Source organism: Podarcis melisellensis, assembly GCF_964234715.1.
Source record: "Podarcis melisellensis genome assembly, chromosome: 8".
Classification (NCBI taxonomy): domain Eukaryota; kingdom Metazoa; phylum Chordata; class Lepidosauria; order Squamata; family Lacertidae; genus Podarcis; species Podarcis melisellensis.
In genome coordinates this window covers 4,763,871-4,880,252 of record NC_138540.1, presented here as the reverse complement: position 1 = coordinate 4,880,252, position 116,382 = coordinate 4,763,871, and the positions used below count along the sequence as shown (strand labels likewise).

The 116,382-nt window shown below is 46.1% G+C and overlaps 6 protein-coding genes across 14 annotated transcripts; 4 read left to right on the top strand and 2 right to left on the bottom strand.

The window, feature by feature from the left end:
* Positions 1 to 10,156: 10,156 nt before the first annotated feature.
* GGCX (gamma-glutamyl carboxylase) lies at positions 10,157 to 36,492 on the top strand. Its single transcript, XM_081922533.1, has 15 exons — positions 10,157 to 10,290; positions 11,896 to 12,096; positions 15,153 to 15,311; positions 15,465 to 15,630; positions 17,783 to 17,861; positions 19,004 to 19,110; positions 21,196 to 21,359; positions 21,887 to 22,164; positions 22,943 to 23,074; positions 28,060 to 28,211; positions 29,042 to 29,211; positions 29,473 to 29,603; positions 30,814 to 30,961; positions 33,108 to 33,303; positions 35,411 to 36,492. The coding sequence occupies exons 1-15, from the start codon at positions 10,263 to 10,265 to the stop codon at positions 35,571 to 35,573; spliced, it is 2,274 nt and encodes a 757-aa protein (XP_081778659.1). The 5' UTR covers positions 10,157 to 10,262; the 3' UTR covers positions 35,574 to 36,492.
* Positions 36,493 to 39,311: 2,819 nt separating this feature from the next.
* Positions 39,312 to 49,216, top strand: DKK4 (dickkopf WNT signaling pathway inhibitor 4). Its single transcript, XM_081921398.1, has 4 exons — positions 39,312 to 40,240; positions 42,677 to 42,827; positions 44,928 to 45,077; positions 46,826 to 49,216. The coding sequence occupies exons 1-4, from the start codon at positions 40,130 to 40,132 to the stop codon at positions 47,074 to 47,076; spliced, it is 663 nt and encodes a 220-aa protein (XP_081777524.1). The 5' UTR covers positions 39,312 to 40,129; the 3' UTR covers positions 47,077 to 49,216.
* Positions 49,217 to 49,358: 142 nt separating this feature from the next.
* POLB (DNA polymerase beta) lies at positions 49,359 to 64,525 on the bottom strand. Of its 2 annotated transcripts, none has more exons than XM_081921344.1 (14): positions 64,377 to 64,525; positions 61,777 to 61,834; positions 60,658 to 60,724; positions 59,566 to 59,640; positions 57,934 to 57,992; positions 57,477 to 57,526; positions 56,092 to 56,143; positions 55,063 to 55,117; positions 54,895 to 54,967; positions 54,231 to 54,301; positions 53,079 to 53,165; positions 51,757 to 51,821; positions 51,065 to 51,204; positions 49,359 to 49,630 (listed from the first exon to the last, which is right to left on the bottom strand). In XM_081921344.1, the coding sequence occupies exons 1-14, from the start codon at positions 64,435 to 64,437 to the stop codon at positions 49,536 to 49,538; spliced, it is 1,008 nt and encodes a 335-aa protein (XP_081777470.1). In that variant the 5' UTR covers positions 64,438 to 64,525; the 3' UTR covers positions 49,359 to 49,535. The 2 variants fall into 2 exon arrangements, with proteins under 2 accessions (XP_081777470.1, XP_081777469.1); XM_081921343.1 differs by lacking the exon at positions 64,377 to 64,525 and adding an exon at positions 61,978 to 62,212.
* Positions 64,526 to 64,652: 127 nt separating this feature from the next.
* Positions 64,653 to 68,447, top strand: UFM1 (ubiquitin fold modifier 1). Of its 3 annotated transcripts, XM_081921410.1 has the most exons (7): positions 64,653 to 64,744; positions 64,834 to 64,890; positions 65,796 to 65,853; positions 65,952 to 65,991; positions 66,281 to 66,313; positions 67,485 to 67,573; positions 67,681 to 68,447. In XM_081921410.1, exons 1-6 carry the CDS (start codon positions 64,668 to 64,670, stop codon positions 67,550 to 67,552), a joined length of 333 nt encoding a protein of 110 aa, XP_081777536.1. In that variant the 5' UTR covers positions 64,653 to 64,667; the 3' UTR covers positions 67,553 to 67,573; positions 67,681 to 68,447. The 3 variants fall into 3 exon arrangements, with proteins under 3 accessions (XP_081777536.1, XP_081777534.1, XP_081777535.1); XM_081921408.1 differs by lacking the exon at positions 67,485 to 67,573; XM_081921409.1 differs by having other exon boundaries at positions 67,485 to 68,447.
* Positions 68,448 to 69,382: 935 nt separating this feature from the next.
* Positions 69,383 to 100,347, bottom strand: KANSL3 (KAT8 regulatory NSL complex subunit 3). Of its 6 annotated transcripts, none has more exons than XM_081921268.1 (23): positions 100,217 to 100,347; positions 99,247 to 99,531; positions 97,947 to 98,117; positions 96,907 to 96,997; positions 96,465 to 96,650; positions 95,334 to 95,465; positions 94,576 to 94,692; positions 93,279 to 93,380; positions 93,060 to 93,131; positions 91,050 to 91,124; positions 90,635 to 90,792; positions 88,975 to 89,038; positions 87,576 to 87,779; positions 86,789 to 86,954; positions 84,427 to 84,504; positions 81,231 to 81,419; positions 79,007 to 79,091; positions 77,069 to 77,223; positions 75,839 to 75,966; positions 74,936 to 75,158; positions 73,467 to 73,615; positions 71,280 to 71,448; positions 69,383 to 70,085 (listed from the first exon to the last, which is right to left on the bottom strand). In XM_081921268.1, the coding sequence occupies exons 2-23, from the start codon at positions 99,462 to 99,464 to the stop codon at positions 69,529 to 69,531; spliced, it is 3,489 nt and encodes a 1,162-aa protein (XP_081777394.1). In that variant the 5' UTR covers positions 99,465 to 99,531; positions 100,217 to 100,347; the 3' UTR covers positions 69,383 to 69,528. The 6 variants fall into 6 exon arrangements, with proteins under 6 accessions (XP_081777394.1, XP_081777395.1, XP_081777396.1 ...); XM_081921269.1 differs by having other exon boundaries at positions 99,247 to 99,528; positions 100,217 to 100,332; XM_081921270.1 differs by having other exon boundaries at positions 100,213 to 100,312.
* A 782-nt stretch (positions 100,348 to 101,129) lies between these two features.
* Positions 101,130 to 115,940, top strand: DUSP11 (dual specificity phosphatase 11). The gene is made up of 10 exons (XM_081921751.1): positions 101,130 to 101,324; positions 103,304 to 103,379; positions 105,369 to 105,500; positions 106,575 to 106,698; positions 107,789 to 107,849; positions 109,402 to 109,448; positions 110,440 to 110,695; positions 113,471 to 113,596; positions 113,984 to 114,028; positions 114,477 to 115,940. Exons 1-10 carry the CDS (start codon positions 101,146 to 101,148, stop codon positions 114,730 to 114,732), a joined length of 1,302 nt encoding a protein of 433 aa, XP_081777877.1. The 5' UTR covers positions 101,130 to 101,145; the 3' UTR covers positions 114,733 to 115,940.
* The last annotated feature ends 442 nt before the right edge of the window (positions 115,941 to 116,382 follow it).

The following is a 116,382-nucleotide window of genomic DNA, read 5'->3' as shown; positions in this document are numbered from 1 at the left end:
CTCTGCTCCAGTGCTATTCTTCTAGAAAAAGAGGCAATGGTGCCCACCTGAAAGGTGCCAGAGCTGAGTTCCTGCGAGTTCCGGCTGAAGAAAAGCCCTGCCCCTGCCTGAGACCCTTCTAAGGAGAAGCTCCTCCCTAAGGGTTGTCTCCTGCTATCCCTGACATTTTTGTGGGGGCTGGACGCCAGTGTGGTGTAGTGGTTAAGAGCAGTGGACTCGTATTCTGGTGAACTGGGTTCGCTTCCCCACTCCTCCACCTGCAGCTGCTGGGTGACCTTGGGCCAGTCACACTTCTCTGAAGTCTCTCAGCCCCACTCACCTCACAGAGTGTTTGTTGTGGGGGAGGAAGGGAAAGGAGAATGTGAGCCGCTTTGAGAATCCTTCCGGTAGTGATAAAGTGGGATATCAAATCCAAACTCCCCCTCCCCCTCCTCCTCCTCCTCCTCCTCCTCCTCTTCTTCTTCTTCTTCTTCTTCTTCTTCTTCACCTTTGATCAGGAACATGGAAAGAACTGACTGGTAGTCTTTTAAAAAGCATTTGGCGCTTGTCACCTTTAATTTTTGTAAATTGGTTTGTGGTTTTTTTTACTTGAATGTCAGATCCTGTCAGATTGTGTCAGATCCTGGCCAAAGCACTAACATTCATTGGATCCTTCCATCCAGGTGGGTTCAAATTTGCTCAGCAACAACCCAGTGGAACAGGAAGTAAAGCGTAAACAGTTAAAACCACAAGAAACTGAAACAAATTGCTCAGTTTATTAGCGTAAAAGGCTTAGTGGTGTTATGAAATGATAACATGAAAATGTATGGAATTTACAGGAAATAAAATTGCATAAGATAAAGTGTTTGAAAATAAAGCAAATTAAATATGATGAAATTTAAAGCAAAGCAATTATATATAATTTGCATACACTAAATGGTGTAAACTAATAATTAACATCAACAAAGCAATTAATATGAGTAAATAACATAATCTCCCCAAATTTGGCCATATATGTCATGCTTTCGAGGCAGCGGATTAAGATGGCGTCGTTAGTGGTAGCTCTATTTTGTGCTCCGCGTTGATAATATAGATTTATCAGTATTTATCAGCACTTTTAAAGCTTTTTTTTTCCTTTTTCTTTTTTTTAACCGAGCTTAGCAGTTTTAAACTATCACTCTTTTTTTATTAACTGCCAAAGGCCTATTTTTATCCAAAAGAGGCTCAGCAAGCCGCCCTATCTTCACGAAGCTGGTAATTAGCAGACGGGGAGGCCAGCTACTCCTTTGGAAGGACGCCAAGCTTTTTATCTATAAAAAAAAGGAAGGAATTGAAGCAGCTATAACCCCAAGAAACACAAGGCAAGTTCAACCCGATAATTATTCCAAGGGACTTTTGTTTTTTTTCTTTCTGCTTTGTTATACTGCCTAGCTACTTTACTGGTTACGTCGTGAGGCTGTTGAATGAGGGAGAAAGACCTAGTTGAATTTTAAACGAAACAAGGCATAGTATGAAAGCTCAAGACCAGTAATATTTTCTAACATTTTAAATGACTGATACCTCACAAGCCCCGATGTAAATTGCTGGAGAAACTAACAAGTTGGAGAGGTTGGAGAGGTTTAGGAGGCAACTTCCACAAATCGGCATTTCTGCTATTGTTTACTCCAGCTTAGAACAAAAGATAAGCCGCCGTTAAGCAAGCACCCCCTACCATATATCCATATATACCCATATACCCACTATGGTCCTCACCAGGAAAAAATACAAGGACCAAGGAATTTTGCCTAATTCACCACAGAGCCCGATGGAGCGCCGAAGGAGACAAAGTAAAATTACCAGCTACTTTCCTCAAAAAGACTCGAGCAAGAGAACTCAGAATGAGAGTATCCTAGATGTAGCTATGCCTTTGCCACTCACAGTGTTGGATTGGTCAACACAGCTAAAGGACTTGCAAACAAACAACAAGAGGACAAACCATCCAACAAATTTGGCCCAAGAACTTGCCATAGCAGAGAATGCTACAAAGGCTAATACAGCCAACACACCTGATGCCAATCCTCATTTGTCACCGCTGGAACTTGGAGGTAATCTTTCAACCCATTGGTTGAAAGCCAATGACAGCGGAACAGAAATGTGGGGTGATTATCTTCAGGAGCAGATATACCAGATTTCTAAGGATCTCCTTAACGTTAAAAAATTTTTAGCGATAACAAACGGGCTGCTCCTGACCCTAGTGGATAATTTCAAACAACATGTGAGCGCTTCAGACCAGAATACAAATCCCCTAGCCAGCCCGGATCCACCACTCCCCAGCAAACCCCGGAGGAAAAAAGCTGAGCCTAAGATGAAGAAAAGCAAAAATATGAAAAACCTAAGGCGGCTTAAGACAACTCACCGTACCTGTAAAAAATATTGGCAGAAGCTCTTCAACCTTCTTCCATCCCCTTCTACAAGTGGAACAAACAAATCCAACTCGAGTGCCATCAAAGAGACACGTAAAGTAGATACACCCATAAAAGAATCTAAATCAAGTTTTGAAGAATCAACACCGAGCTGGGACAAAGGAACTAATCCATCTACAGTCATACCGCCCCAGAGTCCTCTTATGGCCAGCGCAGAATCTGTAGACAGAGGTGAGCAGGCGACCCAAACTATTGAGGGGAACCACTCCTCCCAAGCTCGACAGATGTTGTGTCCCAAAAGAGAATGGAGTCTAGTCCTAATCCCACAAAAGCTTGTCTTTGCCAATTACCCTAAACCGCCTAGATTTTATGCAGGGTTGGACCGTATAGACCACTTTTTGTCCATTATAAGTGGCATTTTACCGGGGGTAGTAAAAGCAACTGACATAGCCGCTATTGAGTATCTACATCAAGATGATTGCTCGGTACGAGCATTGATTACTTTTTTAGTTCATAATCTGGCCAGTTTCATTTTTAGAGCTAAAAACCTATTCAAAAAAGAAAGAATAGTCCTATTAAGAATATTTGAAAATAGAGCACCTGCAACCTCTCTGATGGGGCCCAAGGGCATAGGAATGGAAGTTCACAAAAGGGAAAAAACCAACCACCAAAACCATCGAAATAGAAAGCATAAGTTCCAGCAGGATCATCTCCATCAAACAGTACCAAATGAAAAAAAAGAAGCCCCACATCCAACTGGCGTCTGGCCTCTCACGTGTGATAGTGAGGACTCCGCTTTGGAGGAAGAACTCTCGCTGATAAAGCGATTCTGGTCACTGCATTCTCCAGCTCAAACTGAGATCCTGAAAAGACTTGATTTACTTCGAAGCAGACTAGAAAAAAAGGATGATCAAGGTGAGACAATGAAGGACCCTTATGTGCAGCCCATATCTCCCAAATGTCTGGTGGATAAGAAGACAGTGGGAGGCACTTTTAAATGTGTAGACGTGGAATTACAATCTGAGCCCCCTGTGATGTACAATAAAGTAAGACCAAATCAAGGTGTGAAACCTCAAAGCTCCTGGCACAGCTATCTTAAATTGTCTCCGAATGAATTAGCTTCCCCCCCAACTCCAAAATCTAGCCCCAAATCACCAAGAAAAGAGGATCACTACACTCTCTCCAAGCAGTCATCCTCGAAAAGAGCCAACGGGTGTGTTTTTTTAGACACCAAAGAATCGCTGGACGTGGTGGTGACATAGATCCAGCTCCCCGAAGGGCCCGGGGCCTAAAAGTGCTGTCTTGGAATATCGCGGGTTGGCACGCCAAAAAAAATAATCAACAATTTTTGTGCTACCTTAAGCAATTTGACATCATCTTCTTTCAGGAGACATGGCAGAATGACCCTATATTTCTTAATGGGTATAACTGCCACTACCTGCCTGCCTCTCCATCTCTAAGGGGCGGCAGATCTAGTGGTGGCCTAGCTTGCTTCATTTCCACGGAGCTGGCGCATTCTCTAACAGCCCTACCCAGCTGCAATTCTTTAGCAACAGCCGCTCTACTTAGCTTCAAGAGAACTACTCTCTTGCTGGTCAATGTCTATATTCCCCCAGGCCAAAAAAACCCCGTTGTCAAGGCTACATGGGCTGAGCTAGAGGCGTTTTTAGAGCCTCTCGAATCTACTTACCCGTCTGCCCTGATTATTGTGTGTGGAGACTTCAACGCTCGTATAGGAACAGATGACAACAGTCTATACACTCATTTCAACCTATTTATGGACCCTGAAGAACAGACGGATATTGGTGCGACACGACTGTCCAAAGATAGTAGAAGTAATTTCCCAGGTCTCTGCTTAGTGCAGGCTGCCAGACGGAGGGAACTGCTGATATTAAACGGCAATATAGAGGGGGACCGCCCCGGGGAATATACTCATTTCTCCAAGGCTGGGGGAAGCGTTATAGATTATATCTTAATCTCAAGATTTGCTCACAGCTTTGTAAGGAAGTTCCAAGTGGGCCACAATACTCTGAGTGATCACCTACCTCTAATTTTAGAGCTTGCAGGTCGGCCTTTTGACTATTCTATTGCCGAGCCACAATATATACCTTCTGTAAATTTGGATATACCTGCCCCCAAAAGACTCAAATGGTCCCCAATACTGAATGAAAATCTAACCCTCCTTCTTCAGTCAGTGGAGTTAAAGCTTATTCGCTCCGCTATTGTATCAGGCAATTCAGTAGATGCGATTATGGAACGCTTTAAATTACTTTTGGAAAGATTGAAACCCCATTTAACAACAGTGATACATAGCTCCGCTACAAAGAGGGCAAAGGACGGAGCTAGCTGGTTTGACCTGGAGTGCAGGCAAACAAGGAGACAAACGAGAACAGCCTACCAGAGATACAGGAAATCAGGGACTGCCCTCCTACTTAATGCTTATATTTATCTGAGACGGTCTTACAAACAATTACTAAGGAGAAAGAAACTGGAAGCTGAAAGAGCCGCATGGCACAGTTTGGTTAAGGCATCGCACGAGAAAGATACTACTTGCTTTTGGCGAACCATATCTGGTCTACTGGACCAGGAGCGTACTAATTCCATCTGTACAGTGGAACCAATGGAGTGGTTGCGCCATTTTCAATCTTTGTTCTATGACCAGGAAGCCCAACATTACAAACTATGCATTCAATTGGAGGACCTACCTCATTGGCCACCAGTAACTGCAAAGGAAGTTGAGAATTTAATCGCACAATTAAAGAACAACAAGGCCCCAGGGAATGATTACATCCCTGCCGAACTTCTGAAGTCCAACATTGGCTGGTGGGCCCCCCTGCTGGCGTCTTTATTTTCTTGGATCGACTCAACGGGTTTACTCCCAGATGGTTGGACTGAGGCAATAATTATCCCAATCTATAAAAAAGGACCCATGACAGACCCGGCGAGTTATAGACCAATCAGCCTTCTGCCTATACCCAGCAAACTATATGCCAAATATCTTTATATCAAGCTAACTAGCTGGCTGGAAACTGAAGCTATTCTAGCGGAAGAGCAAGCGGGTTTCAGGCAAGGCAGATCCACCATAGACCATTGCTTCACCCTAGCCTATTTAATTGACAAATATGCCAAAAAATCCCGTGGGGTGTTATATGCAGCCTTTATCGGTCTAAAGGCTGCTTTCGATTCAATTCCATGTGTAAGACTCTGGGATAAATTGAGCACATCAAGTATTGACAAAAGACTATTATTTCTGATCAGCTGTTTATATAAAGACACGGTGCTGCATGTAAGAACTTCGTTAAATGGCCATCTTATAGGACCAGTTCCTGTCAGTAAGGGGGTCAAGCAAGGTTGCATCCTGGCCCCAGTTCTATTCAACATCTACATCAATGATATGGTTAACTGTTTGTCATCTCCGGACTTCCACGCCCCCAAACTGGCTGACAAATCAATATCAGTGCTTTTGTATGCTGATGATGCGATACTCCTATCTCGAACAAGAATAGGCTTAAATAGGCTCATAGGTGAATTTTCAGCATACTGTAGGAGAGAGCAACTTGCAATAAACTATCAGAAAACCAAAATTATGGTTTTTGCAAGGAAACACAGACAGTACAGCTGGAGGATGGATAACCAGACAATTGAACAGGTTAAAGCCTTCAAATATCTGGGTATCGTTTTCCAGTCGACCGGGTCCTGGGATGTCCATCAAAAATGTGCCAAAGAAAAAGCAGCTCAAAGTATCAAGATGCTGTCCCGCTTCTTTTACACGAAGGGGGGCAGATACATCCCAGCAGCCCTTGAAGTTTTTCAAGCAAAACCTCTGGCGCAGTTACTGTACGGGGCACAAATCTGGACGGGGAACCACTGCTCCAGTCTTGAAACTGTTCAGTCTAAATTTCTAAGGCAGATATTCGGCGTCCCCTCCTGTGTTCCAAACGCAGCATTACGACTCGAGGCCTGCCTTCCATCTGTAGAAACTAAGACCTGGCAGAGAACATTCAACTATTGGCTTCGTCTTAATCTAAATCCACCTGGTCTACTGCCTCTAGTAATGCAAGACCCTCACAAAAGCAAGTGGTTCAAAACTGTGCATCAAAAACTCCTTACATGCGGTCTGCATTCACAGTCCCTACTATCAATGGGCCTCATTAAAGCAAAGAGTCTAATAGGCCAGCGCCTGAAAGACATTGAACGACAAAACAACCTGATTATCTTAAAGAAACTGCCCATGGTATACCTACTTTCCCCCTTCTCATTTTGACTCTCCAGCTTCATATTTGTTTAAACTAACCATCCCAAAATACAGACGTGCCTTTACATTGGCTAGATGGGATGTTATTCCCTCTGCTGTACTCGAAGGTCGTTACCAAAAGACTCCATTTGAAAAACGACTTTGCCCATGTGGAGATGGTAACACGGAAACAGTGTCCCACGTCCTTCTATCTTGCCCCCTTTACAAAGACCTAAGGAACGAGATTATTACTCCACTCATTCTCTCCAACCCCGGCCGTTCACCAGACATTACACTGTATTTTCTATTATCTGATACGGATAGTCAGATAACAGAGAAGGTCGCGAGGTACATCGAGAGAGCTGCGAAATTGAGGGCCACCATCTGAGTGACAGACTTGTTCATCTGACGGACCTCCTTTTGCTTGTTCTTTTCTTCCTTTTATCCCTATTTTCACTTTTAACTCTTGTATAGCTGTGGCCTGTTGGCTTTGCTAATAAAGTTTTGATTTGATTTGATTTGTCATGCTTTCACTTTTGTTTTGGCTTGTTACGGCAAAATCTGGGTGCGAGGCTGCTCTGTGACCCAGCTCGTCGGACTAAGTCCGCGGGTCCCTGCGGAGAAAAATGAGCTCAGCCGGAGACAGGAGCAAGCTGCAGAAGATCCAAGTTTATTGCACAACAGGTTCAAGGCGAGATTGAACAGCGAGAAAGGGATGACATGAACTTTTGAAACTTCCCTCCATGTCCCAGAATACAGTGCAAAACACATCCCAGTTACATCATGAATACATTAAGAAGAGGTTGGGTTACACAGGATTAACATATGGAGGAGGGAGGGGGGAATATGCAGAGCTGGAGATATGCGCAGATAAGCACGTCCTGAGTACCTAGGCACATCCTGAGTACCGGTGATGAGAAGACAATGGTCCATGTACTGGCATTGCCTGGAGGAAAGGCTTGGCAGAGTGATTTGACAGGATTAGGGTCTTGACACCTTGCTTGAGGGATTATGGAGGACAGGGGAGGTGTCATGGAGTCCTAGAGAAATTGAGCAAATTGGCACGTTGATTTTCTATGAATTTTATAGATTTTAGTCCCTTTTGACATTGACAATTGGAAATAAATGGATATATTGTAGCGAAGAAGAAGGTGAAGAAGACATGCCCCCCCTTCCGTATCAGGCTTCATATTGGTTTTCTGGGACTTCATATCTGTCTTCTGAAGCCAAAGTTTCAACCAGTAGCACTGAAAGCAGAAGATTTACACAAGGTTCAAGCAGCTTACAGAAAAACAATGCAGACATGTCATATTGTTATCCATCTCAATCCATTAGGGCTTCTCTGCTGTGTGCAATAAACTTTAGCACAGGGTATGCGGGCACAATACAGCCAGATTAAAAAATGGGATTTGAGTTCAAAATGCTTAAGAGAACATGATTTAGATAAATGGTGTGAATTGCCCATTATGGAACACATGAATTATAGACACTTTCTTTTTATATTTGTATTGTTGATAGCACCTTGGGTGTCAACTGAAAATAAATAGCAAATGGATGTACTTGTTGGCTGATGGAAAAGTACCCTTTTCAGAATTTTGCAGAGCAAAGTCGGAAATGCAACCTGTGAGCCATCTTCTCCCACGCCGGGGGAAACAAAACCATTGAACGCATGACTGTGCCATGCGGATGGGTAAGCTGAGATTGTTGTGGGTCCAGTTGGTACACCTGCCTGCCTGCCTGCCTCCTAGCAGGCCAAGAGTGAAAGCAAAGGGAAGTAGCAAGTTGGAGCTCCAACAAAAGGTTGCAGTGTACTGGTAAGTTCCTCTAGACAGAAGCAGCTTCTCTTCAGCGTTCCAGCCAGCCAGCCCCTGCAATCAGCGAATTACGCTGCTCCTTGTTTTTCCTTTTCCAGTTGATAGGGCCCATCTGCACTATACAATGGTACCTCAGGTTAAGTACTTAATTCGTTCCAGAGGTCCGTATTTAACCTGAAACTGTTCTTAACCTGAAGCACCACTTTAGCTAATGGGGCCTCCTGCTGCCGCCGCGCGATTTCTGTTCTCATCCTGAAGCAAAGTTCTTAACCTGAAGCACTATTTCTGGTCTAGCGGAGTCTGTAACCTGAAGCGTATGTAACCCAAGGTACCACTGTACATTTAATGCACCATCATGCCGTTTTAAAAACTCAGGGTTTCTTCCAAAGAATTATGGGAGCTGTAGTTCATTAAGGGTGCCAAAAGCTGTTAGGAGACCCCCGGTCCCCTCATAGGGCTACAATTACTTCTCTGAGTTCCTTGGGATGAAGGGTTGATTGTTAAACTACTCTGAAAATTGTGGCTTGTTACACAGAATCTGATTCTCTATGTTGCAAAAAAAGATATGCAGCATTTTTAGAAGAAGGCTTTCTTCAATCAAACCAATCAAATATATAGCTATATTCCAGGGCGAGTGGTACCAGGCGTCCTGTGTCAGATTGGCTGTTTTCCATTGAGTTGCTATTACCATTTGTGGTGCCAAGATCATCTATAAAACCAGGGATTTTTTCCTCAGGTGGGTGCAGTTTACACCTGAGAGAGGCAATGGGAGGCATCCATGGTGAGTTCCAACACCTTTTTTCCTAGAAAAACAGCACTGTATAAGACTAATTATTTTGACAATGTATCTACATTGGTATCACCCAAATATCCAGGAAATTAATTTTGGACAACAAACAATAACTTATTTGGTAACACTTGTCATTTCTGTCAAAATTAAACCCCCCAATCTTGAATCAACTGACATTTCCATCATAAATGGTAAAATGCACACATTTATTGCAATAATCAGATGATACAAAAGAAGACATTTTTTGACATTTGCAAGGGAGTAAGATACTCCTTGTGTAGTAATTTAAAGGGTTTTCCCCCAAAGGAAACTGGGAAAAGTGAGATTCTGATTGCTAAAAGCTCCTCCCCTTTGGAGCCGGAGCGTCCGGATCGGTGCCAGGAGTAGAGGGAAGATCGCGGCCACGCTCCACCTCCACCCTCCCTATCCAAAGGGCTGGAGCAAAAAATGGCTCCCTTAAAAGGCCACCACATCCCGGGCTTTTACCATTAGAAACGCGTGACAAACGTGCATAATGTGCTGGAACCCAAAGGCATCACCGGGAAGCAGAAGGCTGGGATGTTGGAGGAGAGCAGTGAAATCATTAGGCATTAGAACCCTTCGTGTCGATTTTTTAATGCCAATTTATTTAAAGAGCAACCCCTCCACGTCCTCCTCCCACGAGCTCAGTGTGATCATAGCCGTCAACTTTCCCCTTGTCTTGCGAGGAATCCTATTCGGAATAAGGGAATTTCCCTTAGAAAAGGGGGAAGTCGACAGCTATGCGCTTGATTCTCCAACTCTCCGTTTTAGTCTCGCAACAGCCCTGCAAGGAGAACAGGCTGAGAGGGCGGGTGGAGAAGACAGTTGAGGGGCCAAGGCGGCCCCCGCCCTGGAGGCTGCTTTGCTGGGCGGCCCGGCCCGCTCCTCCGCCCGGCCCGCGCAGGGAGGCGCCTCCGCGGAGCCGGAAGTCCGGGCTGCGCGGCGCTGCCTGGCTTGCCCTCCTCTCTTGGGGGGCCTCCCTGGCCGGGACTCCGCTCTCGCTCTCCCACCGCCACGTCGAGATGGGGCCGGGGCGCGTGCACGTTGCGGGTATGAGCGGGCAGGCGGGGGGGGGGGGCGAGGTTCAGGTTCAGGCCTCTCGGGGGGGGGTGCTGGGGAAGGGCCCCCTTCTTCTTCCTGCAAGCCCAGCTGGGGCGCAGCGCCCGCCCCCAGGACTGGCACCGCGTCTCCCCGTGGCAAACGGTGGGGCGAGGAGGGCAGGCTCTGCAATCCCCTCTTTTAATTCCCCCCCATGCCCAGGGCAGACAACCCGGGATAGCCTTAAGCAGTGCTTTTTTCTGGGGGGACCCAGACCCCTAAACATTTTGTGAATCTAAGTTTGGCCTCATTGAGGAGCAGTATTTCAATATGAGCAAGAAAATGAGAGTACCTCTAAACATTTATTTCTTAAGGGGAAAAAAGCACAGGTCTTAAGAGAGTTGTGTCTCACTGGTCGCTGCTCTGCTGCCAACTTTCAGATTTGAAAATAAGGGATCAGCAGCCTCAAAATTAAGGGATCAGCAGCCTCACCTGTCCCGGGGACAGTCTATGGGATAGCTAACAATACGGGATTGCAGCGGGAAGCAGCGCTGGAATAAGGGAATTTCCCGCAAAAAAAAAAAAAGGAAGGTTGACAGCTATGCTTTTAGCTAGCAACCAGATATGCTTTTTATTTTAAAGTAATAAGATCAACCATATATATCTTTTAAAAGCTTAGAAGAATAGAATTGTAGAGTTGGAAGGGACACCACGGGGTCATCTAGTTCAACCCCCTGCAATGCAGGAATCACAGCTGAAGAATCCCTGAGAGATGACTATCCAAGCTCTGCTTAAAAACCTCCAGGGAAGAAGAGTCCACAACTTCCCAAGGGAGTCCATTCCACTTCATTCACTTTGATGGGGAGGGGAGTAAAGGGTGCAATAGAATACAGTCTGGGGGGGGGGTCCTCAACATTTTACACTCCCCCCACCCCAGCTCAGCCTGCTCCTTCCTGCCTGGGCTCTGTCCCTTGGTCACACCATAGTGTAAGGACAAGACTTGGCCAATATGTGCAACAAGGTGAAGTAGACAGCAGGATTTGGCTGGGTGGGATTTTATCAGCAGCCAGTTTGAACTTGCTGCGTGTGCCTTGCAGTGTGCTGGTTTTCAAAATGCAGATTCTCCCCTTCCTTTGCCGTTGGCAACCTCTGGTCTCTTTAATTTGAGAGGCACCAGAATTATACCAGCAGAGGCTTCTTTTCCTGTTAGAAGGCAGTAGCTTCCTCTGTCCCCAAGTCACAGGAAAAGTAGCTTCTGCTGGCATAATGCTGGTGCCTCATCAATTAAAGAGACCTGAGTCAAGCTGTCTAGGGCACCCTCTGCATGAGAACATAGAGAGAGCCTTCTGCTGGGTCAGGGGGTTGCCTAAGGCCTCTCTGCACCCTTCACAGCACCCTACAGCTCCTGGGAGTCTTTGGGCAAGCCTTGACTGCTTAAAGTGGTTTGATGCGGCTTTGGTCAGTATTGTTCAGATTTGTGACCATCTCAGTCGTACTCAGCAATTCTGGGATTGAACTCAGGGCTTTTGCATGCAAAGCTGATGCTCTCCCGCTGATCCACGACTCCTTTTCTCCCTCTGGGGTGCAGCTGCCATCCTTTTCATCTTATTTTTGCAGGCACTCAGCTGTCAGAGTCTCCTGCCAGCCAGAAGAGGCGAAGCAACAAGGAGGAGGAGCCTGGGCCCTCGACCCTCCACAGCTGGACCAAGCGCCTCCTGGGCTTTGAATGGGCCGATCTTTCCAGCTGGCACCATTTTGTCTGCTTACTTAACAGGCCGACTGACCCTGCAGCACTGGGCATCTTCCGCTTTCTCTTTGGTGAGTCTTTTGCCTTAAGAGTGCTTGCCCTGGGAGGCCGGTGTGGACTGGAGAGTGCTTGTAGGCACCTCAGAGTATTGAGATGCTTGATATCTGTAAGGCTAAATCCTTTTGGCATAGGTGTAGTTTAGGAAAGATTCCAGGATGTCAGCTGCTTTCAGAAAGATGCTGATCTGTGCCCACAGCAGCAGCTTTCCACAACCTGGTGCTTCTGGGATATTTTTGGATTACAGCTCCCCTTAGCCAGTGGAGCACAGACTGCATATTTGCTATCAGGATGGATTTAAGGTGCTCAGTTTGGTGTATCAAGCCCTTGGTAGCCAACCTGCTGCTTGAAGGAGCCCTTTGCCTCATTGCTTGCCTTGAGGTGGAGAGGCAGTGCTGATAGTGCCATATCTGTCATATAGCAGGGCCTCCTTGGTTACAGCTCCCAGGATATGGAATGCCCTCTCCTTGGAGATTTCCTTTCTGATGCATTCAACGCTAGCCTAAAATAATAAGAAGAAGAACAGCGACAGCAGCAACATCTGGAGGCCACTAGGTTGCAAAAAGCTGATTTACAGTGTTCCAACGATTTCATACTGTATCCGCAAAGCTCCATCCCTCCCATGTGTGTCTAGGCTTGAGTCCCAGTTGACAGCTGAGGTTCTGCTCCATGTTACCTTTAGCAGTAAAGCTCAAGAAACAGGGTCTTATGGTGCCACACATGTGGCATTCCTGTCCCAGTTGCTGCCTGTCTCTAGGAGCAAGGGAAACATCTCATCTGGATCTTCAGAAAAGCTGCTGGAAACCCCTGTTGTTGGCAATCATCATTTTCTTTTGCAGAAGTAGGAAAGCAATTATAACACTAACAGTACAACATGATATAATAATAATAATAATAATAATAATAATAATAATAATAATAATAATAATAATAAAGAACATTACAGCGAAAGTACAGTTGCTTGAGAGAGCACTGCAGAACTAGGAGAACATGATGCAGAGGACACTTGGCATCTTACGCAATCTTATTTGTGACCTAAGGGACTCCAAAGGTTGAGGTGTGAGTCAGGAGGGTGGACTTGACTATCTGCCTGACTAGCAAACACCAGAAGAGGCCACCACATACTGTCAAACCCCAATCCCATTGGAGCTGGGATTGTTTCTTTGTGGGCCTTTCCTTTCCTTTTTGCTGTCATAGAAATTTAATGGTTTCATTCTCTGGTACCCTCTTGTCACAAGCCCTGCTGTTGGTCCTTTGAGGCTGAACGTGGAGAATGAAATACAGGTACGAAGCCTGGGGTGGGGAGGACAGGTGAGCAGGACAGGTACAGAGTGTGCATTGGTCACTTTCTTGCTGTTGTCAGGAATTGATCCAGGCTAAAGACTCCACATACTCAGTCTTCAGCAGCTGCAGGAAATCTTGGAAGAAAGGGCACTTTCCTTTCCAAGGGATGCTTTTGAGCACCTTGCCGCGAGTGCAGGAAACTCATCTGAGCTTGCCTTGGGCTGGCAGGCATAAGACAGTGCTCCCTGCTAGTCCACTCCGTGTTGCTTGGTCTTCCTGACGCATCTGAAGTTTGCCACGGTTGAAGGCAGGAAACTTGGCTAGATTTATTTGATCCACCAATGCTGATGTTGTGCTATATGCTCTTAACCTCAATGCATCATTTGATGTCCACTGCTTTCTTTGGAGCCTTTAAACTTGTGAGGATCTTCAGTGCACCCTGTATTGAGATGTAAATGCAACAACTACCAGACTTTTAGAAGACATCTGAAGGCGGCCCTGTTTAGGGAGGCTTTCAATGTTTGATGTAGTACAGTATTTTAATATATTTTTTTGGAAGCTGCCCAGAGTGGCTGGGGAAACCCAGCCGGATGGGTGGGGTATAAATAATGAATTATTATATTATTATTATAAGGCCTAGAAAGGGTGGTGGGTAGAGTTAAGAGAGAGCATGGCCATGTTGAGACTAGGAATGGGTGTCAAGAGCCCAAATTAGGTGGCTTTCCTCCTCTCCTCCCTTATGCTGTGTTTGTGACCTTTTGGGAGATGCTGGGTGCAGGATTCCTAACTGTTTTTTCTCTGCATGTCATGTTTTTCTCTGCTGCTGCCCTCCTTTCACACACACTCTGCCATATCTCTTGCAGAAGGAATGTCTGTTCCTACATGCCTCTTTCTTTTCAAAGCTGCCCACAGGGCCTCTTTGCCAAACAAAATAGATGGGCTGGTTTTCCTGAGAGCTGTTGGGGAAATAATTTCATGGTGGTTGCAATCCAGTTCAGTGCACAGGATGTGGAGGAATGCTCTGCTTTTTTAAGCTGTGGTGTTTCCCTCCCGTACTGGAGCCAGCTGGTTTTGGTGGCAGCTGCAGAGATGCCACATCTGTAGCTGGCAGCAGCTTTTGGCTTCTCATTTTGGGCCAGTGCTGCTGGCCTCTTTCTTATCAGCAGTGATAGGAGACTTTGGACTTGGCTAGGAGAGATCAGGGTGTGATCCCATCATGGGCTGAGCTGGATGGTTTGTCCTAAAAACTAACAAGAGGGGTGTGTGTGTGTGTGTGTGTGTACAGAATGACTGACCTTTCCTTTGAATCACTGCTGCTTTCAGTGGGAAAAAAATTCTACTCTGTGTTTTGAAACTCTCTCAGAGCCCCCTTCACTCTTCATTTGTGGCACACATCTGACAGTTCCACCTGACCCTCAGCCTTTTCTGGAGTGGACTGCAGGAGCACATAATGTACCAATGTGGTGTACTGGTTAGAGTGTTGGACTAGGGTAAGGTAAATGTAAAAGACCCCTGGATGGTTAAGTCCAGTCAAAGGCAACTATGGGGTGCGGCGCCCATCTTGCTTTTCAGGCCGAGGGAGCCAGAGTTTGTCCACAGACAGCTTTCCGGGCCATGTGGCCATCATAACTAAACCACTACTGGCGCACGGAGGACCATGACGGAGGCCAGAGTGCACGGAAATGCTGTAAGAGCCAAGGGTTTAGATCCTCACTGCATGCCTGTTTCCTTCCAGTGTTTGACCCCATTCCACCCCACATCATTCTTCTCTCTGGCCCTTGCCTAGGTTTGTTGATGGCCTTGGACATTCCCCAGGAGCGAGGCTTGAGCCAGCTGGACCACAAATACCTGGATGGGCTGAAGGTGTGCCGCTTCCCCCTCTTCAACTTCCTGGAGCCCCTTCCGCTGGACTGGATGTACCTTGTCTACACAGTGATGCTGCTGGGTAAGGACATTGGGAGAAGGCCGGGAAGGTGGGGTGGACCAGCCCTGCAGTGTTGGCTCCGCCTTGTTTCCTGGGCCTTTGGGGCCTTGTTGGGTTGAGTCCGGCTGCAGAAGGTGCTCTGGGGACCTGACCTTGCCTCCCTTGCTGCAACAGGTGCTTTGGGGATCATGCTGGGCTGTTTCTACCGCCTCAGCTGCCTGCTCTTCGTGGTGCCTTACTGGTATGTCTTCCTCCTGGACAAAACAACATGGAACAACCACTCCTACCTCTACGGCCTCCTGGGCTTCCAGCTCTTGTTCATGAATGCAAACCGCTACTGGTAAGGGCTACCCCTTTGCTTTGCTTTCACCCAACAACCCCGATGTCAGGTTTTGCAGTGCCTCCTCTTTGCTCACAACATGCTTATGCCAAGTAAACACCTTTCCCGGCATTTCAATTACACAATTTCAGCTTGACATTTGAACAGCTTGTGTCAGGAGTCAGGAGCAGGTCAGCAATGAAAAAGCACCAGTGTCAGTGAAATTAGCTCGTTATTCCAGGAAACGAAAACAGTGCAGCGATCACAGCAACTCTTCCCAGTAGGTCTTGCTACATTTGTGGCCGTTGTGAGACTGTGGGGCCTTCCCAGTGCCTCTCTAAGGCCCCTCTTCCCCCAGTTCCTTCCCCAGCAGCCTAAGGCTACTTTGTCTTGTCTCTCTTTGCTCCACCCTCTTCATTTCTCTGTGTGTTCTGGGAGACCAGCAGGGAGGAGAGATGGTCGCAGCAGGAGGGGGAGCTTCCCTGGCTTCTTCAGCAGCTTCAGTCTTCAGCTTCCAACGCATCCTCCTCCTCCCAGTCTGCTCCCTCTTCTCCCTTCTGACCACTTGTCATCATCCCACCACCAGTCCTTGGGCTCTGAGCCTTGTTCCCCTGGGGGTTTCCCAGCTAGTGCCTTCCACCCCCACCCCCGCCTCTGTCTCCATCCAGTCCAAGACACTTGCAGGCTCTGGCATGAGGTCCCTGGGAATTCTCCAGCAGCTGGAGGAGGAACATGAGCAGGCGTCTTACCTACTTTATCTCATAAAATTTATATGCCACTTGATTGGAGAAAGAAACCTCAAAGTGGTTTACAAAAAAAGAATAAAACAGTGAAATAATTGGTAAAAATAGTTAAAAACAGCTGTTCAAAACATTTTTAAAAATAATTAAAATAAATGATAAGCTGAAAACCAGATTAAAACACCAGTCAACGTTCTACATACAGTATCTGAGCAGGCTTGCCAGACAAAAATCGTGAAAAGTGCACAATGAAATGTGCCTGCCTGATGTCAACAGGCAGGGAGTTCCAAAGTGTGGGTGCTGCCACACTTACAAACTACAGTGGTACCTCGGGTTACAGACGCTTCAGGTTACAGACCCAGAAATAGTACCTCGGGTTAAGAACTTTGCTTCAGGATGAGAACAGAAATCGTGCTCCGGCGGCAGCAGGAGGCCCCATTAGCTAAAGTGGGGCTTCAGGTTAAGAACAGTTTCAGGTTAAGAACGGACCTCCAGAATGAATTAAGTTCTTGACCCGAGGTACCACTGTAAATGCAAGTCATTGATATTTAACTCATAAATCTTGTGCATGTCGGCACCAGCAGATGTTGGTCTTTTGCATTGCAAGGCATTGGCCACATTTCACATGAAACCACAGTTGAAAATTAACTACGGTTTAATGTGAACAAGTAACCTGCTGGCGCACACTGTTCAAGGGCGTCTCCTTTGCTGCTTCCCAGCTCCTGCCTTTGCCTTAGGAGAAGCAAAGCTTGTGCCTTGGCTCAGTGTTAGGTGAAAACCTGACCTTCTTTTTCTCTGTACAAACCATACGTAGTAATCCAGTAGCAGCCCGTGGCTACACCTCATGGCTTGCTTGGAGGGCAACAAACTACAAATCTGGATTCATAGGTCATGGCCTGGAATGTGCACCTTCACTGCGCTTAGTTTGCCCATGACCAGCTCCAGACTGTGGCAAAGACAGATTCCAGGTGCTGGCTTTCTGAATGCGTCAAGGTGCTCATTAGCTTCTTCTGACACCCCCCCCCCCCGTGTTGCCACTGGAGAAGTGACTGTGGCTTCTGGGTTTCAGAAAGATTTTGTGGACCTCTTGCCAGAAACCGAATGCTGCAGCTGTGTGACCCTAGCAAGCAAGGCTTCAGCGGAGGTGTGGGAGGCAGTGGTGGGAGAGGCGGCAGCAGGGAACAGAATTGGATGGGCCACCCCTGACAGCACCACCTTTTAAAAAAGTCTTGTGTTGTGGTGGGCTGAAAATAATATTTCAGAATTCTTAAGTGCCATCACTCAGGAGGAGGCCTTAGGCATCCAGAACACCTCTGGTACTGGCTGAGCTGATCTGGACCCCCCCAGACACCTTTGTCTCGATTTAAAATGGTCCGTGGGTAGCTTCTCAGTCCCACTGGAGGCCTCTTGGTTAATGCATCTCTTTCCTTTAGGTCTATTGATGGCCTCTGGAATCCACAGAAGAGAAACGCACATGTTCCGTTGTGGAACTACACACTACTGCGCACACAGGTAAAGCGCTGCTGTTATTTCCCCCTACCCCCACCCCCACCCCAGTATGCAGACTCCTCTCAGTGTCTGCACTGATGTGTCCTCTGGAAACTGTTGTAAACAAAAATCTGCCCTTTTCGCCTTATAGGGTATCCAAGAGCCCATACAGAGTCCTTACATAGGTTCCCTATTGGTAGGAGAAAATAACAGAGGGCAATCAGAGAATATTGAGAAGCAAAGCAGCTAGTAAGCCTGATCTTTATTGATCTGTTACAATAGATCACCACACGCAGGAGGGAGGAGGAACCCAGAACCAAGGGGTGCCTGCCCTTATATAGACATTTTAAATTCCCTGTCCTGGAGCTCAAGACCACCCCTCCATACATCATATGTACATCACAGAAGGGGTGTACCCTAAGACCATCCCCAGATACTTCATACCTACATCACAGAAAAGGTGGTCTACAGCAGAAATCTGAGTGCGTTGTTTATCTCATCTGACAGGTTACCTGTTTAATGGTCACTTGATTGGATTGCCTGGGGAGCCTGCCCAGTCTTTTGTAATGATACATACTTAGTTCCTGAGCCAGGTCACAGGCTCACACCCTATTCATATCTTAAATGTGCCCTTCAGACAGGATTTGTGAGGAAAGAGACAATGGGAAGGTTTCCCACTTTGACCTTGCAGAGAAAACATTTGGTCAGTTTGGGAATCAAAAATGGTTTCAGGTCGGTCTTCCTGTGCTGGTCTATGTACATGCTTGGTTGGTACACTTATGAACATTTAACATATATCTAAGACCTCAAAATTCCTATCACAAAACAAAGCAGCCTCTGTGTAGATGGATGAGCCAGGACTCCCCACCCCCACAGAAGCAGCATGGGCTCAGCATTGACACTGGCGGGCTGTGACTTTCCCGGTTTGCAGGCCAGAGTCTTTCCCAGCCCTACCTGGGGATGCCAGGAATTGAACCTGGGATCTTTTGCATGCAAAGTGTGTGCTCTGCTGCTGAGCAAGAGCTCACCCCCTTCATTGGGGGATATGTAGCCGGGTCCTTTCCTCACCCCGAAGGTAGTTTGGAGACGGGCAACCCCTTTGCTCCTGCCTGATGTCTTGTGCTTCAGAATCTAACTCACAGATTCTTGGCCTTGTTCCCGGGCAGATCTTCATTGTGTACTTCATTGCGGGCATCAAGAAACTGGATGCGGATTGGGTCGAAGGCTACTCCATGAGCTCCCTTGCTCACCACTGGCTTTTCAGCCCCTTCAGGTGAGGAGGAAAGGGAGGGAGGGAGGGAGGCGGAAGCAGTGAAGGAGAAACAAGGTCAAGGAGTCACACAGGTGGAAGGTTCCAGCCTCTCCCTTCTGCATCCTAGATTTGGGAGGGTGGAATTCCCATGAGGGGTCTGGCTTCAACTAGGGATAATACTTGCTGGTTTTCAATTACAATCCAATAATAACCACATTATAACAATACTAATTTATATTACCATTATTAATACCAATTGTTCAAATACCAAATTATATAATTTAGATAAAGTGGCCCCCTGTGTGCTAGATTTGATGAATTGATTATTTGCTTTATTTCTGCGTTCCAAAATCTTATTAATATCCAGTCATAATGATAATCCCTTATACAACAACTGCAATATTAAAAACTTCTATTCGTGTTGACACATTAAATGATTTATAAAGCTACAAGTGAGGAACTCAAATTATATTCTTGTTCTTCCTGTGTGTGGCAGTTATTCTGTCTGTGGTGTTTCTTCCTGTCCTTGTAAGATGTTATATCTTTGTTTACCCCAGTTGTTGCTGTTATCTATCATGCCTTGGGAGGAACTGATATCCCATTGTTCCAGAAATTTCTCCATTGCTCTGTCTTGTGCTTCATTGTTTTACAACTTTAGCAACAGCTGCAAAAGTCACTCAGTCGCAATAAATAACCTGTTTTCACCATTTCCCCTCTCAGTCTGGGAAAAAGAGCGGTCTGTCGAATTGCACATGACTCAGTAAAGAACCTTATCAGTTCCTTGGCAGTTCACAGACGCCTTTCATCCTTCCTTCCAACTGAAGATATATGATATATACTTCAAATAAAATTAAATTCCAAGTCCTCTTAGCATTATTCAGTTCACTCTGCAAATAATAAAGGATAGGGAAGAGTCAGCTCTAAGTTTCTATCTTTTGCAAAATAGAGCTTCCCTCCCTTTCTCCTTTTTTTACACACACAGTTCCGTTTGGTGTTATATTCCATATTTATAATCTAATTCTTTCATCCTCGCTTGTACAAATATAATTTGAACTAACATTCAGAGGAGAGTTGCTGAATCATAAATGTAGAGAATAAAACTTTAAATAAACCATAGGCTCCCCTCTCTGCCCACCGTCTTTTTCACCAAATGAAGTCTTATCTTCAGTTTTGGGATCTCATCTCTTCTAGCACGCGCCTGTACTTTAGTCCAATTAAGCTCCAACTAACAGGAGAACCTCTGATTCTTAATGGCGGCATTGGAGGGTTTCCGGTGGGCGAAATGTTTTTGCACTCAGCTCCTCCCTGCCCCCCGCATTCCATGCCAGAGCGAGGAGATGAACTGCGAGTGAAGCCCCTTCCCCCTGTCCCTGGGGGGAATTTGCAAGGATAATTACCCTCGATCATCCTTGTTTTTCCATCTCTCACTATCATGGAGTCTGGCTCCATTAAGGCAGAGCAGAACCAGAAGCCCCTGTTCGGTCCACATTTTGAAGTGAGCTGACCTCCAACCACTTTGATGGATTGGAATGTGATTATCCTTTGGACATGACCAAATTTTGTGATACAGTTCCTGGCGCAAAAATGTACTCACACACACACACATATATTAATTTGCAGATTTAAAACTAAAATAAGTTTAGAAATGCATTTGTGATAAAATGCATATTTAAGTTTACAGTATGATTTCGTCTTCAGTTCCAAAGGTTCTGCATTTACATGAAAACTGCATATACCCAAACCCTTGGAACTGCCCTGCGGCTAGTGAGTGAGGGTGGGGGGAGGGAGAGAGTCCCCAGTACTCCCAGAGCCCTCACTCCAAGTGGGCGTGGCACACACAACAAGTGAGGCAGAGATCTCTTTTCATGCCAGGTAACCCAAGCCGACATGGTGTGAAAAGAGCTTGGTTGAAATCATGTGAGTTAAATGCATGGAAGATTTGATCATACTGTATATTTAAACAAATATCTGCATGGGCTTTTTTTTTTAAGAAGAGACTTATGAATAAACACATAGAAATTGACATTGCTGTGCATCCCTAGTCCTGAGCATAGGCTATTCACCTCCACCCACCACTTCTCAGTTATGCTGTGTCTTCTATCTCAGGTTGGTGCTTTCAGAGGAGATGACCAGCCTGCTGGTAGTGCACGGTGGGGGTCTCATGCTGGACTTGACCGCCGGCTACCTCTTGTTTTTTGACGCCACCCGACCCATTGCTCTTGTCTTTGTCTCCTACTTTCACTGCATGAACTCCCAGCTCTTCAGCATTGGTAAGTTCTCCAGAAGTCCAAACAACTCTCTTCTTCACAAGAGGCTCAGGAGCCCTTAACTCCGGCCTTGTTTGGCTTTGACCATTAACCACGCTCCTCGCCTGTGGTGAGTAAGAATCCCTTCTAGGTAACCAGGCAAACAAGTTTTTTTGGCTGTTTGGGAAAAAATGTGGGCGGTTCCTCACATCACCCGCCCCCTTTCATAGTATTAACAGGCTGCAAATTGCTAACATAGGTTCATGCAGAGAAAAAAAATCCCCAATTTATTTATTTTTTGCGGGGGGGGGGGGAGAGATTGTAGCTTTTGCAGACACTTGCAAGCCTATGTCAATGCCGTTTGGGGTAGTTTGTGTGACAAACTTGGTAATAAAACTTCCTCCTCGTCTTTGTTTTTGCAAGGTGGTGGGTGGAAGATGGCAATTGTACCTAACCTTAGCATTGGGCTGGTATTGCATACATCTCCTTCTCTGGCCTCCCTGTCCCAATCCACAGAAGTCCAATTTTCCGGCTTTCTTTCTTGCCCCCAGGTATGTTCTCCTACACCATGTTGGCCACCAGCCCACTCTTCTGCTACCCAGACTGGCCGCGCCACCTGATCATGAAGTTCCCGGCCTGCTTCCAAAGGCTCCTGCCCCTTTCAGAGGCTCCACAGCCCAGCCAGGAGTGTGTGTATGGAGGATCAGGGCAGCAGAGGTTAGGCAGAGGAGCTCAGAAGCTGGGGTTGCGGCAGAAACTGGGGGCCATCTTCACAGTGCTGTATGTGCTGGAGCAGCTGTTCCTGCCCTACTCCCACTTCATCACCCAGGTGAGACAGGCCTGCTTGGCAGAAGCAGCCAACATGGTGGTGCCTTCTGGGCAGCGTTGTGTTAATCGTGTTAATTCACAAAGCCCTAAACAACATTAGTCAGACCCCACCTGGAGTCCTGGAACAATTTCTGGGCACCCCAGTTTAAGATGGATATTGACAAGCTGAAATGTGATCAAACTGGGTGAATGAGGAGGTAAAGGGTCTGGAAACCAAGTCTTATGAGAAGACTGGGAGGTGATGAGATATTCATCTTGAAATATATGAAGGGCTGTCACGAGGAAGATGGAGCAAGTTTACTCTTGCTCTGGAGGGTATTGCGGGGTGTTTCTTAACTCTTGCAGATGTGCATATATATATATATATATATATATGGGTCTTAGGCAAAAGGTGCTGGATGTTGTCATTGGACAGATAAGATTTTCCTTGATGTGGGTCCTCTGGGAAGCAGAAGATGACGGATCTGGGCTAACAAAGTGGGAGGGACTGAGGAGACCCCACCTGAGCCAGTGCATTTCTTTCATTCCTGCAAATTTGAGAGGTTCCCTGGTCCAGAGCTACATTGAAATATATTTTTGCAGGATAGTAATGGCAGAATCTTAATCAGGATTGTGAGGTGAAATATCTGGTTGCTGGTAGTTTTTAGTCAGAAAATAATAGTCCGAAGTGGCAGCTCAGTGCCTTGTCCATAACTGTCAGGCTGGGAGTGTGAAGGAAGAGGGAAAACAACATCCTTTCTGGGAAAAGTCACCAGATTTCCCCTCAACTCCTTGTGCAGGGCTATAACAACTGGACAAATGGACTCTATGGCTACTCGTGGGACATGATGGTCCACGCACGCTCCCACCAGCATGTGAAGATTACGTACCGTGATGGTCTCACTGGGGAGGTTGGCTACCTCAACCCTGGGGTCAGTGTCTCTTCCTTTTCATTTGCAAGAGGGCAGGGGCAGCTCTGGGCTACTTTACTTGGGCTGCTTCCCACATGGCAAACTGCAAATCAAATAATAGAATTGTAGAGTTGGAAGGGAGCCTGAGGATCATTTAGTCCTGCAAAGCAGGAATACACAGCTGTCCCGTGCAGGGATTGGACATAGGGATACATTGCATGTCAGGCCAGATGCATCAGCTTGTGAGGGCTATAGGGGGCAGGCGGGCAACATTGCATGTGCGACATCCCAATACTGGGAGGAGCTGGGGGCTGAGCCAAACACATGACTTCAATGGCTGGCGGCTCCTCCTCTACCTCCTCTTGGCACCACCACCAGCAGGTGGCAGCCTTGACCCTCCTGCCCCTCTGTGGAAGAGGAGGAGGAGTCGTCGGCCACTGGAGCTGTGCTGACTCCACACTTCACCTCCATGCATTTAGAACAGTGTTTCCCAACCTTTTTTGGGCCAAGGCACACTTTTTTCATGAAAAAAATCTCGAGGCACACCACCATTAGAAAATGTTTAAAAAATTAACTCTGTGCCTATATTGACTATATATAAAGTAACTCTCTTTAATAGGAATCAAATAAACACAAAGAAAGTATTTTATAATTACATTATTATGAAATAGTAAGTAAACAGAAATATGAAAAATTATAAAATACTTTATTCAGTGCGCAACCTGGGCCTGTTTGGCTGAACACAAAGCTGATATTCTGGCTGGAATCAAAGAAAGACACACACGTAGCTCTTCGTCAACAGCTCTCAGTCTCTCTCTGTATTTAGTTTTTATAGCAATCATGCTTGAAAAGCTCAACTCACAGAGATATGTACTGGAAAATGGGAGCAATGTCAAAATAGCTTTGTTTGCCAGAAGGGGGAACTCCTTGGCAGTTTCCAACCAAAAACTGTCCAAAGGTAGATCAGCAAATCTCAGCTTGAAACCACGATTTTGGTTAGGTGCTTGTAAAACTAGCTTGTAAAAAAGGCTTAGGTGCTTGTAAAACTAAATTCCTCCAAACTTTTGACAGCACCGAATCTCAAACTTGGAAAAGGCAAGAACAGCAGAGCCAATCAGAGAGCAGTTGGCAAGGCTGTCATGAGAGAGAGAGAGAGAGAGAGAAACCCTCTTAAGTACTTGACTTCAGAGGAACTCTTGTACTGTCTTCCAGAGTAGAACTGCCGGATTCACTTCTTGGTGCACAAAACACGCACGCAGCAGGAATGCTATTTCTACTTCTACAACCTCCTTGCCACCTTTTGATTTAAAAGAGCAGCAACACTTGGCTGAGAGAAGACAACTTTCAGCTTTGATTTCTGCTTGCTCACTCACTTCCTCCTGCCCCCCCCCCCGCTCCAAATGCTGTCTGCCAAAAGTCACTCGCCACCCAAATCTCTCCATGCTCCTGAATGCACTCAGCCCTTCATTTCTAGGGAGGAAAAAAACTAAATAATAATAATTTATTATTTGTACCCCACCCATCTGGCTCGGTTTCCCCGGCCACTCTGGGCGGCTTGCAACAAAACACTAAAATACAATAACCTATTAAACATGAAAAGCTTCCCTAAGCAGGGCTGCCTTCAGATGTCTTCTAAAAGTTTGGTAGTTATTTTTCTCTTTGACATCTGGTGGGAAGGCCGCCTGCGAGGTCTTGCCCTTGCACCCTGCGCAAGACCCACCTCGCCACCTATGAACAACCACGAAAAACCCCCGACTAAGTGCAAGGTGCATTTATTTTCCTCGGTGCCGCCAAGACATTCCCGGAGAGAAACTGGCGCCGTAACCACAGCAGCCCCTTTTTGCTCCCACCTCTTGGGAAAATCTAAATTTGACTCCTGCCGCCCCCAAACAACCGAGAAGCGGCATGGGCTCGAGTTCGCGTGAGAAGAAGAAACACTCTGCACGTGCCCAGAGGCACTCCGCTTTTCTTTCTGAGCCCGCCGCGATGTACTCTGTACATGCTCGTGGGCGCGCCTGCCTGTCTTTCCAGCCCCCGCAGGGCCCCCCCGGCTCACCTGAGGCCCCGCCGCGCTTCTGCTGCCTGCGGTGGTCGCTCTCGTAGAAGCCGAGCGTCTCGGCGGCGCGCTGCTGCTGCCCGGGGCCGGGCGACGGCGGGCTGGAGGCGGGCGGCGCGGAGCGAGCCGGGGATGGCTGAGGGGAGCGGCACTCGCCGCCCGTGAAGCTGCTCCGCCGCTGCTGCCCGGAGCCCGGCTGGAGCAGGGAGAGCTCCGGGGGGCCGCCGCCGCCGCCCCCCCGCCGCCCGCCTTCCCCGCTCCCGGCGGAGGCGGCATCGGCGACGCCCGCCATCTTCACGTGAGCGGCAGCCACAAACTCCGCTCCGCGCGGCGGAGGCGGCGGCTGCTGCTGCTGCTGAGGGAAGCCTCCGCTGGCCCGCCGGAGCACGTCATCGCCGCGCGACAAGGAGCGCACCAGACAGGCCCACCTCTCCAGCGCGCGCGAGCGGCGAGCGGTCCTGGCGACCATCTTGACGGAGGCAGGAGGGGCGTTGCCATAGCAACCGCCCCCGCGCGGCCTGCTGCTGCTGCTTCTCCTCCTCCTGTCGCCCAGCCCGAAGCCTCACAGCGACGACGCGGAGGGCGGGCGGGAGCGAAGGGAAGCGGGCCCAGCCTCCTCTGGCAGAGTTTCAGCCCGAATAACACCACCGCCGCCGCCCCGCCTCTCGCCGCCCGACTCGCCCGCCTCCCTCCCACGGCACACTAGGCAACCTCTCGCGGCACACTAGTGTGCCGCGGAACACCGGTTGGGAAACACTGATTTAGAACATTGGGGGGTCCAGCCCCAAAATATGGGGAGGGGCAAAATAACTGAGCCCACAAGAGCTGGTGCCCCTGGTCTGTTACATGGTTGTATTCAGACCACTGTACCTGTGTCAGTTTTAACTGCAGGAGAGTGATGTTTGCCAAGGCTGCCTGCTATGTATTTTGTAAAATAAGCCCATGCCGTGTGTGACAGATATGTAAGGAAGTGTTCATATGCTGTGTATTGCAAGTTGCTTTCAGTTAACTTTATGCAAAACAAGAAAAGGGGGAAACATGCAGGGCCTATCCGGTGCCGTGGTGCAAAGCTCCCTCCAACGCCGCCCCCATTTCCCAGAGTTGTTGACCTTTTATAAGGGAGGACAGCGCTGCCAGCAGGGCTGGAGGAGGCGGGCAGCAGCTGGAGGGTGGGGAAGAGACGGAGGCTGGACATGGCGGCTCCCGGCTCAGCTGGCCGCTTTGTGCCGCGGTGGCCATGGCAGATGGAAGCTCCAGGCATGGTGCGGCATGGCGGAGGCAGGCAAGGGTGGCAAGCTGATGGCGGGAGGCACCACGTCCAGCCTCCGCCTCTTCCCTGGCACCCTCCAGAACCTGGCACCCTGGCATCCCGCGCCACTAGCCTCTATGGGAACATGACTAATTAGTGCAAGTAATAATCATAATTGGGAGGATCACTGCACAGCCCACCCACTTCAAAGTGGTTTCCTGAGGATCTCAGGAGATGGGAAACCTCCAAATGATACTTACAAATAATTACTTGTTGATACTTGTGGGTTTTCTGCCATATTTATATATACACACAAAAATACAAGCTGTTTCGTAGACCAAGATGCATCAATCTGGGATGCCTAACTTTCTTTTGGAATAAAAATCCAGCTTTTAGAGAAAATAATAATAATAATAATAATAATAATAATAATAATAATAATAATAATAATAATAATAGCCATCTGACTGGGTTGCCGCAGCCACTCTGGGTGTTTCATCAACCTCGGCTCTGGGAAAACTACAGAGTCATCTGAGATTCATGCAATTGGAGTGGGCGCTTTGGAGCCAGACAGTCAATAGCCCTAGTTAACCCCACATTCCAGCGTGCCACCAGGGAATCGGCTGAGAGGCCATCAGAAAGGGATAATGCATCTCCTTTGGAAGCTGTTTGGATCCATTAAGTGTCAGGGGCAGACCATTTGAATCGGGTTGCGGAGAAGTCCAGTTGCACCAGGAAGTGATCTGACCATGGCACTTCTTTTGTTCCACTGAAACTTAATGTCAGATCACCCACATCCACAGAGGTAAACACCAGCTCTAAGGTGTGTTCATGGCTATGAATAGGGCCATATTTATTCAGAGACAGCTGAGTGGAAGCCATGCTTTCCATGAAGTCCCAAGCAGCCCCTTGTCAGGCCATGTCAGCATGGATGTTAAAATCAACCAGGACCACCAAGCCAGGTGTCTCCAGGAGAACATCCAACATGACCTGAAGCAGTTTGGGCAGGGAATTCTTGGTTCAGCAGGGAGGTCAATACAACAAAAGGAATCCTGTACTGCCCCTATTGCCCAACTTCCAGAACATGCACTCAGAAAACTGTGTCTCCCTAATAGGACGCCCGGTGGAAACTAAAGACTTCCTAAAAATCATTGCACCCCCCCCTCCTTCCCCACCCACATGATATAGGTTGCTGTGTGTCAGAGAAACCTGGTGGATAAGCAGTAGCAAGAAGAGGCTCATCTACCTTGTCCAAGCAAATCTGTTATAACATGCTAGGTCAATTCCTCCATCAAATCAGGGATGGCAGCAGTCTTCTGAATCATTACTTTGACAGTGTCTTGTGGGACACCTGTAGCCTTCTTGTCAGGGCCAGACCTGGAGGCAGGGGTAGTCTTCAAACAACAACTAAACCTTCTTCAATAATTATGTGGTCTGGTCCAAATTCAGCAGCTGGAACAAATAATACATCTAAAGTGCAGAGAGGTGAATTTGCATGAGCTGCATAATCTTTGGAATCTTCACTTTCTAGCTGTAGAACTGTTGGGATTTTGGGTACTGATTGCTAGACCTTGCTGCTCTTAAGACCTCTCACGGCAGCAGGTCTGTCCTCCTGCCCTCCCATTCTCCTCTTCCCTGCACCCCCCCACCAGCCTGCCACCCTTCCTGTGCCCCAGCTGAGACTTGCATGTGTTAGGGCAGGTCTTCACCCAGAGTCGACGCTGGAGGGACCACGCAGATATGGTGAAACAGTATGCCACCTGTCTCAGTCAGCTGCTGCACAACTATAACATTTCGGAGCCGGAGATCTACTTTGATATTTGGGTCTCGATCAACGATCGCTTCCAGCAGAGGTGAGTGGGCTGTTCCAGCAACAGAAATGCCCTTGAGATTGCTGTTTGCAATGACAGTAAAGCAAAACTGGGGAGCTTCCAGCCCACAGGCCCAGTCAGGTTCCTCGGTCTTCCCCAACTGGCCAGCAGGCTGCTTTGGCCTGGCCATGCCAGCTGTGTGGCTGGTAAAGACATGGCTGTGCCAAAACCGGGGCTGCCAGGCCCTTCCTGTCATCTAATCAATGGCACCTGCAATGCCCCCTGCACTGTACATCAGCTGATCACTGGAGCTTTCAAAGCACAGTGCCTTTGCCTGGATGGTTTGATTTCAAGCCAGGTAAGGAGAAGCAGGTCACTTGATGTCATTGTGACATTGGGTGATCGGCAGGCGGACTGTCTCTTCACCTGTTATACTTGGTCCACGGGAGGTGGGGAGGGGGAATTATACAGGCTGCACTAACAATTCCAGTAAATTTGGAGTGCTATACAAGCGTTGGGGAAGGTGGGGGTGGAAGTTAGGATGTTGCTTCCCATCGTGCAGTTTCTTCGTAATGTCACTGACTTTGAGAAGACACTGGATAGAACATTGAAGAACCACCTGTCCTTAAACATCTCATAAACTCAAACTGAGCCCATCCTGCAAAGCTTGGTGATGAGCCAAATCATTGTGGTCTGTGACTCAAAAGATATTCTAGAATTGAGTGCATGGAAGGAATGACAGCCGTATTGGATCGGAGGCACACAGCCATGCAGGCAGAGCCCTCTTCCTTGCTAGTTATATTGACTTGACAATGGCCGGGGTCCTTCTGATTCGGGTATCTTCACTTTGCCCATGTCACCCCCCTCCGTAGACTCTTTGATCCACATGTGGACATTGTGAAGGCTGAGTGGTCCCCTTTCCAAAAGACGACATGGGTGAAGCCTCTGCTGGTTGACCTGTCACCCTGGCGGACAAAGCTACAGGAGATTGAGGACGCCCTGGACAACCAAACCGAGGTGGTCTTCATTGCAGACTTCCCAGGTACGCTTGTGCTGTTTGCCTTCTCCTGGAAACGGTATCCCTGTTTAAGCCAAGTCTACACAGTACTCTTTGGCATGTTGCCTTTTGCTTGTGTGAGCAAGTTGCCTTTTAACTGCCCGTGTAGGGAAGCCATTGCAAGAGACTGGTGAAACCTCACCTGGGGGTGATCTTGGGGTGTCAGAGCAGCAGTGGTCTTGGGGCTGCTCCTGGGCGCTCTGTTGCATTCCAGCTGCTCATCTCCCAGTTGTCCCCCCATGGCAGGCCTGCATCTGGAAAACTTTGTCAGTGAGGACCTTGGCAACACTAGCCTTCACTTGCTGAAAGGGGAAGTTGCAGTGGAGATTGCCAGCATGCAGAAGAACCACACGCTGCAGGAAGGAGACAGGATACAGGTGAGGGGGAAGAGAAGGCTGAGAGGCGATATGATAGCCACTTTCAAATATCTGAAGGACTGTCCCATGGAAGATGCCGCAAGCTTGTTTTCTGATGCTCCAGAAGGGCTTCAAGTTATAAGAAAGGATATTCCGACTAAACATTAGGAATGGCTTTCTGACCGTTTAACTGTGGAACAGAGTACCTGAGAAGGTGGTGGATGCTCCTTCCTTGGAGGTTTTTAAGCAGAGGTTGGAGGACCATCTGTCAGGGATTCTTTAGCTGTGATTCCTGCATTGCAGGGGGTTGGACTAGATGGTCCCTGGGGTACCTTCCAACTTTACAATTCTATGGTTCTATGAGGACCGAGCTGAGCCTTCGCAATTGGAGAGCAGGGGAGGGGAAGCCTTTTCCAATGGGCATCTAACCACCTCTCGACCACCGCGCATCCCCCGAGCCCACTGAAGTATTAGAACCTTCACCCCATGCGCAATACTTGCATGCACTGCTGAAAGGCTGAGGCTTCATGCTCAGGCACATGCTTTGCATGCAGCAAGTCAAAGGTCCAGTTCCCCAGTATCATCTCAAACAGCAGCAGGGCTGGGAAAGACCTCCTGTGACCCAGGAGAGCCACTGCCAGTCGGGGGAGCAGCACTGGTTCAGATGGACCAGATGGACCATTTATACCACATTAAGGGCTTGTCCACACTTCCACTTGTCCTGTGCCTAGAAAGGCCAGGTCTGAGTGGTTTTCTGCTTAACTGAATGCTTTCTGAACACTTTCCATGGGAAAAGCCTCTCTTGAGTGTTAAATCAGTCAATGACCACACTAAACTGCTGCTATATCATAAAAAGCTGACTATCTCAACTTCAATATATTTCTCTTTTGAACTGAATATGTCCCCTCTTGTGCCTTGTGACAACTCAGAATCACAAATACAAACAAACCATGACCAAAGGAAATAGTTTTGAAAGTAGTAGGAGCAGAAAAACTTTACAAAGCAAGAAAGGTGTTTTGCTCTAGGCTCTCGCCTGGTCAGTCATAAATAAGCAGTCAGCATGCTTGGAGGAACCTGCTGCAGCCCTCCTCTGCCTCATAGCACCCCCAACCCAGTAATGGGGAGTACTGCCCATTTTGGGAACCCCTGCTGTGGATGGTGGGGCCCAAGCAAAATGAGGCCAGGGCCCTGTGTTGATATTCCAACTTTGCTCTCTTCCTCTTGGACACAGCTGCCGCCGGGGAAATACCACAAAGTCTTCACAGTGTCCCAGGAACCGTCCTGTTACATGTACATGTACGTCAACACCACAGAGGCGGCTCTTGAGCAGAACTTCACTCGGCTGCAGGAGTTGCGGGAGAAGGTGCAGAATGGGACAGGTAAGGCTGAGCAGTGGTTGGTGGGGCAAATGGACTGGGGGCCTCAGAAGGTCTCCCGGCTGCACCGCCGGCTCCAGGGCACCAGCCTCTGCTGACACAGTCCTCCTCTATTTCACGCCTGCTGCTGGGACAGGCCAAGGACTGGCCTTGGGCTCTTCAGTCCCATGTAGAAAGTTCAAGGTGCCCTCAGAAGAAATCATGAAAACACCTGCTGGTTTCTTCCATCCAGTCCAGCATTCTGTTCTCACAGGGCACAGCCAGATGTCTGAAGCAAAATCCCACAAGCAGGGTGGGAGTGTAGAAGCCTCTCTCACCTGCTCCCAAACTCACACAAACTGCCTCTGAGGTGAAACATAGACATTGTGGCTAATAGCCATTGCAAGCCTTAAAGGTAAAGGTAAAGGGACCCCTGACCATTAGGTCCAGTCCTGACCAACTCTGGGGTTGCGGCGCTCATCTCGCTTTATTGGCCGAGGGAGCCGGAGTACAGCTTCCGAGTCATGTGGCCAGCATGACTAAGCCGCTTCTGGCGAACCAGAGCAGCGCACGGAAACACCCTTTACCTTCCTGCCGGAGTGGTACCTATTTATCTACTTGCACTTTGAGGTGCTATCGAACTGCTAGGTTGGCAGGAGCAGGGACCGAGCAACAGGAGCTCACCCCATTGCAGGGATTTGAACTGCCTACCTTCTGATCAGCAAGTCTTAGTGGTTTAACCCTCAGCGCCACCTGCATCCTCCATCAATTTCTCTAATCCTCCTAATGCTCCCCCTGTGCGTAAGCAACGTAGCCATGCGACTAGAACTGAAGATTGCATCCTTAGAAACTTGCCTGTGGAAGCAAGTCTTCAATTATTGGTTATCATTGTGGCATAGATTACCGAACCACTACCTTGTCCAATGCTTATGGCGTGATGAATTCTCTAGCCTTTGGACCAGTAGAATTCATGCCAAACTCCTGAGTTATGGAATCTCTCCTTCAGATTCCCTAAAACTAGACCAAATTACTGCTCAAAGACTGATCCGCCAAAGACTGGATGACATCGATCTACAGCGAAATTATATGCTGGGGGGAGGTGTTTGTTCGCCCCAGAACATTGGTATCACTTTAACTTACTGCGTTCCATCATACCTCTTCTCCCTTTCGACTGTTGCCCATAGACTGGCCTTTACCAAAGTGAGGTTCAACGTTTTTCCCTCCAACGTCCTGAGACATAGATTCTCAAAGGGCCAAGCCCCCGCCATGTGCGAATGTGATAAGGAGACGCCGGAGTCGCTCCAGCACATTATGTTCACTTGCCCCCTGTTCAACGTGCCACGGGCAAATTTGTTGGGATCAATCATACAGAAACTAGAGGGTACCCACCAAAATTCCACCTTGCCCAAATCTTGCAGGATAAGGATACTCATACGACCCTGAAAGTGGCTAGGTTCCTGGTCGCTGTCCTTACCCAAAAACGACGCCAAGGAGCACTACAAGCTAACTAAGGCGTAGTATGCCATAGTGGTGTTTTAGCGGCTGTTTTTTCCCCCACGTGCACAAGCTGTTATTTATGTGTTGTTTTTACCGGTATGGGCCTACGGCCGTAATAAATATTGTGTTATATTGTGTGTAATCCTCTTTTAAAGTTTGTGGACATCACAGCCAGTAGTGGGAGTGAGTTCCATTGTTTGACTCTGTGCTGGGTGAAGAACTCCTTTAATCTGTCCTGAGTCTTCCCACATTCAGCTTCACTGAATAACCCCGAGTTTTAGTATGATAGGAGAGGGCTCCCTGTCCACTTTCTCCACACCAGAGATAATTTTATACAACCTGCCATCTCTCTCTCTCTCTCTCTCTCTCTCTCTCTCTCTCTCTCTCTCTCTCTCTCTCTCTCTCATCTCCCCTCCCTGCCAAGTCCCATTTTTTTCTAAACAAAAAAGTCCCAAACACTGCAGTTTTTCCTTGAAGAGGAATTGCTCCACCCCTTGATCATTTTGCTTGCCTTTTTCTGAAACAATGTCCTTTTTTGAGGTCCAGCACCTGAAACCACATAGAGAGTATCCCAAATGCAGTTGCACCATAGGTTTACACGATAGCATTATTTCATTTTCAAGTGACTCTCAGTCTTCTGATACTAAATCCTGATATTGCCCCCCACCCCCAGAAACGGAGCCCCTCCCTCCAGAGCTACAGCCCATCTTGGACAGCTCCATGGAAAACGTGACGCAGGTGGACCCTGTCGTGGAGGCCTTTCTTCGCCGCCAGTGGCGCATGGAGGAGCTGCAGAAGCGCCGCAATGCCACACTGGCTGAGCGCTTCCACCGTTTCATCACCAAGAAGTACTTCGTCTTCCGCAGGAGGTGAGAAAAGCCTTCTCTTTCCACACAACATCTGCCCTCCCTGCCATTTCTTGCTGGCTTAACCTGGTCCACTTTCTGGCTTTGGCAGCTGGGTGTTGCTGTGGGCACCCTGTAGTCCGGCTGCCAGGGTGACTGAGTCCGTTTATTTACTTCATATTTTTGATATCCTGCCTTTCTTCCAAGGTGGGATTCAAGGTAGTCTCCAGCATTTAAAAATGTTGTTATAAAATACAAAGTAATAAAAGCAAACTAGTTAAAACCAAAAGTTAAAAGGCATCAGAACACATTTAGAGCCAGCAGTTAAAATATACAGTGGACGCTCGGGTTGCGAATGTGATCCGTGCAGGATGCACGTTCACAACCCGCAGCGGTGCGTCTGCGTACACATGGGTTGTGATTCAGCACTTCTGCGCATGCGCGACTGCCGAAACCCGGAAGTAACCCATTCCAGTACTTCTGGGTTTCGGTGGTCCGCAAGCCAAAAAAACGCAACCTGAAGCATCTGTAACCCAAGGTATGACTGTAGTCTGCCCTGACAGCAGCCAGTGATCAGCATTGTCTGCCCCTTGGTTTTTAAAAAAGGCCTCTCTAAACAGGAAGGTCTTAACCTGCTGGTGGAAGGATAACAAAGAGGGAGCTAGCTTCTCCTGGGAGGGAATTCCACGGTCTGGGAGCAGGCACAGAAAATGCTCTCTCTCTCTCTCTCTCTCTCTCTCTCTCTCTCTCTCTCTCTCTCTCTCTCTCTCTCTCTTGTCACCTCCCAGCTGTGCCTCTCCTGTTGATGGGACTAAGAGAAGGTGAGTTCACCCAGGCAGGTTCATATAGAGAGATAGGATATTTTGAGTAATCTGGTCCCAAGTCATATAGGGCATAACCAGCACTTTGAATTGTGCCTGGAAATGGACTGGTAGTTGGCAAAATTGTTTTAACAAGGGAGCAACGTTCAAAGGGTCGTTTGTTTTTCTGGGGGTTCCTCTTCACAGTGCCAGTTTGTCTTAATGTTTTAGAAAAGGCCCTTCCCTAGGCACACAGTCTAAGGTGGTGAAAATGCACAGCTTAGTCTAGGGCCAAGGAACTAAATCCTGACCTCCCCTGCAGGCCAACTTCAGTCTGTGGGTGGGGCTGCCCACCTGTCAGTCACCAAATGTGATGGCAGCAGGAGAACAACCTCAAGGGGGCTCTGCTCTCTCGGCGCCCGTCACCTGGCCTGCACTGAGAGCAGTCTCACTGGCCGAACCAAATGGGGAATGCTCTAGGGCAGAGCTTTCCAAACTTTTCAGGATGGTGACCCACTTTTTAGACATGCATTACTTTGCGACACGGTAGTTCAGTTTTAGTAGGAAACCAGAGGCTAAACTTAGAGCATTTGCTTGACAGACCTGCACATTGCAACTAACATAGCATGGCACACAGTTTGGAAAACTCTGCTCCGGGGCCACAATGTCATATGCTGATAATCATAAAACAAAACAGCAACAACAAAACCCTCAAATCAGTTTATAAAACGGATAAAACAATAATTATAATTACCAGCAAAAATGAATAAAAAATTAAGACTTTCATAATGTTAAAATAATATATTAAAAGTATATTAAAACACACATCACCTTTCTAAACTTCAGCATAGGCTTGTCTAAACAAAAATGTTTTTAGCAGGTGCTGAAAAGAGTACAGTGAAGATGCCTGCCTGGTATCAATAGGCAGGGAGTTCCAGAGTGCAAGTGTTAGAATATTGAGTTCTAACCAGTGTGGCACCTGTAACAGGGTCAGTTCCATTGATCTAAGTGGTTGACTGGGCATATATGGGGTGAGACGATCTTACAGGTAAACTTGTCCCTAGTTCTGAAGGGCTTGATATACTAATAGTAACACCCTGAACTTTGGCAACTAATGTAGATATTTGAGCAGAGGTCTTATATGCTGACAGGGTTTTATCCCTATCAGCAACCATGCTGCAGTATTCTGCACTAACAACCGCTTCTGGATTAAGCGCAAGGGAAGCCCCACATAGAGAGCATTGCAGTAGCCTGCTCTTGAAGATCCGTATCTAGTGCATGCAGACATTAAACTGATAAGGTGAGTTCCTTCTGTTTCTCTGCCTTCTCAGCCTCCTGATGACCTGGATTTCTCTGCGGAACTTGTTGTTGGGCCGCCCACCCCTGGAGCAGCTGGCGCGGGAGGTGGCCTATGCCAACATGCAACACGAGGAGGTCCGGACACCCAGCAGTCCAGACACGGTGCCAAAACAGCCAGGGCGTTCTGAACTCTGAGCAGCAGCCGTCGCTACCTCAGCTGCCAGCAGCAGCAGGGAGGCTCTCGCAATGGGGCCAAAGGATGGGAAACTAGGGGAACACTCTGAGCATGCAAAAGAGCCACTTGCTGGACTGCGTGGCTTGCCCTCTCTCCCTTTTCTGGACTTCTGCTCTTCAGCCAAGGCTCTTGTACTGGCTTGCTGAGACCCATTGCCTCCTGCCCACCTCCACTGGCCTCTGCCGTCTGGAGACTGGTGTCTTAAGGGGCAGTGCCCCACCAGTGCCCTCATCCTCAGTCTCACTGTTGCCTGTTGTAGATTCAGCATGGAGGAGGATGATGGGGACAAAACCAGCATTAGTGACAGAGATTTTCACTGTCCTTTTAAAAACACCCAGAGGTAGCCACTGTCTTGGTCCAGAAGAGGAAAAACTCCCGTATCCACAAACTGGGCAATGCATTCGCAGGACCAATGAAAATGCGGCAAAAGAGTGAGCAGGTTTTTGAGGTTTCTAGAGCTGTTCATGAACCTGAGTGTTAAGCCAAACTGTGAGTGTTGGGAGTTTTCCCAGCATTACTACCTGAGATTATTTTTCAGCTAATGTTGGTTGAAATTGAAGGGAGGTGGGGTTGCCAGGCAGTGGGTTGGCTGGGCCTGATGGGAGATGTAGTCCAAAATATCTGGAAGGGTATTAGGTTGTGGGTGGCTGCTCTACCACTTGAGCTCTGGACACACAGAGTTCCAATTTCACACAATTGGAAAGGAACTGGAAACCTTCACTGCCGTCTGGGTATCTATTACAGATGGGCTTACAGTAGGATTCCTCAGGTTTGTCTAAGAGCCTTATAATTAAGTCTAGAAAAGAGAAAGTTGTGGCGAGCTCCAGTGTGACCAAGACAAAAAGTGTTCAATTTCTATTAAAAAGTACATTTTATGAACATGTGTGTGTCATTGATTGTCTTCACTGCGACAGCTCTTCACTCACCCTCTTGAGGGGTGGTTTGACAGGGCTGTAGGCAAAATTGCCACTCTGTGTCTTTGTGGCCTCAGGACGGGTGGCTTGGCTCGTGGCTACCATCCCTGGGTATACTCTGACTCCATGTGTGGTTCCTACTAGTGGCTTATACCTCTCCTGTTGTGCGTGGTGGGTGTCTGTGCTGTGTGCATCCCATGGCAATAGTTGTTTCATAACACTTGAATTAAGGACCACCCAGTGAAATTGGACTTGGAACAGAAGGGAGGAAGGACTTCTTCAAACATTGTCTTAACTGAACTCCTAACCATGTCCATTCAGAAGTAGGTCTGTTGAATTTGAGGAGCTTCCACTCAGGTAAGGGGTTAGGATTCCCACTATGGGAACTGAGGGTCACGTTATGAGATGACTATTGGCTTAGATGGCCTTCAAGGGGGATTGGACAAATTTATACCACCTGTAACTCTCCATCATTTGTGTGCTGGGTTGGATGTTGAAATGAAACTAAATGGTAATCTATGTGAGAATGGAATGCTGATTTTAAGAAACAGTTGCATATTTCTGGAAGCAAAGACTGTCAAAGGGGAGAATAATAAAACCCAAGATGGCGAAAACACTGCTGAGCGAAAATTACTAGACGAAAAGCTGTTAGATTTAAGAGCTGTGTGAAATGTTATAGGAGATGAGATCAGAGAAATATCAGACAAAAGAATGCACAGGACCTGTGGGAAAGGTGTTGATCCAGAACTGCCTGAAAATGAAAAGGTAAAAGCAAAATGGACGACAGCAGACGTTGGAATGGAATGGACATCCACACAGCTGCCTGGAGGACTGGATCAGACAATGGATGCTCTGTACCTCTGGGAGAAGGGAATGGAATTATGAAGAAAAGCAACTGGAGATGACAGAGGTTGAGAAAGAAAGGCCCTTGTGTACAAGCTGAAGTGAACACAGAAGAAAAGCTCCCAAGATTTTGGTGCCCGCCTTGGAAAAAGAATGTGAAAAGGGGGAGGGGGGGAGAACTTTTCCTTTTTCCTTTAAACCAGGATACAGAATATGGCCAACGGGAAATGGGACTGAAATATATACCGTATTTTTTGCACCACAACACTCACTTTTTTCCTCCTAGAAAATAAGGGGAAATGTCTGTGTGTGTTATGGAGGAAATGCCTACAGGTGGCATGCCTACGGATTTTCCTCCTCTAAAAACTATGTGCGTGTTATGGTCGGGTGCGTGTTATGGAGCGAAAAATACGGTAATTGTTACATACATAATTGGCAGACACAGAATTAGAAGCCCTTCAGTTCTTTTCCTATCTTTTCTATGATTTTCCTTTTTTCATTAACTCTAGATTTACATTTTGTTTTGTAATTTGAAGTTCTCTGTCTTGGCTAAAGGAAGATACAGGAAGGTGATGGACCGAGAATGAAGGGCAGAGGAGAGAGGGTCTCCCAGGGTGGGAGGCTGGGGGAAGAGGGGGAAGCTCCCAGGAGAGAACTGAGAGGCTCACTCTTCTGTGTGCAAAATAAGGGTCAAGATTTAATTTTGATAAAAGGATTTGTAATTTCCTTTTGTTCATCTCTTCTTTCTCTTCTTTATTTCTTTCCTTTATTCCTTTTTCTATTTTTCTTTTCTAGATTAGTGTGATTTTTTATAGTATTTTATGTTGAAAACTTTGAATAAAAAATGATTTAAAAAAAATCAATGGCTCTTCCCTGAGAATTATAGCTTTGTGAGATTTGAACTTGGAGTTTTGAACTGGGACTGCCCATCACTTTATAGTTACAGGTAGGTAGCTGTGTTGGTCTGCCATAGTCGAAACAAAATAAAAAAAAATCCTTCCAGTAGCACCTTAAAGGTAAAGGTACCCCTGCCCATACGGGCCAGTCGTGTCCAACTCTAGGGTTGTGCGCCCATCTCACTTAAGGGGCCGGGGGCCAGCGCTGTCCGGAGACACTTCCGGGTCACGTGGCCAGCGTGACGAAGCTGCTCTGGTGAGCCAGCACCAGCGCAGCACACGGAAACGCCGTTTACCTTCCCGCTATAAAGCGGTACCTATTTATCTACTTGCACTTAAGGGTGCTTTCGAACTGCTAGGTGGGCAGGAGCTGGGACCGAAAGACGGGAGCTCACCCTGCCGCGGGGATTCGAATCGCCAACCATGCGATCGGCAAGTCCTAGGCACTGAGGTTTTACCCACAGCGCCACCCGCGTCCCTTTTCCAGTAGCACCTTAGAGAACAACTAAGTTTGTTATTGGTATGAGCTTTCGTGTGCCAGTATTGGGGGGGGGGGTGTTCATTTGCAAACCAGAAATTTAGGTTTACAAAAAGAAGATTAACACGTTCTGACACAACAAATCCACTTTCTTTTTAAAGTCCTATTTCAGTTGGGAAAATGGCAGATAAATTGAACAAAAGGTATAAGATAAACAACTGATGAGTGGAAAGATATATAACCTTCACGCAAGCAAATTAAGATGAATGTCCATTGGGCTATAATTTCCCTGCCAAAAAATCAGAAGATGGGGTATCATCCAAGCTGCGTGCAAGTAAATCTAGGAACACAGGGAACTGTTTTATACTGTGGGTCCATTTAGCTCAGTATTGTATACACTGATTGACAGCAGCTCTGCAAGATTTCAGGCAGGAGATTCTCCTGGTCCTGCTTGGGGTTGAACCTGAGACCTTCTCCTGCAAAGCAGCCCTTTTCTAATCTTGCTCAATAAACAGGCTGCCTGGAGGAGCCTCTCATTTTGCACATTTTTGGCTTGCCCCAGTCCACAGGTTTGTTTCCAAATGTGTGACTCGCGGCCAACAATCTTCACTTGCTTCTGACTCTGAGGAATCGCCCTGGACCAGTTTGCTAGGATATGGCTGATACTAAGGTCAGGGGAATGTAGGACATGGCATTTAAATTCTTGTTTAGGACAACAGTTGCGTTAGATGTAATAGGAAGGAGAGCTTCCTTCAAAGCGAGGCTGTTGCAGCTCCAGCAGGTGCTGCCTGGACAGCTGCTTAAAGCTACCACAAAGTGTGCAGCATTTTCTTATATCCTCACCATAACACAGCTAATTATGTGGTGTATGGCAGCCTGGCCAAATGAATCATCTGTCAGCTGTGAAAGCAGATCCCAGAACGAAACCACTTTCACAAGGGGATTACAAAGCACAGGAAACACAGGTGATTACCAGCAGGTGCCTTTGATACCTACATCCGTCTCTTCCTCTGGCCCTTTGAAATGACTCTGATATGCTGCAATTAGGGGTTGCTGGGAAGAGATGGAGGGTGGCTGCTGTCTTCCTCCTCTCCTCCTACTTTGTTTTGAAGTTGGGATCAAAGGGATTTGGAGTGTCTGGGGGGTCTGGAGAGGAAGGAAAAGCGAGAAGATGCTGCTATAAATAAGGCTGAACTCTCCAAGGTGCATGCTTAACTCCTTTAGGTGCGAAAGGCAATCAGTGCCGTATTCTGACAAGCAGCAACCCACAGGTTCAAAATACTGGGGTGAAGGATGTGTGTTGCTCAGTGACTTTTCCCCTGGGAAGGAGAGCGGAAGGTGCTTTGCTGTCTTCCAGGGAATATAGACAATACTCTGAGCTGGGAATGGAGGTGAAGTTTCTGCTTGGGATCACTTGCCTCTGCTCCCCATTGACTGCTATGGTTCTTGACTTCAACACCATCAGGGGCTCGGCTGAAGTCTCCAGCTCCAAAAAGGTGAGCACTTTGGTGGGGGCTGTTTTTCAAGTAATATTGCCAGTTAAGAGCTCCAGGATAATAAGTAACATTATCTCTGGACTCGAAAACTCTGCAGGCTATATCAAATGCTACAGACAGCTGCAAAATCTGCTTATCTGGAAGAAATAATGATGATGATGATGATGATGATGATAAATATACTCTGCCCATCTGGCTGGGCTGCCCCAGCCACTCTGGGAGACTTCCAACACACTGTTCTCTGACAATAGAATACTGGTTTTGGGGTTAAGGTCCTCTATAGAAATGATTAAAATGATATAATTTAGAAGTGCACTGAATGAGCAACCAAGCATGCTTTTTTTGGAATGATTGTTGCTATTTGTTATGCTCTGAAATGATTAATTTGATTTGTTATATTTCTATGCTGCTTTTCAGTCAAAGTGGCTTGCAAACAATAAACAACAATAACAAGTTAGAACATCACAAATACAGCATAAATCATATAATTAACAAATGATCACTGAAACAATTACAATCTCTAACACAGCTAACAAATCAGCAACTAAAAAATAAGCCCAACAACTAAAAAGCAAGCCAAACAACACAATTAAAAGTAATATAATAAACAAAAACCAAGACACCATACATCCCTATAATCCCTGCAATCTTGTAAATATACCTTTTTTTACGAAGTTAGTAAGCTAAACAATTGTGCAGTTGAACATCAATTCCACTAGTTAATATTTTTATCATTTAAAAAAAAAACATTTTTAAAAAATATGTGGACGAGGTTAAGTTTGGCAGGAAACACCATTGCAGTCAGAACTTCCATATGCTGACCTGGAAGTTTAGTGGAACATATTTCTGACTCGGAAAAATCTAGACTGGGCTGGTACTGAGGGAGTTAGAAACTGATGTGGATTTATTGAATGCAGTGGTAGACTGAGAGCAGCCCCAAACTCTGGTGGCTCTGGCAAATTGCCTGTTATGATGCAACTGGTGTCTCCGCAGCACCTCCTGCCCCTTCCTTTGGTAGAAGGGACCTTTCAGTGGCATAACCTGGGCTCCTGCTGGCTGTTAGATGAGTGCAGGTGTGAGGAACCTCTTACCCAGACTGCCCTCAACTGTGACTCCCATCAGCCCAAGCAAGCACAGGCAGCGCTCAGGGATGATGGGTTCAGCAACCTTCTGAGGGTCAAAGGTTCATACCTGAATTAGTGCTTGCTAACACAAAAAGTGCCTGGGCAGAGGGTGGGAAAGTAAGGAGAAGAGTAAGCTTGTGGCTGGAAAATCTGAGAAAATTAGTGGCATCAGCTTTCCAACAGGTGATGTACTTTCCTTCTCCACATCTTGTCTGGGCTGAAAACTTTGCTAGTGGTACTTGAGCAGCTGAAACTTAACTTCCCTCTCAAAGAGCTGGAAGCCCCTCCATCACTTTTAAACTACAGCCCTGAGGCAGAACTCCTTGTGCCCAACGCTCCCCCTGTAGGGTTGCCCAGCCTTTCCTTGGACAGGATTCCATCACCTCTCCATGCTGCTAGAGCTGTTTCCCTTCAATCCAGCAGCTTGCAGTTTAAACTCATGACATCTTGCTCTAGAGCCTTTTTGGATGTAAGGATCTAAGGAGCAATGAGTTCTTTCCAAAGGCAAGCCTTCCGCTGTGCACACAGAAAGAAGCACCTGAGTTGAAAATGAGGGCCAGCACAACACATTATGCTGCCTGTGATGGACACCAGAATAGCCAAAGGCTCATCTAGTCCAACATCCTGCTTTCACTGTGACCAACCAGGTGCCCTGAAAGCAGGACCCGAGAGCATCAGCACTTGCCAGTGTGGTGTAGTGGTTAAGAGCGGTGGACTCGTATTCTGGTGAACCGGGTTCGCTTCCCTGCTCCTCCACATGCAGCTGCTGGGTGACCTTGAGCCAGTCACACTTCTCTGAAGTCTCTCAGCCCCACTCACCTCACAGAGTGTTTGTTGTGGGGGAGGAAGGGAAAGGAGAATGTTAGCTGCTTTGAGACTCCTTTGGGTAGTGATAAAGCGGGATATCAAACTCCTCCTCCTCCTCCTCTTCTTCTTCTTCTTGCCCCACGTGATGCTCAGCAACTGTTACTAAGAGGCATTTGCTGCCTCCGGCAGGGGAGGCAGAACTGAGCCATGGTGACTAGGTGGCACCCCTCCCCAACTCCACACACGGAAGCAGACTGGACATGCAGTTGCACCTTTCTCCAACACTGCAACTTCCTCCAGACACACATGAAGCAGCAGACTTGTTTGGGTGGGGTGTAGGAGAAAACAAGCTATGGAGCAGACCTCTCTCTTTCCACCAACAGCGGAGGCCTAGCCAGCAGGTTTCAAAGGAACTGCCTGGCCCCAGGCCTGGTTGAGACTGCAGCTCCATTTCTCTCTCTCTCTCTCTCTGGCCCCTAACATGACTGTGCCCTTTTCTCCACAGAGTGCCCAATGCTTCACAGACAAAGACTGCCCAGCTGGGAAGTTCTGCAATAAGGCCTGGGAAGAGCTGCCCTTCTGCGCTGCTTGCCATGGGCCACGGAGGAGGTGCCAACGCAACACCATGTGCTGCCCAGGGATGCTCTGCATAAATGGTAAGCAGTGGCTGCAACAGCAAGGCTAGGGGAGGAGTATGTTAGATGTTCCTTGCCTGCATTGTAACCTAGTAAAAACCACATTTAGATATGCTTTTATTTAATCCATAATTGTGCTTGTTTTGCTACATTGTTGGGCTCCTTTGGGAGGAAGGGACAGAAATCTGAATAATGCTACTATTTATTGCATTTATTTATTTTCTCCAAGGAGCTCAAGGTGGTGTCCATGGTTCTGCCTCTAGTCATTTAATCCCAACAACAGCAGTGTGAGGCAGGTTAGGCTAAGGGGCAGTGAATAATAGCCCAAGGTCTTCCAGGTCCTAGTGTAACCACTGCACCACACTGGCTTTATTTTTGAATGGAACCTGAAAAACATGGGAGAAATATCTGCAGAGCAACCTGTAATGTAAGAAGTCCGTCTACTAATTACTGCTAAAGTCTGGTGGTGGAGGGAGTGTACATGATGGCCTGTGGTGGTTCAAGCAAGAGAATCACTTGCGGGGGGGGGGATGAGTGAGGCAATTGTCTAAGGTTAGAATTCCCCATCAAGAGCGGAGATGTTCCATGTGACCACATTATATAGCAGTAATGTGGGTCTCCAGAGGTTGTTCTGGACCATCAGTCCCAACCAAGCATGAGTAATGGTTGGGAATGATGAACATTGTCTCCCAACAGGGTTTGAAGGGCCACAGCCAAGCTTAGCTGCACCAGTGATAAAGAATTGGTAAGCTGTGCTTGATATGGTTGGAAAATGGGTACAGTGTCCTAATAAAGAGGGGGAAACCTACAATTCCAACTTAAGCTAGTCCAGCAGTTGCCAAACCTTTTGGACCAATGGGCACATTTTGGATTTTAAGAGATCTGGGGTGCCAGTTACAAAATGGCTGTTGAGGGTGCATGACTTAACACAAAATCAGATGGACAACTTGACATCTTGTGGTTAGCATAAGGTTCTTAGAGGTGGCTCTGTCCTGCTCATCCTGATTGTGGAGACAAAAAAACACTGTGGTTTTTTAATGTGTACCCAAGGCTGATTAGATCCTGTTGCTGCCTAATGGCAAGAGGGAGCATTCCTCAGTACCACGCAAGCCACACTCATGCTTACTTCACAGAAATTGCTTAGAAGGTGCCACACATTTTGCTTCACCCCACATCATGGTTGGGCTGGCCCCAATTTATACATCACTCATAAACATATCACACACACATTGACATGAGCAGGTGTGCAGGCCACCACACAGAACAGAAGGCACTGGAATCCATTTGCATTTCTGGTCCTATCTCTCTCAGGTGACTCAAGATTGCAGGTCCAGTCTCTAGCAGAACTTAGTGCCCTCCAGATTTTTTGGACCACAATTCCCATCAGCCCCAGCTAGCATGACCATATGATGTTGTGCTAGATGGGGCTGCGCAGAGTGTCAGATTAGTACCTGGGAGAGACCAAGATACAAATCCCCACTTGGGCATGAAGCTCACTGGTTGATGTTGGGCCAGTCACTCACTCTCAGTCTAAGCCACCTGACAGGTGTGGGGATGAAATGAGGAGGGGGAGAATCGTGTAAGCCACCTTGAACTCCATAGATGAAAAGGTGGGGTATAAATGGAAGGGGAGACCTTAACAGAGCAGCTGCCAGTTGCAGGTAGAATAATGCCAGGCTAGATGCACCATGGGACGCAGGTGGCGCTGTGGGTTAAAGCCTCAGCGCCTAGGACTTGCCGATCGAAAGGTCGACGGTTCGAATCCCTGCGGCGGGGTGCGCTCCCGCTGCTCGGTCCCAGCGCCTGCCAACCTAGCAGTTTGAAAGCACCTCCGGGTGCAAGTAGATAAATAGGGACCGCTTACCAGCGGGAAGGTAAACGGCGTTTCCGTGTGCAGCTCTGGCTTGCCAGAGCAGCGATGTCACGCTGGCCACGTGACCCGGAAGTGTCTCCGGACAGCGCTGGCCCCTGGCCTCTTAAGTGAGATGGGCGCACAACCCCAGAGTCTGTCAAGACTGGCCCGTACGGGCAGGGGTACCTTTACCTTTACCTTTAGATGCACCAGGGATCTGACATGGTATGACAGCTTAAAAAATATATCACTGTTCTCTTTCCACTCAGAAGTGTGCAGTCAGACCGAAAAGATGGCTCTCGTTGAAGAAAAGAAGTGTGAGAAACAGGCTGGGTTGAGTTCAAAAGCCGCAGTCCAGTGCCTGGTTCCAGCAAGCAACGTCCTGAAGAAAGGAAATACGCAAACACCAAACAACAGAGGTAAGAGAAGGAGAAGTGGCAACGGCTGTGCAGCTAGGAAGAGGGATGGGTCGGCCTTGGGTACAGTGCTTGCCTCCTCCTGCCTGTGGACAAAGGAAATCAGGTGACATTTCAGATGAGTGTATGGGATGCTAGATATGGTTTACCCTCTTAAAGTTGGTTTGATAATCCTAATTACTGGCCTTCCCTAGCATGTCTATATAAATATATACCAGGCACGTCAAACTCCCAAGAGACTGCGATCTACTCAAAAGTATAAAAAGACTGGCAGTGATCTACCCCTTGCCATTGCCAGTAGTTAAGTTGCTGAGCTTTGGGGCAGGAGGGAGGCAAAGTTGTTGAGTTTTTTTAGGATTTGCAAGGTTGGTTTTAGGAGGAGTGCATTAAATCAATCACTCAACGGTCAGCTCACCTCCTGACTTACCAAACTCTGCTACTGATGCACAAAAATAAACCTATCAAAGCAGCATCGCCAGCAGCAAGGGAAGATAGCACCGGGGGCAGGGCGTGTCACGATCACTTTAGAGAGCAACAGGGAGATCACATACTAAACTTCTGTGATCGACCTGGGACACCCCCGCGGTTGACAGGTAGATTGCGATCGACCTGTTGGACATGTCGGCTATATACAATCTGAAAGATGAGCCTAGCTATTTATTGCAGTCAGCGAAGACATTGGGTCAGAATTTTTGCATTCTCCATAGCTGACCAGGGCAGCAAAATGTCTGTATAGTAAAAATGGTAGGCAGTCAGTGGGCCTGTCAAGTCTTGGTTATCACAGTTTCATGCTGCCCTCCCTCCCCCTCCAAGGAGCTCAGGATGCTTTTATGCTCACAAAACCTGGTGAGGTAGGTTAAGGGAGGAGACTGGCATAGGGTCACCCAATGAGTGGAGACTTGAAGCCAGGTCTCCCCAGTCTTATATCCAATGCAGGGAGCCTTGTACCACACTGGCTTGCAATGCAAGCTACTGAGCACTAGCAGAGAATCATGTAACTTGTAGAGTTAGAAGGGATCTCTGGGGGTCAACTATTCCAATACCCAGCCACGCAGGAATGCTTGAGCCAGAACTAGGCGTGGGCCAAAGAGCAAAATGAAGACTATTCTTATTACAATTACCTGCCTTTCTCTCTAAGAGTCCAGGGCAGGTTACAACAATTAAAAGACAATGTTAAGAACAGCTTAAAGAACTTGCGATCACAGAAATAAGGTGGTTCCTAAAAATATATACAGTATGTTGTGGGAAAAGTAAAGAAGTGCTTAAGACACATTTTCTGAAAGCTGTCTAGTGAAGGTGTCTGAAGCGGCTCTGTGGGGAGTCCCACAACTTGGGGCTGCCACAGAGGAGGCACTCTCAAGACCATGCCACAAACTTCAGAAGCCAGTGGAACAACACAGAAGTCCCTCTGTGCTTACCTTGGCACCCGAGAGGGTCTGTGGGGAAGGAGGCTGGAGGGTTAAGGGAAATAGAACATGAGAACATAGCTTAGCAGGGCCAGCAGCATCAGAAGTTCCTTTAGTCTCTCACCCTTGCCGGTTTTCTCCTCTGGGCTGAGGGAGAAAGGCAGGTAAGCAAGGTAGAGGCAGTACCTGCTGCTGCTGTTGTTGCTCCTATTTGCCCACCCATCCACCTAGGGAAGATCTCGCCACTCCCAGGGCCTTGGAAACTGCCCTCCCTTCTTGGGCTATGCACGCTGCACAGGTTAAGAGCTCTCAGCTGGATTTCAATTGTGCACCATTTCCCTGCAGTTGAAGAAGGCGAGAGTTGCCTCCGCACCTCCGACTGTGCTGCGGGGCTCTGCTGCGCTCGCCACTTCTGGGCCAAGATCTGCAAGCCTGTTCTCAAGGAGGGCCAGGTGTGCTCCAGACGAGGACAGAAGGATGGCTCTCAGGGACCCGAAATCTTCCAGCGGTGTGACTGTGGCCCAGGACTGTCTTGCCAACTGCCACTCAGTGGAGAGCCCCAGCGATCACGCTTACGAGTCTGCCGGAGAAACTGACGTCACTTTTATCAGTCAGCTAATATCGGAGTCCTCATAAGCCAAAGATGAACTCCACCCAGTAGGAAATCTAAATCCCCAAACCACATATATTTGCCCTCCTTACACTACTGCTGCTACTTTTTAGGATAGATAAATGGCTCCCTTCAGATGGGTTGTTGCTCTCCCTGATGTGTGCCTTATTTTGGCTTTTGATACTTGAACTGGGCCTGTTTTAATCAAGAGGAGACTGCAGTGTTGACACTCAAGGTGCTAGCCTTGGCCTTTTGTCTGGGGTAGAGTAGCTCAAGAATCTCCTCTTCTATAAGCTTGACTTTTGGTGGTCCCACCATTGATGGGAGGGACAAGAGGCAGGGGAGCCCTTTGGATTGTGTCACCCGAATGACAGAATGATCTTCCCAGAGATGTGCTTTTTAAGCAGGAGTATAATACGGTTCTGTTTCAGCAGTCATATTTTTAAGTGAATACCTTTTGTGATTTATCGTTTCATTTTTAAAATCCCTCCTGTGTACAAACATTGCAGTGGTAGAAACTTGGTTATGAACATGTTGATAAAGACACTTATTGAGGGGTTGTGGCACATGGGCAAGAAGCTGTTGTATACTGCTGTAAACTGCTTTTTTATTTTTACAAAAGTGTTGTACAGTACAAATTTTATGAAATAAATTATCTGTGCATGGCAAGACAGGTGCAGCAGACTTTTAGATTACATGGAATGCATTTATCACTTGTGTGAAGCAATGATGTGCTTCTATAAGCATGCTGGCTGCATTTCCTTTGGATTCAGCATGAACGCTAATTTTCCAAACTGACAAAGAGATGGGGTTAATAAAGGAGAAAACAAAATGAACACACGACCTCTTGTATGTTGATGGAAGTGACTAGACTTCACCTACCTGTGAAAAACAAAAGGGTAGCACTAAGCCATGCAGGAAGGCTTTTGGTACCATAATACTCTGGTTTTTGGTTTCCATAATACTCTGGTTTCTCTTCACATCGAATAAATCTTTGGCCTTTTACCATAATGTGCTATGTAACATCCAATCTTTTTTGTTCTGTTTACATCTGTTGACTTTGTTATTTGTCATGAGAGAAAAATAATAATAATAAAAAAAGAAGTATATATCTCTGTCAAGTCAAAGGGACAGTTCTGACCCAGCCATTTAGTTGGCAGAACTTCCACATATGGACACCAACTGAAACTTCCTTCAGCCCTGGCAATGGGCTGGCTTAGGTGGCACAGAGCAAGCTGTGTGTGGCACTGGAAAGCAGCATTCAGATGCTCAGGGTGGACGCCTGAGCAAGGAAGCAGTCAAGAGCTGCCCAGGAGGTCCATCAAGTAGGGCAAAGTTGGGAAAGATGTTGCTGGACTACACCTCCCATCAGCCACAGTCAGCACAGCCAATGAGCAGAGGATGCAAACTGCAGTCCAGCAACAGCAGGAGGGTCCTGTGGTCCCCACCCAGGAGCAGCTGCTGCCAGGCATTGGAAGGGACTCTCAAGGGTCATCTAGTCCAAACCCCTGCAATGCAGAAACTACAGCTGAAGAATCCCTGGCAGATGGCCACCCAACCTCTGTTTAAAAACCTCCAAAGAAGGGGAGCCCACCACCTTCCAAGGTATTCCATTCCACTGTCAAACAGCTCTTACTGTTGGAAAGTTCCTCCTGGTGTTTAGTTGGAATCTCCTTCCTTGTCATTTGAATCCACTGATTTGGGTCCTTTTGAAAATGCAGTATGGGCAAAATATGGTCTCAATTAGATTGTTCCAGTGAATTGAATGAAATAGAGTTGACTTTGTGGACAATGCTTTTTCACACCCCACTTGAAAGAGAGGTAGAGGCCGTAAGACAGTATGTATCCTGGACCACTTGCAAGGTGAATGGTGTGAGAAGGGTAGAGTTCATTCAAGGATTCTGATTCTCTGTGTATGCACAACTGAAACTGAGTACTTAGGGCGAGGGAAAGCAATATCACCTTTATTTTAGATCCAAGTCTTTACCTCGAACTACCACCTGCCCTCCAGTCAGTCAACAAGCCTCTGTGTTTGTACTTGAATGCTGAGTCACAGCGCTGGGCTTCAGTTCCCAAGCCCCTACTTGCTCCTCTAATTAAATTTTTTGAAGTTGAACTGCTAATTAGTGCTGCAGCTCTGTGTTGTGTAGCAGACCTCAGACTGCTATGTGAAAGCCTTACCTTTTCACTTGGGTCAAAATACACCTCTTAAGCCAGATCTGGGGAATCTGTAGCTTTGCAGAAAGAAGGTAAGTCACAGCCAATATTCACCAGCTCGCATTTTAATTCAGCACACACTACTGTAAAGTTCCAAAGACATTTAAAAATGAACCACACACTCACTTCCCCAACAGGATTAAGCAATAAATTACAGTCTCAGGCTAGATTGCCACCACCTCAACCTAAGAAATTAGCTTTTCAAAGCGCCTGGGATTGGGAGAGCAGTTATTCACTCCGCTCCTTTGGCTCGCGATACTTCCACTGGATGTAGTCAAAGATGTCCTTCTCACTGTTGACAAGGAGGGGTTCCCCAGCAACTCCTGAAAACACACAGTGCAGGTTTATGGCAAAGCACTACACTCCACACCCTCCAGAGTTATAAAATCAGTATTATGTGAACAGTATAGAAAATGAATTGCATTTCTTGTGGACACAAATGCTATTTAGCAAAAGCAGAATCAGCAACAGATCAGCAGGTAGTGGAACCAGCTCTGTTAGAGGGTAACACTCCAGAATGCAAAAAGTGAGGACCAGGGTGTGGGTGGGTGTCATGGAGGGGGAGACAGGATTCAAACAACAAAGGGAGGGGTCATAGCTCGGAGGCAGAGCGTGGGCTTTGGATGCAGAGTTCCAGATGAAAAATCCCTGGCTGCATCCGCAGGCAGAACTGGGAAAGGCTTAGGCATGAAAACCTGGAAAGCTATTGCCACTCAGTCCAGGCCAGCTTTCCCCAAGATTCTGCCTGCTAGATTTTTGGACTACAATTCCCAGCAGCCCCAGACAGCATGGCCAATGGTCAGGTGCCGAGAGCCAGTGTGGTGTAGTGGTAAGAGCGGTAGACTCGTAATCTGGTGAACCGGGTTCGCGTCTCCGCTCCTCCACCTGCAGCTGCTGGGTGACCTTGGGCCAGTCACACTTATTTGAAGTCTCTCAGCCCCACTCACCCCACAGAGTGTTTGTTGTGGGGGAGGAAGGGAAAAGGAGATTGCTAGCTGCTTTGAGACTCCTGAAGGGGAGTGAAAGGCGGGATATCAAATCCAAACTTCTCTTCTTCTTCTTCTTCTTATGATGGGTATTGTGGCCCAACACACACTGGAGGGCACACACGTTGGCAAGGCTGGCACAGACTAGTTGTTCCCCAACTCCACCTCCACCAATGGACCACCTGAAAATTGTTGATCTTGCTGCCCCACTTGGGAATTTTTCTGCCTGTTGCAGCAACTGGAGTGGGCCGTGCTAGATGCTGTAACATTTTTACCTGTTACTTTAGGGATTCTTTTATTTCTTATATATTGTATTCCATAGGAATCAAATTGTAATATAATCATATGCAGTATGTAAGAAAAGAAGCAACAGAAACACAATTAAAAATCATTTTGGATATTTAATGCAACGAATGTGCCATCTCCTGCCTTCAATCACAAACCCACAGACACCTTCAGACCACCAGGATAAAGCTGGTGAGCCACAGACCAGTTTGGAAGCCCTGCTGCTAACAACCTTCACCTAGAAGGACCAGCAACCCAGGGAAGTGAGCAAGACCCTTCTTCTGGACACTAGAAACATTACCTTGTCCCTACCCACCATTTTCTTCACTATCTCTTTGCAGCCACGAGAGCTAGATGTTCATTTCCAGGAAGCAGACAATGGAACCAGAAGCCAAGATTTATGGCACGATTGCAGTCGAGACAAAAAAAAAAAAAAAACAGACAGTCTCAAATCCATCCCCTAAAAGAGCAGATATGGGCACTCACCAGTGATCCCCAAGGGCCGGATTGTGTATTCATTGAGGGTGAAGCCCATTTCCAGAGCATGGGTTCTCATGTTCTTATTGAATATGTCGCTTCCAGTGAAGTACAGAACTCCACAGTAATACTGATCCCTGGGAATCAACCTGTAGAGCAGAACCAAGAGGGGAAGCACAATAAGAACCTAAGAAGAGCCTGCTGGGTCAGATCAAAGGGTGCCCATCCCGTTCTCACAGTGGCCACCCAAATGCCCCAATGGGAAGCCTGCAAGCAGGACCTGAGCACAAGAGACTCTCCTCACTTGAGATTCCCAGGGGAGGAAGGTCACAGCCATCCTGGCTAGTAGCGCTTGATAGACTTGTTCTTCATGAACTTGTCCAATCCTCTTTTAACGCTATCTAGATTGGTGGCCATCACTGCCTCTTGTGGTAGCCAGTTCCATAGTTTATGTGCTGTGTGAACAACTCTTTTATTTGGCTTCCTGCAGCCAATCAAAGCAGCGCTTTGGTTTCTGAACGTTTTGGAAGTCGAATAGACTTCAGGAACAGATTCCGTTTGACTTTCAAGGTAGGACTCTCTCTCTCTCTCTCTCTCTCTCTCTCTCTCTCTCTCTCTCTCTCTCTCTCTCTCTGTATTACTATTTATTCCATCTAGCATACCAGTGCAGTTACCAGCCCCCTGTCCTCCTTGAAATTTACCTGATATCAATCCTCCTGTAAGGGTAAGAGGTTTCCTCATCTTTGCTTGGGAGCTGACACACTCCCTATAAGTTAAAGAAAGAAAACATACATACATACATACATACATACATACATACATACATGTATATATATGCAAAGCAAGGAAAAGACCAAAAATCATTAGGCACCCTTAGAGCCCAACACCTTTGATCAAACATGCTGCCCCCAGTGTACCCCATACCTGGTGTCATATGACAGAGACTCAGTGTAAAAGCTAAACAGCTTGTGGGGCAGCTTCCTCCAGAGCAGAATTTCCTTCCAAACAAATCCCTTCCAATAGGCTGGGATTGTAGTTTTATTTTGCAGGTAAACCTACACTCTTCAGTTCAGCAATTCTTTGGATTCAAAAGAACCAAATGGTGATTTTCTGAAACTGCTCACGAATGCTGGGATCTGGACTGGCCTCAGGAGCACTGAGGATCTCTGGGGTGGTTGGGAGAAACGGCTTACAAAAGCAGGCTGCAGGGCTGCTTGTTCCAGAGATCCATTTGGACAGGTACAGGCAGCAACCGCAGGATCACAATTTTTGTGCCCTGGAGGGCCAGATAGGTTTCTCCCAGACATGTACCCATAAAAGTAATAGGTATGGAACAGCATGTCGGTTGAAACAAGAGTTTGGAAAGATAAGTTTAAAAAGGGGGGGGGCACGTTTCCACACCCATCACAGAACATGCATTTCCTTGGTCAAGATTTAGGACAGAGGGCTCAGTCTAAATGCACCCATTTTAGCACCACTCACAATTAAGACATTGAGAACAAGATATCTGAGGCCTGCAGAGACACACCTAGACTGGATGTGAAACTTGATAGCACAGATCCGGAGCAGGAGAACACTTGATGGTCTCTCTCCAAATAAATGATGCTTTCACCTTGTTCTTTGTGGCAAAACCCACATCAAAGGGGGATTAAGTATCTGCATCCTGACAAAGAATCTGTTGCTGAAACAAAAAACCTGAGATTTTCTGCAGCCAAAAAGTCTTGCCCTACAACTCCACACAGATGAATTTCATAGGAACGTTTTAAGGAAATGCACTTCCGCCCGAGGTCAAACATGAAAGGAGGTTTCCTTGACTTCAATGCAGACATGGAATTTTAAAACTTGCTAGCATTTCAAAGAAGAGGCAAGTCTGGGCTCTCTTAATTTCTCATGGCTCATAAATTGGCATTCCAATTGTCAAGGACTAAAGGAAGGAGGCGAGAACTCAATTACTTGGGATTCTCTGTTTTCTCCTCCTGCAGGTTTGAGCATCTTTCAAGACATGCGGAGTAAAAACACTCACCATGAACTTGGTGTCTCCCTTCGAAAGCGTATCTGTAATGAAGTGGATGTTTTCCAGTTGCTCGACCACTTGATGCAAAAGCTTTGGCTTCAGAAGGAATAATATTTGTCATCATTGAGTAGATAAAACAAAACACACTTGTAATGTTTATTCAGATGCCTCACAAAGATGCCGTCAGCAGGAGTCTAGAAACTGTTTCTCCTCCTGCACAGAATATTTGAGGGCTGCTGGGAGGCTATTCTCTTGGGAAGAGCAGCAACAACTTAGAGCCTCTGCCCTGTTGAAATAAGGCCTAGCGCAGGCCATCTTGTTTCTGGCGCTTACTACAACGACTTTTCACTCAAACCTTCCTAGATCAGTTGTTAGTTATGCACTATGTTGCATCTCACTGGTCACTGTGAAGTCTGAAATGCATTTTATACTGTTTTATCTTGATTGTTGGCAGGCTATGCCTTTTCCCCCTTTAAGATTGATAGGTGCTAAGCAGTCTAAAAATATTTTCAAATAACTAAATAGAGAACAGGGACAAGGCAAAGTCATTTTACTGCCTGAGGTGGAAAGGACAGCCTCCTCCGAATCACAACCCCTAGAAAGTTCTTCGGCCCAAAATGAGAAACTTGTTTCATAGACTTTTATGTAGCAGAGCTTCCAAGTGGAAGGTGTCCACAATGGAGCAGATCTGTCTGTTGCCGGTGACTCTACTTGTTTTTGGAGGCAGCTGCAGCAGCTTGCTTTCCCTCTCTGTATAAGGCAAGAGTTGAGGCACAGAAGAAAATTGTTCTTGCTAAAACTGGGGATTATGGTTGCCTTATGACTGTGTTAGGCAGCAGTAACCAACATGGTGCCCTCCACTGTTGTGAACATCTCCCATCACCCAGGAACACTGGCTGTGCTTGGGAGTTGGAGTCCAACAAAATCCGGATGGCACATCTGTTGGTTACCCCTTGTATTAGGGATTGGGAAGAAATATTACTGCAGGGCAGACTTAGGACCATTCTTAGGCTGGGGCTGTCCTGCCTGGGCAGATGCAACTCATGAAGTATTATGTTTGCACACCAGAAATTGCTGCTTTTTTATGAAGTCTGTAATCCAAACTCATAAATATATGTTCTGAGTGGTTTTTTTTTTAATGCAATAGACTGCAGAAAGCACCTGTTTGGAGGATTCTGAAGTGAAGTCTGGATGGGTCAAAAGAATATCCATATCCCCACTTGATTCTGCACCTGTCAAAACCAGAGTATAAGAAAATAAGAATCCTGCTTTCCAGCCAAACCTAGAAACTTTGTTTTTATTTCCTCACTTCTACCCTTCAGCTCTGCAAGGTTTAGTTCGATCTGCAATTCAGGTAGGTAGCCATGTTGGTCTGACGCAGCCGAAATAAAAATAAAAAGTAAAAAATTGTCTAGTAGCACCTTATAGACCAACCAAGTTTGCTCTGGTATAAGTTTTCGTGTGCATCTGAAGAAGTGTGCGTGCAAACAAAAGCTGATACCAGAAAAAACTTAGTTGGTCTATAAGGTGCTACTAGCACCTTATATTTTTTAAATTATATCTGCAAGTTTTACAAGTTCCACTTCTGCCTCAGTTAAGTGACATAACTAATGTTGGGATCTCAAGCATGATAGATTTCCCTCCCCAAACTAATATATACTAAGCAGTGTAGAAGTCACCAAGAAAACACAAATAAAATTAACAAAGTTTTAAAAGACAAATATACAGAACAAGTTACGTGTCCTTGCCCCAGTCAGGCATTACAGAAACCTCAGAATTGTGCCAGACAGGACACAATTCCCCACAACAACTAACAGAGACTCACCTCGACGGAAACTGCCACACACTGTAGCAATATACGTGGGGTCCACTTTCTTTACCTCGCTCAAAACGATTTCCTGTTTTGGACAAAAAGAGATCAAGTGATTTGATCTTTCTTCCACAGATCCCTCCTTGCCTTTCCCCTCAATGAGGAAGATGGTGCTTTTCTCACCTGCATCTCTAACATCTCTTTCCGAGGAATTCTTTTCTCAAAGTCTTCAAAGTACCTGCACATGCAAAATAAATGAGGATAAGGAAGCAGCAGTGACTGTGTTTCTGGGCACACCAATATTCAAGTTCTTTTGAAATTTAAATCCACTGACTCTTATAAATCCCTCCCAGTTACACAGTGCAAATTCAGGATTAATTCAAGTACTAATACGCATATGTTCTGCTTTGCTGCCCAAGTTTTTTTACTGCCGTTTTACAGGGTGTGTTATATGGATTTTTGTATGGTTCCTACTGGTAATGCATTGTTCTCTGAGATTGTTGTGCTTAGACTCTTCATGCAGCAAGTGACTAATACCAATAATGTGTCAGCTTTAGAATAAGTATTGAACAAAACTTTCTATCATCTCATAGACATAATATGCTAAAGCTATTGTTTAAAACAGAACACTTCTGACACAGGCCAAGCAATATGCCGCAGCAAAAAATATCAGTGATACATGAATGCCGTTTCTCAACATGACTTTGTTATAAACCTTCCTTTTTCAACAAGCCTTTTAAGGGGAGGTTTTTATCTCTGTCTGTATTTGCATTGAATTTTGAAATTCAATGCAGTTTTTATGTGTTTCTATTGTTGCTTTTTTATTATTAATCACTTTGGGATATTTCATTTAATTTATGATTCACTTCCCACAAAACAAATAAAATAAACACATCACTGAATTGGTCAGCAGCACTACTGCCCATACAATGAATGTTTCACTACTAATGGCACATTTTGCAAGTAATTCAGTATCACAGAATTTGAATCAAGAAACCATGGAGGGCAAGTCAGACCCTGACCAACACCACAGACTGCTGAACAAAGGTAGCTAAAACTTGCTTGGAGATTTCATTTGGCAACAAATGAAAAATCTGCCATGGTGTTGCTTCTGAATGTATTATATTAAAAAAGCTCTATGCAAGTCTGCCATCAAATAACTATAAATGTCCATAACTGAACCTTTAGAGGAAGAAAATATGCAGGTCTTACTTCAATCCAATTCGCTGATGATGGTTCAATTTGTGCTCATTTTTTTTTAGATCTAGAAGGAGCAGAGTAATGAAATCAGTTAAGCATCTTATTAAATGAGTATCTCTTCCAGATGAAGCATTTATTGAGCGACTGTCCGGATTTGCTCTCACAAAACTTGCACAGAGGCTATATGCCATCACTGTCAAATGGTTGCACTCCTGAACAAATCACTGTATTTTCCCATCACTTTTTTGACTACAGAAGTCCAATCTTTTTCAAAAGTGGATTTGTTGTGTTGCTCCTGCTATTTATATTGTACTGTGCTGTTGTTTTATTCCTTAAAGTTGGTTATGAAGGTGTCCTCTTATGACGCAAAGGGCACATGGAGGCAGCTCCTCATGCAGGCCTGTGCAGTCTAGAAGCACTCCTCAAGAGAGGAGGAAATGTTTGGCACAACTTTCTTGGCACTGGATATATCAACAATCTGGGATCTCTGGGTTGTGATCCCAAGGAGACAGACAAAAGGGAGAAGTGGGTCACAAGCCTGATTACTGCAGAACCAATTTGGTTTCTCCCTCAAAATGTAATAGCCCCTGAAATACAATTAGCTAATTGCATTAGCTTTAGAAAGAATACTCTCCAAAATTAAGTAAACAAAACAAACCAATCATCAGTCATAGAAACAAAGAAAAACCATCCAGTTGATTAAATCAATTCAGCCAGAGGCAAAAAAATCCAACCTGTCAGTCCAAAGCTGTCCTGAACAGTAAAGTTTTATGCATTTCTAGAAGGCAAAAGAGAAGGACCTTTGCCTGAGCAGCTTCTGGTTGTACTTCAGATGGCAAAGACCATTGGTGGGGGCAGGGAGGGGGGACACGGTGTAACGAGAGGAGGAAACTCACTTCAGTTTCCTCAGGCCAGATATGAAATGGCAGGTTAGAACATATAAAAACCCAGCAACACCCCACCCATCACCCCAAAACAGTAATTCGGACACCAAACGAAATCCTTCACTTTTCAACAGAGAGGGGTAAAGAGGTGCATCTTCAGCAACTGATAGCTGCCAAGTGATGGTGCCAGATGCTCCTTCGGGGGAGGGAGTTTCACATCCTTGTTGCTATTGCTACGCCCTCTCATCAGCTGCCATCCCTCAAACCCCTGAAGGTGGCAGAACAGAAAGGAGGGCCTCCTCCACAGATCTTGATCCCTGGGCTGGTCTATTGGAGAGGCTGATGGTATTGGGAGGGAGTATTGGATGAGGGGGGAGATGGATAGGGCAGCAGAGCTATAGTTGAAGAGTCCCCCTAGCCCGGTCTAGGCATTTCCAAAGATGGAGGCATGTTGGCCTAGCAGATAAGCAGCTTGTTCCCTCAAACTCAGAGAGACAGCCACAGCAGACTCACCTTCCAGGGTTTTAATTCCTTCGTCCACAAACTTCCTGGCAGCCGCAGGCCTACAAAGCAACAAGGTTTGCTTTGAAGTTTGAAGAGAATCTCCAGCATAACATCTCATGCAAAATTTCACTCCATGAGGATGTGTCTGCCATGGGACAGATTGCTGACCCAGGGCAAAGAGTGGAAGAGTTTTAGAATTAAAATGACAAAAACAGCAGAATCTTGGACGGCAGAGGCAGAGAATGTCAAAGGCTTCCAACGGGGAGGAAATAACAGCTGATTGAGGATCCAAAAATATCTGGAGGGCACCAAACTGGGGAAAGCTGGATTATGAAACTGGGACACTGTCAATAGCAGCACCAGAAAGTGAATTTAAATCTCCTCAAATTTGAGATCAAATGCATTCAAGAAACCCGGTTTCAAAGCTCATTTCTACCCTTGGTTTTAAAAATGCACACACATTTACCCGATACCGCTGACTCTGGTCAGGAAATTGATAGACGAGCTCGTATCATCCTGTCGGATCTAGAAGGAGAAAAAGAACGGGCTGTTTCCAACTGCAGAAATGAAACAGCTAGGCAGATTATGGCAGGCAAACGGTTCCTGTGAAGCCTGAGTGAGACATTGCTTGGTTCACTCAGCCAAAGCAATACCTGCCTTTGTCTCCTCCCAGCTACGTGATGGGATGCGGGAGCACAGGAGGCAGCGGAGACAGAAGCAGCAGGGGAAGATTTCCCCATCAACTGTGCAGAGTCAGCTTTCACAAAGAGCTTGCTGGATCAGACCAATGACCAATCTAGTCCAGCACCCTGTTTTCACAGTGGCCAACCAGATGCCCGTGGGAACCTGCAGGCAGGATTCGAGCACAAGAGGCCTCTTCCATCCTGTGGTTTACAGCAACTGGTATTCAGAAACATTGCTGCCTCCAACTGTGGTTGCAGAGTTTAGCTACTGTAGCTAGAAGCCATGGATAGCCTTCTCCTCCATGAATATGTGTAATCCTCTTTTAAAACCATCCAAGTTGGTGGCCATCACTGCCCCCTGTAGGAATGAGTTCCACAGTGTAACTATGTGCTACGTGAAGAAGGACTTTCTTTGATCTATCCTGAATCTTTCAGCATTCAGCTTCACATGAGATAATGATGATAACAACAACAACAACAACAACAATAACAATAAATTTTATTTATACCCTGCCCAGAGCCGGGTTCAGGGCGGCTAACACCAGTAAAATTACAATAAAAACGTAATAAAAAGGGGGGAAAAACCAATTTAAAATATAATTTAAAATGCAGCCTCATTTTAAAAGGAGCCCATAGATCAAAACCGTAAGGCGAGGGAAACATAAGGGTCAGACTGAGTCCAAACCAAAGGCCAGGTGGAACAGCTCCATCTTGCAGGCCCTGCAGAAAGATGTCAAGTCCCACAGGGCCCTAGTCCATTTTGACAGAGCATTCCACCAACTTGGGGCCAGTGCTGAAAAGGCCCTGACCCTAGTTGAGACCAATCTAACCACCTTGCGACCTCCAAAGTGTTGTCATTAAGGTCCTCTGCGGGGCATACCAGGAGAGGTAGCTGTTCTTGACAGAGCTTGGGAATCATTAAGGTGCCGCATGGGGGACAGATCTGACCAAGTAGTTTCAGTAGAGCAGATGCTCTGTGTGCAGAATGAATCAGGTTCTGTCCTGGGTATCTCCAGGTAGGGCAAGGAAAGTCTGCCAGGCAGATTCACTTGGCATGCAAGGCAGCTTCATATGCAGGCATGGGACACCACCCACAGGAAGTTTATTTTTATTCATTAAATAAATGTTTCTTAACTGCCTTTCTTCCAGAGATTTCAAGGTAGTGTACGCAAGTATTAGGAAAACTATTCACCCTATTAAAAAACCCAAAATGACACTCCACGCTCTTTTAGTAAACCTCTTTGTGGTTTTATTACAATCAAGTGGTGTATAAATGTTGTGGGTAGGAAATTTAGAAACAATATAGAAGGCCAACTAAGTTGCATATGTATACTTATACTTTGCATATACGTACTTTTGGAGTGAAATATTATACCACTTGTACAAAACAGAGTTATAAGAATCCAATTAGTTACCTTTTCCAGCTTTCGTAGTTTTCCAGTAGATAAAAATTCATCAATCTTTTCTGCAATTTTAGCTCCAACTCCATCCTTTAAAAAAGAAAAGAAAAATGAAAAAAATGGGAGAGCTACACAGGAACTTAACTTACAACAGCGAGCAAGAGAGTGAAGCACATAAAACAATGTTGTAAAGAATAAAGCATTCGCCATAACAACATGGAGGGTGAGTCCTCCACCTGCCTGGGACTTGCATTCCCATTGTCCCCCGGTCAGCAAAGCCAATCAAAGTGCAGAATCCACCAGGAGGTTCTTCTGTGCTAGCCCCACTGAGATGATCAGAAGCAGCGCAAGAACATTGGTTTTGTTTTTAAGTTGCACAGCTCCTTTAAAACGTGCTACTTTCACACATGAACATGCCCAAAGCAGCTCACAAGGGAAGAGCAGCAATACAGGAACAGTAATGTACATCAAAACAGCATTACTACTATGGTCTGCTCCCGATAAGCTTCAAAATACAATATAGCAATCCAATAAATGACAATTCTACAACAGTTTCTCCTGCCAACCTAGCAGTTTGAAAGCAAGTCAAAGTGCAAGTAGATAAATAGGTATCGCTCTGACGGGAAGGTAAATGGCGTTTCCATGCACTGCTCTGGTTCGCAAGAAGCGGCTTAGTCATGCTGGCCACATGACCCGGAAGCTGTACACTGGCTCCCTTGGCCAATAAAGCGAGATGAGCGCAGCAACCCCAGAGTCAATCACAACTGGACCTAATGGTCAGGGGTCCCTTTACCTTTACAACAGTTTATTTCAATCAAGCAAATGTTTAAACAATGTTCCAAGTAAATTGGAAGTTAGCATCAACACCTAAACCACAACCAATTTTCCAAATTAATTGTTATAATAAAATAATAAGCTAAGACACAGCACAAATCCCCATTCTTTTTTCTCATTGTGTTTTTATTTTTACTCTGGCAGATTACAACCATAAATTTTAATATATTTGTCGTAAAATTTGTAAACATATACAGCATCTGAAGATGAATTTTATCAATTCTGAATTATTCACAAAAGCAATGGGGACCTGCCTGTTCTTAAGGGACTTACCAGCTTCTTTGCTTCAGCTCCACTTTTGATCTTGCTTGGATATTTCGATATCACAGAGGCTGCCTTCCTGTATGCAGAAATGAAAAATTTACCGTCATATTTTGGCCCCCCAAAATTGGCACACAGCATGAGATCCCCATTGCAGTTCCACTGAAAAGCAACACCCTTCCAGAAATTACAGTCAATTATAGAGAAGAAGCAGAAGACAGAAGTTCAAATATAGGATCTCTCTCCTCAGAGAGCTGGCAGACAGTAACTGTATACATCCAGGCCACTCACTTTTCAGATCTCCCTCCAGTGCAATCCTGTAAAGATTTCTGTTGAGCCAAGTGTCATGGTCTGCTGGCAAACAGATTATTTTTTTCTTTATAGGCCACTTCATATTCCAACAGAAGTATCTAAGCAGTTTACAAATCCCAACAAAAAGGATTGAGTATAAAAATATGATATAAATTAGACATGCAAACCCAACAACTATTACTGCTGCTACTACTACTGATTCCACATTGTTAGCAACATAATTAAATATCTCTTAAAATGTAGATAAATAAATCATATACAAAACATCAAAATATACCATAATGCAGATAACACATTGTAATTACAGTATAACATTATTGTTATAAAACCCCCACATAATTACCAAAACCATTCACACGACATAAAACTAAACCCACAACCCACACAAAGACAACCATTCAACAGATTCCTAACACTCACTGTCACTCCATCCACTCAATTCTCACTTTAAAAAGCACACCTAATACTGAAATAAAGGACATTATATTTCCACTTCTGCACAGGATTTGTATTTTGCAAAAGTAAAGATGTTCCTTTACTTTATCTCAAGAGGTGAGACCAAGTTCTCCTAAGATGCTGTCTCTGTTTTGCACTTATTCCTGGAGACTCAGCCATATTTTGAAGGGGGGGGGGGCACTGATGGAGATTTGCTGTGAAACAGTCAAAATCTGGGATGGGGTGTCAAAGTACCACCATTGCAAGAAACCAAACCCACACGCTATGAAATGTCCTTATTTCAAAGCCCTCTGTAAAACTGCTTTGCCAGAGAATCGATGGGTTTCCAAGCCAAGGCAGATCAGATGACAGCAGAGATCTTACCTGTAAGCATTGTATTTGTGGATGGCCCTGTTCACATTCCTCTCATAGTTGGCCAGTTCTGAAAAAAATATTCTAGTTAATTGTGAACAAAATCGCATAAATTGGGAGATTCGTCAACCTTTGAATGCCTGTTGAAAACTTTTCTAAGCTGCCAGGGTTATGAGGGAATTTAGAAAATATATGTTTTCATAATAGTCGTACCTTGGATCCCAAACGCCCTGGAACTCGGATGTTTTGGCTCCTGAATGCCGCAAACCCAGAAGTGATTGTTCCAGTTTGCAAACGTTCTTTTGGAACCTGAACATCCGACGGGGCTTCCGCGGCTTCTGATTGGCTGCAGGAGCTTCCTGCAGCCAATCAGAGGCCGCAATCTGGTTTTCAAACATTTTGGAATCGAATGGACTTCTGCAATGGATTCCATTCGACTTCCAAGGTACAACTGTAGCTTGTTAATGGTCTCAGATTCTAAATTTTTACATGTTTTTATTATATACAGATATCACTGTAAACCACTTTGATATGATATAGTGGTATATACTTTTTAAATAATAAATAAATAAAAATAGGGCCCAGCTCAGATCAAGGTCAGCATGATTCAGTGCCAATCATTTAAATGACAGAGATAAGTGACTGCTCAACTCTACTTCAACTGAAATGCATGAAAAGAGGGTGCTCTGTTTGCATTGGATTGTGCCCATCTACACTGGAAACAGAGAAAGATATATAGATATAGGGGACGGGCATAGCAAATAAAAAGCAGAAAATTAAGCATAAACACTGAGGCCAGACCAAGAATATAAAAAGTGAGGACACAATTTTCCCTGCTGCATGTGACTATGCTGGACCACATGCAGAGCCACACCACACATTTAAAGCACATCCAATGCTCATTACTTTCCCCAAAGAATATCGGGGACTGCATGGTCCCCCTCACAGAGTTACAATTCCCAGCTTCCTTTGCCAAACTACAGTTCCCAGTTCTTAAAATGCAATTGGATGGTGCAGATCTGCTGGGCAACTTCCATTATTCTTTAGTATTGGCTGATACAAGTTGGGTGTCCAAGAAGCATCCCACCCCTGGGAGGAGCCCAGCCACACTTGAAAGGCTTAAAAGGTTTTACGATGGCATCAACATCTGTGGACTGGAGCCCATGTGATCCAGTTCAAGAGAAAGTTTGTGGGCACTCCAGAGGCATTTGACTAGCTGCTGTGAAAAACAGGCTGATGAACTGGATGGATCTATGGTCTACACCAGCCTTTGCCAACCTGATGCCCTCCAGATGTTTTGGGCTACAACTCCCATCAGCCCAGCTGGCCAGGACTGATGGGAGTTGCAGTCCAAAACATCTGGAGGGCATCAGGTTGGTGAAAGCTGGTCTCCAGGGTACAGGTCTCACATTGAAGGCAGCTGTGAACCTGTTCCCCATGTGGGCATGTGTTAATGGTTTGTTTTTATTCCTGTTTTCATTTTATTCTGTATTCTAATTTCATATCTTTATGTTGTGAATTACCCTCTTATCTTCAGATTAAGAACAGTGTACAAATTTAATAAATAGTAACAGTCCTAATAATAAAATAAGTGGAATAATTCAGCACCTTGCACCCTCTTCCTACATGCAACCTGTTCTGTCCTTGACCACTTCTGCCATTTCTTCTGCCTTTTCTGCTGGTTTCTCTTGATGACTTGCCTTTAATAACTACTTAGCCAGGAGAGGAAGTGGGGCTTGCCAGGCGAAAGCAGCCCTGCCTGTAGCTTCCAAAAGCCCATAACAGTGGTTCTGAAACTTTCAGAATAAAAATTTGCTTGCAACACCATTTTTTTTTCTTATGAAATGCAGTACAAAGTGCAACAAGGATTGTGCTTGGCATCACTTGAGGCTCCTGCTCTCATTTTGAAAAGATACCTATCAATATTCTGCAAATAATAATAATGATAATATTTCTATACTACACTAAAGTACTTATAACCATATATGTATTTTAGATACCGTATTTTTCGCTCCATAAGAAACACTTTTTTCGTCTTAAAAACTAAGGGGAAATGTCTGTTCGTCTTATGGAGCGAATGTGTGGTCCCTGGGGCTGGGGGGACCTGGGCTTCCCCCGCCCCAGCCCCGCGGCTGAAAAGGAAGCGGCTAAAAAGGATCCCGCTCGCTGTCTTGGCTTCTTTGCTCTTTGGGGCTGGGGACCCGGGCTTCCCCTGACAGCCCCAGAAGCTCTGAGAGAAGTCCGCTGCTCTTTTTTAAATAAGATTTTTTTCTAGATTCCCCCCCCCCCTAAAAACTAGCTGTGCCTTATGGTCCGGTGCACCTTATGGAGCGAAAAATACGGTAATATGTAACACATATACCTATATACTAGGCAAGCGTATATGAAATGGTAGTTTTGCATACATGGCGATATATTATATTTTTCATGTACTTTTCACTTCATTTTGTTCAACTGAAGTACTTTCAATGCACAACTGAAAGAGCAGGATAGGGGGGACGCCGCCCCCCGCCCCGTTCCTCCCCCCCCCCCACTTATGGGGGCCCCCCGGCAGGGAGGGGCGAGGCTTTCTTCCCCCAAGAAGGGCCCCCCGCCCCCGCCCGGCCACGCACCGCTCAGGAAGTCGGTGATGCCCTCGTTGGGGTTCTCCTGCGGCGCCTTCCTCTTGCTCATGGCGGGGACCAGGCCGCTCCCGCCCCGGGAGGACTCGCAGGCCCGGCTCCCTCCCGGCGCCGCTCCGAGGGGCCTCTAGGCAGACTCAGGGCCAACTGGGGCCTCCCGGGCGCTGCGGACTCCGATTCCCATCAGCCCCGACGTCATTCGGCTGCGCCAAATAGAGCCCCCAGAAGGCGGAAGTGGCCTCTTCGCTCCAATGAGGTTCGCGTCTCTCCTTTCTTATCTCTATGGGAGGCGCGTCCGGAAGTGACGCAGGCACGGTTCAGGAAGCAGGAGCGTCAAGAGCTGCCTGGGAGGAGAAGATGTGAGTCCGCTGGTCGCCTTCTTGCGCCGTCTCGGTCTGTTCTTTACCGCCCGCCGCTAACCGCGCTCTGTCTCCTTTTCCCCTCACAGGGCCAAGGTCACCTTTAAGGTCACGCTCACCTCAGACCCGCGGCTGCCTTACAAAGTGTGAGTCCCCCCCCCGCTTTCTGTCAGCTGCCGCTCGCTTTCCTGGGTGCGCATGCGCGGGCTGCTGAGCCACATCATTCTCTAGCGGGCGGAGGGGCGGGGCTTGGCTCTGCGACGCTACAGTTTAGTCAGCCTCTGCCGGGAACCGCCAGAGGGCGCTCCAGGACGGCTCATAATAATATAGGGGTAACCTTAGGGACGCGGGTGGCGCTGTGGGTTAAACCACTGAGCCTAGGACTTGCCAATCAGAAGGTCGGCGGTTCGAATCCCCGCGACGGGGTGAGCTCCCGTTGCTCGGTCCCTGCCCCTGCCCATCTAGCAGTTCGAAAGCACGTCAAAGTGCAAGTAGATAAATAGGTACCACTTCGGTGGGAAGGTAAACGGCGTTTCCGTGCACTGCTCTGCTTCGCCAGAAGCGGCTTAGTCATGCTGGCCACACGACCCAGAAGCTGCACGCCGGCTCCCTCAGCCAGTAAAGCGAGATGAGCGCCGCAACCCCAGAGTCATCCGCAACTGGACCTAACGGTCAGGGGTCCCTTAACCTTTAACTGTATATTATGCCATACTTGACTCTGCAGGCAATCTCAGTATTCCGTGCAACAGTCCTGTAAGATAAGTCAACATTATTCCACATGCCATATTTTATTTTGTTGTGGCCTGTCTTCTCCAAGCAATTTAGGGAATTAGGTTTTGAGTGGAACTGGCTTGGTCTGCCCTTTACCTTAAATATAGTGAAAAAGGGGGATATGCAGGAAGAGCAAGTAGCAGCCTTTCTTCCTCCCGGCTTTTAGACCTTAGGGGAATGTATTGTGAAAATCAGCTGCTAACTAGAGATTTGTAGCTGCTGGAATGCTTCTTATTAGTTGGGGAACTAATTAGGAAATCTTATTTATGGTTTTCTGTAGACTGAGTGTGCCTGAAAGTACACCATTTACTGCTGTCTTGAAGTTTGCTGCAGAAGAAGTAAGTAAGGTTTTGGCAACATCCAAATTGCACCTGCTATTGCATTTCTTTACATGTTTATGTTTTTTAAAAATGTATTCTATTTCCTTTTCAACTAGTTCAAAGTGCCTGCAGCAACAAGTGCCATCATAACAAATGGTGAGTGTTTCCCCCCTGTAATTTAGGAAACTTTGAGGTAGACCTGGTGCCAGTGGCCAAGATGTTCAGGCATCTCTTCAGGTGTCCAAAACCAATGCTAGTCCAGGTTCCATCTATTTTTAATAGGACTAATGCGGGAGAAATTCCAGTTGATTCTGCCTAGGAAGTCCATGCTTACCAATGTTTGTAGGCTTCTGTGATGCAGCAGCAAGCTTCCTTTTGGCTATTGAGAGGAGTTCCTGGTTAATACTTCCATGTGTTGATGGACTTATTTACTTTCCCCCCACAGATGGAATAGGGATAAATCCTGCACAGACAGCTGGTAAGTAGTTATTTGCAGTTAGATTTTTTAAAATGGAATATTTTTCTATGTAAGTTTTTTTTAATACAGTACTGTCATTTTCTCAAAAGGATGTACAGTCACAGGAAAAGGAAAGTACACCCTCTTTGAATTCTTTGGTTTTACATATGAGGACATAACAACAACTACCTGTTCCTTAGCAGGTCTTAAAATTAGGTAAATACAACCTCAGATGAACAACAGCACATGACATATTGCACAGAAATTTAACATATTTAACAGAAATAAAGCCAAAATTGAGAACCCGTGTGGAAAAACTAAGTATACCTTATGATTCAATAGCTTGTAGAACCACCTTTAGCAGTAATTACTTGAAGTAATTTTTTTCTGTATGACTATCAATTGCTCAAATCGTTGTGGAGGAATCTGGGCCCCATTCTTCTTTATAATGTTGTTTCAGTTCATTGATGTTTGCTGGCATTTGTTTATGCACAGCTCTCTTAAGGTCCCGCCACAGCATTTCAGTTGGGTTGAGGGCTGAACTTTGATTGGGTCATTGCAACACCTTGATTATTTTCTTTTTCTGATGATAATTGCTTATGATCAATTAAACAAGGGTGTTTGATTAGCAGCAGCTATCTGCTACTTAGCTTCTTAATTCCTCTGGAAGCCATAAGGTTGTGCTTAGTTTTTCACACATGGTATTGTAAAATACATCATGACATAGTGCAATATTTAATTAATTTTAAATAAATAATATTATTAAGTAACTATTACTGGTAAGATTATTGTTATTATGTCCTCATATGTAAAACCACAGAATTCAAAGAGGGTATACTTTCTCTTTCTTTTTCCCATGACTGTAAGCTGCAGATGAGCTATGCAAGTGACATTTTAAAAAATCTCAGCCAGACCTCTTTAGCTTTCCTGTAACCAGCCTGGTCAGAATCTTTAATTTTGTCATCTCTGCTTAGGCGTTAGCAAGAGAATGCAGCAAAGGTGTCTTAACACATTACAGAGAACTGTTCACATGCATCTGCTGTGACCTATCAGACTAGAACAAGTTGCCTTCATGGCTTACTTCCAATAACAGCAAGTCATTTACCCAAAGCCTTACCTTGGCTTACAGTGATTTATCTTACCTTTTTATGTACTCTCACGTAACCAATTTCTTGCCCCCCTTCCTCATTAGGAAACGTCTTCCTTAAGCATGGCTCAGAATTACGGCTTATTCCCAGAGATCGTGTTGGGAAATGTTAACATGTGTACTTACTAGATAAGGTAAATAACCTGCAAAAAGGACCCGTAAGCAAATTCACTTAGGAATTAACCTACTATATTATAATGCAAAATACATTGTATTTCCCTGTGAAATCATCGTACATCAGCTGTCAACTCCTGCCAAGAAAAGAGTGGCCTCAGAGGTTGGATGGACTGCTTAGAATTGAATGACCCACTGAAATTTTACTGAAAGACTCCTATAGAGAATCGTCTTACAGAGTGGCTGGATTTTCTTCTGAAGAAACAACTTCTTCTAAATTGAAGCTTATTTCTAGTATATGGATGTCTTTGACTTGATCCAACGGTTCCTTGCAAGTGTGGAAGGACCAGTATGCATCAAAAGCTACCCCATTCACTAGGATTGAGCAGACACTGTCATATGCAGTGGAAATGTGTGCTGAGGTTCTTTCTCCATTGAAGTAAACTGGGAAGTCTACTCCTGGGATCTTCCTGTATGCACTCCAAGGAGGTTGGAGCCTGGCAGCTGCCATTCACAGCCATAGCAGATTGTTTGGATGTGTTGATGTGATCATGTGTGTTAAGACCTAGTAACATTAAATACCTGGTCATAAGGAGCCCAACTGAGTAATATCACTATTAATCAAATAACAAAATGGGAGATGCTCCAGTGTTTGTTTCAGTTACGGAAACTTGTTTGCACTTGTATCAGGAATTCCAGCTCTCATTTTTCATTCCATTAAAAGAAATCATTTAAAGGCTTTGGTTGCTGTTTGGGGGCAGAAATGTTCATAGTGTTTGTATGACTTAATTGTGCCAGCCTCCATCTGTTTGTTTTCTTCAGAATGGCTTTGTCTAGCTTCAAGATGGCTCATTTTACCCCAGATGGATAATAAATTATACTTTATTTCATTAACTTGCTAGGCCTTTGCATACCAACACAAGAACCTTGAACCTGGCTCACTAGCATATTGCCTTGTTGAGTCAGAAACCAGGGATACCTCTACTTATGTTTTCAGAAGTGGGGTTGGGGTTGCAAATCCCTGAGCTCGTTTGCCAAGTTAGTCCCACATCCAAGCCTTTCTGCTGCTACTGTCCATCCTCTGACAAATGAGGTGTCAGTGAACAGACTGGCAAAAGATATTTTCCTGCAGTGGGGAGGGTAACTTATTTTGCATAGGCCTGGCTAGTGGAACAAGTGGTAGGGGGAACACATCCAAAGACTCCCTCCCCTGCAGAAAAGGAACCTCCACAGAAGTTTAATGTCACATTTCTAATTGTGGATGAATAAAAAGCACCTATTTGTAATAGAGGCTCTGTGCACACATTGTTTTACTGTTGTGGGCCTGTCTTGTTCTTTAGTGTAGGTCTTTCTTTGACACAACTAGGTAGTTCTGCGGCAAAAAAGGGATTGAGTGCGCAAATCTGTTTAATTCAGATGCTTTTTGTACTTGAGCATTATGGAGGTGGGAATCATCAGCAAGGCGTGACAATACTGTTGCTTTTAGGTATCCCACTCAGCCATGCATAATCACTAAAGCCATTCTGTTTGGAGAGTCCTGGCAGCATAGCCTCATGAAGATCCCCCCCTTTAGAACTTACTAGCTTGGGGCAGGAATCAAGAACTGATATTCTTAATACAATTGCTGCCTGTAAGGGATCTCCAGTTAGGCAAAATGTTTCGCTCCCCATACAAGGGAGGTAAAAACATTTCACTATCTGTAAAATGTTTTGGTAAGCAATGCTCTAAGAAACCTACCTAGAAACACCCAGCAATCTACATTCAACGCTTGTGAAGATTTTAACATTTCTCCCTTAATAGAAGGCAATGAAGGCAATGATTAAAGAAAATTATGTACACAAAAAGATACGTTTATTAAAAGTGACAAAGGAACAAAACAGATGAAGGGTCCTCTTGTCACGGAGGACAGGAATGAGAGAACAATACTCCTGCTTCCCTTGCAAAGGCCAAACAGTTCCATGGTGATGATTCCTTGCTAGGGCTTCTGGCTGAGAGCAGGCCCAGCTGTGGCTATGATGGAAGAACTGGTCAAGTTATTGCCCAATGTGATAAGTGTGGTGCCAGCTCCAGCGGACAACATGCCTTGTGGAAGCAAGTGTCTGTTTGCAAGACTCTCCCTGGTGTGGATGATGGTACTGCTGTCGTCCATGACAGAAGGCACCCTGCCCAGGGTCTCCACAGTCCCGAGCGCATGACCTTTGGTCAGATTAACCTTCTCCACCCTCTGTCCTAGGGCTCGGTCACCCTTCATGGCTGTTAGTGTAGAAGTCAGTATCACCGTCTTGGATGTCGTCTGCAACACAGGTCCCACTTTGGAATGCACAAGGCTGCAGGGTGTGCTAGCTGGGGTGGAGGTGGCGAAGGTCACAGCTCCCACGGGGGCTGAGGAGGAGCTGGAGGAAGCAACGGCAGTTTGGACTGCTGTGGGCTTCACAGAGACGGAAGCGGCCTCTGCCATGACAGATTTTGTGAGGGCAGACAGTTTGGCATCTGACATCACATACAGCGTCTTCATGGGGCTTGTGGTGGTTACTATGCAGGGAGAGGAACAAGAAAGGAGTCTCAGGTGGTGCCCAGGTAATTAAACATCTCTACAATCAAGCACCAGGGTGTCATTTACCAGGCACCACCTGCACAGACACAATTTCAGGAGAGATCCATTACCACTCTATCTTTTTGCACTCAATCTCAGACTGACCACAGCCAGTGACATTCAAATCAGTGAGACAGCCAAGGCCACTATGCTCTCTAGCAACATACAGACGCTTGCTTCTGATAGTTTTCAGAAGACAGTATTCTCAATAACATTCAGGGGAACCCCCAAATGGTGCAATGGGCTGGGTAAACATGAAAGTGATAGCATTCTCCCATATAATTTCCCACCTTTCCTAATACTGTACCTTGGGCAAAGATTAGATTGTAAATACTAGGGATTCACATAAAAATCTAATTTGCTTTTGCAGACTCTAGGAGGTTATTTTCTAGGTACTGAGAGGGTACCTAGAAATGTAAGTGGTGGGGGAAAAACTGCCAGGAAAGCTGCTGATGTTTCAGACAATGCAGGCAAGATAAATTTGAGAAGCACTTTAAAATGGGAGGAAACCAGCTCCCTGGCTCCTAAGCAGCCCCATGTGTCGATGCAGACACTTCACGTAGAATTCCTTTATGGTTTATGGCAGTGGTTCCCAGATCTGGCTATACTATCCCCTGGAAGGGATTACCGGGGGGCGGGGGGTACCGGAAGTGTAAATGACTATCACTTTGAAAAGTCTGTATCACTGGATCAAGGTCATTGAGTTTTAATTGGATTTTGAGTAAATGTGCAATAGTTGCTGTTTTGCATTCTACTGTGTCATCTTCCTTACTAGGTCATGCATAATGTTTTTTATAAAGTATAGGGCACTAGGGATGAGTTTGTGGAACCACAGGGGCACTGTCTCAAAAAGGTTTTGGACCCTCTGTTCCATACAGTAGTATATGGGCGTTCCTTCTGCCTAGCCTAATGACAGGCATTCTGTTTTAAATGAATGAAAGAAACTAGACTGAGCACATGAGCAACCTAGCTATTTGGATTGTTTCATATTCAGTTGAAATGGAACATCAGTGGCTATCTACCTAAAAACAGGACAGCTGTTCACCAATGACTACTAAAAGCAGTGACCCCGCTACATGATGTACCCCTGCAGCTGGATTTCTAGACGTTGCTCAGATGCCACCATTTCTCACCTACAGATAGTGCTGGTGGTGTCGCTGAGGTTGGTTGAGATGCTGGTTCAGAAGGAGGCATCTCTATGCCAGCCTTGGCTTTGCCAAGTTCCCCCTGAGGCAACAACTTGCTGGAAGGAGTGGAGCTGGAAGCTGCACTGGTGAAGTTTCCAACTGTACTATCTGCAATCTGAAAAATGTAAACACAGAAAAAGAAGAGAAATGGAGGGTAACGAAATGACATTTCTGGCCATAAGCAACTCAGAAGTGTAAGAAAATGGAAAGGACCAAATACCAAAAGTTATGAGAAAGAACCACCTATAGTGCTATAAAAATGTTGTGTGACATGTACATAGAATTATGCCAAAATTTTCATTATTAGGAGGGAAAACTCTGCTTGAATGCTGTAGAAGTGCATAGCAAACAAAAGTTTCCCAAGCATACTGTTCTTAAGTCTGTTTGTAAGCCTTAGTAGTGCTACTTAGGGTTAAAGGTAAAGGTAAAGGTACCCCTCCCCGTACGGGCCAGTCTTGCCAGACTCTAGGGTTGTGCGCTCATCTCACTCTATAGGCCGGGAGCCAGCGCTGTCCGCAGACACTTCCAGGTCACGTGGCCAGCGTGACAAGCTGCTTCTGGTGAGCCAGCGCAGCACACGGAACGCCATTTACCTTCCCGCTAGTAAGCGGTCCCTATTTATCTACTTGCACCCGAGGGTGCTTTCGAACTGCTAGGTTGGCAGGCGCTGGGACTGAGCAACGGGAGCGCACCCCGCCGCGGGGATTCGAACCGCTGACGTTTCAATCGGCAAGTCCTAGGCACTGAGGCTTTAACCCACAGCGCCACCCGCGTCCCCTACACTTAGGGTTAGGGATGCCCTTTTAACATTGTGCTGCAGTTCCAACTTGTGTATTTCTGATTCCCGGAGATGTAGGTATGGGATGCACACTGGACCTTTTGACCAGGCTGACTCAATAGATCTTTAAATATGCCCCAGTAAGTCCCCAGACACTTCTTCAGCATTTAAGCAAAAGCAGGCTTTGGATCCATACCACAAGTCCATCCCAAACTATTATCTGACATGACACTTTCCACAAGCTCAGAATCAGACGATCCCTTTATGGGGGTAGGACTGAGAAAACAGAGTAGAAAGTGCATGAAGTGGGTTCCATTACAAACTAAATATATTCTATCTTCTTTCTTTTACTATATATTATCTCCTTTCTTTTAAGAGATGAGATGTGGGTGGAGCTGTGGTCTAAACCACTGAGCCTTGGGCTTGCGAATCAAAAGGTCGGCAGTTCGAATCCCTGCGACGGGGTGAGCTCCAGTTGCTGGGTCCCAGCTCCTGCCAACCTAGCAGTGCAAAAGCATGCCAAAAAGTGCAAGTAGATTAATAGGTACTGCTCCGGCAGGAAGGTAAACGGCGTTTCCGTGTGCTGCTCTGGTGTCGGTGTTCCACTGCACCAGAAGTCATGGCCACATGACTTGGAAAAACTGCCTGTGGAGCGGAGAGACGCCAGCTCCCTCGGCATGTAAAGCGAGATGAGCGCCGCAACCCCAGAGTCATTCGCGACTGGACTTAACTGCCAGGGGTCCTTTACCTTTATGTCAATTACAATCTGGTTTAGCAAGACTTTGCCAACCTGGTGTCCTCCAGATCTTTTGGGTTACAACTCTCCTCAATCCAGCCAGCACACAGATTCATGGAGGATGAGGCTTTCAATGACTACTTATCACAGGAAGTATCACAGGAAGTGTGTGCCTCTAAACACCGTCTGTTGGGGGACACATGTTGGGAGAGGGCTATTGCGCTCATGTCCTGCACTTAGGCTTCCCAGAGAGATCTCTTGGACCAGATGGACCTCCCTTTAGGTTTAACCAAATTCCCAAGATAACTCAAAGTCACAAAAATTAACAATGGACGAAACGCCATGTCCTCCATAATGAAAGAAGGGCTAAGGGGGATTTGCCAGAGGAGGCAAAACCATCCTGGTGGGTCCTGTGGTAAACAAAGGTGACAAAGCTTAGCTTGGAGGCAGCTGCTGCTACTAAGCCCATAAGACAGCCAAAGGCTGGCTGGAAAACCCTTAGAGCAAGAGAGAAGAGGAGAAGGCTGAGTGCCCAGGTCAAGGCTTGAAGACAGTTCTGTGACTCTTCTGTCCCTAATGTACCTCACCTGAATGCTAGCGCTCCAGCAGGCAGAATTACCTGGGGTGGAGGTGGTGGGGACCGTAGCAGCAGCTGCTGCTGCTCTTCCAACTGGGGCTGGATGCTTCCCATGGCTGCCTGGCTGAGGGTCGTGACTCGGCTGGCCTGTCCTCGCAGAGTCACTGTGATGGTGGTTGGAGCTTTTAAGCCTGGTGGAAATGGAAGGGAAAAGTCACTGATGCAAGTTGCCGTGGGAACACACATATGCCAGAGTTGGCAGCCACAAATAATAAATTAGGAGTTAGGTTTACAACTGCCCTTCTATGGGCAGAGATTTTAGAGACTGACATCATCATTGAGGGATAACCAGCCTCATATAACCAAAACGCTTAAGTCTAATTAATGCATGAATAGGTCAATGCCACAGAGTAAGATGTCCAGCCACACTTAGCTTGGTCACACCCCATCACCTTGGGAGGAAAAAAGTAAAATCTATTGTTTCCTTCAGTCTACCATGTGTGTAGAGTTCTGAGCTCCAAGCTCAGATCATATGGCTTTTCTACCAACCATCATTGTGTTCCTGTACCAAATAAATCAGGAACTTTAACCACTTTGGAACTAACTTAAGTTTTGCTGCCTGTGTTTTCTGAATGCTGTATGGAAAACACATGAATCTGACGTTTGAAAGTTTGTAAGTAAACCATTTCTAACTTACCAAACATGGTCTTTTTCTATACTAGGGGAAGTGAGGAACTTTGGAAGGAATTTAGAAGGGCATATTTTAAAGGTAGAATACCCTATATTTACTTTGCTGCACATTTTGTGATTTTAAATCTCTGTGGGGGTTATTTCACCAAAGAGTACTTGCCCGAAACCTGTATCTTGGGGCATCTACGGAATTCTCCTTTTTTAAAAACCTATTTTTTCCTTGCCAATCAACAGTTATGAGACTAGAGAAGGGCAAAGCCTCAGGTGGGTTTTTTGTTTGTTTTCGTTTTTTAGACTCAGTGCTGGAGAAATCACAATTGTATCTCCCCCTTTCTTCAAGGAGCTCAGGGTGGTCCAACTAGGATTAGGCCACTTAATCTTCAACCTGAGATAGCAAGCCCAATTTACCCCAAACTACCCAGTGAGCTTCCAAGCTGAATGGATATTTTAACTTGGGTCTCTGCAGTCAACCACTCCATGATGGCTCTGTTCATCAGGGTCTGCAGAAGCATGAAAGCCGGCACCAACCTCATCAGCTCATAACTGCAACTCTTGCCGTTGCTGTTGATCCTATTTATACATGTATTGTTTTTGCTACTGAATACTGATTCACGCCAATGCAAGTTTCTGAATGAAGGAGTACTATAGCATTCTGGCTCCATGCCTGTTGTAGTTGGTGTTTTAACCCAATCGCTCCCTCATCAGTATTGCCACAGTGACCGCAGCATACCCACTGGTGAAGCCATAATCCAAGGAAAAACGACACTAGTCACCACAGAACATAATTATTCCCTGTTCTGCCATTACAGCTGGACTCTTACCTGTCCCCTGACCAGAGATGTGAGCCAAGCCAGGAAGGCTGCTTGCAAGTTTTGCCAGCCCCCCATTAGTAAGCAGCTGGTGAATAGTGGTGGGCTTCCCACTTGCTGAGCCTCCAAGAGATGCCAAGGTTGTGGCAACTGGGATGGTGCGGACGATGGTGCCTGTACTTGTGGTGATGGTGCTCAGGTTCTGGAGTGGGGCTGAGGTCTTCAGCGCTGAGGTCTGCAAGGTGGAAAAAGAGGAACAGGTTATATGAATGAAACATCACTGAGCAGGAGGCCTCTCTCTTTTCCCTACTTCATGCTAAGATATCTAAGGGGTTAACCAGGTTTTCTCAAACTTGGGTCCCCAGCTGTTGTTGGACTACAACTCCCACCATCCCTGACCACTGGTCCTGCTAGCTAGGTAAGGTAAAGGTAAAGGACCCCTGGATGGTTAAGTTCAGTCGAATCCGACTATGGTGTGCGGTGCTCATCTCCACTTTCATGTGAGGGAGCAGGCATTTGTCTGTAGACAGCTTTTCTGGGTCATATGGCCAGCATGACTACACTGGTTCTGGTGCATGGAATACTGTGAAAAGTGCCAGAGTGCATGGAAATGCAGTTTACCTTCCCATCACAGTGGTACCTATTTATCTACTCATGCTGGTATGCTTTCAAACAGCTAGGTTGGCAGGAGCTGGGACAAAGCAACAGGAGCTCACTCTGTTGCAGGGATTCGAACCGCCGACCTTACGATTGTCAAGCCCAAGAGTTTTGGTGGTTTAGACCACAGCGCTGCCCACATCCATAACTAGGTATGATGGGAGCTGTAGCCCAACAACAGCTGGGGATGCATGTTTGAAACCTTTGGCCCACTGGTTGACCGACCAGGGACCCCACAGGCTGCTCACATGGACCTACCTGAGCCAAAGGCCCTGCAGCAGCAGCAGCAGCAGCAGCAACACTTGTTGGGAGAGCGGCTGGCTTTGTGCCAATGTCCTGCAGGCTGAAGCTCAAGCCTTGCAGGAGGCTGCTGGCAGAAGCTGCCCCTGGAGATAAACCAAAGAGAAGACGGTTATTCATTCTGTGCTTCGAGAAACAAATTTGCTGTCTGAACCAACTATCTGATCCCGTCAGACAACTCAAGAACAGCTTTGGAGCCAACAACCCAGGGTAGCCAGCCAGATGCACACTTCTCTCCCCATTCAGCTGACTGGCCTGGACTGCACATCTGAAGCCACCGCAAGCCTCTGTGAAATGCAAGAGGAGGCTTCTTACTCATGTCACCCAGCAGCTCTGTGCCAGAGAGGCTTGCCTTATGGAAGGAGAATAAAAAGAAGAAGCGTTAAGCAGGTGAAGGCTGGAATGTGAAGGTTGTGTTCGCAAGAGAACCATGAGAGAAGGACGGAACAACATTCACAAAGGAGCTACTGCTGAGGACAAAGTAAGGAGAGAAAGATAAGGAAGTTGGTATGCCTTGTGATTAAAGCATTAGAAACAAGAAGAAACTATTGTTATATATGGAAATAGCTGCCCCTTTGCTTGTAAGAGCATAAATGCTAGTGCTTTTTTTAATATCTGGGGTGTCACCCCTCAACTACTTGCCAGCTGAGGTTGTGTCTCACTGGCCTTATAATGCCGAAATAAATGTCCTGTTGGACTGTGTCTGGATTTTATTGGCCATTGCAGGCTAAACCCACAGGGTACTGGGTTTGAATCAATGTTTCCCCAAGAGCCTGGCATCAACACCACTGTCTTTTTGGAGTGGTGCTACGTGGAAAAGGCATTTAAATAAGCACTGTGAAGTTTTTTTTGTATTAACTCATCCTTACTTATTCCATTATTGATCATGTCTTACCTGCTATCCTGATTTTGGTTTTCAATTGCTGGCTTACATTGTTTGTTTAATTGTTTGCTTTTAAACCTTTCATTGTTAGCTACCCTGGAAGCACTGTTTGCTGAAGGCCTTCAGAGTGGCAAATTTAATAAAAATAAAAATATTCAAAAACTGAGGTCTTCTCAATCTACCTTGATGCCAGAGTGCACAAGTACCAAAGGCATTCTCAGATGCAGGCCAGAGGCATTGGTTGCTTTCAGAGGCCTGGTGGGGGTAATCTTGCCTTTTCACAGAAAGAGAGAGTCAGAAGTTACCTTGGACAGCGTTGCTCGGCTGGGCCTGCATACAATGTGTGCCACTTGCCACCAGCCTGTTCTGCAGAGCATGGAAAGCACTTGGGGCTGTGCTGCTAGGGATCGTGGCCAAGGGGGTGGGACTGATAGAGGGGCTGTCTGCAGCAGAACTTGGCCTGGGAGGGGGAGGAAAAAAGGAAAAGCAGTTAAATTATTAAGCACACACACACACACACACACACACACACTGCACACAGATCTTGGCATGGGGTAAGAGGAATTGCTCAGCCACAAATGAGATTTGCTTTTCCTCCAAAGGCACTGTTTGGCTCCCCTGCATACAGCACCTGGAGCCATTTGCTCTGCAGGTGCCCTTTCTGGGGTGCGTCTGCGCCAGTGCTTGCAGCACGTGGTAGCTTGGCTTGCATAGTTTCTTCTGTGCCATGCTGACTGTAGGCCACTTCACACTTACATGCACTTAAAGAATGAAGTGAATAAACTTTAAGAAGTTTTTCTCCCTCTCGTATAACACTAGCAGTAGCGTGCGTCCAGTGAAGCTGAACCGTGGAAGATTCAGGACAGATAAAATAAAGTCTTTTTCCACACAGTGCATAGTTATCGACTATGGAACTCCCTCCCACAGGAGCCAATGATGGCCACCAGCCTAGATGGCATTAAAAGAGGATTAGACAAATTCATGGAGGAGAAGGCTATCCATGGCTACCTGCCATGATGGCTCTGCTCTGCCTCCACTGTCTAAATACCAGTTTCTGGAACCCACAGGAAGGGAGACGGCTCTTGTGCCCGGGTCCTGCTTGCAGATTTCCCTTTCGGGCATCTGGTTGGCCACTGTGAGAACAGGATGCTGGACTAGCTGGGCCTTTGGTCTGATCCAGCAGGCTCTTCTTATTTATTTGGGTAGTCCTGCTGGACCGCACCAATGACCGGTCTTGTCCAATTTGCTCCATTTCCCATATTAGCCAGCCAGGTGCATATGAGAAGCCCATTATAAGGGCATTAAGGGGCTCTTCCTGCTGCTTCTTCACAGCACACATTGTTTAGACCCAGGAGGCCCAGGATGGTATTGGTAGGCCCATCCTCCATAGATGTGTAAAATCTCCTCCTAAGGGTGGGGTAGATTATTGTAACCATTTATTAAATTTCTATACAGTGGTGCCTCGCAAGACGAAATTAATTCGTTCCGCAAGTTTTTTCTTCTTGCGAGTTTTTCGTCTTGCGAAGCACGGTTTCCCATAGGAATGCATTGAAAATCAATCAATGCGTTCCTATGGAGACCGTCCGGGGACAGAGGGGAAGCGCCGCGCGCCTTCCCCTCTGTCCCCAGACCTGTTTTAAAGCAAGGGAAGGGGCAGCGGGGAGAATCGCTTCTCCCCGTTGCCGCCCCTTGCTTCAAAAGCGGTCCAGGGACAACGGGGAAGACGCGCTGCGCTTCCCCGCTATCCCCGGAGCTTGCAGGGCAAGCTTCGTTTTGCGAAGCAAGCCCATAGGGAAATGCGTCTTGCAAAGCGGCTAAGAAAACGAAAAACTCCTTCGTCTAGCGAGTTTTTCGTCTTCCGAGGCGTTCGTCTTGCGGGGTACCACTGTACCACCCTTCATCCGAAGATGACAGGGTGGTTTGCAATATAAAAATACATACCGTAATACAGTACCCCCACTGAGCAACTGACCATCATTATTACACACACTGTTTTGAAATGAAGGGAAGATTAATTTTTAAAATGAATGAATGAATGAATGAATGAATGCACCGTGCATCAATGAATTCCATAAATGAAGCATTTCTCAGAGTTGGATGTGTGAACTGATTTCCATGGGGAAAACGCTGGTGATCTGAGATTAGCAAGGCAACTCTTTGTGACAACTCATTCACAAATGTAGCCTACCCTTCAAAGAGGCACGAATCGGTCCTAAATGCACCGAAGGCCAGCAGATACTCACTTGGAGGTGGCAAGCAATCCAGGCGCCTCCTTTACAGCCAAGGTGGATGGTCCCAAGGTTGCAGCAATAGGCTTCCCTGCAGCTACTGCAAAAGGAAAAAAAGGAGTAAGAGGAGTCAGTTTCTGCTGCAGTATGTCTGAAGGACTGAAAAAGACAAAGCATCAACCTCCAATAACCCACAGCCTGACACTGCCGTGAAAGATGCAAGAAATGCCACGTCACTATGTGACTCACTCAGCACATACAGCAGAGTAACAACTGGACTGGATTCTAGACTCCAAACAGCCTCACTGCCTCCAAAGCACCAGGCTGTCTAGTTTGGAAGCAGCAATCAGCACTCCTGCCTGCTGATTTAATTTATACTTATTTCCCTTGTTCTGTTATGCCAAACACCGTTCTTTCTTTACTACCTCTTAGCACTGGCCAATCATTCATAGCAGGGCTTGTCTTAAAGCATCTCTCATATAAAATACACAGGAACAGAAGCAAGTTAAAATCACGCGTTTATTGCAGTGTTTTGGATACACATGAAAATCTGTCTTGCACATTCCACCTGTCCACGTATGGTAAGAGGGAATTCTTGTTTGGTTCAAGTTTACTTCTGCATTTCATTATTGTCTGTGAAAAGAAATAAAGTTTGGATAATTAAAAAATTAAAAAGAGACAGAGACTTTCAAAGCTGATAAATTTATGCCCCAGTGATTAAACAGGGATTAGTTAATTTGTACAGTAAAAATAAATAAATCTACTGTTGAATTAACTAAAGGGAAGCTTTACAAAAGTATAACATTTTACAGCTTTGGAAGTCTCCATGTCCAGATGTGCTCAAACTATGTGAAGCCCTCTTCGTAGAAGGGTTGGCTCGACAGCCTACTCTTGCTTCCATTTTAAAAGCCTCAGCTGATTTATCCCCAATAAATGTTTCAAGTGTGGCTATCCTATCTCCTGGTTCACACTGAGCTTGGGCGCCCATGCAAATCACTAGACCACCAGAAGGAGTTCCTGTTTAGCAATGTGATGCCGCTGTTACATCATGTGCTCATCAGCAAATACAGTCATTCCCATTCAGGGTCCTTCCCTCATATGTGAGGGCAGCGAACCAAGATGTGCAATAGAGTGTGCCCTCCTTCAGGGAGCTGTGGCCACTCCCAGCCCCTTACCAGCATACTTGTATAAGCCATGCACACATCCGCACAGTTGCTGCATCCAAACATGCTACAGGTTAGGAAATCATTTGCAATCAACTACATATATCAGGCTATGAGAATGTTACGAAACAATAATCACATCTAGAAGCTGGCTATGCCAAGAAATTTGAAATCACAAAGGATCTTCCAGTGGAAGTCAGCATCAGTCCTAGAAAGAGCTTTTCCTATGGAGGATCTTGAGCTCCCAGGTGGAAGATTTTGTGGGAAACACTTCAACCTGTTAGTTTTGGAAAAGCTAAATATATTGGCTCAGAAACCAAATGCCATGGACATCAGAAAGAAGAATATTTTTAAAAATTGAACAGACCACTGGCCAGGCCTTTAAAAATCAACATGCCCTAGACATATTCCACAAGGCTGTTTTCTGCCTCCCATCAACCAGAATCACATTTTCTGGGGAACAGCTGTAAACTTAGTAGCCATGGCCTCCTGGATACCATGCACTATGACGAGGGTAAGAGGCAGCCTTGTAAGCACCTTCCAGTGTTAGCTGAGGCCTTTCTTGGAGCTGCTGTTTGTGCCTTTCTTGCTCTCACTTTGCAGAGCAATCTGCAGAAATCCATACAATGGGCCTCAGTTTGGGGATGACCATGTCTTTCATGGCAATGCTTTATTAGTTGAGCTCACAGAGCAACTCTAACATAACTAGATCCCAACAAATTCTCCAACTCTAGCTTCAAAACCCACCTGCATCCAAGAAACGTTAGAAAACAGTGCAGTTCCTCTTTTGTTGATAATGCTACTGCAACTCAGAGCTGCTCATGAAAAATATTAGCTAATTATTCCCTGGAACTAATACAATGGCCTAAACCTCGCATGTCAGATGATAACATGTTTTAGGCACTTGCTCTGCACTGTCCCATACACTAGACCAAACCATTAATCCACCAGCCTAGTCTAGCACTCTCCCAACCAAAACGCCACTTGAGGTGATTGACACACATCTCCTGTGACCTTTAGACCCTCCCTCCTCACCACTGGTCACCTGTAAGTGAGCTATAGTTCCCAAGACTCACTTTCTGGCGGTGCCTCTAAGGGGGCTCCATTCCCTGTGTCCGCAGATTCTCCATGGGAGACGATGGTCACCTTGATTTTGGCTCGCTTTGAAGATTTGCTGCAGTGAGTTGGACTGGGGGCCTGGTGCCTCTTCAGCTGCATTCGCACATCTTCTTTCTCTCTGGCCTCTGACTGCTGCTCTGAAGAGACTGAAACCAGAGAATACAAGACAGCTTGTTGAAACTTAGTGTGCAGGGGAAACCTCACAACACAAACCTGTGCATGTGCCCAGACACATCCCTGCAGTTTCCTCCAGGCTACCCTGTGCAAAGTGTCATTTTGCTTCGCAGGCGACAAGAACCCTTCTTCTCTTTCTTTGAAGCTGTCACCTCACCTGCCAATCATCAGCATTAAATAGAAATTAATCAGGGGTGCCATTCAAGCTGCAGACTAGGAGAAGGGAAGGAGGACTTGTAGGATATGGATGGAGGGGCCAACAGGTAAAGGAAGAAGAGATCAGTTACTGGAGAGGCATTGTGAGCTGCACTCATGAAATAGATGGACTTCATTTCAAAACACGTAAGCTCTTTCCTAATGGATGTACCAGATTCCACAGCAGGACTGCAATCCTACTTGCAAACTTACTTGGAACTAACTCATTCTGAAATCACCAAGACTTCAGCCTAACAATTTTTAAACTTGGTATTAATCTTATTGCTTTCAGCATGACTTATGTGCAAGTAAACATGGTTTACTTGTCGGATTCTCTCTGCTAATGCCTTCAACACACAACTCATGCTAGCTAGGTACTTTTTCCTTCTTACTGCAACACTCCGGCTTAGAGATAAAAGAGTGGTGTGTTTCAAGTCCCTAAAACCACACCCCTTTAGCAAAATTCAGAACTCTCTTCCTGGGTCAGACCAAACAGCAAACTGGACAGATGGCTTCATTACTGGATCTTTCTGGGAACCAAATGAGGTATTCACAAGAACCAACAATGTTGAACACCTTCTTCTCTGAACATCTCACAAACAGGGATTTTTTTCAAGTTTAAAGCCTACTCGCCCCCAATATGTTATCATTCCACAATGTGCAGATGCTAGAGAAGCCACAGCATTGAATAAGCGATGCTTTTGCTCTATAGTGTTGGGCATTGATAGCTAATGGTACCAAGAACAGCTGAGAATGAAGTTCAGAATTTGTCCTGGATGAGGAAACAACCCATGAACCTGATTCATGCCAAGGAGCCACTTTCACCAGGGCCATCAGCATGGAGTCAGTTTTCTGTTTACTAAGACAAAGAGTTAACACATTGCTTTGAAACCCGGTGCATGCTCTGCTCCAAAGTCACTGGAGACATTTTGCTGAGAATGTGGAGAATCATATAGAACAAAGCTGCCAAGGTGTGTGTGTGTGTGTGTGTGTGTGTGTGTGTGCTCACAGTAGTCCAAAACAACCAAGTACTCCACACACGACTCCGGAGGTGACTAAACTACAGCTCTCCAGATGCTGATGGACTCCAGCCCCAAACATCAGTGATGCTGGCTGGGGCAGATGGGAATAGGAGTCCAAACACATCTAGAGGTTAGCCACCCCTGCTCTCCGTGGTTCACCAGCAGCTCAAAGCCACCAAATTTAATGGAGCAGAAAGTGAATGCTAAGCCTGTTTCCAGGCTGAGGCACCCCAAGAATTCTACGGGAACTCTGCTGGCTTTGCTGCTGCTCTGAGGTGAATGAGGATCCCATTTTGAAAGTAAACTTCTGTGCAGGCTGGGAAGGAAACTGACAACCTGCATTTGTTATGGTAGTCCAGCAAGTTCCAATTAACTGGCACTGTTTCTATGTATCCAGACTGCTGAAGAATGCCAAGTCAAAACATAGCCATTGAATTGACGTAGCTGTACACACATCTTGTTTCTTTACTGAATAAACTGGCACCAAGCACTGTGTTTTACAAAATTAGCGAGAGCTGGCTACTTAGCTAATGTTATTTTCATAGTGTATGTGGTACTTTTCACACACACAATTCTACTCTGAGATTTGTTTGGATTTCATTACTGTTGCTTTTGTTTAATAGTGTTGTATGCACTTGTACTAGGTGGGAATCAGGTCTTCTGCCGTGACAGGGACGCTGCTGCATTCCCCCATCACTGAAAATCCACTGCGGAATTCAGTTCATACCATCAGATTACAGGAACAGGACATCAGAGCCACCAAAGCAATCTGGGGTAGGGAGCAAGCAGCCTCCTCCAGATCAACCAGACAGTGAAGGGGCAGTAAACCTCAGGCAGGCCATGTCCCAAATGTGGCTCTCCAAGCCTCTCCACCTGGCCTTTGGAATTCTCCCTAGGTCACGCCCCAAACTGGCCCTGCTTCACACCTCAAGTGCCTGGCTGGAATATGCCTTTGTACGTAATAATGCCTCATTTGTCTAAATGGATCAAAGAAAGAGACGGGTGTGAGAGTCTGTGTAGAAGCTAGGCTACCAAACAAAGGTAAAATTTATTGCTCCACCCCACTTTTGCATCTTGCCCTGCTGACCAGTAGAATGCGGCCCTTGGAAGGCTGCCACCCTCACCTCAAAAAACCACCCTTATTAGCACAAGGCCCTACCAGAAATGCATTGCCATGCATTTATCAGGCCACACTTCCATCACAATGAAGCTTGGGCAAGGAAAAATTCCTAGCGGATTGTAGCCCATGATGGGTCACGATCTGTCTACCAGATCTGTCCCACTTTGCCATCTTTAATTTCTAGAGTTCAAAACCCACCAAGACCAGGTGGCAGGCAGCCTGCTGCCTCCTGAAGAACAGCTGGTAAAGCTAGCCTCACTGCAACACCCCAGACTTCCCCTGCCAACTGTTCATCTCCCTCTTGTGGTAGCAGTTTGCAACTTCCAGGAGCACCATGGAAAAAGCAGGGCTGGAACAGCTGGGCCACTCCAGGCAGAAAATAGTTTTGTTTAGGCCCACCGCAAAAACTTCCTCCAGCAGTAATGAAATTTTCAAAGCTATGTAAAAAAGTGGGGTGGGTGGGTAGGAAGAGAAGCTGTCCTCTATAGCTACTTTACTTCAGCTCCTGCTAAAGCAACAGGAGGAGTGGGAGAAGGCAGAAGAGGCCCCCAAACACTGCCAAAGCAGCGCAAGGAGGGAGAGAGAAGGAGGGTGAGGGAAGAAGAGAGAGGCAGCAGAGGCAGAAAGTGAGGAGATACTCACCAAAGAGGCATGAAGAGGTGCCAGGAGGAAGAGATTTCCTCACCAGCATGTTTTGTTTCAGAAAGGCAGCAAACTGAGCTGAAATGAATCAGAGAAAATTACAGTCCTGCAGCTCATGTTTGGGGGGGGGGCATCCCTCTGACCCACCATAAGAGAAACTCTGCGGCTGGCTGGCAAGTAGATCCAAGAGGCATCTCTAACTGGCATGGCTATAGCCCAGCCTCCCCCAACCCTTCAAAGCGGTGCTAGCCAGGGCTGATGGGACTGTCGACAGTTCAAAAACATCTGAAGGGCACCAGTTTGGTGCAGAATCCTATAGCATGTTGCCTGTCACTGGGGCTTTGAGATCACCCACTCCACCCTGACCAGCAGAACCAGGCAGCAACTTCTGTCAGAGACAGCAAAAGCACGTTTCTGAGTTGTTCTCTCTCCCTCACTGACTGCACTTTCAGCTATTGCCTGAGCAGGGTCACTTACTAATACAAATCACACCAAGTCATTTCAGACATATTTAATTATAACTGCAAAACACTTGGCACAAACAACACGCAACACATTAGGAAGCAAAATGTGACTGCTGATTGTCATTGTTTGGGGCTCAACACAGAAGCACTCCAAGACCCACTCTTGAATGGAGGTATGTGGCATAAAGCCTCCTAGCACTGCCCAGCTGCTACAGTAAATTTACAGCTACCCCGAGAGTTTGAATTCTAACAAAGCAAAGGAGTGACCATGCTGCCACACATGCACTTATTTTGATCTGCTGCTAGGATGTGCCTAAATCTGTAATTTAGGACAATCAAAGCATAAAGCTTTATTTAGAGGGTGTTAGCACTTACTGCTGCTTTTCTGAAGGAGTGATGCCTCCATATACAATTCAGTCTCGGTTTCACAATGAGACCTAGAATTTGAGTTGGCTGACAGCCACAAAGGCCAGAGTGACAAGGACCATAGGTGATCAAACAACAGGGCAATCTGTTTCAACCCTTGATAAATGCTGTCTCTCCCCCCCCCCCCCCGTGACCTCATGTATTAGAGAAGGAGAACAGAGGCCAGACGGAAAAAGGGGACTATGAGAAAATAAGTTGCTCAGCCAATCTGGCACCAGCAATTTCCAGCTGCATCGGCTTTCACCAGCCTGGTGTTTTCCAGGAGTTGTAGGAGTTTTGGATGACAGCTCCAACCAGCCCAAGTGAGATCAGCTGCTGGAGCCAGCCGACAGGAGTTGTAGTCCAATATATCTGGAGGGCAGCAAGTTGGCAAAGGCTGAGCTGCGATGCGCAACACAATCTCATCACAGGACAGTTGTGGGTCAAGTGGCAGCCAAGGTAGCCCAGCTAAGAACACAGGAAGCTCCTTAGCTCAAGTCAGGCTACTGGTCTATTTAGCTCAGTATATATTGTCTACTCTGACTGGCAGCAGCTCCCCGGGGTCTCAAGCTTTCCCAGACCCCCCACCACAGCTCCACTTTATCTGGAGGGAGGGTGGAACTGGGACCTTCTGCATGCATAGCTCATTGAGCTGTGACTCTCCACCCTTCTCTGATCAGGTTTCCTGCCCAGTTCTAATTTAGGAGATGACTGTAATGAGGATGGTATTGCTCCATTACCCTGCCCATTCACTACGCAGAGTGAATGGCAGCTCATTCTCCCTCCACAGCAGGCATGAAGCAAAGAAGGTTAAAGCTTGGCAGCGCTACAGCAGAGTCTGGGCTGAAACTCATCTGCTGCCAAAGACAAGAGTCCCAGCAGCAGAGATCTGCAATTCAAGGGAAAGGATCTGTATTTTCATGGACAAAGAGGAGGAGTGGTCGCTACTGGGAGCTGGCAGGTCTGTTGAGCTGCACTGGGCACGCAGAAAACCAGATTGAAGATGAGAGAAAACTTCCTGCCCCGCCCTCTGCCAATCTATCATGTGCCTTTGCAATCTATCATCGGTTCTGTTCTCTTCCCTTGGAGTCACCTGCATTCACCTCACAGACCAAGCCATAAAGCACAGCCTGCACAAGCTTATCACCATGCAGGATGAAAGGCACCTGTTGAATATCTCTATCCCTCAACATACAAGACCATCACATATGCTTCTGATACTCCATTACACAGTCAACTGATGAGGAGACACAAATGTATCTGCACGGGCACATTATAAGCCTACAAAAGCCACAATCAGCAGCCGGACAGCAGGAAGGAAACAAAAGCTACTAAACAGAAGACTCCAAAGGCCCATTAAAGCAGCTGTTTCTGTTCTGGAGGAAGTGACCCCTTTCTGAAAGTGGTGTTGCTTGGAGTCAAAACCTGGAATGTTGCCCGTTGTGCAGGCCCCAGTCTAAGCATTCCCAGGATGCGAAAAGCTGCAGACTTACCTTGAGCCTGCTTGTGGGTCAGTGCTGCTGCAGCAGCTTCTGTCCGCTGCACGGACCTCTTCAGCAACTGGGTAGCCCCAATCTGACTGGATTTCTGAACTGATGACACAGTGGCCATTTTAGCCTTAGGACTGGAGGTGGGGCTGCTGGATACGCTGGAGAGGTCCTGTTCAAGGGAAAAAGCCCCCCCCCCCACCCCAAATATCATTATGGGTGCACTATAATGAACATGTTTAGTAATGCTTAGGATCATGGACTTGGAAAACTAATGACATGGCAAGCAATGGACCCCAACACCTCCCTGCTCTCATGACTGAGTCCCATCCCTGCTACTGGCTCCTCTAATCCACCAAAGAATTGTGAATCTTTGCTTCTCTACCCATGGGTCTCACTATCAGCCGCCCTCCACCACCCTTCATATACAGGGCTCGTTGCATCCCTCAGTTCCATGCTCACATCTCACAAGTATGACAAGTAACAAGTGCCCTCAGAACCTAAGTGACCCTTATTATAAAAGCTGGAAATTTGTTTTTTAGAAAGCTAAATGCAAGAAGGAAGAACAGGCTCAGGTGAGCACATTTAATCTATGTTTCCAAATGTGGCTGGCCATGCTCCTGTGGTATAGGGTTCCAAAGGTGTCCCTGAGAATTGTGTGGGCAATGCCTGGGAAAATCTAAAGCTGCAGTGTGAAGGTGCCAGAATCTTTCTTTCTCTTTTTTTGGCACATTCTGCTGTTGTCACTGCAACTCTTTGCAAGTGCACATGCTTCCCCCACCACCGTCATTACCTCTGACCCGGAAGGTGAAGCTGGGACCTTGGCTGCAGGGGAGGCTGGCCGGCTGCTTCTTTCTGACATGTCAAAGGACAGATCCCGCCTGGCCAAGTCACGTGTTGTTTTCTTCTTCTTCTCAGCGTCTAGGTCCCGAGGGTCAGAGCCCGAATGGCTGTCTGCCCGGGTGAGCACTCCAGTTAGGAAGTCAGCGATCTCATCCTGCAGAGGCAAGAAGACAGGGTTAGGCTCTTAAGAGCATCCACAAAGTAAACGTGCAAATGGTCTAAATAAAACTTCTTGTAGTTCAAATTATTTGCCAACTCACTCTCTCTCTCTCTCTATATATATATATATGTGAGGCCACAACTCCCAGTCCTTCCCTTTATACTTACTTTTACTATTCTTATGCCAACAGAAAATTTAATGTGCTGAAATGTGCTAAGGGGGCCTTCAGAGCAATAGAAGGGATTATGTGCTGGTTCCTGCAGAAGGACCTCTGCCAAAGATATTTGCTTTCCACTGTGTGGCAGCACAGTGATGAAATCGCAATGCAGCAGGAGGCCATATGGAAGATTAGGTAATTACGGTAGGAGTGACCAGCCTCTTGGTAGGCTTCCACACATGACTGAGTGAAGGCACTTTTGCACCCTGCTAAAACAGCAGAGAGACAGTCTTATGCTGGAGGCCTGAAAGCATTTCCTGCCCAGGCACAGCTTTGTTGCCACCCTTGGCTCCCTCCCAGCAGTGGTGACTCTTGTCTCAAGTGAGCACAATTGCTTTTGAATAGGTTCAAGTGTTTCTCTTGCAACTGACAAGGGACGAAGAGACAAGGGTTTGAGAACCTTTGGATTCTGCCCATCAAGACCCAAGAGTAGACTGGGCAGGACTTGAAATGCGGAAGTGTGGCTAGATGAGTCAGGTGAGGACTTACACCGTACTTACACCGCTATGAGTAGTCCCATTGAACTTAATGAACTAACAGGTTGAACTAACCTTTGAACTAACAGGTGAATAAATTCCAGTGAGTCTACTCAGAATAGGACTGAGTTGAATAAAATCATAGAATTGTCGAGTTGGAAGGTACCCTCAAGGGTCATCCAGTCTAACCCCCTGCAATGCAGGAATCCCTGACAGAGGGCCATTGAATCTGTTTAAAAACCTCCAACGGAGGAGAGTCCACCACCTTCCAAGGTAGCCCATTCCACTGTTGAAACTACCCTCTACGTTTTGGACCACAGCTCCCATCAGTCCCAGTACCACATGGCAGTACTGGCTGCAGCTGATGGGACCTGTAGACCAAAACATCTGGAGGACATCAGGTTAGGGTTGGCTTTTTGCTAAAATTATTCAGCACAGAGAAGTGATTAGGACCTCATAATTTATGTCATGTACTTGGGTAGGGAGATCTGTTTACCTGTATACACCTGTCCACCATGCTCTGAGTCAGGCCTTCTGATTTCTTTTTGGCTTTGCTAATCCTATTATTAAAAAAAACAGAAAACCTGTCAAAGCACACACTTCCTTTTATTTCCTTCTCCTTCCCAATTCACAGTCAGAAAGCTGATGGTGGCAGATTACCCCTGAAGCTCAACCTGGTATTACTGATGTTTCTGCCAACTTTGGACAAACCAACCTGCTCTGGATTTACATGGAATCAAGGCTGACTTGATTTAACTGACTAGAAGCGACACTTGCTTTTCCCCAAATACAAACAGCAAGAACGCCGATTAAATTTACTGGCAAATTTCAGGGGACTAAGCTAGCCTGTTCACTATGAACTGCACACCCCATTGTTCAAACTGATGTTCACATTCTGTGCCCCCCATTTTCTTGTGTACCTTAGCGTCCTAACTTATGGCAGTGAATTATGGGCAGATGCTTTTCGTACAGAAAGTTCCAGGTCCAGTCTCTGGCATCTCCAGCTAAGAATTGCTTGAACGACACTGGCAGATGGATGGAGGGACTTCTCAGTCTGACTCAGTGTTAAGGCGCCGGTGTCATTTCAAAGTTTAAATCAAGACATACATGCCAACTCCTAGGTGCCGAGGTCCCTTTGACCACCCACAGAATATTTGAGGGGGGGTGGGTTACCCAAAGTTGCTGGACATTGCCACTCAAATGGTGTGCATGCACCACATCATGTGACTGATTATGCGCAACAGGGCTTATCTCCTCCCCCCCTCAGCATTTTATTCAAGTTGACACTCCTGAATCAAGATTTGTTTGAGTTTCTCTGCAGCAGGGATGGAGAAATCTCCGGCTTTGGGGGAGGGGAAATGGGGGCACTCAAAGCTTTTCACCACACTCTTTCCCCAGCCCACAGCCCTTGCTGGTCCTACTTTGCGCCTTTCTTGAGAGTTTGCACCTCTGGACTCTGATAATGCCTTCTGCTGGCCTAGATGAAGGATAGAGAGGAGTATCTGCATATAGGCTACTGTGCAAAAGTAAGATTTAGATTCCTTGCTGTACCCATTTTTGCCTCTGGCTCTGTCCACCAACTGGCATACAGCCCCCAAAGATTGCCCAGAAAAGAGAGTGGTCCATGGGCTGAAAAAATTTCCCCAGACCCACTCTAAGAACATTAAGAACCTGCTGGGTCAGAGCACTGGCCCACCTAGTCCAGCCTCCTGTTCTCACAGTGGCCACCCAGATCCCTGAGGGAAACCCACAAGCAGCACTGGAGCACAAACGTATTCTCCCCATTTTGGGTTTCCAGGAACGGGTATTCAGAAGCATTGTTGCCTCCAACTATGGAGGCAGAGCATAGCCATCGCAGCTAGTAGCAACCGACAGCCCACTCCTCCATTAATTTGTCTAATCCACTTTTAAGGCCATCCAAGTAGGTGGCCATCACTGACTCCTTGGAGAGGGGAACAAGTTCCAGAGTTTTATTTATTTAACAAAATTTATACACTGCTTGATTGTAAAAAACCAAACTTCAAAGTGGTTTAAAACCTCTAAGCAGGAAGCAGTTTTAACTTTGCAGGTCAAACAGTTTCCCTACCAAGGTTCTTTTTTTAACAAAGAACCTCATGGCCTAGATCTAACAATAAACTCGCCCTGGCCGAACACACCTCAGATTATCATCAGCTCCTCCAACCACGACTAGGCTGTTCTCAGCTCGAAGCTTCTCCCGGAAATCTTCCATGGCTTCACTATTGCACTGAAGGGAGTTCTGACCGATCACAAAAAGAACTGGAGTCTTCATGTCCAGAAGTGGGTCATCAACATCCTGTTGCGCAAAACAACACATCTCTTAGTTTTAGAAGTGATAAGGAGGGTAAGGAGGGCACACTTTGCTGCTGCTGCTGGGCAGAATGCAAGAGCAGCCTTCATATCTGCTACATATTTTTAAAGTAGGGAACCAACATGCAAAGCATTCCTGGTATGTTGTTGGTAATGGAGCCAAAAAAACAATCCACTCCTCAGGCCATCCTGTAAAACCAGCTTATTAGCTGACAATTTCAAATTTAGCAATTTCATGCTTACCCCTCTGGGCCCATCCACAGTTAAGAGAGGGAACCCAAGACACACAACAGCACTGACATCCTCCATCACTGAAACCTAGACATGGAAACAAAGGGGTCACATTTCTGACTACTACAGGATATGTTTAGCCTGGTAAATAAAAAACTGAGAGGAGATATGATAGCCATCTTCAAATATCTCAAGGGTTGCCACATGGAGCTTGTTTTCTCCGGCTCCAGAGGGTACGACCCAAACCAATGGCTTCAAGAACTTCAAGCAAGAGCTGTTTGACAGTGGAACAGACTCCCTTGGAAGGCGGTGGAGTCTCCTTCCCTGGAGGTGTTTGAGCAGAGGTTGGATGGCCACCTGCCATGTATGAACTAGTTGAGATTCCTGCATTACAGGGGGTTGGACTAGATGACCCTCGGGGTCCAAACCAACTCTACAATTCTATTACTCTAGGACTATGTAGCTCAACTGGCAATCCATGTCCAGTAGTCAGGAAAGATGATTCTGTGGCTAATCTGTTACAGTTGTATTTGCTTTTCAAGTACAACAAAGAATAAAACCAGACTTTTCCTTCCTAATGCATGTGCTCACTCTTTCCAAAATGCAGAGTCAGTACAGTACACTTAGAATCTTTAAGGCCCCTATATCTGCACTATTCATTTAAAGCACTGCCATGCCCCCAAAGAATCCTGTGAACTGTGGTTTGTTAAGGATGCTGAGAGTTCTTAGGAGACCCCTATTCTCCTCACAGAGCTGCAATTCTCAGAGTGGTTTAACAGTTAGTTCCTCTTCCAAGAAACCCTGGAAGTACCGCTTGCATTGTTAGAGGAGCTTAAACACAGCTTTCCCAAATCTGCTGCTCTCCAGATGTTTTGAGCTGCATCCAAGGGTACTAAAGGAGCTTGTGGCTGTAATCTCAGAGCCTTTGTCTATGATCTTTGAGAACTCATGGAAAACAGGTGACGTCCCTGCAGACTGGAAGCAGGTAATTGTTGTCCCCATCTTCAAAAAGGGGAAGGGGAAGGAGACACAGGTAATTACTGACCAGTGAGCTTGACACTGATGTCAGAATTCCTGCTTCGTGATTGCAGTCTTGGGATTTTTGTCTATCACATGATGGTGTATGTTTTGACTCCACAAAGTGGAAAGTGACGGAGACAGGATGTTTGTGTTACTGTGTTCCGTGAAGTGGGACTATTGTCCTTTTCCCCCCTCTTTGCTGTCTGATGCTAGAGAGAGGGAGCCATGTTGCAGTGCTCCGTGTGTGTTTATTTTTTTAATGTATTTTTATTAAAGATTTTCTTAATTTACAAAGGTATGTGCAATGTCTCTCTCTCTCTTATTTTCCCCCCATGTAACTTTTTTTTTTTTTACAAATCAGTTTCATTTGTTGAGACATTAGGAAGAATAGGGGGAAAGAGATGGGGGGGGAAGATGAGCGGGGTTGGGGTTGGGTGGTGATGTTTCTATTTTACTTAATATATGTGGGGTTTTGTGTTAGCTCCATGTGTGTTTATATGTAAATAAAGTAATTAGCCAAAATGCTGAGTTGCTGAGGTGCGTTACGCAAACTGCGAACACTCTGCAGATCCCTAAGCGTGCCGGTGTCTGTTGGCATCGGTCGCTGTGATGTTTGGGCTGAAGAAAGCTTTTGAAGCTCCCAAACGATGGACCAGGAGGGAGGGAACATACCAGTTGGGCATGTGTCTCTGCCAGGGTCCTACTCGAGTGTAGGACAAGCTCCTGACAATCAATACCCTTCCAACTCTACAATTCTGATTCAACAATAATTCTCATCAGGCCCTGCTAGGACAACCAAGCTGTGCTGCCTGGGGCTGATGTGTGCCGTTTTCCTAAGTAGCTGGAGGGTTTCAGGTTGGGGAAAGCTGGCGAGAAGAATACTTTCAGATCCTATGCCTTTGTTTCCCTTCTGGATTTTATTCTGCACGTACCACACTGCTGCGATTTCCTGCAGTAAACTAGTACAGTAATACTGGAGGTATAGACAAGAGAGCGACATACATGACAGGCCACCAGAGCTCCTGTGTTCCAGCCAATGAGGATTACTGGTTTGTGAGAGAAATGGTTGTGGATCTGGAAAAGAAAGGGAAGATGGGAAATTCAAAAGTTAAGTTATTTCCAAACTGGAAGCCACGCATACCCAAGTGAAAAGTTTTGGATTTATAGAAGCTCGAGGGAAGTTCAACACTACTACTTGGATTTAGCTACTCCTGTACCCACCTCCATAACTTTGCCTCTCACAGCACCGATCATGTGCTCCAGGCATTGCAACACTCCAACACCACTGCCGTTATTCATTAAATGGGTAGCAACAGGGATCACCTGCAAGACAAGCAAAGGCAAGCAGATTAAACAGCAATTCCATCACAGTCCAAGTTATATTGCAACCAAAAGTTACATCTGTGAATATCACTGGAGGGCGAAAACACAAAGATCTGGGACTCTGCAAACTGTAGAGTTTTTAAATATCTGGAGTGTCTTACTCCACCTCAATATGGTTCTAGCTTTTTATATGGTGTTGGGTTGAATCCCCCCCCCACCCATCATAGCTGTCAACTTTTCCCTTTTCTTGCGAGGAATCCTATTTGGAATAAGGGAATTTCCCTTAAAAAAAGGGAAACGTTGCCAGCTATGCCACCCATACCAGACATTTCTTGCCTGATGTGGGATTACAAATCCCCTACAGAACTGTGGAATTGGAAGACACTCTAAAAGTCATCTAGTTCAACGCCCCTGCAATGCAGGAACCACAGCTAAAGAATCCATGACAGACTGGCCATCCAACCTCTGCTTAAAAACCTCCAATGAAGAGCAGTCCACCACCTTCTTAGGAAGCTGTCAAAAGAGTTCTTACCATCAGAAAGTTATTCCCAATGTTATGTCAGAATTTTCTTTCTTGTCATTTGAAGCCATTGCTTTGGATCCTTCCCTCTGGAGCAGCAGAAAACAAGCTTGCTCCATCTTCCATGTGACAGTGAGATATTTGAAGATGACTATCTCCTCTCAGTCTTCTCTTTTGCAGGCTAAACATGCCAACCCCCTCAACTGCTTCTCATCAGGCTTGGTTTCCAGGCTCTTTATCATCTTGGCCACCACCTTCTGCACATTCCAGCTTTACAATATCCTTCTCAGACTGTGGTGCCCAGAACTGGGCATAGTATTCAAGGCGGGGTCTTACTAAGACAGACTAGAGTGGTACTATTACTTCCCTTGTTCTGAATACTATACTTCTGTTGACGCAGCCTAGAATTGCATTAGCATTTTTTGCTGCTGCATCACACTGTTGACATGAAGCCCAGAAGGGTATTTCCCAGTACTTCCACTTTCATGTGTGCCTGATCTCCCTCTCCCGCAAATGGTTATTCTACACTTGTTTTCCATCTAAATCCAATCCAAGAAGGGAATGCGAGTCTACAGGAGTCTGTGGGGCCCCTGCAACTGCACTGAAGGCGGGGGGGGGGGGGAGGACATAGCTTGCTGTAGGAGAATGAGAACAGGGTGGTGAAGAGACACAAACCTTTCCCAAGCAAGAGAGTTGTGACTGCCAGAATCGATGCCGCCGAGAAGTGGGAAACATTGAATTGGAGGGTCCAGAAGATGCCAACAGGATGAGGGGAGAACCAGGCAACTTGCTCTTGGGAAAACAAACAAATCCAAGAGGTTAAAAAAAAAACTGCTTCTCAAAGAGGCTCCAGCCCCTTCAACAACCACGTCTCCAAACACGGTTGCTCTGCTGAGATACAGTTTAAGTCTTGACAACCAAAGCTGTCTTCAGTCAAGGGAAGACATTCTGTACTGCCTTTGGGATTTTAAAACCACCAGCCTTTTCCCAATTTAGCAGCTAAATATATCTGCTGCCCTCCCCCAACTGACTAATTCAGAGGGGAACAAGCAATGGGCTTTTTAAACCTCAATTTTTATCTCTGTTATCTGCTAGCTCCCAGCCACCTCCATTTCCACGTGTCTGCTCTCTTCCTTCTCCTGGCAAAAGCCCACTGCAACAGAGTGCCCTCTCAGCTCATCTCATTATCTAAGCCAAGGTTTGGCTTAATGTGTTGTCTGAACTTTGTATTGTGGCTAAAGCTCTCTCCTCGCTAACCACAAGCTATAGCCAAGAATAAGGACCAGGGAGGAACAAAGTGGCTGAAAGCTGCATTCCGGGAGCTGGCATGTTTGCATGTGAACCTGCTCTTAAAATAAAAATGAAAAACAGCAGCAGCACAGAAATAAAACCCACGACCCCCTCCTCTTCCTGATGGCCCACAAAACACTTACTGGTTTGTTATGTGAAAGGACACCTATGGCTGGATCCCATGGTCGCTTCAGCAAGAGGGAAAGGGCCTCAGCCCCTGCCGCTCCTGTCTTTGCAGTCGAGGACAACAGCATCCGATCGATGAGGATGGGAATCTGAAACACAGTGATAAGCATGTGATGGAACTCCAGAACACAGACATTCACTCTGCATAGTGACAGGAAGACATTGGGACTCTATAGCTGGTTCACTATTATTAGTACATCAATGGTTAAGGGCTGCCAAATAGGGGTGGGGGATGACGACTAGAGACCTTCTGAAGCAAAAAGGCTCTCTAGCTTCCACTTCCCTTATAAAGGATAACAGCTGAGAGATTTATACATGAGTAGCTTATACATGAGTATTACTCCCAAACAAACACACACAGAAATTCAAACCTACAGTATCTTAAAGGAGAGATTTGTGTTCGCTCTTTTCCTAGCACTTAAGTAGCATTAACCTGAAAGGTCAGCATTCATTTATAATTAGAATTATATGGAATTCAACTTGCATGGGGGTTACGTTTCACGGACGAAGTGTACATGCAAAAATGTGCATACTCAAACCACACTCTTGGAACGTCCCCCATGGAACCATGCTTGCCTCCCAAGCTCTCTATTTTGCTTACCAGGCTCTGGAATGCTTAAGTGGGAACTCGGACAGTCCCAAGACATCTTATGAAAGCATCCTAGAGTCCAGTAAGCAAGGCTTCTTTTTGTGCCAGGTTTTCTGTGCAATTAATTTGTGGGATTTCAACCTACTGCCTTTCAACCACACAAGGTTGAAATTATGCAGATTAATTACATACACAATGCAGTCGTACTGTATAATAAAATACAATATGTAAGAAATAAAAGCAGTGTTTCAAAACCAGGCAACATCTAGCACAGCACATTACAATAGCCCCAACAAACAGAAAAAGGATAAAGTGGTCCACTAAGACCTTCAGAAAAGGTCAAGTGGTTGGGAGGGGGAGTTTGGGAACCGCTGGTTTATAAGGAAAAGAGGTGGCACCTTCTTTTAAGTAGAATGCTTTGCCTAAAGAAGAAACATGGAAAGAAGGATTAAAAAGTGTTGGGGGGGAACCCCTTCCCCAACACATCATGTTCACTCACCTTTCCTTTAAGAGTCTGCAGGGCATCTAGGTAAGCAGCCAGCATAGGCAAACTAAGGGTTTCCACCAGCGTCGAGTGAAGCCACTGGATCAGCTTGGTATCCCAGCTGATGCTTGCCAAAGCCTGACGGACACGCCGGGCACATTTGTCAACTGCTATCCTCCTGAGCACCGGTTCGTTGCAAGCCTGTTGGAAAACAGAGGAGAAGGACCCAAAGTGAGGTTGCATAACAAAGTGTGCTGACCGCAGAACAAAGCAGCAGTGACAAAGCCTGGAGTTACAATGCCTATGTCTCAGATGTCAAAGTAGAGATGAGACCTTCCTGACTTCATGGGACAAAACACAGAGGTACAAAGGGCACCACACATTTAATAAAACAGGCAACCTGTCAGAGGGACTAGAAGTTCAGAAGAGGGAGGAGGAAGAGCAATGCTATTCTTACCCCTTCATTGGCTAACCGGGCCAGCCTGTCAGACTGTAAAGCTTTGAGGATTTTATTGAACAGCTTATTCTGGGCTATTGTCCAGCCAGATCTGCAAAGGAAAAAATCAAGTTAGCAGTTCACCTTCAAGGTCAGCCTGAGGGCAGAATTCTCACATGCAAATCATGGGCAGAACCACAAGCAAAAGTAGGTGGAGCAGTTCACACAAATATGACTTTTGTAGAAAAGGACAGTTTCTAGATACATTTGAACACACCTCTCTGTTCTCAATCTGGGCAGTCAAAACACATTATGAGAGTTCAAAAAGGCATTTCAGCCAGGCAAAAGCCACCAAGGAGGTTATGCAGTAGGGCAGTGAGGGTGTGGCCTGGGGGAGTCCCAAGGGCCAGCTAGAGAGTCTTGGAGGGCCACCTTCAGCCCCCAGAGCCCGAAGTTCCTCACCCCTGCTCATGTTAAACAAAACTGCAGCTGGAGGCACCCAAAGAGTACTGATTGTGGCCTAGATCAGATGGAAGAGGAAACCATGGTTTGATGCTACAAGAATGGGCAATTGTGAGCCCTGGACTCACCCACTCCCCTGCATTCTCTCCTCTTTTACCTGCCAAAAATGGAGATCTGAAGCCTGTGTTCTTAAACTAACCAGAGTTTCCTGTGGCATGTCTATAACTACAGTTGGCAAGAATAAGCCAGGACTGAACCACTATCTAAATAAGTCACAGTTTTCATTCATTGATGTGATATCCAGGCAGGAAATCATCCTGTATGAAGCAGTTGCAAGTTAACCACAAAAACGTTTGGCAAACACACATGCACTCTCCCAAGGCCCACTGCTAACCCAAAATGTCTACACCCACCTTGCAACAATGATCTGCATTCACTACCCAAGGGTTTTGAAATTAAAGCCGACTTGCAGAACCCTGAACACTGCCTAGTCCCAAATAATCTCCAGGCTCAGAAAGCAAAAAAAGGAAATGGCACCACCAAAGGACAGGCACCACCAGTGCATAAAACAATCTTCTGTCCACTCCCCAATTTATTACCTGTTCATATGCTCCTCCCAGTCATCAGGTGGAGGTGGCGTATCAGTGTCTGTACGGGCAAATATCACATGGCGCTCACACTCATTCATTACAGTGCGGGCTTTCTGGTTGTCGTAGAGTGGCACAGGTGTGGGCGTCACTGTTTCCACATCGATGGGAACATCTGCCTCACTGAAAGCACACAAGGACATGTCATGGAACAGAGCAATCCGCCTCCATTTCCCACCCCATAAAAGCTATATGTACCTGCAATACAAAGGACCACATTGAGCAAAAAGGGAGCTCTGGATAAATGCGTAAAAGGTAAAGGGACCCCTGACCATTAGGTCAAGTCGTGGCTGACTCTGGGGTTGCGGCGCTCATCTCACTTTATTGGCCAAGGGAGCCGGCGTACAGCTTCCAGGTCATGAGGCCAGCATGATTAAGCCGCTTCTGGCGAACCAGAGCAGCGCACGGAAACACCGTTTACCTTCCCACCGGAGCGGTACCTGTTTATCTACTTGCACTTTGACATGCTTTCAACTGCTAGGTTGGCAGGAGGGATAAATGGGTAAGCTGGGGTAAATGGGAAGCTGAATCAGAACAATAGTCCTGCTAGCTCAGCTTTGTCTACATTGGTTGACAGTGGAGCTCCAGGATTTCGGATGGAGAGACTTCCCCAGCACTCCCTGGAGATGATGCCTGATGAGGGTTATTTCTTGCCAGGGATGGCCCTTCCCATTTCACCTGAGGCAAAAGAGTTAGGTGCTGCCCTGTGCATGCTATGCACCCCCTTTACCATCTCTACCAAAGCCTTGCTTAGCAATGTTATGCAGCTGGGGCTTCCAGCGAAATCTCACTAGAACTCAGAAGCTGCCACAGCTGCTTCTCCTCACTTCTTCAGTGGCAAGCCAGGGCGGCCCATGGATGAGCCCCTTGGATTCTGCTACCTAAGGCAGCTGCTTCAGTCTACCTCATGGATGGGCCAGCTCTGTGACTGGGCCCTTCAGCATGCAAAAGCCGGCATTCTACTACAGTTGTACCTTGGAAGTCAAACAGAATCTGTTCCGGAAGTCCGTTCGACTTCCAAAACATTCGAAAACCAAATCATGGCTTCTGATTGGCGGCAGGAAGTTCCTGAGTTCCTGCAGGAAGTTCCCATCTCCTGGTCCAGCATAAGTGTTGGTGCCACTGCTCAACCTTTCAGCTTAGTTTGAAAGAAGCACATGCAAATCCTCAGAAGAAGGGTGGCAAATAAAGCAATTACAGATACCTGCACACAAAATATCCCTAGTAACTCTCACATAAAAGTAAAACTCACATGGCGTTGCTATCTTGGTGTCTCTTAGGAGTGACGAACAGCAGACGAGTGGGACGGGCATTGCTGGCATCGGGGTGGGCGCTCCATGGCTTGGCATAGCTGTGGTCCAGGAAGACCAGGTCTAGTTCTCTCTCATGGACCGACAGCTGAAAAAGCAGAGAGGTCCCCATCCTCCGTGCCGAGGTTTGGAAGTCTCGCTCAGTGCCTCGGTAAGACATGTCTAGGTCGTATGTCTCTGCCACTAGCGCTGGCACAATAAACTCTTACAGCTCCACATTCTTGCTGCTAGGGAAGGATAAAGAAAGAGTAAACAGTGTGAAATAATCTGCTTCTTACCCGTGTTAAGCACATGTTCAGCCATCAAATGAAAACAACAATGTGCATACAGAGCCAATGCCCCCATTTTGCTCACTTACTCCAATCGAGTCATTATCTCCATGACCTATGAATCAGGCACAAAAATCAACACAAAACAATACACCATAAAACTGATGCAATAAAAAAAAAACCAACCACATGCAGAGTTTTGTTTGTATCTGTTTATGTGCATATTTCTAGGGAAGGAGTCCATGGCTTTCACCAGATTCTCCAAGGGGCCTGTGCCCAGACCAGGTTAAGAACCACTGGGTTAAAGTGTGACTCAGGTTAAAATCTCTGATTATTCTCGAAGTTCAGTGGATGATATGGGACCAGTAATTTGCTTTCAGCCTAACCTACCTCAGAGGGTTGTACCTAAAAATTATAGGATTACCCCGCCGCTCTCTCCAACCTCTGACCAAGGCCACTGAAGCCGCTCAGAAACACCCAAGTTCGAAGAGCAGCAGCCAAAAGAGCCCCTGAGCATGTACAAAGCGCCCAGAGAGTCTTCTGCCCCCCCCCTCCGCCAAATCTGGAGCTTCCGTCAGAAATGAGCGCTTGACACCAGAACCTCTTTCTGGACCCAGAGAAGGAGCAGCTATTGCTCACCCACCTCCGGCCAGAGACAAAAGGCGAGGGGGCTCAACGCCGGACCGGAGCCCCGGAACCTCTCGCCGGAATCCAGCCAGGCCTCAGGCCTCGGGCGCATTTGCGCATGCGCGGCGCCCGTGACTTTGGAAGGGGAGGGAGAGAAGGAAAACCCGGCCGGCGGATCCCGCGCTGAGTCAGGGGAAGCCTCCCTTTGGTCCTGAGATTTGCAGGCGCCAGGGATCCTAATGCAACCGTTGCTGCTGGTTTTGTTCAGGAGATCCCTGCAGACAAGCAAAAGGCATGAAGCATAGAATGGTCCAGTTGGAAAGAACCCCGAGGGCACAACCCCCTGCAATGCAGGAATGAAAGCATGCATGCCTGGTGGCCACCCAGCCTCTTCTTAAAAACCTCCCCGGAAGGCAAGTCCACCACATTGCGAGGGAGTCCTTCTCTTGCCGCCAGAAAGTTTAGTCGGAATCGCCTTTCTTGGAACTTGGAGCCATGGCTTCAGGTCGAGCCTCCAGAGCAGGAGGAGGCAAGCAGGTCGCCTCCTCCTCATGCGGCAGTCCTTGAGATATTTGAAGATGGCTACAATTTCTCCCCTCAGCCTTCTCTTTTGCAGGCTAAACATGCCAACTCCCTCGACTAGTCTCCCTCATGGTTTCCAAAGGCCGCCTGAGAAAGCGGGCTCGCTGCTTTAGTCCTCCTCCCCCTGCTTTCTCTCTCGGCCTGACTCGGGACCCCCTTCCCAGATGAACCGAGTTCGAGAGGAAGGTGATTCTCGAAGCCAAATAACACCACGGAGGGGGAAAGCGACGTTTCTTCTCTGTCCATTCACACATTGATGCTCCCGGCGGAGAAGGAAAGGCGCAGTTCTCCCAACTAGCCTGCAGGGGCCGCTGCTGGAGGCGGACGTCGAGCAGGAGACACCCTTCCTGACGGCCCGCGGGGATGACGTCATTCGAGCGCCGGGGCTCGTCGTTGCTTTTCGTGCCGGGCGTGGGAACCGGAAGTGCTGCAGGAGCAACTGCAGCTTCCCGGCCCGGTAGCGGGTGGCTTGGCGTGGAGAGCGAAACCTTGGGGGGCCTCGGAGCCATGGGGAAGAAGAGTAAGAACGGAGTTCCGGACAGGTGAGCGGTACCTGCCTCGCCCGGGGGTGGGCGGGGAGCCCCCGGACAGGCCCTCCCGCGCCCCCTTGTAGTGAGGCGCTGGAGCTGGGCTGAGAACCTCTCCCTCCCTCTTGGTCAGCCCCTCGCGTGGGAGGCTCGTGGGAGCTTGTATGTCTGTCTGTCTGTCTGTCTCTTCATCCGAGGATGACAGGGTGGTTTACAACACAAAAACACATAACAAAACAAGGAACATAACACGAAACAAAACCAATAATTCTCCCCCCCCATACACAATATAAAAGGCCATAGATTGTTAATTAGCCAAAGGCCAGGGAGTAGAGGAATGTTTTCCGCATCACGTATGGCCTTTGAACCATATACAGTGGTACCTCGGGTTACAGACGCTTCACGTTACAGACGTGTCAGGTTACAGACGCTTCAGGTTAAACACTCTGCTAATCCAGAAATAGCACCTCGGGTTAAGAACTTTGCTTCAGGATGAGAACAGAAATCGAGCGGTGGTGGCACAGCGGCAGCAGGAGGCCCCATTAGCTAAAGTGGTGCTTCAGGTTAAGAACAGTTTCAGGTTAAGAACGGACCTCGGGAACAAATTAAGGACTTAACCCAAAGTACCACTGTATATGGCAGGAGTCAATCATTTCTCCCAACAGTAGCAGGGTGCCCCTATTCTGCCCATAAAGTTCCATTGTCACTTGGCCATAAAGGTAAAGGGACTTCTGACCGTTAGGACACGGATAACTCTGGAGTTGTGCGCTCATCTCGCTCTGTAGAACAAGGGAGCTGGCATTTGTCTGCAGACAGCTTCCGGGTCATGTGGCCAAGCATGACCAAGCCGCTTCTGGCAAACCAGAGCAGCGCACGGAAACAATGTTTACCTGTTTATCTACTTGCACTTTGACGTGCTTTTGAACTGCTAGGTTGGCAGGAGCAGGGACCGAGCAACAGGAGCTCACCCCGTCGCAGGGATTTGAACCGCCGACCTTCTGATCAGCAAGCCCAGAGGCTCTGTGGTTTAACCCACTGCACCACCCGCCACCCATACTGGGCGCCTAAAAATAAAAATAAAAAACAATAACCTGCTGTTTCCAACAGGAATTTTGCAAATGTTGACTGTATGTAGGTATAGTGGTACCTCGGTTTATGAACTTAATCCGTTCCAGAAGTCTGTTCTTAAACCAAAACTATTCTTAAACCGAGGTGTGCTTTCCCTAATGAGGCCTCCCACTGCCGGTGCCCTTCTACCGTTCGGATTCCATTCTTAGACTGAGGTAAAGTTCGCAAACTGGGACACTACTACTGGTTTTGCAGAGTTTGTAAACCGAATTCTTTGTAAACAGGACTGTTTTTAAACCGAGGTACCACAGTACTTGAAATCCAGGATTTCCAACAGTGCCATAATGCCATTTCATCCAATCACACCCCAAAGCTGCCAAATGATGATTCCTTTTTTTAAAAAAATTAATGTTAGTAATTAGGAAAAGTATTGCTTTCATAGGGGTATGTTGTTGTTATTTTTATTATTAATTAAATTTATATACTGCCCATCATCTGAAGATCACAGGGCGGTTGACAGTATAAAAACACAAAAACACATCGCATGCTGTGTTTTGCTCTGGACCACACCAGTGAGCCTTGTCAACTGGGCAACCCAGGACCTGCATACAGGCAATCCTCATTTTGCACAGGGGTTCCGTTGACCCAGTTTTTGAGGGTCAAGCCTGAATTATCCCTCCTCCCATCCTAAGCTGTATTTTATGGTTGTCTTACAGTGGAATAGATTGGGATCTAGCTTTTGGATGTATAGCTGTCGTTTAGATGCTGTTAGTGTGAATGGTGTTTTAATGTTACCAAAAAAGGCAAATCCCTGTGCTGAACAGACATCTTCTCCTGTTGAATTGTGTCTGCTTTCTCCATCATATTTATGCAGAAGCAGTGAATTTCATTTCATTTCACTTTTAAGTGTAAGGTCTCTCTTCTAGATGGACTAATTACATACCTCTTGGAAAGAGAATACCTGGAACACGCTTTATAGCTTTTAAAGTTCCACTTAAGAAGGTAGGTATGGCATGCAGTTTTTGGGGGGTGGCGCTATGTGTTATGTAAATGTAAGGTTGCTCTTGGTCTGTTTGCATTGTGCTTTAGTCCAAATTCCAGAGCTCATGTTTTCATCTGAGCAAAGTTCGGTGTATAGCAGTGGTTCCCAGATATTTTTGGGCCACTATTCCCTTAGTTCCATAAACATCTGCAGTGCCCCCTAGCCTATGAAAAGCAATATTTAGCACAGAGGTTTGCACGACCCACCAAGGAAAATAGGAACACAATAAATTTCAAGACAGTGGCAATTAATTGCACATTTATTTAAAATCAATTAAAACTAGTTTAATAAATTCAGCAGTTTGATATAGCTTGGTATACGTCCAGATTTCCCTGGACAAATGTCAACAACTTTTTTGTCTGGATTTTCACTGTCTGAAAATGGCAAGTTATTAAAACTATTTAGTTTCATAAATTCAGCAGTTTGATATAGGCTTGGCCCTACGTCCAGATTTCCCTGGACATATCTCAACAACTTTTTTGTCTGGATTTTCACTGTTAGAAATCTGGCAAGCCTATTAAAACTATTTAGTTTCATAAATTCAGCAAAATTGATTAACTTGATCCAGTGATAGTTTGATATAGGCTTGGCATATGTCCAGATTTTCCCGGACATATCTGGAATGGTGCAGTCGGCAGCAGTGTTCGGGTGGAAATCAATAAAAATGTCCGGGAAAATCCAGACTTATGGCAGCCCATGTCGGCAGTGCTGTTTTTGCTATTTATCCATAAAAATAACTCCAACCACTTTGACCCCCCCCAAAAAAAACCTTTGCCAAAAGAACTCAACAAATTTTCTGTCTGGATTTTCACTGTTCGAAATATGGCAAGCCTATTTTGATGGTTATTCACACCTCCTTTGCTCCCTTGCTTCCCCCTTGCCTCTTGACTCCACCTCACGTAATAACTGCAACCCCAGGTGCACAACTGGCTACTTTAGGAACCACTAGTGCAGGGGTAGGCAAACTACGACCCATGGGCCGGATGCGGCCCAATCGCCTTCTCAATCCGGCCCACGGACAGTCCAGGAATAAGTGTGTTTTTATATGAGTAGCATGTGTCCTTTTATTTAAACTGCATCTAGGTTATTTGTGGGGCCTGCCTGGTGTTTTTACATGTAGAATGTGTGCTTTTATTTAAAATGCATCTCTGGGTTATTTGTGGGTCATAGGAAATCATGTCCCCCCCCCAAAAAAAATATAGTCCGGCCTACCACATGGTCTGAGGGACAGTGGACCGGCCCACGGCTGAAAAAGGTTGCTGACCCCCGTGACTAGTGTATAGGGTAATTGTATCTAAGGTTCTATTCGTAATATTCTAATTTAGCTTATCTAGCCTTGCCAGTTCCCAGCTGCAAGGATAAACATCCCAGTTCTTCTTGTTGTTGTTGTTTGGTCATTTAGTCGTGTCCGCCTTTTCATGACCCCATGCACGCCAGGCACTCCTGTCTTCCACTGCCTCCCGCAGTTTGGTCAAACTCATGTTGGTAGCTTTGAGAACACTATCCATCCTTCTCGTCCTCTGTCGTGTCCTTTTCCTTGTGCCCTCAATCTATCCCAGTTCTTATGACTGGCCTAAACCTGTAAAAGACAAAAAACACACACATAAAAACACCAGGTCACAAGATACTATGATTACCATTATTTCTGGTAATTTTAGTTCAGTGTAAGATTTTGAGTGTCTTAGAGTGCTGAAATAGCTTTAATACTATGCGTAGTAAACTTAAGCAATATAAGACTATCCACATACAGTTGTACTCTCCTTTGGATGCTTGTCAGGGGGTCTAGATGCAGCATCCAGTGAAGTAGTTCCACTTGTGCAAGGATTTCTGCCTGTGCAATGGAAATTTCATTGTGCAAACTGAAATCCTTGTGCTACTATGTTAGACACTACCCTTAGAGTTTAACAGCAACCTATAACTGTTGGTTGAATACTCCACTTTCTTTTCAGACTTTTGATTGGAAACTTGCTCCAAATGAACGGTTTTCTCCATTAGACCTTATTAATCAGGTTACAGAACAGAAAGAAGAACTTGGCTTGGTCATTGATTTAACATACACCACCCGCTATTATGAGCCAGAGGTAAGTTCAGTTTCCCAAGCTTATGTGAAAGGGGTAGATACTGTCTTTGGTAGCTTTCTCAATGTGGAATTGGTTGTTAGCACTAGAATCTTGTTTGCTGAAAAATTGTTCTGCTAAGAACTGAAATGAAACTTTGAAAAAATGAATTAAAGTTCCTTTTCAGCATGCAGTGCCATGTGGACTTTTAAAAATGTGGTGTGTATTTAGGGGCTCAGATGTCAAGTAGATATGACACTCTGGGGGGTTTCTTGTCAAGATGAGTGGAAGTATTCCTCTGATTTTCATTCCTCTGCAAACAACATCACAACAGGCTGAGTTTTCTGCCTGAAAAGAGGGGTGGGGTTTATAATCAATCCTGGCCATAGCTGTTTTCTAGGAAGCTATTAAAAGCAAGTTGGTTTTGGTTATATTTGTATGATACGGTCATGTGAACAGCTAATCTATAGGCTATAGGAGTATCATGTGACTTTGCATCATGCTCTCCAGACCTGCAAGAACACTGCATGATCCAGTAACTGACCTACAGAAGATGTTGGTTGGCTTTAGGGCAGGTGTGGCAAACTTGCAGCCCATGGACTAAATTTGGTTTACTGCACTGTTTGCCTAAAACCACACCCACCTATCCCACACCTGATGTCATACACAACATCCTGCAGAAAGGAGAATCTCACCTCACCTCACCCCTGTGGGTTAACTTGGACATCTGGGTTAATCACATCTGGGTCAAAGTTGGCCCATGAGGTAGAGAATGATAAAGATCTGACCTACTGGGCCAAAAAGATTCCTCGCGCCTGCTTTAGGGTAGTGGACAGGGCTACAGAAGGAGTATTTTTAAAAAATCCTTTTGTGACCCAGGGAGAATTTCTAACTGGTTTGCTGGCTTGACTCTAGTCAGACTAGGTGGGTGAGAGGATTCCATTCTGAGCTGCCTAGGAAGAAAGTGAGTGCTGAAAGTATGGAGATGTGTGCTGCAATTTTTAAAAATACTCTCTGCATTTAAACCCGGGAATAGTCCTTTGTGGTTGGCTTGTTTGGTCTACATTGCAACTATTTGTGTTTCATATGTTCTTGCAGGAGCTCCTAGGCACGATGCAGTACTGCAAAATTGTAACTGTTGGCCATGAAGTACCAAATAATGAGACAGTGTTTGAATTTAAAAGCGCTGTTAAAAAGTTCCTGATGGAGAATCAACATAATGGTGAGCATGATTTGATGGATTTATCTAAGACAGCAGAGCAATTATGAAGGTAGCCATTAGCAATTGTGTGACATGTCTTTTTTATTTTACCGTATTTTTCGCCCTATAGGACGCACCGTTCCATAAGGCGCACCTAGTTTTTTGGGGGGGAAATAAAGGGGGAATTTTTTATTTTCCCCCCCAGGTGCGGGGCTGGGGCGGGGGAAGCCTGAGCTTCCCCCGACCCCAGCCCCCAGAACAGGCAACTCTCTGCAAGCCGTGGGAGCCCGGCGTCGGGCTCCCGCACCTTGCAGAGAGCCGCGCAAAGAGTGCAGCACACCCAGCCTTCGGTATGCAGGCAACTCTCCACAAGCCGTGGGAGCCCAGCGCAGGGCTCCCGCGCCTTGCGGAGAGCCGCGCGAAGTCTGGGCGCACTGAGCTCAGCGCGCCCAGCCTTCAGCATGCAGGCAACTCTCCGCAAGCCTGGAGAGCGAGAGGGGTCGGTGCGCACCGACCCCTCTCGCTCTCCAGGCTTCAGCGAATGCCTGCATTCGCCCCATAGGACGCACACACATTTCCCCTTCATTTTTGGAGGGGAAAAAGTGCGTCCTATGGGGCGAAAAATACGGTAGTTGGATAGATGCTTTAGCTGGTTGGCTGGCTGAACCATGCCATGGTGAAAATGTACATGGTGGAAACAGGCATGTTCCTGTCCCCACTGGCTTGCAGTTTAAAGGTGGATATTGGGGAAGGGAGGAAGGAGGGGAGAGAGGAGGAATTGTTCTCTTCTTGAAACATGCCAATCTACCCTTGGCAGCCAATCTGGAAGCTAAGTTCCTGCTCTTTATGAATGGAAGCACTAGGGGACTCTTTCTAGCTTCTGAGGCATGGCAAAACTTTACATGAATTTGCTTTTTCAGAGTTGCTGTGTATAACTGTGTTTGTGCACTGCAGAGATTAGTGTTTTATCTAACACTTGACCATAAATATCATGATCTCCAAACAATTGTGGCAAATGTCAGACAGTACCTGACAAGCAACTTGATGAAGAATAAAGTTGCCTCTGCAACTGAGCCTTTGTTAAACCAGTTTGTGCTTCCACTTTCCCTAGACAAGCTTATTGGAGTTCACTGCACACATGGCTTGAATCGAACTGGTTACCTTGTTTGCAGGTAAGTTGCTCTTGAAACAAATCCAGGTCAGCAGTCTAGTTTGATAGTTGCAACATGTTATAAAAATGAATAATTGAGTATCTGCCACAAGGGTTCTTGCTTCAGTGTAAATTCAATAAATCCTCCTGGATAGAAGTGTTCATTTGTTTACATAAAAGGGCTGTCTTCCATGCATTAGTCAGTTAAGCTGGTGGATTGTGACGTGAAGCTGGATCATAGCTTAACCAAAGGTGGGTCATGTCAGCAGTCCAATTATTTCCCTGTAGTTTTAATAGTTTTAAGAAGAGATAAAAGGAGAGACGGCCATAGGGCCCATATTCTATATTTATCAAATTTGCCTAAGTTGCAACTTGGAATTAAAGGTATGTTCTGAGTTTGAAAAGGTTGGAGAAACTCCTACATAATTATACTTCTAATAGTGAAGTGATGTTTTATTTCTTAGTATCGTTTTGTGGATTTAGCGAGGCTGTCACTGTTATCCAACAGGGTTTATCTCAATTTTAGGTTTTTTTAAGCCGGCATGGAGACCATGGAGACTTCCCAGCTGACCCCAAAACATAGATTCAGAATAGCCTTCATTTAACCCTTTATTAATACACTCCTTCAGAATAATTATGAGATGTGATTAAACTATCTTTTACTTAGAGATAATAATAATAATAATAATAATAATAATAATAATAATAATAATAATAATAATAATTTATACCCCGCCCATCTGGCTGGGCCTCCCCAGTCACTCTGGGTGGCTTCCAACCAGATATTAAAAACACAATACAACATTAAAAATTAAAAACTTCCCTAAACAGGGCTGCCTTCAGATGTCTTTTAAAAGTGAGATAGTAGCTTATTGCCTTGACATCTGATGGCAGGGCGTTCCACAGGGCAGGCGCCACCACCAAGAAGGCCCTCTGCCTGGTTCCCTGAAATTAATGGCCATGGCTAACTTAGGTTTATTAATTTCAGTGGGTGTACTCTAGTAAAAGGTAATTGACTACAACTCATGGCTTTTACAGCACTTTAAAATAGAACACAGCAGACAGCATGGTGTAGGTTCCTAAAACACTGCTGTCTTTTAATTCTGTTTTGAGTGATGTTTTAACTATTCCATTATGTGCAGTATTTTGAATGTTGTTGGCTATCCTGAGCTTCCTTTCAAGAGGAACAACAGGTATAAATCTAATGAAATAAGTTTGAATTCTATAAATCTAGCATCCATAGATAGTTTTAAATCTTAGCAAGCTCTAATACTCTTTGGGTGATGAAACCAACATAGTTGGTGTAAATCTTACAAAAAACCCAGATATGTAGTCTGAAGTGATGAATAATACAACTCTCGGGTATGTAGGTGGTGCCTCTTATAGGCAGTTCTGGGCCTTTCCCCCTTCTATTATTATCTGTTGGTCCAAAGTGCAGGGCAGTAATCTTAGGTATTAGCATGCTAGTATTTCTAGAGAAATGCAGGTTTATTGTTTTTAAACTTTCTATCATTGACTTCTGTTCCTATGAATGCTCATTTTTCTATAGTTAAAAATCTTGCTGTTCTCTTAAGGTACCTAATTGATGTTGAAGGAATGGATCCCAACATGGCAATAGAATGTAAGCATTGCGTCCTTTTTTGCTGAGTTGCAGCATTTGATTGTTTCCCCCACCACACCCCAAAGCTGCCTCATTAACTTCAGGTTGAAAACCGGTTCAACATAAGTCTTTGTTAAACTAGAGCTTATGCAGTAGATACCCACAGCTCTCCTCTTGACATTGAGTCTTTACTAGAAGGACACATGTAGAATTTATATTGCATTGAGTTAAACAGATATGCTGGTAGGGACTGATACACTCTTCCCAAGTTTTCCATAGGCCCCTTCTGATATGACCTGTTTTGTTTTGTTTTTTCCTTGTTTCACTTGGAACGTGAGCATTGTGCCATTAAAAATGGATTGAAAGCTGATGTCATAAGTGAGCTGGAAAGTCAGGTTTCATTTCAGCCACAAACTTTTAAAGTGGCCTTAGGCAAGCCACATTTCTCTCAGTGCATCTGCCCATCTGCATTTTCCAATCTGCAGTATAGAGATATCTGATCGTGGGATTAATTACAATAATACAGTAGTTCTCAGGCATCCTGCTTTCAGGAAACCATTTCTGAATCCAGCCATCTACCAAGGAACTGGTGTGCATTTCTCCCAGAACCTCAACCCTTGGCTGAGGATTCAGGGACATTTTCCTGGGTACATAAGAGTGCTGGCTAAGTCTATTGAGAGTCCCATTGCCCTCAGCAAATCTAGAATGCACCTAGAACACAGACCCAGCACTCCATTGCAACTACTATTGATTGTTTCATTGGGGAATCACTGGACTCCCTGGAATCCTCTTTGAAAGCCACAGCCTTTGTGCATGTGGGAACACTCTTTAAGTATTTGAATATTGGCAAGTAATAGCCTGATGTGGTGCTGTTTATGCTTAAAGTGACTTGATGGGAGGAATGGGGTCTTTTTGTAGAAATAACTGTTGCCACCAAATCTTGCGTGTGATGGGGCTTACTTCAAAGTAAATGTGCATAGAATTGCACTGTAAACCTTGCTTTCTCTCTTAGTGTTTAACAGGTGCAGGGGGCACTCAATAGAAAGGAAGAACTACATTGAAGCCCTTAGGGGAGGATCTGGAAGAAGGCAAGTCATTTTTGTGTTCCTCTTGCTTTATTTAAATATTGCTTTTGCTTGGAAGAAGCAGGAATTAGTTGCAGAAAAAGGTTCTGTTGTAGCATCTGCTACTAATTTTTCCATTGGAGTACTTGTTCAGGAAACTACTGGGATTGTAGGACCCTCAGATCAAAAGCCCTACAGGCCCTGAGTTTGGATCCTTTTGCAAATCAGCAATTTCTCTTGTCTTGTGCCGCAGACACAGGGCAGGTATTACAGCAGAGGAGTTTACAAGATAACAGACACAGTGTGCTGCAGAGGAAATCAAAAGGGACACATTTGTAATGGGCAGAGGAAAGGAGGACACACCCTTAAAAACCTTCCCAATCCCAGAAGGCCATACTGAGAATGTCATCTGAAGGCCTTCTAACACTGAAGATTGTTGATGTTTTACTGTCTTTGACATTAGCTATTTTTAAGTGTAATCCACCCTGCAGTCTTACAATGAAAGGCAGGATTTTAGTTTTCTAAGTAAGGAAACAGGATAAAAAGGTAAAGGTAAGGACCCATGGAGGGTTAAATCCAGTCAGATTCAACTGTGGGGGACAGTGCTCATCTGCACCTTTAGGCCGAGGGAGCTGGCGTTTCGCCACAGACAGCTTTTCTGGGTCATGTGGCCAACATGAATAAACCACTTCTGGCGAAACAGGACACCATGACATGTGCCAGAGCGCATGGAAACACCATTTACCTTCCCACAGCAGAGGTACCTATAAATGTACTTGCACTGGCATGCTTTCGAACTGCTGGGATGGCAGGAGCTGGGACAAAGCAACAGGAGCTCACCCCGTTGTGCAGATTCAAACTGCCAACCTTACAATCGGCAAGCCCAAGAGGCTTGGTGGTTTAGACCACAGTGCCACCTGTGTCCCTTAAAGGGGCAGTTGGAAACCTGTTTGAAAGCATTTCTTGTTTCCCCATAACTGTTTTACAGATCCCTTTCTCATAACTTTACACCACAAATAGCCCTGTGTACTGGTAAAGTCATTTTCTTAAGTGCCAATGCTTAAAATAGTCAAATTGACCCTATCCACAAAAGCAGTTAAAGTAGTCACGTGTATGGGAGAATTCCAGGAATTGCAGAAAACATTTAGAAGGCAGAAAGACCTGTATGAGTGGGATGACTCAAAACAGCCCAGTGAAGACTGAGCATCCTCAGTGGCAGAATGCTGAGTGAGGAATAGATGTGGAATGGAATATCCTGAATGAAAGCATGTTATTGCTGGCTAGAAGAACACAAGTACTTCACACTGCTACACGTGTTGTAGGTCCAACTTGTAGCCTCACAATTTCCAATGGAAATACCTTAATGGCTATTCCAAAGGTTCTTCCCTCCCCATATGAACTGTTTCCATTGTAAGAGGAAGCCAAATGAGACGTCAGCTTGCCAATATGTTTCTTCACTGTGATTTTATGTAACGTATTTTTTGCCCTATAGGGCGCACCTAGTTGTTTTTTGGGGGGGGGAATAAAGAAAAAAATTATTTTCCCCCCAGGCGCGGGGCTGGGGCAGGGGAAGCCTGAGCTACCCCAGCCCCCAGAACAGGCTGCTATCCGCAAGCCTCCCGCTGGGCTCCTAAGGCTTGCGGAGAGCTGCCCGAAGCCCAGGGTGCGCTCCGCTGCGCTCCCCGGGTTTCGGGCTGCAGACTGCTATCCGCAAGCCTTTGGGTGCGCACCGACCCCTCTCGCTCTCCAGGCTTCAGCGAAAGCCTGCATTTGCCCCACAGTGATCCATGCGATGGTCATCTCCAGGCTTGACTACTGTAATTCGCTCTATGCGGGGCTGCCCTTGAAGCTGTCCCAGAAACTCCAGCGGGTGCAGAATGCTTCAGCGAGGCTCCTCACGGGGTCTCTGCCATGGGAGCATATTCACCCAGTGCTTTTCAAGCTGCACTGGCTCCCGGTGGAGTACAGGGTCAGATTTAAGGTGCTGCTTTTGACCTTTAAAGCCCTTCACGGCCTAGGACCCTCGTACCTACGGGACCGCCTCTCCTGGTATGCCCCACGGAGAACCTCAAGGTCCATAAATAGCAACACCCTAGTGGTCCCGGGTCCTAAGGAAGTTAGATTGGCTTCAACCAGAGCCAGGGCCTTTTCAACTCTGGCTCCGGCCTGGTGGAACGCTCTACCTCATGAGACCAGGGCCCTGCAGGATCTGATTTCTTTCTGCAGGGCCTGTAAGACAGAGTTGTTCCGCCTGGCCTTTGGCTTGGAGCCAATTTGATTCCCTCCCTCTTTTTTTGGTTTTCTTTTCCTTCTCCTCCTGCGATGAGGCTACATTTTAATATTTTAATGTTGTATTTTATTTTTGTTTTTAAGTTGTAATCATTCATCTTGTTTTTATTATTGCTTGTAAGCCGCTCTGAGCCCGGCCTTGGCTGGGGAGGGCGGGGTATAAATAAAAAAAATATTATTATTATAGGACGTGCGCACATTTCCCCTTCATTTTTGGAGGGGGAAAAGTGCATCCTAGGGGGGGGGGAAATACGGTATTTTCATTGTAAACCACTTTAATATATTTTCTGTGAACTAGCAACCTATAAATAAACAGGACCACAATGACTGCCTCTCCCCATATGAACAGACCCAGACCCTGCAATCATCATCTGAGTCCCTTCTTCATGGGACCCTTTCTGTGGTGGCTCACCTGACGCTTTCGTCACATATATTTAGGCACCAAGCAAAAACATTCCTCTTCTCCCAAGCCTTTGGCTAATTAAACAAACTATGGCCTTTTAAACTGTGTGTTTGGGTGTATTGTTTTTGTTTGTTACTATGATACATATTTTTGTGTTTTTATATTTCAAACTGCCCTTTGATCCTTGGTATAAAGGGCGGTATAGACGTTTAATAAATAATAAGAATATACCCCTATGAAAACAATACTTTTCCTAACTACTAACATTAAAAAAACTCTTTTTAAAGGAATCATTATATGGCTGCTTCAGGACGTGGTTGGACGAAAGGGTACTATGGCCCTGTTGGAAATCCTGCATTTGAAGCAACATACAGTCAGCAACATTTGCAGCAGTTCCCACTGGAAACACCAAGGTCTCATTTTTTGCTTTCTAGACATCCAGTATGGTCAAGTGAAAATGGAACTTTATGCGTAGAATAGGGACACCCTGCTACTGTCGAGGGAAATGATTGAATCCTGCCATTTATATGGTTCAAAGGCTACCCTTGATGAGCAGCCATCTCTTCAGCTCCTAAGTGATATGCGTTAAAGCCAGGTTGCCTTGCGGGAATGCGAAGAGCAACTTTGCCCTTAGGCTTAGGCACTTGGGCTTGGGCACTTGAACCATAATAATAATAATAATAATAATAATAATAATAATAATAGTAATAATAAATCTTTATTGTCATTGCCCCCTCTCGGGGACAACGAGAGGGACAACCATACCATTCTTGTAGTCTTTCTCATTCTTTCTTTTACAGGCACTTCCCACCAAGGAGAGGAAGGGGTGGACAAAACCCACAGAGGTAAGAAAGTGGGGGTTCCATGGAACTTCTGAGCAAATGTTGTGTCTAGTCAAGGGCAGTTCATGTTCTGCAGGACAAAAAATTACATTTCTATCCTCAGAATAAAACATGCAAATAAAATTGGAATAGCTCAGCCAAAAGCAACAGTCTTGTGGCACCTTTAAGACTAGCAAACTGGCTTTTCTTTCCGCTCGGCATTGGTTGATAAAGCAGCTGCCTGTACCAGACTCAGAATTACAGCTGAAAGCTTGTCTGCTTTAGTGTTGCTCCAATCTCTCTGCCCTGGTGTACTGCACCCAGCTCAGCTGGTGAAACATACACTCTCAATAGCCTAAGTTTTAAGAAGCAGACTTAGAAGGCTCCGATTACGGCATGGGTTGGAGTGTTGCGGTGCAGGCTCTTCAATACCACTTGGCTCTGCTCTGAAATTTGGTGCTTTCTCTTTCAGAAAACCCTATCATACCAATCACAGAAACCTCATCGACTGTTATGACAACGGTCAGTCTGTTTACCATCCTCAGTACCTCCCTACAGCTGACATCACTCACCAAGGATTGGATTACTCTGTTAGGTCCAGCCAGGGGCTACACTATTCATCTTACCAGCAACAATTGCAAGGACATGCGGGGCCTCATTTTCCAGTGCAGAGTCCTCATTATCCACAGCAACAAGGACGATATAAAATTTACAGACGGGACCGTTGAAAACTCTGTTGATGGAAACCTAACAGGCAAGGAAGACACAATCTCATACGAATGAACATACCATAAATGAATTATTGCCTTGTGATTTAGCCAGCAGATGAGACCCAACAGGTTACAGTTATTATTGTTTATTTATTACTCAGCTTCACTCTGTGGTTCCAGGGCAGGACCACTTTGCACCACATCACACCAGTGCTGTGTAGTTTTCCTTTTGTGCTTGCTTACCAGCAAGATGTAGCCATTCCAGCCATTAAATGAATTCATAATTGATAAGCGCTTATTGGCTGGTCTCCTGAAATGTCTCTTATTAAAGTCATGTTTGGGAGTTATAAGGCTCCTCAGTGCAGAAGCTGCTTCCACAAATGTTAGCAAACTGACCTCAAAATTTGTGCTAAATAAAGATTACTTTCCCCTGCTCTTGACATGACCCTCCCAAGAGGAAAATGGACTTGGTCCTTTCAAAACGGATTTCTGGCTCATAAATCAGTTCAACTTCAGTTTGCAACCAGATTCAATGAACTAGTTGCTGCTTTCTCCGTAACCTGGGAACTCTTCCTATAGTCCTATAGGGATGCTGTCAGTTGTACCAATCATAATGTGTTTTCATATGTAACTGAAGCTGTGTGGGCCTGGACCGTGTAGAACCAGCGCTACCCTATAATGAAACTTACAGTAATCCCTCGTTTTATACATGGATTTGGTTCCAAGGATCATGTACAATCGCCAACATCATGCATAGGGCGTGATTTTTTAAAAAGCTCTTTGCACACCTGGTAACCCCAAATGGATCTGGCACAAAAAAATGCTTTTAAACTTTCTGCCTTGCTTCAGACTTGAGTTGTCCAATTGACTTGTTGCTGTTTCAACAAGCTCACCTTCAACCATGTTTGGCTGAAATTGTGCAGGTCAAATGTGTGTAAAGTGAGGGGTTACTGTACCAGGTTTGGGAATTTTCTAATCTTTGGTTTTTGTTTTCTTTTGCCTTCTATTACATAACAGATGTCTCATTTGCATTGATCTATTGGAGTGGATATTTCACATACACTGTATTATTATGCCGTGGGGGGGGAGTATCTGCACCTGATACTACCCTCAAATTTAATTGTCGTGTGCAAATCTTTTGTAAGCTGCAGTGAGAGCCTCTTGGGGCTATGGAGCAGAACATAAATGCTGTATTCTAAATAAATAATAGCTGTATCCTCCATGAATCTGTCTCCTATCAAAGCTAGGGTGGGAGCTACCGCCACCTCTTCTGAAAGTGAATTCCATAGTATTAGTTATGTACAGGATGAAGACATTTCTGGTGCTCATTGTTCAGTGACATTTTGGTTGGTCCTAATGAGGCTGGCCATGGGCCCTGCTTTACAGAGGATGGGCCTTAGTCTGAAGATCTGTCAGAGGAGGACAGGCCCTCTGGTCTGGTTTAAAGATAACCAGAAGGAAGGAAAGCACAATTTTTTGACAGGGCGGTGCTCAAAATAACCCACCACCCTGGAAAGCAGAAAGAGTATTCCTGCATCTTAGACACCTGCTCCCATTCTTGATTTGCATTCTGCTTTTCCAACAACAAATGTTCAGCTCAAAGCAGCTCATCATCATCATCATCATCAATTTATTGTTTGTACCCCGTCCATCTGGCTGGGTTTCCCC

Coding starts and splice junctions, on each gene's coding strand:
- GGCX (XM_081922533.1), top strand. CDS start 10,263: ATGGGGCCGGGGCGCGTGCACGTTGCGG. Junction 17,862..19,003: donor ACACACTACTGCGCACACAG/GTAAAGCGCTGC, acceptor GTTCCCGGGCAG/ATCTTCATTGTGTACTTCAT. Junction 21,360..21,886: donor CTCCCAGCTCTTCAGCATTG/GTAAGTTCTCCA, acceptor TCTTGCCCCCAG/GTATGTTCTCCTACACCATG.
- DKK4 (XM_081921398.1), top strand. CDS start 40,130: ATGGAGGTGAAGTTTCTGCTTGGGATCACTTGCCTCTGCTCCCCATTG. Junction 40,241..42,676: donor AAGTCTCCAGCTCCAAAAAG/GTGAGCACTTTG, acceptor TTTTCTCCACAG/AGTGCCCAATGCTTCACAGA. Junction 45,078..46,825: donor GCAAACACCAAACAACAGAG/GTAAGAGAAGGA, acceptor ATTTCCCTGCAG/TTGAAGAAGGCGAGAGTTGC.
- POLB (XM_081921343.1), bottom strand. CDS start 62,197: ATGGAATCCATTGCAGAAGTCCATTCGATTCCAAAATGTTTGAAAACC. Junction 60,725..61,776: donor CACAAATACAATGCTTACAG/GTAAGATCTCTG, acceptor TTCTGCATACAG/GAAGGCAGCCTCTGTGATAT. Junction 56,144..57,476: donor AGGAATTAAAACCCTGGAAG/GTGAGTCTGCTG, acceptor TGCTCCTTCTAG/ATCTAAAAAAAAATGAGCAC.
- UFM1 (XM_081921408.1), top strand. CDS start 64,668: ATGGGAGGCGCGTCCGGAAGTGACGCAGGCACGGTTCAGGAAGCAGGA. Junction 64,745..64,833: donor GCTGCCTGGGAGGAGAAGAT/GTGAGTCCGCTG, acceptor TTCCCCTCACAG/GGCCAAGGTCACCTTTAAGG. Junction 66,314..67,680: donor AAATCCTGCACAGACAGCTG/GTAAGTAGTTAT, acceptor ATCGTACATCAG/CTGTCAACTCCTGCCAAGAA.
- KANSL3 (XM_081921268.1), bottom strand. CDS start 99,464: ATGTCTTACCGAGGCACTGAGCGAGACTTCCAAACCTCGGCACGGAGG. Junction 94,693..95,333: donor TCCTTTCACATAACAAACCA/GTAAGTGTTTTG, acceptor TGTTTTCCCAAG/AGCAAGTTGCCTGGTTCTCC. Junction 81,420..84,426: donor CACCTCTTCATGCCTCTTTG/GTGAGTATCTCC, acceptor CTCTGGTTTCAG/TCTCTTCAGAGCAGCAGTCA.
- DUSP11 (XM_081921751.1), top strand. CDS start 101,146: ATGACGTCATTCGAGCGCCGGGGCTCGTCGTTGCTTTTCGTGCCGGGC. Junction 109,449..110,439: donor TCCCAACATGGCAATAGAAT/GTAAGCATTGCG, acceptor TTTCTCTCTTAG/TGTTTAACAGGTGCAGGGGG. Junction 110,696..113,470: donor CAAAAGCCCTACAGGCCCTG/AGTTTGGATCCT, acceptor CTCTTTTTAAAG/GAATCATTATATGGCTGCTT.